Source organism: Capra hircus, chromosome 21 (assembly GCF_001704415.2).
Source record: "Capra hircus breed San Clemente chromosome 21, ASM170441v1, whole genome shotgun sequence".
NCBI classification, from domain to species: domain Eukaryota; kingdom Metazoa; phylum Chordata; class Mammalia; order Artiodactyla; family Bovidae; genus Capra; species Capra hircus.
The window spans coordinates 59,249,032-59,393,210 of NC_030828.1; the positions used below are offsets into that span (position 1 = coordinate 59,249,032).

A 144,179-nucleotide genomic window follows, 5' to 3' on the forward strand; every position below is an offset into this window, starting at 1 on the left:
GTTGTTTCATTTGGAGGTTGTCCCAGGAAGAGTAAAAAGGAGACAGAGGAGCCGAGCAGGGCAGGAAGGGCGGGCTAAGGCGTTAGTCACCTTACAGGTACTTCGGCTCCACCTGCATGGGGATGCACCTCTAGGAAATTATGGGACCACCTCAGAATCGTCCCATAGGAGGAGGTGGAGGCTGCTGCATTCATCCCCGGACCCGCACCCCCATTGGCAAAGGGTTTCTTCCAGGGTGAGAACTCCTCTGCAATTCTGAGTTGCAGGGGCCAGCTGGGGACAACCCTCAAGGTGATCTGGAGCCAGAAAAGGCCCTCAAGCAGAGCAGCAGAGTGACTGTGCCTGTTGAGAAGGAGAACCATCCCCCAGCCAGACACGGTCCACCACAGCTCAGGTGAACTTGGAGATGGGCTGAGAAGATCCAGGACTCAGCATCAAAGGACCTGTCACAGCACTTCTTGAAGAAGTATTTTATTAACCCCATTTGCCGTAGATGAAACTGAGGTTTAGAAAAGTGACCAGCTCAGGTCCAAGTTTGTCTGGCTAGAAAAAGTACAGAAAGTGAAAGTGTATTAGATGCTCAGTTGTGTCCAACTCTTTGCAACCCCACAGACTATAGCCCACCAGGCTCCTCTATCCTTGCAATTCTCCAGGCAAGAATACTGGGAGTGGGTTGCCATTCCCTTCTCCAGGGGATCTTCCCCACTCAGGGATCAATCCTTTATTCACCACCTACTGTGTGTCCGATGTGAAGCTGGCAAACAGATAGAATGAAGACAGTCCATGTCCCAAGGGTCTCATGCTGGATGGAAGCAAGCCACCCCCAGTCCTGAGTGACATGGTCCCCTAAAGGTGAGTACAGAAGGAACATGGAAGAGCCCTAATTTGGCAGGTGGGAGCAGAAAGTCCCTGGAAGAGGTGACATATGTGTTAGGGTGGATTTTGCTGTGTATAGTTTATTTATATACCAAGCAGTCTCATTTATTAAAGAACAATTGAACAAATTTAGAAAATATGGAGCCACCCTTCCCACCCTCAGTAACCCTACCCCCATCTTAGAAGGGGTGAAGATGGCTGGGAGCCCGCCACCCTGACAGCCTGGCTGCCCCTTTTCTAAGCAGCGGTTACTCTCAGAGGGACCCCAAGCAGCTTGACAGACTGGCATGAGGGTAGCTGGCCTGGAGTTGCCCCGAAGAGGGACAGACAAAGGAAGAGTAAGGATTCAGAGCTGGAAGTCCTGATCCCCAAGCCTGGCTCCATCGTGCAACCAACCACGTGACCTACCTTTCTTCCCATCAAACCTGACTGCCCAGCAGATCCAGGGCTCTACAGAAAAGAACCCCATGGCCAGGTACCATTCCAAGTCCCCATTGTACCACTCAGGATGCTTCTGGGTGCAGAGGATAGACCTCAACCCAGACTCATTTGGGCAAAATGAGAGTTGATGGGTGCCTCTAAGGGAGTTCAAGGGTGTTTCCAGTTCTGGGCATAGGCTACCTGGGAGCCTCATGGTGTCAGAGGAACATAGTCCTCGGTCTGGACTCATCCATCCCCATGTGGGTTCACTCCACACAGCTCTGGATCCTCAGTCCACCAGTGCAGTCAAGGGACGGCCACCTTCTGGAAGGTTCCAGTCCAGGGTTCCCATTGGCCAAGCTGGGTCCTGTGCCAGAGGGAGGCTGGTCTCTGCTCTGCCTGGCCTGGCTCGCTGGTGGGCTCAGCCTCAGCTGAACCCTGTGCACTGAGAGCAGAGAGGAGCAAGTCCCCAGAGAACTCGGGCAGCTGATGCCAACAGGACATATGTGTACAGGGCAGAGAGGGGAAGTAGACTCACGGGCAAAATGCCAGGTGCCACCCCCATCACCCTTCCTCGGAGAGGAAGAGTAAGAGGTGTCCTCATGGTGTGTGTGTGTGTGTGTTTGAAAGGACATGTGTAGGCTTAGTGTGGGGTGGGAGTGAGCACCTGGGTAGGGGGCTGCAGACCAGTGATGACGGGTGTTTCGGGGCACGGGGGTGGGGGATGAGAGGGGGGAACAGATCTGAGTGTGGCTGCAAGTGCCCGTGGTGGGAGGGGTCTGGCCAGCCAGGAGGACACAGGCAGGGAGTCCTGCCACTCCATTGCCTTTCCCTAAGGCTTCCAGATGGCCCCAGGAATGTGGAGCAGCAAGCGGACACCCGAGCCACTCACATGCCCCCACATTAGACTATCAGGATGGGCCACGCCACCCAAGGCTGCATCTGGGAAAGACCTGCACCATGGCCGGCCAAGGGGCTCAAGGCCTCCATGCCACCCTGTGTCCTGTGCCCTTGTCTCCAGGACAGCGCAGCAGGGAGGGGGCCGGGCCATCACACAACCCCTCCCAGAAGAGGGGCCCTGAGAGCAGGTGGCACAGAGCAAGATCTCAGCATCTCCCGCCCAGGACCCCTGGTCCGTCAGTACTGCCACTTTCCTAAGACCAGACCCCTCGCTTTTTCCACTGAGGGTTTCAGCCTCTGCGGGAAAGATCAGCTGAGTCTAGACCCACCCCCAGACTGGAGACTCATCCTTTGCTTTTCTTTAAAGAGCGCCTACCATACCCTCAAAGTGAAAGTCGCTCAGTCATTTCTGACTCTTTGTGATCCTGTGGACCCTCTGTCCATGGAAATCTCCAGGCAAGAATACTGCAGTGAGTCACCATCCCTTTTTCCTGGGTGTCCTCCTGACCCAGGGATCGAAACCGGGTCTCCTGCATTGCAGGCAGATTCTTAACCACTGAGCCGGCAGGGAAGCCGTGTGTGTGTGTGTGTATGCATGTTCTTAGTGATGTCCAACTCTGTGACCCACAAGGCTCCTCTGTCCATGGGATTTTCCTGGCAGCAATACTGGAGTGGGTTGCCATTTCCTTTTCCACGTTGGTGCAGCAGTAAAGAATCTCCCTGCAATGCAGCAGACCCAGGTTCAATCCCTGGGTCAGGAAGATCCCCTGGAGAAGGAAATGGCTATCCACTCCAGTATTCTTGCCAGTAAAATTCCATGGACAGAGGAGCCTGGCGGGCTACATTCCATGGGGTCACAAAGAGTTGGACATGACTGAGCACGCCCCCACACACACCATGCCCTCAGGCTCCCCAAGTGTTTATAGGGCAGAAGAAAAGCCAAACAAACATTCTATAAAAGGAATGTGGCCTGGGCTGGGGCAGGGGTCCCCAGGATGGCTTGGAACAAGTGGTGGGCACTGGTGGGGGGAACGCTCATGCTCCCAGGGAGGTGTCTGCATGTGTGTGTGTGTCAGGACGTGCAACTGTAGACGGGATTTAGGGGGGATGCCGGGGTGGTGGTCTCAGGATCATTCTACACCCTCTGCCCCCCAACCAAACCTTGGCTTTGACTTGGCCTTGATCACAGCCTCGGCCTTGATCCTAAAGATGAGAGGAACAGAGAGGGGAAAGGGGCAAACCTTGTGACTCAGCTAATTCGTCCTGCCTGGCTCGGCACCAAGTAGGATCTAGAGCACGTGAAAGGATGCATAAACTGTAATAGAAAGATGACGCGAAGAAATCAGCTCAAGGGAAATAGCAGGAGGAAGAAGATGAAGCCCAGAGCCAGATCAGAAAAGAACGACGAGGCTGAGGTCCCTGAGCACTTGGGCCGTGGTAGCTGGCAAGCTGGACCTGCATCTTCCAAAGAGCCAAGCTCCGTCAGAAGTCCTGTCACCAGGAACTGCGATATTCAAAACAGATGGAAAGGGGGCTGCTCCGGGTTGAGAAGGGGAGCACTCCAGGGCCGAGCTCCACCACCTCCATTCCCACCGTCCTCACAGCTGCCCTGAGCCACCCCCTCAGGCCCCCAGGCTCTGGGCCCTACCATCTAGAAACCTCTACACTGATTGGTTCTATCTCCTTTGCACTCACAGCAAACCCCCAGGGCTGGAGAAGCCCACGGTCTGCCTGAGACTGAAGGAAGAGAGAAACGTCTACAGTGGGTGCTCAGAGGACATGCTGCCCCGGGCTGATCACAGCATCCTGACCACACAGAACGGGCTTCTAGGGCCACATCCCTGTCCTGTGAAGTCTCTGCAGAGCCAGGCACCTCCCCATCCCATGAGAGGGACCCTGTCCTCCGCCCATCAAACAGGAACACATACAGAGTGACAGCCCGGGACCCAGACCCATGCCTGGCACTGCCACTTCTCTGAGGGCTGTCCTTTGGAAAAGACGAGTGTGTTCAAACCACAGAACTGAGAGCAGGAGGGCTGGCCAGCCCACAGCCAGCCACGCTCACAATCAGAACAGCTCATACCGGGATGTCCAGCACCGCTGACCAAGAGTAGCCTTGGGGACCACCCTGGAACCCAGCGCAAGTGGACTAAGAGGGTTTCTGCCTCCAGCATCACTCGGCCTCCCCTTCCACTCTTCACACCCCGTCACCCACGCAAGAGCACGTGTGCTCGCTGACCTGGGTGCTGACCTCTCTCTGAGGTCATCTGGACCCCCCGCCCTGTTCACCGAAGCTCAGACATGACTGTCCACTCCCAGGGGCAGGGTGCAAGGGAGTTAGTTCCCTCGGACGGCTCACCCAGCACCGGGCATCTCATTGTTAACACCCTCCCTGCGGTGCACACACACCGTTGACGGGAATTCCTCTCCTTGAATGGTTTGCGTTGTCAGAGGGTAAAATCTGATGCGTAGCAAATGACTCTGAGTTCACCAGTAATAACCCCCGGGAGACCACACTGAGGAAGTTATCTGCTACCAAATAATAAAATATCTCCATCTACTCTCAGAAGCTTTGGACGGCAAAGAGAGACCGCCATCACCGGGGGACTCTGAAAACCTTCAGACAGGATCTGTCTGGCTCGCCCGCCTAATTCACAGTGACTTAATACATCATGGGGAAGGGGGGTGGGGCGAGGCCAGGAAGCCAAGCACAGCCAGATTTCCTCCATATAAAATACCATCAACTGAAAGATTTAACAACAGTTCAGCTAGGGGGGGCGGGGGGTGGGGAGGGTGTGAGCGTACACACAGATGCAGGATGTACCTTGGCTTCAAAACATGCTGAAAAGTACAAGGGCGGAGAAAGATACTCCACTTCAAATGAGAGAAATACTGTAGATCGCTGCCCAGAGGACTGCAAATTCTTTGTTTCCAGCCCCTTTCCCTGGGGCGTGCTTTTTAGAGCCCCGAAGGCCAGTGTGTAGTGTGAATCACACACTCTAAAAGGGAAAGAGAGAATGTTCCAGTATCAGTGCCTCCAAGTGTCCCCGGCGGCCCAGTCTGTCCCCCAAGTCCTCTGCACTCCCATGCCCCACAGCTACCCAGCACTGACCACGTGTCCCCAGACAGGAAGACGCTCAAGGAAGTTCAAGGAAAGGGAAGAAATTAACGAGACTTTATGGAGCACCTGCCTCACGTCAGGCCCTTGCTGGATGCTGGCGAGACCAGGCTCAACAAGACCCAACCTGTGTCCTCAATGAGGGGAGATGATTATCAGTCACTGAGAGGCTGCTGCGTTAGCCGCTGAGCTGGATACCACTCACAGAGCATCCCACTTGGTCCTTGCAACAGCTCCCGCAGATAACGATTATACCCATTTTACTGCTGAGAAAATAAAGGCTGGGTGAAGCTAAGTCACTTCAAGCCCAGGAAGCCAAGAGAAGATGGAGACAGATGCTGAACTGAGCCACTCTCCCCAGAGCTTGTCTGTGCTTTTACCACCTCAAGCAGCCCTTTCCCATAATCCCAAACCCAAAGCTACATTGCTGAGCCCCAGATCACGCCAGGCCCCAAGGTACCACCACACGTGGATCACATCTCTTCCGCCTCCTGCCTGTCAACCTTTCCAATCTGTCCACTCTTGATTTCCACTGCCAAAGGCATAGACCAGATGCCCATGGTCACAGTCACAAAAGGCCACCGTGACCTCCCAATGAGTCTCTTGGCTTCTGTTCTCACTGGTCCAGTATCCACACCCTAGCCAGCACGGCCTCTGTGAAACAGCCCATACAACGTGTGTCTTCTGTTTAACTGCTCTGCAGGGTTCCCATTGCCCTGGAGATAGAATGTCCCACCTTCAAGGACCCACATGATCCAGCCCAACTTGACCTCCAACCCCTGAATCATGCTTCAGCACTTTTGCCTTCCATCCATTCTTCCAAAATGTGCACTTCCTTCCAGCCTCTGAGCCCTGGCACACGCTGTTCCTGGGCCTGGAATGCTATTCCCCTCCATGAACCAACACTTCTTCATCTTGCTGGGAAAGGACTGAAGCATCCACACTGAAGTTCTCTTCTCTCCTAGAACCTGGCTCTTTTCCTTAAAGCCCTCATCAGAAGATATAAGTATCTATTTTCCTGTTTATGTACTAAATATGGTCCCCTCCACTGAGCCTCTGAATTGGTTCTCTCTTTCACCATTGAGTTCTTCACATTGCACAGAGTCCGTGCCAAATAAGTGTGCTGAGTAAATGTGCAAATTCGTCAAAAAGAATAATAATGCCCATCTCCAAGGCACGTCCTCCATGGACAGCGACAAAGGAGTGGTGTCATTCCTTGTCTCCATGTCTGAAGCAGCCACCACCCACTGGGCAGACTCGACAATCCCAATGGGATTCTGATGAAACAAACCATGCTACATCCACCCCCATGGACTACTCCTCCATCATAAAAAAGAACCAGCTTGGATGAATCTCAAGGGCGTTGTGCTGAGTGAAAAAAAAGCCTATCTCAAAAGGTTACATACCATATGGCTCCTCGAGTTGACCAAATTATAGAGATGCAGAAATGATAAGGGCTGGTGAGGAGCGGGGAGCATCACACATGAGGAAGGTGGGTGTTATTCTTACAGGGACGCAGGAGAGAGCTCCTTTAGGTACATCATCTCAATCCTGACCATGGTGGTAGATACACGAATCTACACATGGCATAAAATGTCATGGAAGATACACAAAGATACATGAAAATAAAGCCACATGAACGTGCGTTAAAATGGCAAATCAAAAAAAAAAAGGGGGGGTGGGAGGAAATCCAAGCAAAGCCTGGAGTCCACCTCCCTGCATTGCACCAAACAGTGTGCTTTGATCACACATGTGAGTTATCACCGTTGACAGAAACTGGGAGAAGGGAGTGCACAGGACCTCTTGGGCCTATTTTTGAAACTTCTTGTGAGTCTATAATTATTTTGAAATAAAGAGTGAGAAAATTTTAAATTAAAATGATAGAATTTATGAGCCAGCCAAGGCTCAGACTCTCCATACCCACCTTTTCCCCTCCTTCCTTGGGACACCGGGTAACATCTGCCTTGGGGGCTACCTCCCAGCCGGGAACATGCGGACTGCCCAGACCCATGGACCAGGCTCCCACAGGAGGAAAGGACTAGAACCCTGAAGTCTACCCCTCGACGTGGTTGTATAACACACACATAAGTCAGGCGCCCCACTTACTTTTGCATCATAAGTCTGAGGGAGGATCCCAAACTTTTCTGGTGATTTGAGGTCTAGTAAGAGAAAACGCTCCTCTGAGAAGCCCTACCTCTCCGTCTTGGAAGAAGCTTTTTAGGAGATGGCCACATGCAAACCTCACTCTGGAAACCTCCCTCGTAGACCCAACCTGACAATCAAGGCATGAAAAATCTAACTGAACTGTTTTGTCCCAAAGCGTCTGTCTATCAACTGTGTCACAGACCACAGGCAGCAAAGCCGCTGGCTTTCGCTAAGGGTGAACCTTTGCCCATGCTGGCTGGGTTAGACCATAAGACAGATGCATATGGAGGCCACTTGGGTTTGTGACTCAGGGATGAGATGGCGAGTCTGGTTTGAGTTTGGTCCAGATTCTGGTGGGGGAAAGTGAAAAAGTACATTCCCAGCTTGTGGCCACACGGTAAGCAGAGGCTGTGTCTACACTAACACAGGGCCACGGGCACAGTGTTGCCTTAACCCTTAGCTAGAATGAGCACTGATGTCTCCACGTCAAATGCTGGCAAAGACCAGGGTCTCCGGGGTGAACCGGCTGCTGAGCTGGCTTGGAGGAGAGTGGGCGCTGAATGAGGTCTCAGTCGTGTCCTAGCCCCCGCTCTGCCGCTAATTTACCGCGGGACCCTCTGTGAACCCCTTCCCCTCCCTGGGCCTCAGTTTCCCCATCTTCCAAGTGCCCTGACTTTTCTGAGGCCGTCCTTAGAGCTAAACATTTATCTGCCCCAAGGTTTTTCAATCTCAGCCCTATGGACACTTTGAGCCAGAACATTCTTTGTTGGGGGAGAAGGGGTTATGGTGAGCATAGGAATACATTTAGTAGCATTTCTGGCTAGTACCTACTAGATCCCAGGAACACTGCCTCACTGCCCACCCACCGCCATGGTGGGATAATCCAAAATGTCCCCAGACATTGTCAAAAGTCCCCTGGGGGTAAAATCGCTATGGGTGGAGAACCCCTGCCCTGGACTCACAGACACTCAAATCAAGAAGGAGCGGGGAGTCCAGACCCTCACCTGATGGCAGAGGCCGTGCAGCTCCTCCATCAGACCATCTTCCTTCCAACTCAGCTCCAACATCCTCCGCACTGGGAGCTCTGAAGCAAGGTGCTTCCCTCCAGGACAACACTCTCCATTCCAAAGGGCTCTTTGAATTGAACTGCAGCATTCATCGCTATTTAGAACCATCCAGAACCAGTCTGCACCCTCCCTCCCTTGTGTTCCAGGCCACTGTCTATTTGAAGAAAACCGTAACTTCCCTTCTCGTGTCCAATGCCACCCGTGGAGGGAGGGCAGGCACATGCAGTGGGAGGGCTGAAGTGGAGGGGAATAAGAAGTGAACCACATCTGGCTCTGGGAAGAAGAACCCCTCCTTCCCCCCACTCTAGAGCCTGACAACCAGCAACAGCAGCCAACAAAGGTCTGTCCAGTCATGGCTTTGGTTTTCCCAGTAGTCATGTGTGGATGTGAGAGTTAGACTGTAAAGAAAGCTGAGCACCAAAGAATTGATGCTTTTGAACTGTGGAGTTGCGGAGTTGGGAACTCTTGAGAGTCCCTTAGAATGCAAGGAGATCCAACCAGTCCATCCAAAAGGAGATCAGTCCTGGGTGTTCACTGGAAGGACTGATGCTGAAGCTGAAACTCCAATACTTTGGCCCCCTCATGCAAAGAGCTGACTCATTTGAAAAGACCCTGATGCTGGGAAAAGATTGAAGGCAGGAGGAGAAGGGGACGACAGAGGATGAGATGGTTGGATGGCATCACCAACTCGATGGACATGAGTTTGGGTAAACTCCAGGAGTTGGTGATGGACAGGGAGGCCTGGCATGCTACAGTCCATGGGGTTGCAAAGAGTCGGACACAATTGAGTGACTGAACTGAACTGAATGTGATGGATTTGCTAGGTTAACACCTGACCCCAGCAGGCCACTAACAGCCTCTCTGGGTACAGTGTCCATCATTTGCCCTGCCCTCCACATGGGCCCACTGAAGCCCTAGAAATGAGAATAAACCAAAATCAGTGTATAAATAGGTACAGTCTTTTCAGGGCTCTCCTCTCTCCCCACAGACTTTCACTGCATCTAAAATGCCTTGATTTGAGATAAGAAATAGTCACAAGCTACCTAGTATGGGTGGCTCGGAAAGTCCTCTATGTCAGCAGGAACAAAGCCTTACTAGCAGGGTTCTCCTTGAGTACTCCCAGCCTGAACTCCGTCCTCTCACCCTGCTCCATCTTTCCCCTTGGCACTCACTGTTCCCTGGCAGGGAGAGCAGGTCATATTTCTGTATCTCATTCCCCCTTCAATGTCAGCTCCATGAGGTGGAGTCTCTGCCTTGTTCACAGCCATCTCCCCAGTAACACGAGTAGACGGGTCATACACACTTGCTACATGAATGCAGAGACACTGGGCGAGTCTTCACTGGGGGAATGGCCAGTGGAAGGCGGCCAAGTGAAGATGAAGGATGTAGCCTGAAGCTTAAAGAGCCCAGTGGCTGGCATAGTGTGGACTGGGGTGAATAGGGTGACATTTAGAACATTGGTGCTTGGGACTTGAGACACACAGAGGTGGAAGGAGAAGGCATAGAATGCTAGGGTTGGCAGCAAACGTAGAGGCTCCTTATGCAGAGGGGATAATATGTTTGTCAACTACTATGGCAACACAAATCAAGACATGAATTGATGTATAAATACAACTTTGAAAAGCATTTAATATATTTTAATAAATGTATGTGTATATAAAACATGGATGATATTAATTATAGTAAGAATGGCTCAAAAAATCATTCTAACAATTATTCAATTGATGGTTGATTCTTTTAATTATTTTATTGAAATATAGTTGACTTATAATGTTTTATTAGTTGGCCATAAAGTTCATTTGGGTTTTTCTATAACATCTTATTAGACTTTTTGGCCAACCCCATAGATTCCATTCTAATATTATTTTCCATTATGGTTTATCATAAAAATGGACAGTTGATTTTAACAATTGTTGGGCAATCCCTTGACCTGGCTGTTATGAACTAAATTGTCGACAGCTCCATCCAAGCCATGATTTGACACAGGGAATGCTCCCCTTTTAGTGAGCCCTGGCTGCTCTCATGAAATACCCTGGACTGGGTGGTGTATTTCACCTAGTATTCATTTATTTCACACAGCTCTGGAGGCTGGAAGTCTGAGATGCTGGCAGACTTCGCTCCCGGTGAGGCCTCTCTTCCTGGCTTGGGTGCTTGGGTACACTGTGTGCAGACAGGACCTCTCGGCGTGTGAGCAGAGATGGAGCTCTGGTAACTCTTCTTAAAAGGGCACTGATCACCCCTGAAAAGCCCCACCTCTTAACACCATCACATTGGGGGTTAGGGCTTCAATATACCAATTTGCGGGGAAACGTTCAGTTTATAACACCCCCAAACTCTCCCAGTGGCCTGCCACATTGAGAGACACTGGGACTCTGGTGTCCAGCTGGTGGACACCCATTTGTGTGACAAGATCTGGACATCTGGCCCCATGTGACCCCACCATGTCCCTAACCTCATCTCCATCCTTGTCCCTCATCCCACCTCTGTCTGAATCTGCTGCCCGCCACCCCTCACCCCCGCCACCCCGGCCTGGGGTCCTCTTCTCCCGACTGTGTACATGCATCTTTACATGGGAAACTCATTGAGTTTTCACTCAAGGTTAACTTCCCAGTTAAACTTTCTTTTCCAGTGAGTCAGCTCTTCACATCAGGTGGACACAAGTTTGTGCCAACTCCAGGAGGTAGCGAAGGACAGGGAAGCCTGGTGAGCTGCAGTCCTTAGGGTTGCAAAGAGTCAGACACGACTGAGCAACTGAACAACGACAACAACAACAAACTTTCTCTGGCCACCCGTCCTGACACTTCCACATCCTCTGCCTTGCTTTCTCCCTGCACATGTCCCCAGCTGACCTTCCACACACGATGAGTCAAGAAGGATTGAACCGAGGGTGAGGTCATTCTCTGGGGAGCCAAGTGAGTGCCAGAAAGTGGCCCAGGGCCACCAGGAGAAAACCACTCACCAAGGACTACTGGGTCCTCCCTCACAAACGTAGAACAGGATTTTAAAAGGAAAGAGGAGGGCAAAGGAAAGGAACTTGCCTGAAGGCCCAGCCTTCCATCATGTCCTTTTCATTCCTTGTGGAATATTACACAGCTATTAAAAAAAGAATGAACTAATGCTGTTTGCAGGAACATGGACAGATCTAGATACTGAGTAAAGTAAGTCAGACAGAGAAGAAGAAATATCCTATGACATCCCTTACAGGCAGAATCTGAAAAGAAGGGATACAAATGAACTTAGTTACAAAACAGAAACAGACCCACAGACTTAGAGAGCAAAGTTTGGGGTGGACATGTACGTACTGCTAGATTTAAAATGCATAACCAGCAGAGTCCTATTACATAACACAGGGAACTCTGCTCAATGTTATATGGCAGCCTGGATGGGAAGGCAGTGTGAGGGAGAATGGATACATGTGTATGTATGACTGTATACGTAAAACTCTCACAACATTGTTAATCGTCTATACTCCAGCATAAAATTAAAAAATTTTTTTAAAAATTACCTGTGACACAGGTGTTTTCAGTCCCACAGTTCGCAGGTGAAATCCAAGACTGGGAGAGTAAAAGCTCCAGGTCATAGAATCATTAAACACAAAGTCTGGACCAAGCCCAGGTCAGCCCAGCTCTGAAGCCTGGGTCCTGCCTCTGCACAGTCTCTGCATCGGGGAAGCGATGAACGTGGAGAACAGAAACCAAAGCTTCTCAACTGCAAAGCCTTCTTCCATCCGCGTCCAACCCGGGGATCCCAACTGTCGGGATCTCAGAGCCTTCAGAGAGAAGTCTGTGGCAAAGCCCTGACAGTCTGGAGCCACGAGCTTGCATCCTCCTGTGGAAAGGAGCCCAGGGCCGGCGCCCTGCTCTGTGTTCCTGCCCGTCAAAGCTGTCGACTCCCATCAGAACAAGGCCCCTGACAAACAAAACCCAGGCCCTGCCTCGGGCTGGTTTCAGATTTCTACAACACAGTAAATCGGCATGTTTTTATTTCTCCATCTGTAAACATCTCTCCATCTAATATGGTAACTGCTGTTTATACAGAGCTATAAAAACAGAGGTCAGAGCACAATAAGATTATAGTCTTACTTCAATACATCCAATCCATAATAAAATAAAATCTTACAAACGATCCAGAGGACCCGTCGAGGAGTCCTTGAAGAATTAACGTCTGTTGTATGGAAGGGTTCGACTCGGGCATGATATTTTCCACAGCTGTCAGGACCTATTTAAAAGGCAATATCCTTTCTCTGGCATTTGATTTAGACTCTGTTTATACCATGTGGAGGATTGTTAATTCCGCAACATCTGACTCAGGGCTGTTTGATTACCCCGCGCCCACAGCCAAGGGGACGGTGCCTGATGCAGTGTGAGGTCGTGCGGCAAGACCAGAGCCCCACTCTTGCCAGGCCCCCGATGCTGATGAGGTGTGCCTGGTTGGGGCGGGGGTGTGGGTGGGATCCCGCAGTGCGGAAAATGAGACAGTCCGCTTTCCAGGCCAAGTGACTGGCGGCGAGGGGAGCTTTGGCCTGAGATGGCCAGGACGCGGCCCCGCCATGGGCCCGCCACAAGCTGGGGCCAGTCATTTGTTACTTGCAGAGTCAGTTTCCCAGGTAGTAAGCCGGGAAACCGGCCTGTACCTTACCAAGCGTGTGCTCAGTCACTGGTTGTGTCCGACTCTTGGAGACCCCATGGACTGCAGCCTGCCAGCTTCCTCTGTTCGTGGCATTTTCCAGGCAAGAATACTGGAGTGGGTTGCCATTTCCTTCTCCAGCACGGTGTGATTGACTTGAATTATGTCCCCCAAATTCATATGCTGAAGCCCCAACTGGCAGCCCCTCCAAAGACGACTGTGTTTGAAGACAGAGCCTTGAAGAAAGGGGTTAAGTTAAAATGAGGTCATCCCAGTGGGCCATCATCCAGTCTGACTGGTGTCTTAAAAGTAGAGGACACAGGGAATTCCCTGCTGGTCCAGTGGTTAAGACTCCATGCTTCCGTGGCAGGGGCCATGTGTTTGATCCCTGGTCAGGGATCTCACTTGCCACATGGCGGAGCCAAAAAAAAAAAAAAGAAAGAGAGAAAAGAGGACACAGACACGCATAGGGGAAAGAGCAGGTGAGGACACAGGAAGACAGGCCTCCACAAGCCAAGGAGAGAAGCCTCGGAGGAAACCAATCAGCTGCTCTAACAAGTTAAGGCTTTAAAACAGCACACATTTGTCTTCTTACAATCCTGGAGGTCAGAAGTCCAAGATGGGTCTTACAGGGCCCAGACCCGGGAATAAGCAGGGCTGGCTTGTGCCAGAGGGTGGGGTGGGGCGGGGGGGAATCCGCTGTCTGCCTTTTCCAACTTCCAGGGACCGCTTGATTTCCTTGGCTTGCAGCCCCATCCTCCATCTTCAAGACCCGGAAAGGGTAGGTTCTAATCTCTCTCTCCCTGATTCGACCCCCTTAGGCTGGTATGTGGCTTACCACGGACTCTGCTTCCATTTTTGCCCCCTTCGCAGTATCTCTCTCTCACTGAGCAGCCCACACATCACACTTGTGATATGTAAATTGGATCCTAACAATCAGTACCTGGGGGTCAGGGGTGGGGTCTGACTCCCGGACAGTGAGATGGCCTCAGGGTGGACAGACAGGCTCCAGCTCCTCTGGCCTCCGCTCCTGCCAGTCACCCCTGCTGCCTGTTCCCCTCACAGTGGCCCGCTCTGTTCCGAGCCCCCCACCCCCCGGAACCTTCTCACCACTCACAGCTCCCTGGCTGGATCTCCTTCCTGGGCCATGCTGGATTCCAGGACGCCTCCATGAGAGTCAGTTTCAGGTAGCCCAGTCCTAGGCTCTTGCTCCTACCGTGACTTCCACTCTCGGGAAGGCGTCTTAGGATTTTTTTAGACGAAAAGAGCCAGTAAGATACACACACGTATTATGTGTATATATACGCTCAGTTGTTTAGTCATGTCCAACTCTTTTGGGACCTTATGGACTGTAGCCCACCAGGTTCTTCTGTCCATGAGATTTTTCAGGCAAGATTACTGGAGTGGGTTGCCATTTTCTTCTCCAAGGGATCTTGCCCACCCAGGGATGGAACCCGCGTCTCTTCCATCTCCTGCAATGGTAGGTGAATTCTTTACCTGTATAGGCTTTTCTGCTGGCATCCTGGTAAAGAATCTGCCTACCAAATTCAGGAGATGAGAGTTCAATCCCTAGGTTGAGAAGATCCCCTGGAAGAGGAAATGGCAACCCACTCCAGTATTCTTGCCTGAAAAATCTCATGGACAGAGGAGCCTGGCAGGCTACAGTCCATGGGGTCACAAAAGAGTCAGACTTAACTTAGTAACTAACAACAAAATATACACATAATTGCAGCTTGCATGATTATGGAGACTAGCAAATGGAGCATATGGAGGGTGGGCTAGCAAATTGGAGAATCCGGGAGGATGACGACGCTGTGACTCAAGTCCAGTGGCAGTGTTGTACAGAGTTCCGTCTTCCTGGGGGAAGTCAGTATTCAGTTCTAAGCAGGACTTCAACTGATCGGATGAGTCCCACCCACATTAGGAAGGACAATCTGTTTCACTCAAAGTTCGGCAATTTAAATGTTAATCTCATCCCCGAACACCCTCACAGAAGCATCTAGAATAACGTTTAGCCACATATCTAGACATATCCAGCCAAGTTGACACGTGGAGTAACCATCACAGCAGGTAAAAACATCCCTGCAACAAGTAGCTGATCCTCACACAACGCACCAGCTTGAGCTCAGGGTCTGCCCCCAGCATCACCGCTCACCAGCTGTGGGACCTTGGACAAGTCAGCTTATGTGTCTGGGTCATGCCCTGCACTGATGATGGATGCAAGGGTCCTGCACCTTTAATGGTGGGTGCAAGAGTCTTGCACCTTGAGGCTGGGACATGGATTGCAGGGGAAGGTGTTAGTAAGGGCTTGTCGGGGTGGCCAGCACACGGGATGCCCAGGAAACACCAACGCTCAGCAGAAGAAGCACAACTTTATTGGCTGCTGAGCTAAGAGCCTGCCCTCCACCCTCTACTCCCCTGTTCCTCATCTACTGGTCCTCTCTGCATCTGTCTCACTCCTGACCTTTGCTGAGTCGTTAGCTCAATCCCCAGCCCTCCTCCTTGGGGGCAGATCCATCACTGCCGAGGACCCAGTCCATTTGCTTCATCAATCACTAGCTTCTGCTTCAGCCAAGCCCTTTGGACCCCTCCCCTGATATCCGACCACGTGGCCACCAGCACCACCCACCTTGGAGCTGACCCCGTTTCCCCACCACACACATGAACCCAAGACACACACACATATAATGCAGACACAGAGGCATGCAAACACACACATGCGCACACAACCCAACACATACACACATATACATGAATACCCCAGCACGCTCACACATGCACACACACACTCCAGGATTGGGCAGCTCTCCTGATTTTTGAAAGAAGGCACTTGGTGTATAAAATCCCCTTTTATCTCCAGGCTGTCATGTGAGCCAGTCACATCCAGCCCTCTTAGAGGGCTGTCATTATGGACTACGTAGTTTTAAATATTGTACAGTTTTGTTCAAAAATGTTTACAGAGGCCTCCTCTGTGTCTGGGCCAGTGTGGCGTTCTGGGTGTACAGACACAACAGTGAGAGCGTGTGACGTAATTTCTCGGCATCGTGATGTTACTCTCAGGGACAATGTGGCCCGGGGCAGATGGGCGCTTGGCACAGAAAAGGGACCAACGGCCAAGGGACTTTCCTCCACCACAGTGACTGAGCGTCACACGTGTCTCGGGGGCTTGACCGACCCCTCTGAAAGCTTCCACCAGAGGATGTCGTGGTCCCAGCCGTGAGCTAACCCTTGGACAGACCCCAGGGCTGTGCCGCCCTCCCTGTTGCTGGAGCATGGGCTCCACAGCTGGTCTTCGACCGCCCCTGCCTTGGGGGTGCTTCTCAGCAGAGCCAGAGCAGGGTGCCATCGCTCAGAGGCAGCAGGACCCTAACTCCGCATCATCTGTGACCAAGCCTCCCTGAGCAGTGAATCTGTACCAGGCCCAGGGACACCAGGATGGATCACGGTGGCCCCGTCCTCAGGGAAGAGCTTAGGGTTATAGGATGTGATCTTCAAAGCCTCTGTGACTCTAATAGTCCTGAACACAGGCAATGGTCTGAGTTCTCTCTAGGCTGGCAGCAAGTTGGCATTTATGAAGCTTTTACAGATAACTTCCCTGGTGGCTCAGATGGTAAAGCATCTGCCTACAATGCAGGAGACCCGGGTTCAGTCCCTGGGTCGGGAAGATCCCCTGGAGAAGGCAATGGCAGCCCACTCCAGTATTCTTGCCTGGAAAATCCCATGGACAGAGGAGCCTGGTAGGCTATAGTCCATGGGGTCGCAAAGAGTCGGAGATGACTGAGTAACTTCACTTTCACTTTCATCCTAGAAAACTGCTGGACACACTGTGACACAAAATATATAGATGGAAGAATCCAGAGTTTGTCCCAGGCACACATTAGGGCCTCAGCAGTGCACTGGGGTGAGTGAGAACCCAGCCTCTGAGGTCAGACAGGCCTGGCGTCTAGTCCTGGCTCTGCTCCTTGCAGGCTGTGTGATCTTAGGGAAGTCACTCAGCCTCGCTGGGCCTCATGTCCTTCACCTGTGATGTGAAAGTGAGGACAATCACACTGACCGCAGAGAGAGAGGTGAGGGCGAGAACGTCACACCAGCACTTACTGGCAAACTAACAGATAAATAGCAAGTGCTTCCTACGTGTTTGTTGTTATTATTATTATTGAAATGTGGTCCCAGACACATTTCACATACGGAGCCCAATCTGTTGCAGCCAGCCAGGCAGAGGGCCGAGCAGCACACGGCAGCGTTTTGCCTGTAAAAACATTTTGGTGCAATTTTCTGACCCGCAAAAATATTTTTACAGTGAAAACGCACGTCTGGCGTCGACTGCTTAGTCTCACTGGCTTGTGTAGCTTCTCGGGAAAATAAACAAAAGTGAATTCACCAACACCAGGGGATGGACTCAAGTCAAACAAACATGGCCCTCGCTGCCCCGGCGTGGCCCCCGCCTGGCCCAGCAGAGCAGCGGAGTCTCAGACCAAATCACCTGACCCAAGAGGCCCCAGACACAGAGCCTCACAGACAGGGCGGCTGGGCCCCGGGGGCAGAGCCCACCTCCAGCTTCTCAGAGGAGGTGGCAGGAGAGGCCAGCGAAGGAAGGGGACCGCCCGAGATCACACAGCAAGACAGTGCATTTGTTCACTTGTTTGGAGATTTGATGTTACTGAGACACACTGATTCTTTTCTGTTAATTAATTTTGATTGACATATAGTTGATTTACAATGTTTTAAGTGTATAGCAAAGTGATTCAGATATACATATTTCAGATTCTTTTCCATACAGCCTATAACAGGATATTGAATATCGTTTCCTGTGCTGTACAGTAGGACCTTGTTATTTATCTATTTTATATAGAAAGTAGTGTGTATCTGCTAATTCTGGCTTCCCAGGTGGCACAGTGGTAAAGAACCAGCCTGCCAATGCAGGAGATACAAGAGACACAGGTTTGATCCCTGTGTAGGGAAGATCCCCTGAAGGAGGAAATAGCAACCCAGTCCAGGATCCTTGCCTGGAAAATTCCATGGACAGAGGAGCCTGGCGGGGCCATGAGGTCACAAGGAGTCAGACATGACTGAACACACACGCAAACACATCTGCTAATCTCCCACTGCCAGTTTACCCCTCCCCATCCACTTCCCCTTTGGTTAACCATAAGTTCGTTTTTTATATAGCTGAGTTTATTTGTTTTGCAAATAAGTTCATTTGTGCTATCTCTTAGATTCCACATATACGTGATCTCATACGGCATCTGTCCCTGTCTTACTTGCTTTACTTTGTATGATCATCTCAGGTCCATCCATGTTGCTGCAAATGATGTGGCTTCGTTCTTTTTTATGGCTGAGTAATATTCCATTGTGTATACATACCACGTCTTCATTATCCATTCATCTGTTGACGGGCATTTAGGTTGCTTCTAATGTCCTGGCTATTGAGAATAGTGTTGCTATGAACATAGAAGCCTTCCTTGGTAGCTCAGCTGGTAAAGAATCTGCCTGCAACGTGGGAGATATGGGTTCAATCCCTGTGTCGGGAAGATCCCCTGGAGAAGGGCATGGCAACCCACTCCAGTATTCTTGTTGGAGAATCCCCATGGACAGAGGAGCCTGGTGGGCTACAGTCCATGGGATTGCAAAGAGTTGGACATGACTGTGCGAATCAGCAACAGCGCAGTACATTCACATAAAGGAGTATGTATCCTTTCGAATTAGTTTTTCACACACCGATTTTTTTTAAGGAGGCCATTCCCATCAGTGTAGGGAGAGGGATGCAGTTTGGGGAGACGATCTGATGTGGCCAAGGTCATCATGTCCAAGGCTTGAGCTTCCTTCCTTCTCTCTGCTCCTGGGAAGCTTCTGCCCTGCCCTGGATAACTGCTTCCCAATCAACCTACTTTGTCCAGAAAGATGGTGGGAAGGTCGAGAATAAGCACAAGTCTTGACAGAAAACAGAATTTACTAAAAGTGTGACCACAGACACTCCCAATATGCCCCACTTTTGCCGCTTGTAAGATGCCAGGCACAGACAACAAGCAGTGACAGATCTGTGCCGTGGAATACTACATAGCAAGGAAAAAGAATGAAACACACACACACTCAGCTTGCTGAACCTTACAGAAGTCGTTGGACTAAAAAAGGCCAGGCATGAAAGATTGCTCCATTGATGTAAAGTTCCAGAACAAACAAAATTCCTGAGGTGATAGGGGCCAAAACAGTGGTTGCCTCTGGGGTGGGACAGGTGCTGGGAGGGGACCCTCAGGGGGCCGGAAACATCCTGCATCCGAGTTTGAGTGCTGGCTACCTGGTGGATACAGGTGTAACATGCATCTAGTTCAGCCCTGATGGTTCCTGCACTTTACCATGAGTAGATCAGGCCCCAACACAAAGAGCTAAAATAAAATGATGGCGACAGAAGCACCTCTTGCACGGAGATCAGTGGCACGGCTGATGCACTGAGCGGGAGAAGGCAAACGCTACTCCCCTTTTATTTACTGTCTTGATCACTATTTGGAAATTGCATGCTTTTTTCCCATGTAGATTCCTTCATGATTCAGTCACTCATTGACCCTTGGGCTCTGCCAGGGAATTTTGTGCCAGCACGGTACAAGAGGGCTGGTACTTCTTCCAAATCACTCCAGTGCCACTGGAGAGGGGTTGCCAGAAGGGAGCCTGCAGCGCTGATGGTACCAGGCAGGGGATGCAGGAGGAAGGCACTGTTGGTGCTCACCAGCCCCCAGCAGGTGCCCACAGCACAGCCCCAGAATCAGCACCGTAACAAGTGCCCAGGGGCAAAGCATGGGGTGCAGGATGCCAAGGTCAGGAAGTCCTGGTATTATCTGGGGCACAGGAAGGCCTCCCAGAGGAAATGGCAGCTCAAGGGTGAGATAGCAATTGACCAGAGGAAAAGAGGGGAGGGGAAGGTGCACCAGGCCAAGGACCCAAGTGGACAAAGGCCACATGTGGCAAAGGGGTGAGCTTGGAGCATTGGCAGGTGAGAGGAGACTGATGCCTGCCAAGTAAGAAGTGAGAGGAGAGCAGTACAACGTGAGGCAGGGCCAACTCGGGCCAGGAGCCCAGGCCCTGTCAAGAATTTGGGTCTTTCTGTGAAGATGGGCCAATAGGCTGGGGTTCTGAGGTTTAAGCAGGAGCCTGACATGGTAAGAGTTGGAGTTTTTCGTCATTCTGCATGCTGGGTGGAAAGTGGCTCAGAGGCAGGTCTTCAGGAGACACAAGAACTTTAGGGCCTATAAGAGTCATCCAGGCAAGAAGGAGAGACTGACAATGATATGGACAGAGGACAGACCTCCTCCCTTCCTAGGAGGTACAGCCCAGGGCTCAGTGACCAGACAGGGTGGAAGCTCAAGAGAAGGAAAGCTTCTGGGTGATGGACAGGTTTCTACCTGAAGCACTGGGTGGAAACAGTGGAAGACAAGTTTGGGGTCCCCAAAGTCCAAAATGTTCTCATCTCGTCTCGACATCAACCCTTGGGCATCCCAGTTTGGACCAGTCACCCCAGTTGCTGTGGAAAAACACAGCTGAGCCAAAGGTGCTGGAGAAGCAAGTCCAGCCACCCTAGTACCCTCCCAGCCCTAGACCTGGAGCTTCTGGAACATCATGTGCCTGTGAGTCACCGGGCATCGTGGTCAAATGCAGGTTCTCATTAGGTAGATCTGGGCTGAGCCCAAGAACCTGTGGTCCAGCAGGCCGCTGCTGTTGACCAGTGACCACACCCAATGGCAAGGGGTTTGCAGGCCCTGCCCGGCTGAGTGTCAGGCTTGCCGATCCTGCCTGGGAGGTCCAGGAAGACAGGAACCACCAAACAGTTTTCCTCTCACCTGTCCCCTCCCCCACTGAGACAGGCCTTCCCCCTTCCCTCCCCCCAACCCCATCCTCAGCCATCCCCAGGAGTCCCAGCGGGTTGGCACTGATGGGCTCAGGACCGCGGCCTCTTGGCCCCGGGGGGCACCTGCTGAGTTCCTGCTCCAGGAGCCCACGGCCACCACGGGAGCAGAGCTGGCCCTGCGGCGGGAAGCCGCGGGCCCCGAGGAGCGTCCAGGTAGAGCCAGCTGAGTGGCACTAGGGAAGGAGGGGAGTGAGCCACAAAGGGACTCGAGCGGCAGTTTCCTAGGGTGGCCATGGCAACGAACCACATGCTGGGAGACTCCACACTGCTGAAATGTCTTCTCTCCTGGTTCTGGAGGCCAGACACTTGACACTGAGGTGCACACCCTGCCACGCTCTCTCTGAAGCCTCGAGGGAGGAGTCTTTCCTCACCTCCCCATCTCCTGGTGGCTCCTGGAAGCCCATAGTCGTCTTCGGCTTGTGGGAGCTCAGCTCCAACGTCGGCCACCACCTCCACGTGGCTCTCTCCTCTCTGTGTCTGCGCGTCTCGGCCCAGCCGTCTCATCAGGACATCAGTCACGGGGCTTAAGGCAGTGTGACCCTGTTCTAAGTCAGCTACATCTGCACAGATCCCATCTCAATGCAGACATAAAGAACAGACCTGTGGGCACAGCGGGGGAAGGAGAGGATGAGATGAACTGAGAAAGCAGCCCTGACTTTCATACACTACCATCTGCAAAACCAATAGCTGGCGAGAAGCTGCTGGATAACACAGGGAGCCCAGCCTGGTGCTCTGTGACGGTCTAGAGGGATGCAATGGGGAGACAGGAGGGAGGGGATATACACACACACATATACACACATACACACACACACACATATACACACATATACACACATACACACACATACATATATACACATATACACATACACACATATACACGCACATACATACACGCACATACACACATACACACATACACATACATACACACACATATATATATACTAACACACATACACACATATATATACACACACACACACACACATATACACACACATATACACACACACATACATATATACACATATACACATACACACATACACGCACATACACACATACACACATACACATACATACACACACACATATATATACTAACACACATACACACATATATATACACACACATATACACATACACACATACACACACATACATACACACACATATACACATACACACACACATATATACATACACACACAAACACACACACATACACAAACATACACACATATACACACATATACACACACATACATACACATATATACACATATACACATACACACATACACACGCACATACACGCACACACACATACACGCACATACACACATACACACATACACACACATACACACATATCTATACACGCACAAATATACACACATACACACACATATACACATACACACATACACACACATATACACATACACACATACACACACATACACACACATATATACACATACACATACACAAACACACACACATACACACACATACAACATATATACACACATACACACATACATACACATAAACACATACATATACACACATACACACACATACACACACATACATACACACACATATACACACACACATATATATCTATGACTGATCTACACTGTTGTACAGCAGAAACCAACACAACATTGTAAAGCAATTACCTTCCAATTTTAAAAAATGAAATATGCTTGGAAAGGAAAAAAAAAATCCTATCCCCAAACAATGTCACACTGAGGTCACAGTACCAATACCTGATAGAAGGACTTGCATGTATTTTTGAAAGATCACCATTCAGCCCACCTCAGGGGAGGCACCCAGAGAGTGTGTGAGGCCAGGCAGGGGCCAGGGCCCTCCCGGTGCCACCCACCCCAGCGGCCCTACCAGCAAGCACATCCCCAGCGTGTGAGCACCAGCCTGATGTCTGCCTTCTCTGCAGCCCCTCAGGGCCACTGCGCAGGGAAGTCCTGGCCTGTGAACTCTGCCCCTCTGGCTGTAAACTGTCTGCAAGGCTTTAAATAAACAACCACAGTCCCCAAAGTCTGGTGGCTCACCGTTCATCGAGGCTTTGGCAGTTGTCAGCAAACTCCACCTCCCCAGACCCTAAAAACTAACCGACGTGCAGAGCCGCCCACAGAGGCCAGCGAGGGGGCGCCCGCAGCAGCTGCCCAAACCCGAGCACCTCCCATGGCCCTGCTGGAGCCAAACCGGCCACAGAGACGCCACCGAGGAGAGCAGGGGCAACGGGTTCTCCTCTAACTCAGCTGATGGCGGCAGGATGAGAACTCTGCACCTCCTTGCCCTGCCGGCCTCGGCTTCCCAGGCAACTCGGGGAAGTCTGGTTCCACCCGCATCGGGTACCAGCAAAAGGCTACATCCCTCAGGTGGCTGGCGCAGGAATGGGTCCCTCCCTTCTCTGTGACAGAAGGGAGGGACCTCGGTTGGCCACAGGTAACACAGACTCCCATTACCCTTGTATGTCTGGGCTGGTGGCAGGTCTCCGCAAGGCTCACTCGCTGGTGGGCCCTGGGCAAAATTCAGCCCCCCACATGGGATTAATTGGGACACTGCAGAGTGATTTTTAAGTGTCTTCAGATATTGGCCAACATTTTAAAGGGGGGAAATTTCATAGGGAAATCTGGATTTTTGAGTTTTCTGAAAAAGATCCCACCTGGCCAAGTGGAACCAACATCACCTCCTGGAAGGTCGCTAGCATCCTTCTAGGGCTTCTGCTGGGGTTTCCTTCCAGTAAGCTGAGAAGACCGTGAGATGGATCTTGTGTCTCTATCAAATGGGAAAGGGAGACATCAGTTAGAAAGGCAACGTTTCTGCCTGGGCATACAATCCAGAAAGGAGGAAAGCTCTAAGTAGAAAATATACGTGCCCCTCTGTGTTCATAGAAACACTAGTTCAAATAGCCAAGACATGGAAGCAACCTAAATGTCCGTCAGCAGATGAATGGTTAAGAAGGTGTGGTATATGTATCCATTGGACTGCCACTCAGCCATAAAAAGGAATGAAATAATGCCCTTTGCAGTGATGTGGATGAACCTAGAGACTGTCATTCTAAGTGAAGGAAGTCAGGCAGAGAAAGACCAATACCACGTGATCTCACTTGTCTGTGGAATCTAAAATATGATATAGATGAACTCATTTACCAAAGAGAAACAGACTCACAGACACAGAAAACAAACTTGCTGTTACTAAAGGGGAGAGTGGGCGAGGTACAGACTATTGGATATAAAATAGATAAACAACAAGGACCTAATGTACAGGGAAATATATTTAATATCTTGTAATAACAATTGCACTCATCTCACACGCTAGTAAAGTAATGCTCAAAGTTCTCCAAGCCGGGCTTCAGCAATACGTGAACAGTGAAATTCCAGATGTTCAAGCTGGTTTTAGAAAAGGCAGAGGAACCAGAGATCAAATTGCCAACATCTGCTGGATCATCAAAAAAGCAAGAGAGTTCCAGAAAAACATCTATTTCTGCTTTATTGACTATGCCAAAGCCTTTGACTGTGTGGATCACAATAAACTGTGGAAAATTCTGAAAGAGATGGGAATACCAGACCACCTGACCTGCCTCTTGAGAAACCCGTATGCAGGTCAGGAATCAACAGTTAGAACTGGACATGGAACAACAGACTGGTTCCAAATAGGAAACGGAGTATGTCAAAGCTGTCTATTGTCACCCTGCTTATTTAACTTCTAGGCAGAGTACATCATGAGAAACGCTGGACTGGAAGAAACACAAGCTGGAATCAAGATTGCTGGGAGAAATATCAATAACCTCAGATATGCAGATGACACCACCCTTATGGCAGGAAGTGAAGAGGAAAGCCTGTTGATGAAAGTGAAAGAGGAAAGTGAAAAAGTGGGCTTAAAGTTTAACATTCAGAAAACGAAGATCATGGCATCTGGTCCCATCACTTCATGGGAAACAGATGGGGAAACAGTGGAAACAGTGTCAGACTTTATTTTGGGGGCTCCCAAATCACTGCAGATGGTGACTGCAGCCATGAAATTAAAAGATGCTTACTCCTTGGAAGGAAAGTTGTGACCAACCTAGATAGCATATTCAAAAGCAAAGACATTACTTTGCCAACAAATGTCCGTCTCAAGGCTATGGTTTTTCCTGTGGTCATGTATGGATGTGAGAGTTGGACTGTGAAGAAAGCTGAGCACCAAAGAATTGATGCTTTTGAACTGTGGTTTTGGAGAAGACTCTTGATGGTCACTTGAACTGCAAGGAGATCCAACCAGTCCATTCTAAAGGAGATCAGTCCTGGGTGTTCACTGGAAGGACTGATGCTGAAGCTGAAACTCCAGTACTTTGGCCACCTCATGGGAAGAGTTGACTCATTGGAAAAGACCCTGATGCTGGTAGGGATTGGGGGCAGGAGGAGAAGGAGACGAAAGAGGATGAGATGGTTGGATGGCATCACCAACTCAATGGACGTTGGTGATGGACAGGGAGGCCTGGCGTGCTCCAATTCATGGGGTCACAAACAGTCGGATATGACTGAGCAACTGAACTGAACTGAATAATGTATAATGGCAAGGAATTCAAAAAAGAATATAGAGACATACAAATATGTGTATACCTGAATCCCTTTGCTTTACACCTAAACTAATACAATATTTTAAATCAACTATACTTCAATAAGAAAAAAAAGAAAGGCAGGGTTTCCAAGAGTGGTGGGATGGGATGATGGGCCGAGAGGTTTCCTGGACTCACAGGACCCCTTCTCAGCAGCTGCGGGCACACCCTGAATCCACATAGAGACCTCTTGAATTACAGCTCACCAGCGTTCTCCCTGACAACAAACTTCCAGATGATTCCACCAAGGGCTCTGGTCAAAGTGGCTGTTTGTCTCCAGGATAGAACATGGGCTCCTGACTGTGAAAACCAGAATCCCAGCTCTGCTCGCAGGGACTGTGAGGCCTCTAGCAAGCATGTGAGCTAAGTCTCAGCACCGTCATCTGTAAATAGTACCTACTGTAGGGAAACGGGAGATTGCCAGTGTTTGTCGCTCAGTCATGTCCAACTCTTTTCAACCCCATGGACTATATAGCCTGCCAGGCTCCTCTGTCTGTGGAATTCTCCAGGCAAGAATACTGGAGGGGGTTGCCATGCCCTCCTCCAGAGGATCTTCCTGACCCAGAGATCGAACCCAGGTCTCCTGCACAGCAGGCAGATTCTTTACCGTCTGAGCCACCAAGGCAACCTTTAAATGGGAGATTAAGACCACGCATGGAAAACTGGGAGCATGCTAGTAGGCAGCTACTTTTATTGTTATCACAGTGATTTTCTCAATGGTGCTGTTGGTAGGAATAGCTATGGGGGCACTAAGGAGCTGGCTGGTTCTTCCTGAGTTGACATTGAGGGCCATCCAAGGAGGGAGTCCAGGAGATGGACAGACAGATGGGTCTGGAAGTGGGAAGGCTGCTGGGACTGGGGACGCAGACCTTGGGGAGCCCCTGCCACTGACAGTGATTACACCCCTGAGAGTAGAGACCAGAGAGGGGGGCGAGCAGAGCCCAGAGCAGAGGAGCCCCCACATCCAAGGTCAAGCACAGGATGAGCCAGAGTAGATGGCTAAGTGTGGTCACAGTGGCCGAGGGAGAACCTTGATCAAAAGGACAGGTGCTAGTTTCTGCTATACAACAATATGAATCAGCTCTATGTATACACATATCACCTCCCTCTTGAGCCTCTCACCCAATATCCAGTTAAACTATAAATTTTTTAAAAAGATAGGACGAAGTGGCTGGGGGCAGAATGTTAGGGTCCCCAGAGGCTCCCTGGGGCTGGCATGCATTCTTGCTCTAAGATGACTTCTTATCTTTTTTTATGAAAAATTGTTTAAATTCTGTAGTGCTTTACAGTCTTCAAGAGCTTCACACATATGGTTTCATATATTCCATGTGCTGTGCTGTGCTCCGTCACTTAGTCGCATCCAACTCTTTGCAACCTCATGGCCTGCAGCCTGCCAGGCTCCTCCGTCCATGGGATTCTTCCAGCAAGAACACTGGAGTGGGTTGCCATGCCCTCCTCCAGAGGATCTTCCCAACCCAGGGACTGAACCCAGGTCTCCTGTGTCGCAGCTGGATTCTTAATAACCCTTTTATCCGCTTACTTCTATTGTGCCCTTCCCTCTTCCCTCTCCACTGGTGACTAGTTTGCTCTCTGTATCCGTGAGTCTGCTTTCTTATTATATTCACTAGTTTGTTATATTTTTGGGGTTCCACGAGCAAGTGATCTCATACAGTATTTGTCTTTGTAAGGTGACTTTTTTGATTGAAAAGGCACATGAGGGAATTGCCTTTCCTTAGTGCTTTGTGGCTCGCAAAGTCCTGCCATAGCCCTGGGCCCATGGGACCCTTGGAGGTGGGGGCAGGCAAGACTGACCCCGAGGCTTCAAAACCTTCCGCAATTGGTGGTGAACTGAACTTGGAGGCGCTTCACAACCTAATTTCTCCTGCCTTCATCCTGCCGGACACTTGGGCCCTTCTCTGCCTCCCTGTGGCTCCGTCTGGCCCTGAGGGCAGCTAATTGGTGCCCTGGGGTTAAGCGCTTTCCCAGAGCCTCTGTCTGCCTCGCCTCCCGCCACCTCTCACACTCCTAAACACCAAGCCGGTTGCTTGCACCAAGTGGGGATATTTGGTGCGTGAGAGCTGATTGGTTTTTGACAAATCCAGCTTGGCCTCTTTTTAGCACCTACTCATCCCCCAGGGGCGGGAAACCTGATATTTTAATGATTTGCTCCAGACCCTTTGGGGGTGGGGCGGTGATGGTGGAGGCAGGCCTTGCAGATGTAATTAGCAGGTGAGGACTCGCTGGGCTGGGAAACTGGGCTCTGGCGGCACGCGGTGGGCTGTGCCGCTAACCCAGGTCCCTTCCAGCCGCAACAAGTCTCCACCTCCCAGAAGCGCAGTACCCCCTTCCCCATCCGGGGATGGGAGAGACGTTCAGGAGAGGGGACTCTTCTGTGTCAGGACTGCAGAAATGTTTCCCCCTCAGTATCTGTTTGTTTGGCCCCAACTTGCCTGCTTTCCTTCAACCCTTTTCTTTCTTTCCTAAATGACTGTCCTACATTTGCTGATCCTTTCTTTGGATCACTGAATCCCAGAGGAAGAAAGAGGTAGAAGTTCAACCCCTATAAATGGAGAAACCGAGTCCCAGTGAGGATAAAGGGCTTACCCGAGGTCATACAGAGACTTAATACGATCATAATTGTTGCTACTACCATCATCCTCCCCATTGTCATCAGCATCACCAGCAGCATCACCACCACCAGCAGCATCATCATGGTCAACATCATCCCCACCACCGTCATCATCCCCACCTCTGCCACCACCACCACCGTCATCAACATCATCTTATCATCCATATCACCACCATCACCAGCACTTTCAACGCCACCACCAGCATCACCATGATTCAACACCGCCACCACCCTCTTCATCTTCACCTCCACCACCACCACCGTCATCATCATCTTATCACAGTTTCACCACCGTCATCACTGTCATGTATTTGTTTATACCCAACATTATTTCAAAAATTATCTAGGGCACCTTAGCTACCACAATCTTGGGTTTACACACTTCTTCCTCGGGGGTCCTCCTTCCCCCATCTTATCCCCCTCCCTTTCTGCAGCTCTCACACCACCTCTTCCCTCCCCAGCCTCCCTTCCCCACACCAGGAGACGGCTGCTGTCATCCGGGGGCTTCTCTCCTGCTCCCCTGCCCCTTTCCAGTTGTTCTTCATGCAGGCACTTCTTTTCAAATCCCCGTCTGTCTCTACTTCCTTTTATTTCAGAGATGCTAAAACAGAAGGGTCCTGGAAAAGAAACATATAAAACATGCAGGATGGGGGCTGGGAGTAGAAATGAAGAAAGTGGCCCATGATGAAAAGTGAAAGGGGCCTGGGCAAGCTGCTGCTACAGCTCTACAGCCAGGTAGGTGGGGATACAGGATGGAATACTTCCCTTCTCCACACCTTGGGCTCCTCGTTTAGAGAACAGTCCAAGGGGAGAGAAGGAAGGATTATGCTGGGAGATCTGAAAGCCCCATACAGTTCTCACATTGCACTTTTCCAAGAGCATGAGAAGGAGGAAGGCGGGAAGGGGGCCCCTAGTCCGGGTGTTCCTTGAAGAGGGCAGAGGAAACTGTCACACAGCCCCCCAGCCTCTAAAATCTGGCTGCATCTCCACACCCCACTCGGGGATTAGCGTTTCAGCTGCCAGTTCTCCTGACAGGTCATTTTCCTTCTTCTGGATGCCTCTCACTGGAGCCTCCTTACATGGGCTCCGGGGGGCTCATGCACGGAAACATCAGTGCCCTGGTCTCTGCAGGGACGGGACACCGGCAGCGCCACCCTCTAGGTTGTGCCCTCCTGGGCAAGCTCCTAAGTACAGACATCTCCAGCCTGCCCTCTTCCTGCCCCCGTTCCTGCCACGTCCTCTTCCCCACCCTCCACCCTCCCTGCCTTGCTCTTTGCAGCCCGACCCTTCAAAATGCAAGGTCCAACTTCAGCTGGATTTGGCCAGAAAATACGCATCCATCACAGCCATGACTTTGGAAGAATGAAACTCACAAACCCTCCTCCAGGAGGCTCCCAGCTGGGAGGAGGGCAGCTCCGCTCCTCTCCCCAGAGTGATGAGCGAAGGGACAGATGACTTCGAGCTGCCCAGGCGACCCCTTAAGCCCAGGGCAAGGGGCCCAGCCAAGGTCTGAGTTATGCTGGGCAGATCAAGTCTGACAGGCCGGCACAGCCGCCTTCCCGGAAGCTGCCTAATGAGGCGCTTCCAGTGAATGGCTGCAAGGAGAGGAGGCCAAGAGCATGAGGACGTCAGGGGACCAGCTCAGTCCTGGAGCAGCTGACCTTGCCGTGCCTCGGTCCGGCAATCCACTGCAGCTCAGCCTGGCAGCTCTGGACTGCTCCAGTGTTCATGTTTCCCAAGAGCTGTGCCCTTTCAGAAAAAGGAATGTCAGGTGGCCCCCAAATAAAACGGGGCACAGTTAAGAGCACCTTGGGAGTGACAGAAAGGGAGGCACAGTCATTTTGCAGATACAGATGGGATTTCAATAAAAATAGGCACATTTATTGCACACACGCTGTTTCAGGCTCTGTCCTGGGCCCTAGTGGTTCTGTTATGGTACAATCATGGTCACTTTCGTGTGGGGAGATCAGATAGCTGCTAAATGGCACAATTTGGGTTCGTACCCAGCCCTGCCTGAGTCCAAAACTATGCTTCTCCCTGTAATGTCATGTCACTCCCATCTCCGACCACCTGCTCCAACCAACCCACGCATCCCAGCAACATGAGGACCTAGGTCGGGTGGGGCTAAATGCCTTCCCCGGATCACTCAGCAAATGGACGGAGTCAAGTCCCTGCATGGCCCACGTGAAAGTGGGTGAAGGAAAGGGAGGGGAAGGAGGAAGAGGCTGGATCCAGACGGCAGTGGAGATGACCCTGCTAAGGCCGAGGGATGGAATGGGTGGGGTGGGCAGGGATGGAGCAGGAAGAAGGGAAATGAGGGGGGAACTGTTTGAGGAGAGCTGGGCATGATCTGAGCTGTTTTTGTGCAATAATTCTGCCAGTTGCATAGGGCAGGGCTGGCAGGAGAGGAAGGCTGAGGATGGGGCTGAGGCTTGGGAACAGTAAGGAAGGTCCAGGTGGGCTCCAGAGGAGGGCTGAGCCTGAAATGGTGGTGGAGGGATGGCGAGGGGAGGCATTTCTCAGGCAGAAGTGAGGACAGGTGCAGGGGAAAGTGGTCTGGTATTTCTGGAGGTGGAGAAAAGCAGGCCCATCAACCCAGCAAAGAAAAGCAGGGGAAAAAATGGGTCATCTGGGCAGGGGCTGGGTTCAAAGAAAGCTGGGTAGACGTTGGGCAGACCAACCCAGGGCTAAACGTTAGGACTGGAATGTGGACTTAGGATCCACTCTGCATATTCAACATTTATTCGTCCACTCAGGAAATATGTACTGAAAGCCTCCTGTTTCAGGCTCTGGACTAGATGCAGAGGGAGACATAGATGACTTTTGGTCATTGCACCGATGAGCTCAGACTCTCCATCACCAGGGATGGCGGCTCAGAGTCCTCACTCCCTCCTTCCTCCGAGACACGCCCCAGGATGCCCTCATCTCAACCCCCTGGCCTCAGTCCAGCTCCAGCACCCCATCCATGCCCCTCATATCCATTATTCCATCTCCATCCTCCCCCATCTCTATTCACGCTCCATCACCCCCACCTTCATCTACATTCCCCCCTCCATCACCCCCTTCTCCAGCCATCCCCATCTCCAACAGCCCACTTCTCACTACCCTCATCTCCATCTCCCATCTCTAGATACCCTGGTCTCCATCCACCTCCATCTCCCTCATCCTCATCTCCATCCATCCCCCATCCCTACCCACTCCCATCTCCGGCCGCCTCCATCTGCCCTATCACCCTCCACCCCATCTCCATCACCCTGTCCCCAGCCATCGCCCATCTCCATCACCCTCATCTCTGTTCCAACTCCATCTCCACCCACCTCCATCTCCATACACTTCCATCCCTCAGGTAGGTCTGGGTGTGGATTTCTCTTCGCTGGATCTCTATCTGGTTGCCTGTGTGCATCACCTCCCCACCTGGACTGGTGTGACAGAAGCTACCCCCACCACACACACACACACACACACACACACACACACACACACACACAGGGCCCATTATGCAATAGATGCTTAGCAACCAAATAAAATAATCTTGATTACTATGCTTCTTTATTAGCTAATAAAGTTCCCCACTGTTTCAAGTTGGTTTTTTTTTTAAGCAACCTAACTGCCCACATTTGTGGCTGAAGGTAACTCTTTGGGATCAGCTCCTCCGTTTTGTTTTCACATTCATTCAACGACAGCGGCCCCCCTGGGTACAGATACAGAGATGAATCTGCCCCCAAATGGCTCACAGGGGGATCCAGGAATGCAAAGAGTAAGACTGATAACATGTGATAGATGTGTGTGGCAGGAGTACCTAAGGAATGGTTCTATCAAGAAGAGGAATCCAGGAAACCTTCCCAGTGGTGGGCCAGGAAGGGGCTTCCCTGGGAGCCAGGTGGGGCCAGCCAAGTGGAGAGAGGTTTGTTCTGCCGAGCAGAAGCTGGGAGATTGAGGCCATAACCCTGGGTATATATGGGGAGGCTGAAGTATATGGATTTGCTTGTTTGGAAGGTTTGGGGTATCTGCCAACCTGTTCCTAACGTAAGGACCAAGCTACGCAATCAGTCTTATTGGATTCCGGAGCTTTCTAATCACATCATCATTCCAAATCAGTTCTTCTGGGCAACATTCCCAGACCTTAAACAGTCTGGCACTGGTGCCCAATTGACTTCCGGAGTCTGAGCTCTGCCTGGAAAACCTGCTCCCTACCACCACCCCAGAGTCCTGCCAGCAGCATCCATCCCTCTTCCCAGGAACCACCCCCTGCACTGATTCCACCTCCATCCACCTTCCCCAAAGTCCACCACACCCTTCTAACTTTGGGACTCCTTTGGTACCTCCCCTGGGATGTGAACTGCGTTCTGGCTGGTCAGTTGGATATTCAAATATTTCTTCACCCCTTTGTAGGAGGGAGCATGGCATAGCGGATGAGAGGGCAGTCTCTGGAGTCAGAGTACTCCAGCAGGAGGGCAAGAAAGGAACTGGAAAGCTTCCTGGAGGAGGTGACCAAACTAGGTCTTGAAGGGGGAATAGGAGTTTGCAAGATGAAGACAGAGGGAGGAGGAAAGGAAATTCAGTAAGAGAAAGTAGCACAAGCAAAGGGTGGAGCCTGGGGAATTCTCGGCCTATTCGGATACTGGTAAAAGGCTGGATCAGACGAACTGCCCACATAGTGTCCAAGAAGGCAGCCGCATCAGAGGCCCTCCAGCAGATGCTGGCCCTGCGATCACCCCAATGACCCGATATCTTTAGCTGTCTCAACCCTCCAAAACACCAAGGCATCTCTTAAGGCGTTTTCTAACTGACTTTACCAGGGAGGAGAGTTCTGGCTGGACCCTCCTTAGCCTCCTCCTCCCCTCCTTTCCTGGGGCTCCAAGTCTGGGATTCTATCAGCCGGTCTTTTTTTTTCTTTTCATTCATTCACTGATCATTATCCTCCACCCTTCCGACGCTTCAGACAGGCCGTCCATTTAATTTTGTAAAGCTAAACAGCATGCTGAGTTCTTTCAGGACGCAATCGGAGTGTGATAGGTTCTGGGGAATGTTTTTCCTGAGCGGTGAAAAATTTAATTTTTTCCCCCAGCATCGAGATGTGTCAAACATAATTTATGCCTGGACATAATTCATCCCTAAAGATAAATATTGAAACCCAAGAGAGGAGAGACGGCTGCAGAATTTCCAGGGGCCGGGGGTAGGCGAGGGGGTCTCCCTTCCTGATCCCACCAGTGGAGGGGTGAAAAAAGTGTAAACCAAACGCAAGCAAGTAGCTAACTCCAGGTCTGGGCCTGGTCTCCTTGCAAAACTGCTGCAGACTTTTTTTTTTTTTACAGGCCTCTTTTGTGTCTGTTGAACTGTTGCTCTGTCTTGCATAAAATCTCTGGCCATAGAAGTCTTCAATTAAAGTCACCTGCTGGTCTTTGTCAGCTGAGCTTGACGCTGTCAAATCAGGCAGAGCTCCTTAAGCCAATACAAGTCATTAAGGAGGAGGTGAATTAGAGATCCGACATGGCGGACAGGAGCCATCCATAATCAATTGATATCTTCCTCCGCTAGGGGCGGGGTCTCAAGGAGCCCCCTCCCCACTGGCCTCATCCGCCGGGGCCTCTACCCCTGGATCTAATTAGGCTGAGGTTCAGCAGGTCCGAGGCTGTGCTGAAAGGCCGTCAGTAGGCGAGCCCATTAATAACTCGCCGGTGCCCTGCCTATTGTAATTGTCAGGCTGCAATTTACAGTAATCCTCCGATGCAAAAGCCTACATCGCCGCAGCTGATTGGAAATTCATACAGCCATTTGAAAGAGAAAAACACAAGATGCATGGGTTAAAAGGCCAAAGCATGCAAGTGTGTGTGCTGAGTGACAGACATTTTAGTACTAGCCTGGGACCATATTTTAAAAGGTCACTGAAAACTCTTGGCTTGGGCCCTCTGACAAACAATGTACGTTCCATATATTTATTTGCCATCTCTTTGTTTTTACAGCAAGCAGAATAAATGAGTTAAATGACGTTGTGCGGGCCTGCATATTGTCAGCACAGGTTATAAGTCATTATTAAACTCCATCAAATCAAACCAAACCCGGTCAAGGCAATGAGACTAAAAGTTATTTGCATTCCTTCTGTCATAAAAAATCATATCCCCTTACTCAAGACTTTCGTTTCTTTATTAAATGCAGCCACAAGAGTATTTCAGGTCTGGCAATATAAGCTCAGGGAAGCCTTCTCCGTATAACTCAGTGTAACTGCCTAGACCCTATTCCACTAAAAAGTCCCAGTTGAGCGTATCTGGGCACTCAATCAAGACATACATATTACTTTTAAATAAGATTAGCCTTTATATTTTGCTGCTTAAGTTAAAACTTTTCATGTCATTCTCTACTTTTATGTAAACTCCAACATAATTCTGTTTTAGCAAAATACTTCAAACAAATTAAAAACCTCAAGTCGAGCGTGTCCTTAACAAAAACTTTCTTAATGGCATCGCAGTGTGTTTGCTGACACTAAAACACTTTTAAATAAGATGGATTTTCCCTCCATTTCCCTGCGTTTGTAATTACGGCCGTGCAGAGCTGGGTTGCGATGGCAAAAGCAGCTATCTGGACGCCAAATATGATTTGACCAATAACTTAACCAGTGACCCGCAGCAACTGTGTAAAAATTTGTTTGTCCCTGTCTCCAGTTGGGCTCTGCATTAGTTGTGAAATGGAAAGTGATGGACTGGGACTATTGGCGGGAGGAGTATTGGGAAGCCAGAGGGTAGGTGGGGGGAAGTGGGGGTCAAACATGTCCCATTGAACGCCCCTCATTTGGCAGATCACAAAGGCTGTTGATCATGGTATCTTTCCGAACTTGACGAATGGCTGCGAGGAGGTTAGGGAGTCAGAGTAAGGAAGTAGACACTGCAACCATTCCTAATCCAGAAAAGAGGTCATGGTCATTATTATGGGAGTGTGAGGACTGGAAAAGCAATGATGTTGAAAACTACAAGCCTTTCAGTGCTCAGTCCAGGCCACTGACCAGACAAAAGGGAACTGAAGCTGTGTCCGTTCCGTCTGCATTCTCACATCCATTCAATGTATTCAGTGGTACCTGCAGCCCAAAGCAGCTAATACTCCTTACCTCTTACTCTTCCACCAGGCACTTCCACTTGGCAAAGGCATGTGGCAATTGCCTGGGCACTGCCCACCTTACCCCCAGATTTCCTACACATTATCTCATTGAGGCCACCAACGATCCTCCAAGACAGGTAGAATTACCATTCCCCTGTGACAGTGATCTAAAGGAAAGCTCTGGGGTCACACCTATGGGGTGGCAGTCAGGATTCTAAGCTGCCTGCAGGATTCCCACCCCTTGGTAGGAATACCTTGTGTATTTCTCATCTTGAGAGTGGACAAGACCAGGGAACATGATGAGACGTCACTGTTGTGGTCAGGTTATGTTACGTGGCAAACGTGCAAGGATTTTGCAGATGTAATTAAGGTCCCTAATCAGTTGACTCTGAGTCAGCTGTATTATCCTAGGTGTTGTGTTCAGGGTTGTGGCCTACCCTGAAAAGAAGGATCTAAGCGGGAGAGTTCTCCTGCTGGCCTTGAAGATGCAAGCTGCCAGGAGCTTGGCATCAGTGAAAAAATGAATGTTGCCAACAACCATGTGAGCCTGGGAGCATCCTGAGCCCAGATAACACCTCAATTGCAGCCTCATGAGACCTGAGCAGAAGACCCACCTAAGCTGGTGCCCAGACTTCTGACCCATGGAAACTGATAACTAATTCATGTTGTCTTGACCCATCAAAGGCATGGTTATTTGCAGCAGTAGAAACCAATATGCCTGGCTAGTAATGAACTCAGGTTCTCCTGTCCACCAGCCTGGTAAATTTGCCCCAAGATTCACACTGTGGTCATATTTCAACCCCATATATGTACCCCTTCCTCATATTCACAGTCTACACATCAAATATAAGCTCATTTTTAAGTTGCTCTTATTCAATCATTTCCTCACCCTAAAATATACTCTGAAATATACTAAAATCCACTTCTTGATTTGGCTACTGCTGTGAATATTATCAGGGCTTCCCCAGTGGTTCAGTTCAGTTCAGTTCTGTTCTGTCGCTCGGTCGTGTCTGACTCTTTGCTACCTCATGAACTGCAGCACGCCAGGCCTCCCTGTCCATCACCAACGCCCGGAGTCCACCCAAACCCATGTCCATTGAGTCGGTGATGCCATCCAACCATCTCATCCTCTGTTGTCCCCTTCTCCTTTGTGGCTCAGATGGTAAAGAAACTGCCTGCAATGCAGGAGACCTAGGTTTGATCCCTGGATTGGGAAGATCCCCTAGAGAAGGAAATGACAACCTACTCCAGTATTCTTGCCTGGGGAATTCCATGGACAGAGAAGACTGGAGGGCTACAGTCTATGGGGTTGCAAAGAGAATATTATCTAAGAGCTTTCTTATTAAAAAAAAAAAAAGACTACAATACCTTCTCCTTTTTTCATTTCAAAGGCCTGTGAACAGCAGCATATTTGACACCAATATGAAATTTGCTTGTTAAGTCCATAAAAATTAGTACCTTATGAGAAAAATCATACCTTTAAAAACACCTGACTAAATATTTCATAAATGCAATGCACACCAAATTCCTACCGTAGATTCACTGGATTTACAACCATCAAACTATATTAAACTTACAATATCAAGATTTATCACCTATTAAATGGAGTCTCGTTTTAGTAATATCTCGCATTTGATCCCAAAGGATCTCAAATACCTTCGACCCTTCACCAGGGCACTGTGCCGTAATTCATAACGAGGTAATCAAAACCCTCATTGTAAGGCTGCCGCCGTCACATTCTGGGATTAGCTCACCTATCAAGGAAAAGTAGCCAGAGCTGGGAGAGAAGGCAGCTGCTTTACAGAGCGCAGAAGTGGTACCAAGATGCAGGCCTCAGGGAAAAACCCTGCAGAGAACCACAGATGTAAAGTCAGAGGGCCCAAGCCAGCTTCTGGCTCATTGGTTTTCAAACATTAGTTTTGGCAGTAGGGCCCTTTCTTCCCACGCCCCATTGTAAGAAAGCTCAGTAAACAGAACAGATACTATTGGAATGGCTCCACCTTCTGCAGGGCATGGGGGAGACCGTTTCTACTCCCGTGGCCCCTCACCTTGGCTACACGTTGCGATCATCTGCGCAACTTTTTTTAAAAATGCAGATGCCTGGGCCTCACCCCAGACATTCTGATTTCAGTGATGCTAACTCAGATTCACTGGTGTGGCTGAACCCCCACAGTGTGTGAGGAACCCGAGGAACCCAAGACTCTGTGAGATTTGCTTAAGGAAACACAGGTTTAAAGCTACAAGGCAGAAAAATATAGCCTGCTCTCAGTATGTTTGCAAGGATGTCATTATCTACTATAAATCTGGGTTAAAATGTGTGAGTTAATTTTGAAGATTTATAGTGATCTCTTCCCTGAAATGGCCACATAACATGACCCACGTCTCAGGAGGCTCCCTGGATCAATCATGCAGAATTACATGGTCTGTTAAGTAGCCTACGAATGTCAGTAGAACCATTGACCAGTAGACAGTGAGACATTGTGTGAGAAACTTCTACTCATCCCTCAAAACCCAGCTCAAGTGTCATCCCCTTCCATAAATGTTCCATTAATTCTCCAGTTTTCTTCCTTGTTGCCCTGGCCAGCCCTTTATCGCAGGCATAACCGGATTGAAACTATTCGGTTATACACAATTTTTCCCACCATAGTTTGAGCCCTGAATGTAGGGTCTGTTTTCTTTTCAAGGACAGCAGCAGCATTTCTGCATATCCTTGTGTGTGTTAGTCATTCAGTCATGTCCAGCTCTTTGCAGCCCCAGGGACTGTAGCCCACCAGACTCCCCTGTCCATCGGATTCTCCAGGCAAGAACACTGGAGTGGGTAGCCATTCCCTTCTCCAGGGGACCTTCCCAATCCAGGGATTGAACCTGGGTCTCTGGTGCTACGGGCATATTCTCTACCATCTGAATCACCAGGGAAGCCCCTCTGTATCTTTGCCCATCTGTAAATCTTTACCTACTCTTGTTTGAAACACAGGGACAGTGCTTAGAACAGTAAGCACTCACTAAACGTTATTGATCATTGTAATCTGTGGCCACATCACTCCCCCTGCCACTTGATTATATTACCTTGTTTAACTGTCTTCCAGGCAATTAAGCCTCCAAAACTATCAGGTTGCTTTAAGATCTGTCTCCCCTCCCACTCCCATTACATTCCACTGGAATGTAAGCTTCTGTGAAAGTGAGAGCTAAATGACTCCCAATCCCACTGACTCTAGGAGCCCAGACAGGGTTGACCATAGTGGATGGTGAAGTGACATTTGTGGATGAATGCACAGCTGATGAGTCGAGTGAAAGAACAGGATCATGACCCTGGCTTCTAGGAATTCATGGTCTTGACCAGCCATGACTCAGATCTCTATTACTTCTGTAGTTCAAGTTCTGTGGCTTTGAGTAGTATCAGCCGTTAGACCCTCTGCCAACTCCTTTAGCATACAGAGAGGAGGGAGAGGCTGTGGGAGGTTAATGACTTGGCCGAGGTGCAGGCTTCCGGGTATAGGCTGACTGGCTTCTTGCAGCATCCTTGGTACAGGAGGGTTAAAGCTACATTGCCCTGGGGGCGTGTCTGGGACTCAGGAATTCCAGATGCCTCGAAACACTCAGACCACTAGCTTACAGGACCTCCTCTTTGTCAACAAACTTGGTTTTAGTGAGCTTTAGTTCTGGAAAGCCTCGATTTTCTATTTATAAACATAACCTCAAGTTGGAATTCTGGCTTGTTAAGAGAACTGATTCAGCCCTTTATTCCAAAATAGGTAAATACAAGTAAAAATAACTAACCACTAAACAAAAGCCAAAGTGGCCTCAAGGCTCTTAAAAGAACGTAAAGCTCAAACACAATTTCCCATAAAAGTAACTTGCGTCCCACTGTGTCTGCCCACATTCGAGCCTGGGCTCGGGATGGGGGTGCCCCGGAGAGCATGATGCCCGTTTGGGCGAGAGCACAGCTGGCTGTCGCCTTGCCTGTCTTCATGGAACAGCATGTGGATTGTGGCTGGACCCATTTAACAGGCCGGCCCACTGGACCTTGCAGCCAAACCAACACAAGGTTCAAAGCTGTGATTCAGTGGTGCTACCTGTCTTCTCAAGAACCACCTTCCCCACCTAGGTCAGCTTCACATGGAATATTTAGTAGCAGCTTTAAGACGTATATTCTGGACTGAGGAGTATGGATATGCTTGTCACAGCCCATCCTGTTCCCAAGGTACATGGCAACGACTGTAGAGATGTCTTAACAGGACAGGCTGGAGCGTGAGGGGAACCAGGGCAGAGGGAAATGAGAAACTGCTAATACAAACACTGGCTTTTATTCCCAGAAAGTTAACTACCCGTTGGTTTGGCCACAGCCTGTCTTCCCCACTGGCATGAGACTGCCTATGAGAAGGCCTTCACACCCCCAACTGCTCTGCCCCCGGTGCCTAGAAAGTGCCATGAACAGACGGTGCCCTACAAATATTTCAGTGAACATGAGCCCCTCAGGCCTACTGCAAATCTGGCTCTGAGCTGCCAAACGGTCAACTCAATGGACATGATGAGTTTGAACAAACTGGGAGTTGGTGGACAGGGAGGCCAGGTGTGCTGCAGTCCACGCGGCCACAAAGAGGCAGACATGACTGAGCAACTGAACAACAAAGCACAAAGGGAAAGAAAAGCAGTTGCAAACCTGATCTTCAGGAAAAAGCACAGGCTCTCTCGGGCATTTCTCGACAGGGCTTTCAGGTCTATGTGTAAACAACTGTGTCCGACTGACCAGGAGACACACTCTCCACCCAACGCAACGCGATGTTCAGGAGGACCAGGTCCTGCTCCCCTCGGCCAAGACGCTGGACAAGACAGGGATCCTCCCCGCTCTCCACTCTGCTGCCCCCTGACCCCCAGCCTCTCCTGACCCTGCCCGTCATGTCTCCTGGAGAATCAGCACCTGCAAACAGAATACAGAGCATGGAGCTGAGATCAGCACTGAGGCTCTCCAGTGGCCAGTGTATCTAGGTTGCAGTCCTTTCATTCCAGAGGCTCACAGATGGTGAGAGATCGGAGGCAATGGGGTGAGCTGTGCTGTGAGAAGGGTAGGGGTCTGTGGTGGACACCCAGGCTGGGGCTGGGTATGGGAAGTTATGTCCCAGGGGGCTGGGGGCTAGCTCTGTCTGCAAGGAAGGGCAGCAGTGGAGGAGGAAAGAGGTGGAGGAGGCAGGACTGGTTTTAGGCAGTCAGCAGCACACAAAGGTCTGTCTAGTCAAAGCTATGGGTTTTTACAGTTGTGATGTATGGAATAAGGCTAAGCACCAAAGAACTGATGCTTATAAACTGGTGTTGGAGAAGACTCGAGAGTCCCTTGGACAGCAAGGAGATCAAGCCAGTCCATTCTAAAGGAAATCAGTCCTGAATATTCATTGGAAGGACTGATGCTGAAGCTGAAGGCCAATAATTGGCCACCTGATATGAAGAACTGACTCATTAGAAAAGACCCTGATGCTGGGAAACATTGAAGGCAGAGGAAGGGGACGACAGAGGATGAGATGGTTGGATGGCATCACCGGCTCTATGGACATGAGTTTGAGCAAACTCCGGGAGATGGTAAAGGACAGGAAAGCCTGGTGTGCTGCAGTCCACGGGGTTGTGAAGAGTCAGACACGACTCAGCAACTGGACAACAACAGGAGGACACAGAATGGACTCCTTGCGGATGGGATTATCAGGAAGTCAAGGTCCATTGTGCTGAGATGGCCAAGGCGCAGACTGCAGGAGGAGGAGAATGTCCTGGAGTGTGTCCTGCTCTGGAACTGTCAGTAAACAAGCTCTGGACCAGAAAACACATCTAAGGGGACTTTACTGTGACTGCCCATAGCAAGTCACGTGTCCCCAGGACCACAGGACTCACCTATGACTGGGGCCAAAGCAACCCAGTGATCAGAACTCTTAGGGTCCCTTCTGGTGCAGCAACCACAGGGACTGCTTGTCACCTTCATATGTAACAGACCACAGGTGGGGCACCATCAGAGTGCCCTGGCACTCTGGGCACCATCAGAGACGTGGTTCACCAAAGCTCGCTGGCCCTTGGCAGGGCAAGTCATGTTGCTCAGCATGCTGCCATCTAAGATTTACTGTGAAGTTTATCTGTGGTCTAGTAAGTTTGGGAAACACAGCCCTCTCTAGGAGAGGCCCAAGGCACTTCAGCTTAATAAAGGACCTAAGAAGTCCTGCAAAGAACACTGTTTGTGTTAAACCCATACATCCCCAAACTTAATTATGGAATCTTTTTTTTTTTTTTTTTTTGTCATATCATCCCTGGAATCTAAGTCTTGAACTCAAGGGTCGAGTCAGGCACTGAGTGGACAGTGGGGATGGTTGAAAGGCAATGCTCAGAATAGCAACAAAAAACCCAGCAACAGCCAACATTAGTAAGCAACTCAACAAAATTATCCCCCAAAATTGTTAGAAAAAAATTCAATGCCCTGGTGGCTCAGTCAGTAAAGAATCCGCCTTCAGTGCAGGAGACCTGGGTCTGATCCCTGGGTTGGGAAGACCGCCTGGAGGTGGGCAGTCCAGTATTCTTGTCTGGAGAATCCCCATGGACAGAGGAGCCTGGCAGGCTGCAGTCCATGGCGTCACAAAGAGTTGGACACGACAGTGACTAAGCACACAGGGCTCAAGTACTGCCTCATCATCTGAAAGCTTCCTGACGAGCTCGGAGGTTATGCACGCACCCAGGTGCACACGTCAGTGGTCTTGGTCTCCAGTCCCCCGAACACGCAAAGCGGGGAGGAGGTCACCAAGCTCGGGAAAGATCCTGTTTACTCTGCAGGGCACAAATCCCATCATGGGCCATGCTTCTGTTGCGAGGCTGTGTGTGTGTGTCATGTGTGTGCGCGCGCGCACAGAGCACACACACTTTGGAAGTCCAGCTTCGCTCACATTTTGGTTCTGTTACAAGGACACCTTACGGCATAATGGGAGAGGCTTTACTGAGGGAAAAGTGCTTTCTTTTCAAAATACAGCGAATGCAAAAGCAGGAGGGAAAAAAGCAAGACATTAAAATAAACGCCTGCTACTTGCTGGACCAGGAAGAGTGTTACTTAAAACCAGGAACCAATGGCTTTCCTACCAAGACCACTGACCTTGTGCACAGACCCAAAATGGCCGCTGGGCATGTCCCTAGCTTTTCAGACTAAAGTGAGTTGAGTAACAGGGTAATGGTGGGTTTTAGCCCTGGCTCTCTAACAAAGACCATGAATCTTCTTCTCAGGAGCTACTAGGGTTACACACAAAACGAAGAAACAAATCCTGCAGTTGGCGCCCGTGTTGGTTATGAGTCACCAGCCATGGTTATGGGTTTCTCCTCAAATGTGAAAACCCTGTGACATCCACATACATTCACGCATTTCCATCTTTATCTTAAGGGAGCCACATATGGTAGAGAAGTACTGAATGATGGTTAAACACTCTTTTTTAAGGAAACAGGTGTTCAAGGTCTTACTGCGACCTCAGGTAAGTTATTTCCCTTCTCTGTGCCTCCTTTTTCCCATCTGTAAAATGAGGGTTACAGTAAGTGAGTATCTCCTGCAGGCTTTAGGATGTGCAGGGCACAGGGCCCAGCATTTTACATAAACTCTCACTGAATCCCAATGTCCCTTCCTCAGGGAAAAGGCTAGGGCATGAGGCTCAGAGTGGTTTAATAACTTGCCCGAAGTCACACAGTGCTGGAAACCAGACATTCTGACTCGTGTTCTCCATGTGAATGTCTATGCTCTACTTCCCTCCAAAAGCGGCCGTTTCTGTAATCATGGCAAGGAGTAAACGGCATAAAATGCGTGCAACATTTAGTATAGATCAGGCACCTACTACACGTTCAATAAATCTTAGCTAGTAATGGTCTGAAAGCCCTAATCTGAAATCCCAGAGGCCAATGTACCTTGCAATTTAGAATTTTTCAGAATTTTCAAGGGACTAAAAAGGCAATGCACAGAATGGAAAGATGTATTTGTACATTATAAACTTGATAGAGGTTTAATATCTAAAATACATAAAGAACTCCTTAAAACTCAACAACAAAAAACAACCCAATTCAAAAATGGGAAAAGGGCTTAAAGAGGCAGTTCTCCAAAGATACACACATGGGCAAAAAAGCACAGAGCTACAGTAAGATAGCACCTCAGAGTCACCAGGGTAAGTATGATCAAAAATAGAAATGAAAGCCAGAGTTGGTGAGGATGTGAAGAAACTGGAACCCTTGTGTGCTGGTGGTGAGCACATAAAACGGTGCAGTGCTGTGGAAAACAGGATGGCAGCTTCTCAGAAAACCACACAGAATTATCGTGAGCTAGCAATTCCACTCCTGGATACACACGCTAAAGCACTATAAGGTGTTCAAAGAGGTACGTGTACACCAATGTTCACGGCAGCAATAATCACAATAACCAAAAAGCGGAAGCAACCCAAATGCCCAGCAGCAGACAAATGGGTAACCAAAATCTGCTCTATACTGTTGTTGTTCTCGTGAAGTTGTGTCCAACTCTTTGCGACCTGATGAACTGTAGGCCACCAGGCTCCTCTGTCCATGATACTTCCCAGGCAAGAATACTGCGGTAGGTCACCATTCGCTTCTCCAAGCAATCTTTCTGGGCCAGGGATCACACCCACATCTCCTGCCACTGGCAGGCAAATTCTTTACCCCTGAGCCACCTTGGAGGCCGTGCTCCACAAACATACAAAGAAATGGTGCTCAGGCCTAAAAACAAGGAAATGCTGACGCACGTTACAACGCAGCTGGCCCTTAATAAACAAGCCAGATGCTGGAGGATACATGCTGCCTGATCCCACTTATATGTAAGCATCTAGAACAGTCGGACTCAGAGACAGAAAGTATCGATGTAATAGAACGGGTGGATACCAAGACTGGGGCAAGGAAGGGATGGGAGTTAGTGTTTAATAAGGACAGGGTTCAGGTTTGGGATGAAGAAAAGTTCTGGAACCAGGTTCTGATGGTTGCAGAACAATGAATGTGAATGTACTCAGTGTCCATATGTTCTAAACTTATGGCTCTACGGTGAGTTTTATGTGTAATTTGCCACAGAAAAAACAAACAAACAAAGATCTACAAGTTGTTCCCACATGGCCTTACACACAGGTCAGGAGCGCTCCTGGCTGCCTGTCTGCCATGAAGGCACCCCTTGCTCCTGGTATCTCTGCAGGGGTCACAACTCAGTCCCCACCCCAGGGGGCTATGACCAGCAACTGCCATTGCACCCAACACCTATATTACACGCTCATGGATCCACAAAAAGGAAAAGTTCATTTCTATCTGGATCCTTTCCATGTACACCACGACCTGTACGCTGACCTGCCCGGCCTGCCCGTGTCCCCTCTTCCAGCCACGGGAGAGGCCAGCCAGGGGAAGGGAGAGGGCTGTGGTCTCAGGCGTGGTCTACAGCACGCAGTGGATCCCAGGCAGTAACACCGCCGTGGGCAAGCACACAACGCTGAGCAAAAGTCCTCAGGAGGAAAACACACATACTGCAAGACACCGTGGAGATTCCTTAAAAAACTAGGAATTAAACTACCATATGACCCAGCGAGCCCACTACTAGGCAAATACCCTGAGAAAACCAAAATCGAAAAAGACACACGTACCCCAACGTTCACTGCAGCGCTATTTACAATCGCTAGGACATGGAAGCAACCTAGATGTCTATCGACAGATGAACGGATAAAGAAGCTGCGCTACATATATATACCATGGAATATTACTCAGCCATGAAAAGGAATACATTTGAGTCGGTTCTAATAAGGTGGATGAACCTAGAGCCTATTACACAGAAAGACAAATATCACATAGTAATGCATATTATTTGAAATCTAGGAAGACAGCACTGATGAACCTATCTGCAGGGCAGCAGGGGAGATGCAGACACAGAGAACAGACTTACGGACACGGGTGGGGGCAGGAAGGAGAGGGTGGGATGGATGGAGAGAGTAATGTGGGACCACATACACTACCATCAGTGAAATACAGTCAATGGGAATTTGCTGTGCGACTCAGGGAACCCAAACGGGGGCTCTGTGACACCCTAAGGGGGTGGGATGGGGTGGAAGGTAGGTTCAAGAGGGAGGGGACATATATATATCCCTACGGCTGATTCATGTTGATGTATGGCAGAAGCAACACAGTATTATAAAGCCATTCTCCTTCAATTAAACATAAATAAAATTTTCAAAAAACAGGTACTTTTTCTCCTCCAGTTTAGAGAAGTCAGAGAGAAAAGGAAGACATTAATTTAAGCCCTTATGAAAGAAAATGGAATTTTTTTTTTCCCTCATTTTAAGAAACTTCTACTTGTCATCTTGTTCCTCCAGACGAGTCATTCCTTTTAGTGCTTGGTTTACTGAGTTACGAAGAGGTTAGCTCAAAGCCTGAAATAATAGAATTCTTCCTTAACCAATAATATACTGAAATTGCCTCCTAAAAATCTAGAAGCTTGAGCATTTTGTCCACTTGACTTCAGAATAACTAAATTTACTTAAGGAATGTGTCGAACGTGCCATAAATAATCCAGGACCTGGAATCCATCAGTCAACGTGGCAGAATTTCAGAAAATCACACTGGCATTATTTAAGTCTGAAAAGAACAAGGCAAGTGTTAGTTGATGACGCTACCAGCAGATGAAGTAGAACTCAACCGGCGTATGAAGTAGAACTTGGTAAACATTTTATCCTTTTAAAGGACACATTTTCAGGTGACCATGGAATCAAAACATTTTCAAGATAATTTCTGCTACAACTATCTAGGTGCTATCATCCACTCAAGATGAATCAAAATAAGAAAATAAAAAGTCAAAAGGACACAAAGTGAACAGACCATAACTTTATTGGAAATTTACTTGGCTACAATTATTACAAAAAACAAAACAAAAAAAAAAAACAAAAACAAAAAACGACTAAAGGTAATCGTGACCCTTAAGGTGCAGACTGCGAATTTCTGCAGCGTGATTCCTGTATGAATGAATCACATCATGTTCCTTAAAAACAGCTGCAGCATGTGATGGTAAGTATTTTATTGTCAATCAAATTATATATGTTAGTCTTACTTGATTTTAGTCATTTTTCTTTCGTTCTATTTACAGCAGAAAAGCCAGAAATTTCACCTTCTGTTCACCTTTGCATTTTTGCTACGTAACCTGCTGCTGCAGTGAATTCTGAGTGCATCTAGAAAATTTAAATGGTGGGTGATGTCCAAATAAAAATGGACTAGAGGGGGGGAAAAAACCAAAAACACGATGATTAAAATATATTTACAAGTTAGTTTCAAAACATCATTTTCACCTCTAGTGGAAAATACAATAGTCTCAATGCAAATTCCCTAGGTATTGCTACTGGCAAATTCCAACAACTTTTAAAATCATTTCAATATTCTTGGTCTTAAACATATCTTAAAAACTTCTCATGTACAATATAAAATAAAGAAATTTATTTGGAAATAATTAAGTTCCTGAAAAGCAATCAGTGGTTGAAAAAATATACCTATTTAAATGTAATTAAAATAACCATATAGGTAATAAACAAGACATGAGTTTCAGTTCCGCAGCGAACACAAACTGGTTCAGGGCGCTAACGGAACTTCAGATGCTGTGTGAAATGAAGATGTCAAGGTCTCAGTCTGGTGGCTTAAATGTTGTGTAAAAGGATTAGATGCCCTAACAGAGCAAGATAGAAAGTTTTAAATCAACGGGGCCTGAAGACTGAACTGCGGTGGGTCTGCATCTCTGTTAGTCTCTGCACTCTGCAGTCACCGGCCAACGTCAGGTGATGACTCAGAGAGCCGACTGCCGTGTGAATAACTGTACTTATGAACTAAACCAACAGAACCAGAGTAGCCTCCAGTCTCTTGCTATGTAGGCAGGGTAGTTTGAATCTTTCTGAGGGCAAGCTATTATGAAGGGAGGAAAAACATTAGCATTTTAAAAGATAATTACAGGAGTGTTAGAGGTCGTTCTAAATTTAATCATTTCACATAACGTAAAAGAGAAAAGAAAAAGTTAACAAACATCTTTAAAACATAATTAAGAGTTCAGTTAACAAATCTTTGTCATACTTTCACAAACAGTAAAAATGCCACAGACAAAAATGACCTATTTAAGTTGTGCAAGTATATGACACATTGCAGGCGTTATAATTATCTCTTTTTCAAATTCGGTTTATCAAAACAGCAGCGAGGCCAAACCACATTTTTTCCTCTCGGTTAAGCATATTTTCCTTGAAATGAGGTAAAGCATGGTACCAAGTGCAATGCTTATCTGTGCTACATGAACAGAACAGAGGAGGAAAAAGCTATTATAAAACGCAGCATAGTCAGGACTGCTGAAAGTATTATTTAAAAAAAAAAAATCAAAAAACATTTACAATGAAGGTTCATGCCAACTAACCTCCACACAATCATCGTAAGGAATTTCTGCAGTTGCTTTTCAAAACGTGCCCGCCCAGTCCTTCCCGCGTGTGCTGGCCGTACAACCACACCGCCCACCAGCGGGGACTCCAGATCACACCGGGTCTCACATGGCAATCACAGGAACAAAAGGACGACAGACAAGGTGGTCGAGTGGGGCGACAGAGAGCAATTTTTTGTTTTTTATCCCTTAATTAAATGGATGCAAAACATTTCAGTAAGCTGAACTGGGGGGAAGTTTACAGCATTAAAAAATCAGCAGCACAACAGCATTCATAACCATTTTGTATATCTACATCAGAGTTTTGATTTTCCAACTTAAGAACCAGGGGATCAGAGATTGCTTCAAAGTGTGAGTCACAAACTAAAATCAGCTACTGTCCTCCAACCAAAAGGAGAAAAAAAAAAAAAAAAGCAATAGCTAAAGTCTGCTGTTAATAAAACATTTTGAATGATAGCAGGAAATTTGAACCCCTGAGACTGTGTGACCTAATCTTATCCAAGTCTGAACTTTTTAGTATTAACAAAAAATACTCTTCTTAAGGTTACAAAATATATTGAGGCATTTTTCTCCCAATGGGGATTGTAACTCTGAAACAATCTGATTTTGGTGCCAGGAGGCCAGAGGACGCCTCGACACTGGGATTAGTGCATTAGACACAAGGCAAGGCCCTAAACTCCTGGCAGCAGGTAGTTTATAATTATCAAGAGATTTGTGATACAGCTTTATCACGAATCACCCTCACAAGGAAAATTCATATCCAGCCTTACTTGTTAAGTGTACACATTTACAGTTATGTAATTCAAGAAGTGCTTGGTTTTACATTGTCAGGAGATCTTACATGGAGGTGTCTAAAAAAAAATCAAATAGAAATCAAAGGTTCCGAATCAGAATTAAATTTTTAAAAAACATGTCCATCCAAATAAATTTGCTCTAAAGCTCATTTAGTAACTGAGATCTCAGTGGAAGTTTAAGGTTGGAGACGACAAATCACGTGGGAGAAGCGGAATGCTCCCTTCACTCAGGTCTCCTTAGAAAGCGGAGCGGACAGGTTTCTGGGTGCACGCGTGCAGAGGTGTTTCTCTGGGGGTGGGTGGCGCAGATAAAGCAAGAAGTACAGTATTCGACTGCAATTCAAAATATCAATGCAGCATTATATGAGGCGCCACGTTCAGAATGATGTGCTGGAAATTACGAGACGCCTCTGCTCAGCTTTCTTGAATTTCAAGCATAATTAAGGGGCAATTGCAGCAAAACTCTACTGGTACGTTGGTGGGAGCGCAAGACTGACCCACAGCTTTTAAAAAGGTAAATTAAGAGGTATTACAGTTACAGTGCAAAAAAAAAAATTAAAATTTCAAGCATAATACATAAACATAGCACCAAACGGGGAGGGGGAAAAAACGCATGCAAAAGAAAAGAACTGAGGTATTTAAGTGAAGAGTGCCGACAAGTCTGATCAAAGAAACTTAGGCAAATGCCTAAAAGTGTCTTTTTTCTTCCTTTTCCAAAGATGGAAACAATGAGCTAGTTTACCTAAATTAATGGCCTAAATCACAGACATATCAAAATTACGGCAGTTTATCGCAAACATTAAACTTTCATGGCGGTAACAGCGCAGCTTTGGTAGGTGAAGCACGCAGCACTGTGAAAGCAGAGTAAGAAATGTGTGTGTGAGAAGATGAAGGGTAAGGTGCTCTGTTCTGCTTCTTTACGTAAGTAACCAATCCATTATAAGATCTGCAGCATATTTTAGGTGTGATATGTATAAAGTTTATTTTGTTAGAGCAACAGCCTACAGGGCAAGGTTTATTTGCCACAGACAACTTCCATCCGTGGAACTACCTAGCTGGAGGTTTCTAGTAAAAGTGGGGTATTTAGCCAAAGATGATTCTTATGATGTATCTTTTAAAAAATCCATAGGTTACATATTCTGATTTTGAAAATGTCTTCAGTACACCTGACAGAAATTCTCATATAATCCTGTCATTAGTTAGGTTACAGCTATACTAGTGAGTCATTAAGTATCACGCTGTCTCGAGGTCTAATGCATAATAAACAGAATGAAGGGAATGTGAAACAGTTTGTTCCAGAAAGATCAGAAGTGAAAGAATATCCACAAGGATTTTACTTTTAAGGCAAGAACCTCTTTTATGCAAGACAACATGGCATGAGAAAACTAGGATGTGATCTGCCAACATGCCGGCCCATGCTGATCAACAATCTGTCCCTTACTAGTAAGTGCAATAGCGACCGGGAAGCATCGTCTTACGCAATGCAACGTGGAAAGAGAGAGAGCACTGGCACACTCCTCTCTCAAACCACATCCCTCTACTCGGCTTATCGACGCCGCAGGGCGGGCTCTGCCACGCACACTGATGGGTGCCCAGAGCTCTCAACAGAACCCGTTGTCGGGGTGGGGGGGTGCTGTTTCAGGTTTAAGCTCCTTGGCCTCCTAACTCTAAGCAAAACCGACAGAAATTAAACTAAAATGAAACAAGACAAAAACGGTCAAGAATCACTTGGAACACTTGCGAAAATGTCATCAGTAAAGCACTCTCGTGATTTAAACAAAGCAGAAGTGAGGAAAGAAGACGAGAAAGATTGTGTTTGCGCAAAAAACTAAAACTACGGTTAGTTTCAAAATTTTTTACATAGGTTAAATGTTTTATTCTGTAATCTATCTTGTTATCAAACAAACTTTACGTTCTGCCTTCAACTCGTTCCACTCACTATCAGTTTTAAATCATCCTTTTCAACTTAAATATTTTCCACCTTAATTCTGCTTTCCTTTTTTTTTTTTTTAATTTAAAAAGGGGTTTTCAGCTGTTGGGAACCTGAGGTTGATTAGCTTTGAGGCTTCGCAGGGCTCTTCTTGCTGCTGCAGACTTGGCAATCCTGTAACTTCGGCCAACGCCTTTGAACTTCCCCTTCCCGACCACTTCCACGGTGACTCTGACCTTGCCATCGTAGGTTCTCTCAGCTGGGCTGCAAAAGAGCCAAGCAGCTCGAATGAGAAGTCAGAAGTATTTATTGTTATTGTCAATCAGCACCAAGTACGTACTCTCAGGCTGAGAGTCCCCTGTAGAAGCTGACACCGCACAGAGGAAACGTGTGTTCTGACAGCCTCCCACTGCCAACAGATGGTGCTGCCACTTCCTTCTCACTTCCCGGGAGCAAAAAGAGCCAGTGAATCAGGCTGCAAATGGCAACTGCAGGACAGCATGGCCCAGGGTGAGTATTTCCTCAAAACCGTGAGTGTATGGCATCTCTGAGGACTTTCCCCCTTGTTTTTCAGTGAGTTAATGCTCTTCCATGCACACTTTCGCTTACCTGAATTTGGCAGTTTCTGGTTCCATTTCAAGCAATTCTCGCACAGGGGAACGGGGCACATTTGCAGAAAATTTTTCTGTAATCAAAATGAAAGAATAACGTGCTTAATCTGCTTGTTTTTTTTTTTTTTTTAAGTTGCTTTGAATTGTGATCCTGCTTCTTTCGAAGGGGAGCCAACCATACCGATCAGCGGCCGCATCATGGGATAGTACACCTGCCAGACCGTCTCCAGCGACATCCCGCTGTCCATGTAAATGGCGCCCGCAAGTGACTCGAAAATATCCCCCATGGCCTTTGGAACTTCAATATCCTCTTCTTTCTCTTCATCCTCCTCGGATCTCCTAAGCTATTATAGTGAGAAAAGAAACTTGTAAGCAGAAAGGCCTCCTAGAAACGCAGTCTACAGAGATGTTTTTCTTTTCTTGGATGTGACTCCTACCATCTCTTTAACAAGGGCAACAAACCAAACATTTATGACAGGCCAACTACACTGTAATAGGCTCTTCATAAAAGCTGTTGCTGTGTCCGACTCTGAGACCCCACACCCTATCGCACACCAGGCTCCTCTGTCCTCCACTAGCTCCCAGAGTTTCCTCAAATTCATATCCACTGTGTCCGTGACGCTACCTAACCATCTCATCCTCGCCACCTCTTCTCCTTTTGCCTTCAGTTTTTCCCAGCATCAGGGTCTTTCCCAATGAGTCCAAACACTACCTTATCTTAAAAAAAAGTTTTTCACTTAAGAAAAAAAAAGCCCTTCTCTATTTAGTATTCTGTATTCAACAAGGGGGGAAAAAAGATGACTCTCAAATAAAACCAAAGACAACCCTACCACAAACTGTAATAGTCAATATATTTATGAAAAAAAATTCAAATTCATGCACAATCACAGAACTGAGTGCTGAAACAGCTCTGCCCGCCGGCAGCTCGGCCAGGAGCCAGCAGAACCCTCATCCATGCAGTGTGAGCAAGGGTGCGCGCTGCTGCAGGAGAGCAAACCGCCACTTTTTGACAGAGAAATTCTGTTTGGAAGGTGTTTTCCTCCCAGCTCTCCTTTTATTAAACCGCTTAATTAATCACTATGACAGAGAACCTGATACATAGTAGGTATTCAAATTAATAGAATAAAAATTTACATAGGCAGCAAATGCCTTTTAAAAGTTCCTAATTCTTTGATGTGGCAATTCCGTCTCCAGGAGCTCATCTTAAGAGGGTAGCTGGATATTTATGTGTATTTATCACATACATGTTTATCAAACCCCTAACTGAAAATATGTTAACCATCCAGACACGAAGGAGCTGTTTGAACACATTACACTTCAGCCATATACTCACTAGCATGTAGCCTACTAAAAGTCATAACCCCAATTAATAATTATTGGAGAAAATCACCCACAGTATATCAAAGAAGAAGAACAAAGCATGTGTGATAGAATTTCATTTCGTATGTTATGCAAGTTTATATTTATATACATTAGCAACGAAACATCACAAAATGATAATTTTGGTTCTTTTATTTTATAAAATACAAATTACTTGTGAAAGAGAAATAAAAAGAAGAGAGGAGAGCCATGTCTAAATGGATTGCTTAGCCACACAAAATTCTATACAGTGGGTTTATAATGCTGACTACTGGAAAAACAAGGCAACTTACTGCTGTGGATGGGAATTTTAAAACTTAACAAGTTTACAAGTATCTACTTGTGGCTCAGACGGTAAAGCGTCTGCCTGCAAAGTGGGAGACCCCGGTTCAATCCCTGGGTTGGGAAGATCCCCTGGAGAAGGAAACAGCAACTCACTCCAGTACTCTTGCCTGGAAAATCCCATGGACAAAGGAGCCTGGTAGGCTACAGTCCACGGGGTCTCAAAGAGTCAGACATGACTGAGTGACCCCACTTTTCTTTCTTCACCAAATTTAATTCTCTTCTTTTACAAATGAGGAAACTGAGGCTGAGAAAGGTGAAGACTTTCTTAAGATCCAACAGTAAGTTAGAGAAGCCAGACATGACATTCCCCATCACTTTTTCGTAACTTCCATAAATATGTTTATATAAACGAAGGGCAGGAAAAGAATGAACAAAAACTAGCAAAAGCCAGTAAGTCCAACTGTCATCAAAGGTTTTTTTGACCAAGGACCTTATTTTTCCAAGCAGGGAATCGAACCTGTGCCCCCTTCATTGGAAGCTGAGTCTTAACCACTAAATCACCAGGGAAGTCAAAAGATAAGGTTAGTTTTAGCTAATTCCTCAACTTCTAAGCTTACGTATTTCTACAGGAGGAGACTAGAAGCAATACTGAATGTACCTGAGGTGGCTGTGACTCCTGGTCTCACTGCTGGCTGTACTCCACCTCAGGCCACTAATCTCGGAAGAGTGTACCAGGAGGAAGAGGGAGGAAGGGTACCAGCTATGCCCCTCCTTCAGCACACTCGACACCCAATTCACCGCCTGACCCTCCGCCCTGCGGCTCCACCTCCAAACCCAGGCTCCCCACTTCTCTCATAGGACGCCAAGGAAGTGCACTCCTCCTTAACAAAGTTTGTGTAACTAACAACAGGGAGGTACATGGTCAAGAAAGAATAATTACAGTGGCTACCAGAGTTATGAATGGATTCCGAGTTCTCACAAGAAATCTACGGAAAGAACAGAGGGGTCGGAATGAAAAGAAGAAATGAGAGGGCTCTCCTGGGTACCCAGGTATGTGGATGGATGTTAGTGAAGAATCAGAGGCTGGAAAGATCTCAGCAAAATCTTTCCTTATAAAACTTCAAAACAGGACACACACACACACACACACACACACACACACACACACACACACACACACACACACACACACACACACACACACGAGAATTAGCTCCATCACCAAAAGGACCTTTGGCTGAACCTACAATAGACATCTATCAAATTCCAATCCCTAAAATTTTAGAAGTTTGCTTTTTAAATGAGATTTCCCCATTTCAAGAGAAGCAGGATGTACATTCGTGATGCTTACCTGAGATTGAGCAAATATTTCTGATCTATTTTAAACAGAGAAAGGGCAGAATCCACCATGCCGAGCTCTCACTAAGGTTAAAGCTTTTTTGGGGACTGGGGTCGGGGGGCTGCACCTCTCTGGCGTGCCTGAATACTGGAAGCCCACACTGGGGGGTAGGGAGGGGGCGCGGTGCACCTCTCTGGCGTACCTGAATACCGGAAGCCCACAGTGGGGGTCAGGGGGGCGCGGTGCACCCCTCTGGCATGCCTGAAAACCGGAAGCCCACAGTGGGGGTCAGGGGGGCGCGGTGCACCTCTCTGGCATGCCTGAATACCGGAAGCCCACAGTGGGGGTCAGGGGGGCGCGGTGCACCTCTCTGGCATGCCTGAATACCGGAAGCCCACATCAAGGACTAAGGATGAAGCTGCTGGAAGCCCCTGGCTCCTTCTCCTCACCAGAATGACCACAGTACCTGCGGCCAAGTTTAAAAGGGCTGCCTGAAGACTATGACCCATGTAGGTTTCCTGGAGAACACAGAGCGTGCTGAGGACCACAACCCTGGCCTTCAGCTGGCTCTTTGGATGGCTGTGTTGAGAAGCCTAGTTGGAAGGCTTTATAAACACTGAACTCAACGTATCTTAAAACGGCACTAACCTCGGAATCCATTCCTTGCATTTCGTTCTTCTCGAGCTGAAACTGCACGAAATCGTCGATGACGTGGAAGAGCTCGGGAGAAACGGCCTTAAAGTACTTGTGGTAGTCATATTTCACAGCCAACGACGCGAAGATGGTGTTGTTGACCAGAGCAGAGCGCAGGTCAGTCAGGACCCCTGGGGAGTGCTGCCGTGGGTCTTCATAAAGGTGCTTGGTTATGAGGTAGTCCAAAATTGCATCTCCCAGGAATTCTAAGCGCTGGTAACAATCTGAAGGAAGATTCAAAGGGAAGTCATGAGAGCCAGCAAAACCACCGACACGATTTCCAAATAATAACTCAGTTAAAGGATGGATTCCCCCAAGACCCACTGAAAAGACCTTTATTGAGAAGGGGGTTCCATTTATACATATATTCTTCAATGACAGAATTACTAAACGACATCCTATTGAAGCTTCTGGAAATTAAGTTCTAATGGCAAATTAAGCACACTTCTGATATATAAATTGGGGTCATAAAACCCTTAAGTTGCCAAAAGACTAACGCTCATTAAGAAAAAGGCATTTCCCAAGTGACATCATTTCACTGAGCCTCTTCCTTTGGCTCTCTGCTGGCCAGGTAGGTGCTGGGACATCATTCTAAAGCCTCCATCACGATCCGCATCTAGCAATGTCAGACCCTGCACGTGTCCCCTCCCCACGGTCCGATACCACCACTGGGCACTGTCCACTCACACTCTGCGAAGTGTGGGGGTGATACACACCTCACCACTCCTGGGTTACATTTGTTACACAAGATGACACTTAGTACAAGAAGACCTTCTTCTCAAACTGAATAAAAAATGGTGAATTTGACACAAATCAAGAAGGAGAATAGCAGGGGCAAGCAGAGACCTTCAGCAAAAATGATCAATGTCAAAATGGGAGACTTTATCAACACTAACCAACACTTCTATTTTCTCACACTGATTTAAAAGGAGCCGTTCAACTGTAGAAACCCAGGTGGGAACATATTAAGTGAGCGGCCCCCTCACGCCCAGTCAGCTCAGAAGCGAGGGCTGAGACCGAGTAGAGCCCAGGGCTCCTTCCAGGAGAGTGCGGTAGAAAACCAGGCCTCGTTTCTTCTCCACAAAGAAAAACAGGCTTCAGTTTCACCAGCGTTTCTAGTCTAAGCCAGATAATTTTTCACTTTTGGTTTTACATTCTTCTGATCATCTTAACCTACATTGTTTGTCTTATACAAACGTTATACTCAGCTTTGGTTTTCTGAATTCAAGCGCTTGTGACTCTGACATAGAGGGGAAAAAAAAAAAAAACTCCAGACTCTCGCTGTTTCACAATCTGAAGCTGGTTTTGGTTTTAGGCGCCTATTCTCCCTTCTAATCGAACGGACTGGGAGTCGATTAAATAAAGGAGAGAAAGAAACATGGAGCTTACTGCAAAGCAGGCGATGGGAAGAACAGAGCACGGGCGATGAAACCGTCCTGTGCCAAGAGTTTCTTTTAATCGATTCCTCTTTAGACTTTAAAAGACCTTAAGAGAGGGCCCTTTTTGTTCAGGAAGAACAATAAAAAGACATGGGGACACATCCAGGATATAGGAATAAATTATTTAAGAACCTGAAGCAGCAGTGACCGGACACCATAAAGGCAGTGGGGCAGGATAAAACAGCAAAAACACATCATAATACTAGGCTCAAATCTAACTATGCTGCACAGAAAATGACGTGAGCTGCTAAGACAGCTCTGCTCCCAACTCTCAAAGTTTAGGAACAGCCCAGAAAGATGAGGGAAAAAAGGACTGTTTTCATTTTCCTGCGCTTCCTCCCCCCACCGTGCATATTAGGCTCTAAGTCTGTACATACACAGATTATTCTCTTTACATTATTTTACGGGTTGATCCAATTAACACCAGGCCTCATTTTCAGAGCAGCAAGCTGTGGTCTGGGGCTCCTTACCCGTGATCGTATTGTAGTGGTAGGAGGCGTGTGTAAAAGCCTGTAGAAGGTAAGCCTTATTCTTGAATCTGTAGTTGATTTTCTTTTCGAAATTTTCAAAACCCGAGATCAGGTGACGCAGTGTCCTGTCTGCATCGGGGTGATCAAACATACACCTCGGGGGGATCTTCAAACACCCATACTCCAAGTCTTTCAACACAGAGGCTCGGTAGCCGGCTCCAGAGGCGGCCGCACGGCTCCCTGAAAGGGTCTTTTGTTGGCTGGTGAAGTTCTCCCTGGCCGGGCACATGGCCTTTTCCCGATCAGTCCTTCTAATTACCGGGAGCACCTTCAGACCCAGCGAGCAGAGGAACAGCTGGGCAGCCCGCTCGCCGCAGCTGGTCAGGTAGCAGCCCAGCAGGGCCTCCACGCAGTCGGCGATGCTCTTGTCGGCGATGCACTGCTCAGTGTGCAGGTCGTAGGAGATGGACTGCTTCCCGGCGTCGACGCCGCAGTTTTCTTCTGATGGGTTCCAGAACCCCACCACAAAGTCATCCTCTTCAACAGCTTTGCTCGGATCCAGATAGCACATCGCATCCCACGAGCTGTAGTCGAAATCCTCAAAGTCGGATGAGAATGGCAGACTACCCAGGGAGGACTTTTTGGGCATTTTCCACTCGTATGCAGAATCGGTGGCGGAAAAAGGAGAAAGCGAGATTTTCTTGACGAAAGCCCCTGACCCCATCAGCATGTTATCTATGAACTTGATGTGCTCCTGATCGTACTCCAGGAAGTCGTCCTCATCGTCGGCGTCCTCCTTGGGAGCCCTCCACATCAGGTCCTCCTCCTCCTCTTCCTCCTCCTCAAAGTCATCGTCCAGTTTGCCATTAGCCAACATGCAGTCTTTTGTCTGGAAGAGGGGGAATGGGGAAGGAGGGGAGACATAGCTGCTGTTTTTAAAAGGGTTTGAGACTCAATAAAAGCAAGGGTTATGGATAATTTCAAATGACAACCACAAATACTAAAAGGCAACTTTCAAATCATGGCCATTTGTTTTCAATTAACATAAAATAAGTTATTTAATCATATAAACAAAGTAAAACATGTTCTTTGAATGTTCATTTTCTAAGTTATAAAATGACCTTTATCTAGTATGAAGCTTTAAGTTAAGGATTTTATACACGGATATAAAGTTTAAAATTAAGGCTCACAAGGCAAAACTTCAGCTAAGAATTATAACTCTGGCAAGATACACAATGAAAGCTCTCATATGCCGATCACAGAGCTTTTCAATTTTGCTGACAAAGTTTTAAAAGAAATTTTTAAAGATTTTCAAATTAACAAAATTAAATTCCAGGTGTAGAAAAAGCATAACCTCTGCAATTCAGTAAGAGTATAATATATAAACAGATAAAATTACTTTCTTTATAACATTAAAAATGTACAGTGGGGTTTCATGATGAAGTTTTTGTCCCTACTGCCACTTCAAATCCAAGCACATTCGCTACAATGTAAAAACTAAACTGCCCTGCTTGGAAACTAAAAGTGATCACTATGAACTAAGCTATGAATTTGAGAAATTATGCTTTTCCCTGCAGGGTAACAGATTATAGCATAACTGACAAAAATAGAAGACAATTTAGACTAACATGAAACACAACAATCCAATTTCTGTCAGAAGGTCTTTGCTAATTCCAGTTTCTCGGGCAAAAGCTTATTTGTGAGTGACAATCTTAATAATGGGCCAGGAGTCAGTAACCATGGACCTTTTCTGCAATGCCAGAAAGACACCAAATGTCTGTTGTGCAGTGAAAAAAAGAAAAGAAAGAAGACTTTACTTGGGGAGAAAGGCAGGAGGGTGTGCTTCAATTTTGATAGTGACAATTTTGCAGAGTATTATGACATAAAGGTTTTCAAGCTTTCTGTGGAGCACTTTTTTCAAGAGAGATACAAACAGCGCATTTGTCTGAAAAGAAACAAGTGCGATGAACCAAGCCGTGTATCTACAACTAACTTTCTTTATATTTTTTGATTAAAAAGTTTATGATTTCTTTTCAAGAATAAGGAAGAACACCAAAAAAAAAAAAAAAAGCTATAATGGTGGATACCTCTAGGGACTATTACCTAATAAAAACCTTATACTTTCCCAGAGTAACATGAGATGTTTTTGACTATCTGGTCCGTAAGGAGGGGGTGGAAAAAAAGGCCAAATTTTTATTTTAAAAAAGACAATAATATTTTCATTTAAAAAAATCCTTATATATCTTTAGTAAGATGCTACCATAACCAAAAATTGGCAAAGTGCAAAAAAGGCCGGGGTTTTATCAACAAATAAGCTGTGTGATCTTGTGCAAAGTTCTTTAATGCCTCTGGGTTTCGGTTTTTCTATCTGCAAAATAGTGGGATTCTACCTTACTAAATGGTTTCCACGAGCACTTCCAGTTCTTTAAGAATAAACAAAAACAAAAAAACACTAGCAAGAAACTCTTTGCTCCCACAGTTCAAGTTCACTTTCCACCTAAGCTATTCCCACCTTTGGCATCTGTATGCAAAGCTTTCATGTAAACCTACTTGCTGAGCAGCGAAGCAAGCAGAATAGGAGTGGATTAAGCATAAGCTTCCCAGTAGCATCTAACAGTCTATTTCAAGAAACAGAAATTATTAAATAAAAACTAAACAGTATTTTAATGCAATCTAAAATTCAAAGTACCAGGCCATTTGAAATGCTAAGGAAAATAAGAACTTTATATTGCATCTTTAAAAAAAAATTTTTTTTTAATTAAAAGGACATGCTAATATCACCTTTATGCTAAAAAAAAAAGTTTTTAAAGCACCAATGATACTATGACTATTTAAAAGGCAGGATAAGTGTTTCTGGAATTTTTGTCATAGACATGCAAGATTTTCTCTGAAGTTCTCAAAATCATACACACTTTCCTCTAAGCTTCTTTCTAAATTAATAACATATATAATTTTTCTAACCCAACTTGCATTAAAATATTCAATGCTCTGCCAGGTAAGTCCAATTTCTATAATAAGTCAAATACTGCACAAGTATAAAAAAATACTCAGTGAAGAGGTTAAAAAATCAAAACAGGGTCACCAAGCATGCTACCTGGAAATACTTAAAAACAGATTATCTAGGGCATATATGTCAGAAAGAAGATGAGAGAAAAAAAAAATACATATAGAAAATATAACTTGTGAAAGAAACCGTATTCTCATTGCTGATCTTTAGTAGAGATAAAGTAACAATTAACCAGTTCATCATTAATGCAAAATAAATGTCTGAAAAATGACACTGCTGGCAAGATGGCCTCCCAGCCAGCCGCCCTGGCCGGCGGGCTTCCACAGCTCCGGGCTCCCAGGCCCAGCGAGCTGCCCTCTGGTGGCCTCCAAATGAGACGAAACGCAGCAGCAGCTAATGTTCGCAGGCTTCTTTTGAGTTTTTGGAAAGATTTAAACCATTTCCAGGAAACTACAACCTTTACATATTTTTATTTTTTTAAGGTCACAAGAGGAGAAATGAGGAAGCCCTGAGCTGCAAAAGCAAGATTTTACTGAAATCATTTCACAGACAAATTTGAGATTATAGGCTACTGATTTCACTGAACAGAGCTAAGGATCTATGATAAATCGCAATATGTAATAGTCAAATGAAATGTCACAGAGTTAAGCCCTTTTTTTTTTTTTTTTGAATCACACCAGATACTCTTTTGCCTTTGGCAAGGGAAGATAATAGAAACTGTTCTCTATCGCAGTTACAACACTGTTCTAAATTCAATGAAAAGAAATTAATTTACTATATTGAATTTCTACTCTATTATAAACACACTAGGGAAAAAAAAAACCAAAAAGTTAATAGAACAAGATTCTACCCCCTCACCAGAAAATAAATCCACCCAGTTACAAGAAACTTACCATTTCATCTTTTTCCCATTTCTCTGTGTTACTTTTGTCTTGATTTACAACGTAACCAGGAGGAAGCCAATTCACAGGGGGGTCAAATATGGACACCACCATGCGGCTGGGCAGCCCCTTCTTTTTTCCAAGCCGATACAGATTACAGTTGCTGACCTGCAGCGGAAAAAAATTTATGCAACACTTATCCATAAATGATCACTGTGGAAACTCATGTAAGACATTAATGTAATTTTTATCTACAGATTCTTCATATTCCATAACTAGTCATCAGTTACAGTTTTTCTACCTATTCATGATAGGAATATTAAATTCTCATGTAATCTGAAGATAGAAAATTCAAGCTGCTGATTGGAGCTATCAAAATAGAAAATAATCGAAATCTACCAAGTCCAAAATGTCCCAATATTCTCCATGAAATAAAAGGTGGAAGTACCATAAACTCTAGCTATAAAATAAAAACCAGCACTGAACTGAACTAAAATAATTTTTTTTTTTGCAATATGGCTTCATTCATTTAAAATAATTTTTTAAGTTCCTTGAACCTAAACTATAAATATGATTTCAACTACAATGCTTTTCCAAATATCACTCTTTTGTTTTGGATGGCATTTCAAGATATTTCAACTATTTTAAAACAGAGCAAAGGCAATAAAGAGAAATTCCATGTTCACTGACATCAATAAGCCAGCTTCACTGTCTTCCCTCTGGTCTATTTTTTGTACAGCCTTCATCTCCTCCATAACCTACTCAAACCGCTATGTCTCTGCCTAGTTTTTACTTGAACACCAAGGTCTAGAACTGCCAATTTCATTTTCCGAAAACCGGGCTCCTTTTTATGTAAGTACTTCACGAGTCCCTTTCCCCCATGTAACTCAACGCCCCTGAACAAGCACCCACGCTGGAGAGGCACTGGCTGGGATGTGACAGAGAAGCGGTCCCTGAAGCCTGCGGGATGGGGAGGGGGAAGCCCCCACGAGGCTCACTCCAGGCCGAAGGGCTTTCCCACGCCGCCCGCATGGCGTAAGTAGACTCCCGTTTCCCTCTCCACACCGTGGGACCACAGCATCGCAGATGCCAACGAGAGGATAACATGCGACAGGCACTTGGATGGAAATTACAAAGTCAGTGGAAATGGTCTGCAGGATGGAGGAGGAAGAAAGAGCTCAGAGAGGGCCCACGGGAGGTACAAGGTGGGGCGGGCCACGTTCACATGGAGACATGAGCCAAGCAGCAGAGTAGCAGCAGCAGGTGTGTGCAGGCCCGGGAAAGACAGCTGGGGAGGCCACTGGCCGCGGCAGGGCTGGGGCGAGCATGCCCAAAGGGCCTTCAGCACCCCACTGCGCGAGTGACAACGATCTCCGCAGCAAGTAAAGAGTCAGAGCTTTCTAAGCAGCGGGATGGAAGGACTTTCAAAACGGAAAATAATTTCTTTCCTACCTAAGAGAATGCAGTTACTTTCTACTCACTCTCAACCTGTGCAACCACCCCAGGGAAATCTCGTTTGCTCTCAATTAGCACTCTTAAAAGACGATTCCCCTAGACCGCATCTAAGTCCTACATTCTTAATTACCTGAACATTCCACCGCGGAGTCCGTGAAGTCCGAAAGCCCTAACTTCACTTTGACTCCGACATTCCTGCCTCCCCCAGCACTGGCCCCTCAGAGCCCGGCTGCTCTGGGGGTTACTCCTGCAGCAAGCACCCTCTTTACTTAAGGAGGCTGCAGGGAAGAGTGTGGAACGCTTGGGGCTCCAGCCTCAGCCACGCTCCTGACCATCCCAGACCAGCCAGGTGAACTGCACGAGCCGACAAAACTCTCTAGGCAAGGGTTTTCTCATCTGCAAGATGGAGCTGTGTTATCATCTACCTCTCAGGGGTTCGCTGAGAAGACTGGATGGAGAACATCTGTGGACCACTCAGTGCAGCGCCAAGTGTCACGGACAACAGCAGGGAGAGGTCAGTGTAATGGTCAAGGGCAAGGTCTCTAAAGCCAGACTGTCTAGGCCGTGCCACGCATTTCCACACTTTTGACTGCTGCCACGGTTTATTCACCGAGTGCTGACACGCTCTGCCATCTGTTCCCTGTTTATACACTATAAACATACGTCCTTCCATTAACGCCTTCCCTGATCACAAGTGACAGTCCGTCCTTCCAAGTGCTCAGCAGCTTTGTGTGTTACGTGCCAAGCAGGTACCTGGCACCTTGTAACCCTTCTCTTGTATCTTCATTTCTTTTCTCTGAATCTTAATTCCACACATTTAGTGTCCCTCCTATGCGGGGCTTCCCTGGTGGCTCAGCTGGTAAAGAATCTGCCTACAATGCAGGAGACCCAGGTTCGATCCCTGGGTCGGGAAGACCCCCTGGAGAAGGGAATGGCAGCCCACTCCAGCACTCTTGCCTGGAGAGTCCCATGGACAGAGGAGCCTGGCGCGCTGCAGGCCGCGGGGTCGCGCAGAGTCGGACATGACTGAGAACCAGCACTCTCCTTCTCCTGTGCACGTGCTCTGGAGGCCCCCCGCTGCCCTGCTGGGCGGGGCAGCCCTTGCAGCAGGCCTCTGCTAGTCCTCTGGATAACGGACGCTGGAAGGCACGCTGAGTAAGTCCTCTAACTGCGCAAGGGTTAAAGGACGGCTCCTTACCTTTTTGCTTCTCATGTAGGAAAGGCGGCCCTCGTGCGCGTCGGGGTACGTGCAGAAGAGATACGTGGTGATGGCGTGCTTCAGGAAGGAGTCGCCAAGCATCTCGAGCCGCTCCAGGTTAAATCCGTCGCTGGCGTTCGAAAGGGTCAGAGCCTGAAGAATGAGCCCAGGGTTGGGGCCGAGCGTCCTCGAGGAGTGCCCAGGAGAAGGGCTCTGCTCAGAAGCCGTCCTGTCCGGGGGCGCCTCCCCAGCCTCTGTAGTACCAGGCACGGCGGCCGTCACGGGACTTCCATCTGAGGTAGATGTGTTAGCATTTCCATCAAGGTATTTATTACTCAGTAGAGTACATTCATCGCTGGGCTTGGGCTGGTTCTCGTAATTGTATAAATTCTGAATGGGATATGAGGTAGTTGGTTGTACAGGTATTTCCTGCTTGTAGTAATTCAGATGGTTTCCTTGGCAAAAGTCTCTGTTAGCTAAATCGTAACTGCCATTGGCAAGACTTTTATTGTAAGAAAGACCATTAATTGCTGTCAGATCTGTTGAAACTTCAACTTGGAGCTTACCAGGTGACTCGCTGAACAGCGTTCTGCAGTTCACAGACATTTGGTCATGATTTTCTAGAGAGGAGGTTCTATTAGCACCTTGATGTGCAGCATTTTCAGGGACGACAATTGTGCTATGCTTACAGTAATTCTCATTTTCCGCTGAAGAGGAGTTAGCAATTGAGATGAAAGATTTGCTGTCGATAGATTTTTTCCACCCGAAGTCTAAGTTAGGGTATCTGCAAAGACATTTTTTATGACTTTTCATCAGACCCTTCAAAGAGGCCAGTGCAATCTGAGTAAAAGTTAGATAAAGATCAGTATAAATATATTCCTACCTTAAAGAGAAATAAGGTTCCAAGGCAGACATCAGCACTACTGGGAATTCTTCACAATATAAACCACGCAGTGGGACATGGTTCTCTGCGCTGGTTTACTCGCAACCCCGCAGCACTGGGTGGGGCTGAGTTCATGAAGTCTGGGGTCAGCCTAGCGGACCCGGGGCCACAGACTGGGACTCCAGGCCAGTGGAGTGACTAGCTGGGGAATTTCGAGTAATTTACTCAATGTCTCTGTACCTTAGCTACCCTCCCTGGAAGAGGAACCAATAATTCCTACCTCATAGGACTGCCCTAAAGATGAAATCATCTAACATAAGCTATAGCGCTTAAACCAGTGTTTGACACTATAGTAATGATTGGTACTATTACCAAGTTCCTCAGTGCCTGAACCAACTTGCTCTTGCCAACTGGATAAGCAAAATAAATCGGAGGCATTAAACCAGTAATTTCCTTAGAATGCAGAGACTTGACCAGTGAGAAGAGAACAGCTGAAGACCACACACTGAGGCAGCTGCTCTTCAACATATATTTGATTTATAAAAGAGGAAGAGCCTTAAAATGTCAGCCCTGGGACAAACAACTCTTTTCATTTTTACTTAAACTGCCACCACTGAAAAGGGAATCATTGGTTTTGACCTTAAGCTCTCCTCTCCCTCTGAGCATCAGCAAAAAGGATGACTCGATACACAGATGTTCACTTAGGAGTCAAATGATGCCTCTATTTCAGGGATTAGATAGATATCCACATTTTCTTTCCAATCTGTTAAAAAATTATTCTACATAAAATTAAACTGTGAACTGAAGTCAGTGCTTTTTGCAAGCGGGATTTCATGAGCCATGTTTTCTGACCCACAGCACAGGCATACCTAAAATCCACAGGAAGTGATCTGACTCCCACACCAGCATCGCTGGCTGTCTGGGCTCTGAGCTCCTCTGCAGTCAGAAGGCAGTGAAGGCGGTAGAGTATGCTGGGGAGACAGACGGCTTTTCTCCACAGTGATGCTGGAATTGGATGTATAGCACAGAGTTCTGGAACCAGTATCTGAGAGCGCAAATCATGCAGGTAAGTGTAAATCGCGGAGAGGAAAATACAAAGCAAGCACACAAGAGAATAAAAGTAAAACTTAAAAATCAATCTCACTGACGAACAAAGACAAAAATCAGAAACACTAGCAAAAATCTTATTTTTAGAAATGTTTTAAAAACTAACCCTTTAAGGAAAACAGGATTTATCCTAGGATTTCATGATATAATTGCTACCAGTGGACCAAGCATAAAGGCCAAACCTCTCGCGCTTACCAAAAAGACATTCATCGTGTTGAGGTTTGACAGAAACAACAAAATTCTGTAAAGCAACTATCATTCACTAAAAAAATAATTAATTAAAAAAAAAGACATTCAAATGAAGTCAATATGCCACAGTAACTAAAGCAAAACAAAACCTAAGTGTTGATAAGTCGCTCAGTTCACTTGGTAATACAAAACTCAAGCATTTTTCAAAATACTAAGGTATGCTAATGACAGCGAACTCCTACCTGTTTATTCTGCAGGCTTTCCCACTTGGCTTTCCTCTTCTCAGCACTGCTTAGAGGAAGAGCTTTCCCCTTCTGATTCAAATGGCGAGGTGTCAAAAGATTAAGTCTAGAAAATTTTCAAAATAATCTTATCAAACAGACAAAGACAAGTTCACTCTGACAGCGGCTCTATGACTTCAGGGCAGCTCACTGGAAGAGCTCATGCAAATTGCAGACCCCTGGACAAGACTCTGGGCAACCGTGTGTGCCAAGGACCTCCTGAGTTCAGGGTCTACATACTGGTGGGCCGCAGGGACCACAAACCTCCACATCTGCCTACTGACCTTGGGAAACTGGCACAGGTACAATCCAAGTGCCATCTCTGGAGTGCCTTACCGTGAAGACGTGTGGTCCACGTCCAGCAGCGGCTGGTTGAGATTGGTCAGGTCAAGGTTATACTTTGTTTTATAATACTCCGCAAACGTTTCATACTCAGGGGAAGGAAATTTACTCAGGGGGGTAAGATCAGTGTACACGTCAGCAACATAAAATCGATGAGGCTGATCAAAATTGCGGTACCTAAAAAAGAAAAACAGTTTCAGTGACTGTATGGTTTAAATCACCCATTCTCAAAACACAAACTGTTTTTAATACAGAAATGCAAATTATGATTTTAAAAAAGAGTTCAAAAGGTTAAAAATATATAACAGCAATGACACTTCAACTCTAACTAATACATTTCAAGTATTTCAAGTACATTCTCTCCTATTCTAAATATCTCATCCTTATTCTTGGAGAAGGCAATGGCACCCCACTCCAGTACTCTTGCCTGGAAAATCCCATGGATGGAGGAGCCTGGTAGGCTGCAGTCCGTGAGATCACAAAGAGTTGGACACGACTGAGTGACTTCACTTTCACTTTTCACTTTCATGCACTGGAGAAGGAAATGGCAACCCACTCCAGTGTTCTTGCCTGGAGAATCCCAGGGGCAGGGGAGCCTGGTGGGCTGCCGTCTGTGGGGTCGCACAGAGTCGGACACGACTGAAGCGACTTAGCAGCAGCAGCAGCAGCACCTTATTCTAAATATCTATGCTTTGATAACACATGAAGCCAAACGGCTCCTCTTGTTGTTCAGTCGCTAAGTTGTGTCTGATTCTTTGCGACCCCATGAGGTACAGCACGTTAGGCTCCCCTGTTCATCACTACCTCCCAGAATTTGCTCAGAATCATGTCAGTGGGTGACGCTGTCCAACCGTCTCATACGCTGCCAGTCCCTTCTCCTGTCGCCTTCTGTCTTTCCCAGCATCAGGCACTTTTCCAAAGAGTGCGCTCTTCACATCAAATGGCCAAAATATTGGAGCTGAAATGGCTCCTCTAAATATCTCTAATTTCATCAATATAAACAGTATAGAAAACTTTCAATATCCAAGCAACCAAGTAAATAGTTTATGCATTACTAAAGCTAGACATGAAAGATTCTTGCCCCACAAGACGCAGGCTACTGCACCGTTTCTGACATTGACAGGCTGGCGTTAACTAACATTTAAAACGTGGCACTGAGGTACAAAGTGAAAAAAGAAAAAACAAAAACAGAACAAAATCCAAAGACAACTGCAGCCAGTATTTTAATTCTTTAAAAAGTGTGACATTTAATCTTAATGCTCAAAAACTTGATCCCCTAAATTTTTACCAAAAAGGTAGCACTAGTGGTAAAGAACCTGCCTGCAAACTCAGGAGACCTAAGAGACTCGGGCTCAGTCCCCGGGTCCGGAAGAGTCCTTGGAAAAGGGCATGGCACCCACTCCAGTATTCTTGCCTAGAGAATCCCACTGACAGAGGAGCCTGGCGGGCTACGGTCCATAGCGTCACAGAGCGTCAGACACGACTAAAGTGACATAGCACACATGCAACAAAGCACTGTAATTAACTATTTTCATTGCACTTAATTAACACTATGCCTTTCAACAATTTTAATAAACTGTTATTTATAATCAAATTCTTTAAGACTTTGGGGATTAAAGGATGGAGGTTTTATAAAGAAAGCCTATCAATATCATTTAGATGAGCTGACCTTCACAAAGTAAAATCCTTTCACCAACAGCATTTCAGGCTTTGTTTTTATGCATCACATAAACTGGGGAGCACAGGTCTACCACTAAGAGATATGTGAATTTTCTACTGGCCACAGCGACGCCAGGCTCACAGCCCACCACATGCCCCATGTGCCTGGGGCGAATCTTCAAAAGTGAAGTGTCAGCTCCACCTTGCTTTCCGCTTAACACCTTACCTTGGAATGATAACTGCATCTTGGTAATCTTCTAATTTGAAAACAAAGGGAGTTTCTTTTGAATACTTTGTGCTGGGAATGCCTATGCGAGCTTCAGATTTCTCAATATCTTCCATGAATTTAAAGTCAATGTCCAAAGTGCTGGAGTCATTAACTTAGGGAAGAAAAAGATCTTTTAGCTTTTTAAAATATAATAATACAGGTTAGACCCTCCCTCAAGCTCTGCCTTCATTCCAGGTGCCTAGTTCAGAGTTATCAAAGAGATTGCTTACTATATTCAGTTAAGCTCATTGTTAAGCAACTTTCGTTTTTTAGCTACTAGACATGCTTTAGTCTGGGTCCTTCTTACCAACATTAAGAGGTAGAACACAGTAGGCTGAGTCCGCGTCTGCGGGTTTAAATTCTAGGGCAGGTTTTTCAAGCCGAAGAATATGCGAGAATATATACTGGTGAAGTCTTGTAATCAACTCAAGCATTTGCAGAGATAACGTGAAGCCGGACTTCTTCAACTCAATAGATATGGTCACCTCTCCAGAGCGCGTGTACACAGGGAAGTGTGGGATCTTCAGAGAAAGAAAAATAAAGCCCAGGGTTAGCCAAGATTTCAGTCCATTATAAATAGTTAACTTCAGAAGAGGAATGATGCTTTCTATCAGGGGAACAGAAGAGACACTTCCAATTGTAAAACTGTGACCATTCTGAGGTAACAAAAGACAGTTACTTTTAAAGTCACTTTTCCTTTAAAAAAAAAAAAACAGTCCAACAGAAAAGGCCACTATGAAATGTCCACCTGAGGTATGGGCTTGGCTGTCAGTATTCCAAAGCATCTTGTGGTGTCCTCGGGGGGGTAGAGCTTCCGCCTTCTGAAGTTGAGCTCATCAGGTAAAGGCGTCGTCAGGACCATGCCGATCACGTACAGGTAACAGGGCTGACCGGGCTTGGGGTAGCTCTCCCTCAAACATTCGGGGATCTGGGAGTGGAAAGAAAAATGTTCCCAACAAGTGTAAGCATACTCACCTCTTTTCCAGATGTTGGCAAGAAAACAAATTTTTTTCCTGGCTTTACTAAAAGCTGATGAGAGGAAACTAAGACCCAAGGCAGGAGACCTTCTCATTTACTTAACCTCACTGGAGAGGTATTCAAAACCATCAAACGCCACAGGGTCTTCTAACACAATACTATTCATTTGACGTGGGCTTCCCTGGTGGCTCAATAGTAAAGAATCCGCCCACCAATGCAGGAGACACAGGTTCAATCCCTGGATCAGAAAGATCCCCTGAAGAAGGGAATGGCTACCCACTCCAGTATTCTTGCCTGGGAAATCCCACAGACAGAGGAGCCTGATGGGTTAAAGTCCATGGGTTGCAAAAGAGTTGGAACACAACTTAGCAACTAAACAGCAACATTTCATTTGACCTATTTCTTCTGACTAGAGAACAAACTCTTTTCTTCCCTGGGTTTCTTAGTCTTTACTCACTGTTGAATATCAGAAAATAAAAGCAGCCAAGTTTTTAAAAATCCTACATAATCCTGAAACTCAGATAACCTTTAGCAACACTGTCACATACCATATCATCTTCCAGACTTTTCTGGAATAAATGTATACATTCCAGAATAAATGCACATAAATATATACACATACATATTTTTCATTACAAACGGAACCACAAAACAAAGACTGTATCACCAATTTTTACCTCTAGTTACTACAATGAGAGTATCTTTCAGGGTCAATACAAGTCAGTACTATTTTTAATAGCTGTCTGATTAAAGGAGTAAACTATGACTTAAACTAAACTAAGTTTCTAAACTTCTAATAGTCATACAACCCCACCCAATAGTCTACAGTTTCCAAGGCTCAATTTAAACTTAACTAAGTTTCTAAACTTCTAATATTCATACAACCCCACTCAATAGTCTACAGTGTCTAAGCCTCAATAATATAAAAAATAATTACATCTATACTTAAAAGGTGCAGAAATGCTGGCTAAGAGAGAGAGTTCCTAGAGTATCAGACAGTACAGAATGCACCTATTAATTACACAGGATGCAAAGCCATACTGTGCTTCTCAAAACACTTATTAGTGGTCACATCTGTCACACGAAACTAGCCCAGGAACCTCTAGGGTAATGTTAGAATAGGAAAACTGGATATAAGAAAATGAGCAGTTCAGAAAATCAGATAACTTAATTTCTGATTTTTGAAAAAGTGACATGATTTTGAATCTTGAAAATGCTTAGCTGGGTGCAAACTTTTTTAAAAACGTAAAAACTCAATAAAACTGCAAAAAAAAATAAAGAGAATCATATTTAAGCTAAGATCAAAGTACACAGCAAATTTCTGCTTTTGTTTAGGGGTTTAATAAGGTAAAAATATTGGCTAGTATTTTTAAAATAAGTACTCCAGCCCCGTATGGTTACAGCTAGAAAGCCACAGATCCAGCTACACACGACACGCTGGAAAAGCTATTACTAGTCAGGCCACGCCCTGACTCCTGACAAGCCACCGCGCTCACTGCGCGCCCCTCACCCTGCACGGGCACGCGTCTGTTTTAGCACGCACACCCTCGAGATCTTAGTCCCCAGGGTAAGGTAGAGCGGGGACCTGGCACTAAAGTGAATGAAACAAAGAACGCCTCTTTAAGTGACATTAACTCATTCCGGACAGAATGTGATAAACACAGGATCCTTTTGAGAAGAAAAACAAAAGCGATGCCGGAAGTGAGAAAGAGCACACACTGTAGGAGCAGCAGTGAGCGGCTGCCGTGCGAGGAGCGGCGAGCGAGGCAGGGAGGCGGGCTGAGACGCGCTGGGCGGGCTACGCGGGCTTGCGACGCCAGGCAGAGGGGTCTGGGCCTGGCGCCGCAAGCAGCAGAAGGCCAGGAAGGCCAGGTTTGTGTGCGGCGCTACCCAATACTAACTGCTTTCGGGTAGCACTGCCTTCGCTTCGTGGAGCCCGGTCTTCCTGGAACACTAGTCTCTTCTTCATCGTGCAGATCCAGCTCCTCCTCATATTTAACAGTCTCCTTCCCAACGGGCATCAAATGGTCATCCAGTTCACCTAAGAAATGTAAAGAGAAGGAACGTGATTTTGTAATAAAATGCTCAATCCTGATTTTGCCTAATTAATCAGTGGATCACCCAGACCAGCTCTGTGCTGGGAAACAACTGGACAAATCACAAATACTAAAGCATCTGTGCTTTTAACAACAACAACGTAATCAGGTGCAATAACTGAAGGCCGAGTCTACTGTGACATCCATACATTCAGTATGATGAGCATTATAAACTCTGTTTTAAGACTCAAAAACAAGAACATGTAAACAGGAAAACGGTATCAGATCATCCTTTTACGAATGCCGCCGGAAAACAAGTCCATCCATTTTTAAAAAAGCTTTCACCTGTACCCAAATATAGACTGATTTGAGAAACTGGTACATTAAAACACAAAACATAAATGTTCACGATTCAACAGTCAGAAGACCTTATTACATTTATATATTTAAAAGGAGTTAGAAATGAGAGCAAATAAATCACAGCTGCTCAGCTGTGAAAAACAGAGCTCTTCCATCTTACAGGGTCTTCAAGCTACATCACACTTACATCTATCCTCCCCAAGAGCACCAAGAGCACGGCATCCATAGCCCACAAAACCCTGGAGACCCATAAAGCCCCTGAGGTGCTTTTGTTATACAATGTTTTTAAGTTAATTTTTATTTACATGTGTTTTTCACACACACTTACCAATTTTGTGCAGTTTTTCACAGCAAATGAGAGCCACGACTCTTTCAGCCAATCGAATGCAGCTCATTGGGGGACCCTGGAAGTAACAAAAAAAAAACATGTCCACAGTATACGCATGGAGCTGGAGTACCGTTGGCGCATAAAACACGGACGAAACCTCTGCCCTAGTATCTTGAAAGCTGAAGTTTACTAGTTCTTCATTGTGAAAAGCATCAGCCAGTTTTAAAAAATCCTATTGTCTATATTTGAAAAGCCATCTTTCAAAATCCTGCCCAGTAAAACCTATACCAGTTATCATAAAGAGTTTACAATCTTGATGAATTAAAATTTCAGTAAGAATTTAATATATCAGCATTGAGACCAAGGACAGCAACTGTATAAAGGTCTATTTTTTCCAATCAACAACAAAATAACTAGAACAGCCCAACTATATTTAATGAATTCTGTGTCGCTATAAGGAGAAGGCAATGGCACCCCACTCCAGTCCTCTTGCCTGGAAAATCCCATGGACGGAGGAGCCTGGTGGGCTGCAGTCCATGGGGTCGCTGAGAGTTGGACACGACTCACTGACTTCACTTTCACTTTTCACTTTCATGCATTGGAGAAGGAAATGGCAACCCACTCCAGTGTTCTTGCCTGGAGAATCCCAGGGACGGCGGAGCCTGGTGGGCTGCTGCCTATAGGGTCGCACAGAGTCGGACATGACTGAAGCGACTTAGCAGCAGCAGCAGCAGTGTCACTGTAAGGATCTAAAGCCGCACGTGAATGCTGCTGCCAGAAATGTTCAGAGGAGTAAGATTTTAAGATTTTAGAGGAATCTTCAGAGGTCGTCTAGCCTAATTCAGAGAGTCTACAAAATTACATATATATAGTCTACTGAAGACTCGAACATGTAGTTGACTACAAAAGAGATTTCTAAATGTACTTTTAAAAGTAGATTTAAAGCCAAATTTACCTATAACTTGCACAGCCTTAGAGAAGCTGAAAACAAATCCATTAACGACGTTAACTTTAAGGCACAATCATTTCTTTTTCTAAACTTACAACAATGGAGGCTCGAAGAGGTGAGTTAATTGGCAGATAAAGAGTTGAATAAAATGTACCATCAGGCAACTCTCGGGTTCTACATTTAGGAGCCAGATGAGTAAACGGATCACTTGGTAATCTAGCACAGTATCTGTGGGGGGAAAAAAAAGAAATGGTGACGCTAAGTCTGCAACTGAGAAACAGAAGGAAAAAATCTGATAGTCACATTCTATCGTTTGGTGTTTTATGTTCCTCTTCCTCTACTGAATAGGTATTTATATGCGTGGTTTCAGCATCACTGCTTCAAACTTTCAATAAGATGGACTATATGTATGTTTATATATATACATATAAAAAAAACTCTGAGATGACGTTCTGTATCTGTGCTGTTCAACAGGGAAGCCACTGAGCTCTTCAACTGCAGCAAGGGCAGCTAAGGAACTAAACAACTTTAACTTTTATTAAAATTGATACTTGAGTATCAACAGCCATATAGGTCTGTACTATGACTGGACAGTGTAGAAAGTATTGTTCAGAATCCACTAAAGGAACGAACCGCCGTTTGTTCCGTAATGATCGCCAACAATTACGGGGGCCTGTGCAAGGCAGGCACCAGCAGTGGGCCCAGTGTTCACCCAAGGAGGGCAGGAGAACAACCGGGCCGCCCCACAACAGCACAAGGAACACGGGGCAGGAAGCCGGCCCTGAGGAAGCTTAGCCTGAGCAGGGAGGGGGCCGGGACACAAAGCCAACCTGGCGGGGAACAGATGCATACGAGGAGGGCAACGGAATGGGCCGCGATGCTGCAAGGCCAGAAACACTTATTTCTGCACAATACTAGCTTTGCATTCTGACCGAAAAAACCACGAACAGAATAAAACAACTTCTCTTTCTTTCTGTCACTGAGGCATCACAGGCCGTAAACAGAGAGATTGGTTATTGCTTGCAGATGGTGAACAACACAACGCTTACAGAGTCAGACCGAAATCTCACGATTCTCACAGGTTAGCTACCACGTGGCCTGCGGCCGTACCTGTTGACGTGCCCAATGGCCGTGTTGATGGTGACGCGAGGACCGTCCTCAGGCCTCAGCACGTATGGTGGGAACACATCGTCATCGTCCACCACGGGCTCCGTGTCGGCCTCCCCGGTATCAACCGACTTGGAACATTTGTTTCGCAAGATCTGAACAGTTTCAGAACAGAATTTATGAGAACAAATGCCTTTCCTGCCACTAGCTGTCTGCCTCTAAACCTACAAAAAAGCTCTCAACATGAAATCTCTCTCTCTCCTAAATATACCTCAATACTCCACAGTCACCTGCTGCAGACAATTTTCCCCATGCATCCTTCCCAGCACCAGTCAGATGGAGATGTTCCCATCTAGGGAACAAGACCCTGAACTACCCCTACCTACCAGCACACAAGTGATCGCCAGTCTTACACGAGTATCTGGGCTATGTCATCACTCTCAAACCACTCCGCAACTCAAGTCAACTAGGACAACACCGTCCATGTGAACAGTATACTTCCTAATCTTCCCCAGTAACCTATATGACCATTTTCACTGCCATTTTATTGCAAAATACTGCTGGCTCTGTGCAATCACTCTCAACTGTCTAATAATGTACCCAGTGCACACCTCTGTTGAGACTATTCTCTGAAGATACAACTGTTTTTGTTATTTCTGTATGCATAAGAGTAACTTGCAGATAACATGTGAATCTTACCTTTTCAATAGCTTTGTATGTTTTAAGGTCTTCTTCAAAACTCTTTATTTTATCTGTATCTGCTAACATTACATAATTAGAGATGGGTGCCCTCGCTCTTCCCTTAGACTGAACATAAGATCGATACTCTGTGGGCAGATCAAAACGAACCACCAAGTTGCATTTCGGTATGTCAACACCCTCTTCCACAATGCTTGTTGCAATAAGCAGGTTGGTTTCATGCGCTCGAAATTTCCTAAGGACCTGAAAAAATCCACCAGGAAAAGGAATTCTAACAAACTTTCCAAAGAAAAGAGGATAGTAAAATAAAGGGACAGCTGTCATTTGTGACAATACTCTGAGCACTCTTAATCCAGGCCAGGCTAAAAACAATGACAGTATCCCACAAAACTCGAGATGCCATGAACATTCGGGCAAAGAAACTCTGATTTAAAGACATTTTTAGCTGAACATGACTTGAAAAAATCAAAGTGCCTTTCTACTTTAGAGAAGCCCCCAGGGACAAATCACAGTCTTCTGGCTAAAGACACTGGCTTCTTTAATAACCAACAGAGTGACCAAGTGAATTCACCTCTGAAATCCTGTTGATATGCTAAGCCTCCCTATGGGACCTGTGTCTGTGAGCCTATGCCAACATCCCTCCAAAGATGTCAAAACTCCATCACTAAAATCCCTAAATCACTTGGAATTAAAAACTACAAGCAAAGCATCACTTATTTTCTGACATCCTGGGACACAATTTAAGGGATCAGAAATGATTTTTTTTTAAGTGAAATTTTTTTTTCATACTAGATTTAAGGGAACATCATTTCCCAATTCAGCATAAGTTAAATAAGAAATTAAGCTGGGTTTTAGACTGACCTGTCAAGACTCTGGCTACTGAACTCCCCAAACTTGGAGTATTATCAAAGAAAAATGACTTTGACATGAATTATTCTGCTACTTTTAACTTCAATAACAAATTTTACATAAAAAGTTTTTATTTGCAAGCCAGGAACACTATGTTAGGTTTTATCATCTTTACAGTGCTATTTCCTATATCAAATCTTGAATAAAAAGCATGAAAAAAATTAAACCAAAAATCTTTAAAATATATTGTCGTTTTTAAAACAGTCAACCAAGGTAGGACCTTCAACAGCAAACAAAATACGTTCTAGGAAAAAAAAAAATTCAGTTTGTTGCTTCAGAATCGTAACAAGTCAGCAAGAGTTATATTTACACGAGCTGTCTTCTTCTGTGAAACGTAGCTGTGTGTCCTCAGCCCCATAAAGGAAAATAAAATGGCTGATGGCAATTAAGACACAAAATTGATTTACCAGACAGGTGTTCTAATTCTACACATGAGAATCATCGTTCGGCTACCTCAAGGGAAACAGTGAGTCTCTGTTTATGAGTACTGTATATCACCAAAAAAATGCAGAGGAACTATAAAGAGAGGGGGTTCCTATAGGCAGAGTTTATATATGTTCTGAAAACTGTTACTGTAAAATTATTTTCACTTAGCTTACCTCTTCCTGTTTTCTGAATTCCGCTTCCATCTGTTTGTTCCGAGGCTGATTCTTTCCAATGCCATGTCCAGTTATAAAATTGCTGCTGATGTAAGCCAGCTCTGGATCTTGTTTGCCAGCTTCCTTTATCAATCTAAGAAAATTATACACATTTGAAAGTTAAGCACTGCTGAGGGAAAAAATTTAAACTTTTGTTTGTAAGGTCTCTCTTAAAATGGAAATACAGGTATTTTTTTTGCCAACATACCTAACAAAATAGTCTTGGTATTCCCCCCCCCCCCAAACTAGCTTAAAAAGAAATCACTGTCACTCTGTGTCAATCTGTGCACCAAATACTTAGAACACCAAAGACAGGGTTGCTTTACACGACACGGGTGAACGAAATGGTCACAGTCCCTCAAACTTTCTAATTTGGCAGTAATGACCTTCACAGAAACGTGGCCTGGGAAGTGACAACGCTAGGCAGAGAGAAACATGGGCTCTTCATGTGTTCTGGCTTTAGGCCAAGCCTTATAATGAAAAAGCCACACACACTCTCTCTCCAAAACACGCTTCCCTAAGCGCAAGCACAGCTTGCCGCAGTGGTCATGCCCGTCTCTATGACCAAGCTTACGCAGAGTTAAGTACCAAACACCCCAAGGGAAACTTCATTCTCTTCTCTCTCCGTGTAGTAAGAGTCCTAGCTGCGCGTGCAAAGAAAGAAGTGTGCATGCAAAGAAAGAAGCGTGTTATTTCTGTTCGGTTTACCCCAGTGTCCTGTCCCCCTGGAAGGAGGGCTCCAGGGCAAGGAAAGCCTCCATCCACTGATAAGCATCTCCATTCCCAACACTCCGTGGCCCTGCTGACGGCCACTGACCACAGTTCTGCATGAAAGGCCACTGAGCTTCAGTCCTGCAAGGCTGACAGAGCTTGCCTCCCTGCAAGGCTGAGATAACTCCCCTCCCATCTAGGCAGGAAAGAGGATAGGATTTGAGCTCATTCCCCTTCCTGCCTGCTCCTCTCTAACAACCCAGAAAGCTTGTCCTTGAAAGCGGGCCCTCGGCTACAAAATGAAAAAGAGCTACGGGACAGGCTCACATTACATGGGTGCAGAAGGTTAACAGTTAGGGTCACCATTACAGCTATTTTGGAAATATCCACATTGGAAAACTCAGCACACAGGATAAATGGTTCCACACCTGACCTAAGTGATCCCATATGGTTCCTCTGAAGTCATACAACATAGCACAAATTCCTAATAGAAAATTGCATTTTTTAAGTCAAACCATTCTTTTCTTCTTTTCTTTTTTTTAATAAGTACATGAAACAGACTAATATCAAAGCCCTGGGAGAAACCTTGAGTGGCCATCTAGAATATCTTCCTGCCTCCAAATCAGTAAAACACTGGCATGCCTAGGTTACTTTGAGAGTCTGCTCTATAGTTCAAGTACTTAAAATGTTCAAAATCAGAAAGTTCTTTAATATGTTCAAAGATTTGTTATTATGAACTTATGATGTCAGTAACAGAAAACAGTGTTACATGCAAACTGCATGCCCCAACATCTAAAATATGAAATCAATTATTGTAGAAATAATACGTACTTCCAAACTTTAGTTTATGTAAACAAGCATCAATTTGAACAAAACAGAGGTTTAAAAATGCATTTCCAGTTACTCCTAATTAGGCAGAGAATGTATCTTAATTTGCCTAAAATAATAAATCTGGCAGACTTCAACTAGCTGAGAATTGGAAGCACCAAGAGTACTTTTATTTCTCCTTAATGAGACTCTCATCAGGACTGCAGGGAACGGAAGAAACAACGAGCACATTCAACGACAAAGTCCCTTGTAAGCAGCAATTAAATGCTACATACCTATGCTCACAATGTTTAAAAAGCAAACATTTCTCTATCAGATACGTTTAAGGAATCCCTACAGACAAAGCTATGGGCTTCCAGAAAAACAAAGCGAGGTCTACTGTTGTCAGGGCACTTGTATTAATCAGGACTACACTATCTGCCCAGAGATTTCACGGCACCGTAGAACTGCCAGGGCGGAATCTCGTTCCTTTTAAGTTTACACTGAGTTTCTGTGAGTTGCTCCACAAGCAAGCTGTCTGATAAAGAAAGCTGCTCTCTAGCGCAGCAGACACTCACTAGAGCGCCTCAAACAATCTCTAGCAAGGAAGTGATTTTTTTTTTCCTGTTTTCAAATTTACCTGAAACCAGTATTTCTTTAAAATTCCATGAAAATTAACTACTAACAAAACATAACTTAAAAAATATTAAAATTCAACGGCCAATTGCATAATATTCAGCAGACATAAAAATGTAAGAGTTTATAAATACAATCATATTCAGCAGACATAATTTACTGTAAAAACTGAAAGAGTTGGTGCTTACCCTCCATCTCTACCTTCCTCACTGTGGCCGGCACAGGCCCACCCTGTGCGTGCACACAGCCTCCCCGAGTACAACGTCAGGCGGTAAGACTGCGGTGTTTGTATACAGTGTCTCTCACTAATGACTCAGTAAGAAAGGGAGGTATTATTACTATCTTATAGATGAAGATGTTGAGGCTCTAAAAAGTGAAATAACTTGCACAGAATATACACCTAAAAAGTGAGTGAAGATGAAAAGAACCAGGGCCCCTCGGAGAAACGGCTGATGCCCTGACTGAAGCAAGAAAAACACGGGATGAGCCTGGAACACCTTGGCGTACCAGAAAGTCAGGCAGGGTTCAAAAATCAGGATCGGGGCACGGCAAAAGGACACAGGCACTAACCTCCAAGAGCCCCCAGTGGCCCAGGGTGGAATAACTTATACAAAAAACTAACCCAGCAACAGATCATAACCAAGGTATAAAATAAACCAACACGAGTTCACAGCGATAAAAGAACGTGAGTCAACAAATATAAACAGATAAACAGGATAAAAGAGACATGTTTCCCTTACAGAAGAATTTCAGTAACACATATAGAGAAGCCCCTCTCCAGGCATGAAGCTGAATTCCTCTCTCCCCAGGATAAACTAGCTTCGGTGACCTGCTTCCAAAGAATAAAGTAAGAAATAAGAAAAATAATAACTTCACAGTGGAGGAAATGGGCAAGTGCATGAAAATCATAATCACGTGATGAAGTTTAACATCACCCACGATGTTCTGTGTCGAGACCACGAATCCCCCTCAGATAAAGCAACAAGAAGGCACCTCATATCTGCAGCCTTCTTTCAAATGCTAAAACCCAGTCTAATCCTGAGAAAAACATCAGACAAATTCAAACTGAGGGGCAGTCTACAAAACATCTGACCTGTCCTCCTCACATCAAGGTCGTCGAAAACAGGGAAAGAATAAGAAGCCGTAAGAGACCAAAGGGGATTAGGGAAATAAAACTAAATGAACTCTAATCCAAGGTACACCTTGGATTAAAAAGAAGACATTAATGGGAAAACTGGGGAAATCCAATAGAGTCTAGAAGTTAGTTAATAGTAATACACCGATGTTAGTTTCTTGGTTGCAACAAACGTACACTGATAAGGTAAGATGCTACTGACCTAAGACATGGGGGAAACCCAGAATGGGTATGGGGAACTCAGTACACCCCAGGAACTTTTCTGTGACGACAAAGCTACTGGGAAAAGAAAGGAGTGGAGGGATGGGGGATAGAGAGAAGACGTCAACCCAGGTTTGTTCAATGCCAAAGTCACACAATACTAATAAATCACACAGTGAAAAGAACTCAAGACTTGGGAGAGTGGAAGTCACTTTCTGCCACTTGATCCTTGAGTTATTTCAGGGGTCACAAACTGTTATCTTCCTCATCTATGATAGAGTAAAAACATCTATCTTCTTCCCTCATGGAGTGTTCTGAAATTTTAAAACTATATAAATGTACCAGACATGAACAATGGACTGGTTCCAAATTGGGAAAGGAGTACATCAAGGCTCTATACTGTCATCCTGTTTATTTAACTTACATGCAGAGTACATCATGCAAAATGCCAGGCTGGATAAAGCACAAGCTGGAATCAAGATTGCAGGGAGAAATATCAATAACCTCAGATATGCAGATGACACCACCCTTAGGCAGAAAGCAAAGAGGAACTAAACAGCCTCTTGATGAAAGTGAAAGAGGAGAGTGAAAAGGCTGGCTTAAAATCCAACATTCAAAAACTAAGATCATGGCATCTGGTCCCATCACTTCATGGCAAATAGATAGGGAAAAAAAGGAAACAGTGACAGACTTTATTTTCTTGGGGTCCAGAATCACTGCAAATGGTGACTGCAACCATGAAATTTAAAAGATGCTTGCTCCTTGGAAGAAAAGCTATGACCAACCTAGAAAGCATATTAAAAAGCAGAGACCTCACTTTGCTGACAAGGTCTGTATAGTCAAAGCTGTGGTTTTTCCAGGAGTCATGTATATGGATGTGAGAGTTGGACCATAAAGAAAGCTGAGCGCCAAAGAACTGATGCTTTTGAACTGTGGTGTTGGAGAAGATTCTTGAGAGTCCCTTGGACTGCAAGGAGATCAAACCTGTCAGGCCTAAAGGAAATCAGCCCTGAATATTCATTGGAAGGACTGATGCTGAAGCTGAAACTCCAATACTCTGGCCACCTGATACAAAGAACTGACTCCCTGGAAAAGACCCTGATGCTGGGAAAGATTGAAGGCGGGAGGAGAAGTGGACGACAGAGGATGAGATGGTTGGATGGCATCACCAACTCGATGGACGTGAGTTTGAGCAAGCTCCGGGAGTTGGTGATGGACAGGGAGGCCTGGCACGCTGCACTCCATGGGGTCGCAAAGAGTCTGACACGACTGAGCAACTGAACTGACTGACTGATACAAAAGGTAAATTACAGACGATAAAGCCTTAAGGATATAAGGCAAAGGAAAAACTGTAAACCCAAGACTGTACACATGCAACAGAAGTAGCTATTTTTTATGTTTCTGATTAGGAGAGTAGAAAACTGCCCATGTATTACAATAGCTTCTACCCCCATGAAACTGTTTGCTGAAGAGTGGTTTTTCCTCCCATTAAATTGATGGAAGGAAAGAATCTGGATTTCAGGAAGTTTTTCTAAGCTTATTAAAAAGCTTACTGGAACAAGACCTCTATTGTACATTTAATTAGCTGCCCATAAAGTAAACCCTCAAACCACTCCTGATTCATCATCCAACACTAAATTCCAGGCACATTTTATGAAAGTTGATCACAATTAATCTGATCCTCAAAGTCAACAGGAAGTAACACTGATTTCTGATAAACCTTTTCAGGCTAATATTCCTTCAGTGGAAACTGGCTCATCTCCATACTTACAAACACATGTAGAAAAGAGGGAAAAAGGAAGAAAATGAAACCCCCACTTCTCTCCAAGCCCCAGAAAATGTACTTAATTCTTAACCCATCCTGTGTGGGGCAGGGAGTCCGTCTAGAACTTGGCTTAGAACTGTGCCAACATTAAACTTCTCTGACCCCAAAAATGCCTTTCCCCCATTCTAAAAAATAACCCGAGCAGTAGTGCACTCCCTGGACTGTCTCCTGGCAGTCTTCCCACTGTAAAGCACTGGGTTTTAGCATTCTATGATACCCAAGGGCATCATGATTACACAAAGAAGTGGAAACGAGGAGGCAGAATATCAGGATTCTTGAATGGTCTCTGCCACTGACTGGCAATTTAACTCACAGCAAATCACTGATCCTCCGGACACCTTCCTCTTTTTTTTTTTTTTTTTTGCTTATAAGAGTAAGTGAGTTGGATTAGTCAGTGAAGTTCCTTTCCAATCTTAAACTTCTGATTTCAATGTAATTCACTACCTAAAATTATTTTACTTCGTATCCACCATCAGGATCAGGCCCAATGACTATGAAAACTTCCAGACTGAAAACCGCCAGATGACGACCCCAGAGTCCAATTTCTTGTTACCCAAGTACATTCTCAAGTCAGAAGCCGTTCTTTTTTTTTTTAAACCCCAAATTACCTCAGGAAACAAAGTTTAATTTCTCCTCAGAGATCAATACTTGCAGAAAAGGTTCTTAGGGATCAACTTCGGCCAATTAATAGATCTTGTAGAAACAAGTAATTTGAAGTACAAAATAAGAACTCTTTTTGGCCCTTACAAATAATAGAGCATCCATCCACAAATCAAAAGAAATATACATTAAGTGACCACGTGACGCAAATTTGAAGTACAGCTCCTTGGTTGGGAGAAATACACTTCTACTGAAGTGTATTCAGGAGAAATACACTTCTACTGAAGAAGGAGGCAGGGCGGAAATTCACAGCCTAATTGGCATTCACGGCCACCTTTGCCAGTATTCTCTGAATTTCTCCCTAACATTTTTATTATCTTCTGATTTGGAAAATTTTAATATGTAGTCTATGAACCAATTCGAATTTCAAACCCAGTTTGTTACATGCTTTTCACTGCAAATGTGCAAACTTGAATAGGCATTTGTTAAGAAAAAAAGCTAACAGAGAAAAATGAGCCACAGCACTATCCTGATAAAATTTATCTTAAGATCACCTGAAGGAGAAAGTGTGGTGTGAAATGCTCAAAACCACGCCTAATACATCACGTGTGTGTGCTGAGTCATGTCCCACTCTTTGCGACCCTGTGGACTGTAGCCCGCCAGGCTCCTCTGTCCATGGGATTTCCCAGGCAAGAATACTGGAGTAGGTTGCCATTTCCTTCTCCACTAACACACCATGCTCTTGCTGCTGCTAAATCACTTCAGTCTCGTCTGACTCTGTGTGACCCCACAGACGGCAGCCCACCAGGCTCCCCCGTCCCTGGGGTTCTCCAGGCAAGAACACTGGAGTGGGTTGCCTTCTCCAATGCATGAGAGTGAAAAGTGAAAGTGAAGTCACTCAGTCGTGTCCTACCCTCAGCGACCCCATGGACTGCAGCCTTGCAGGCTCCTCCGTCCATGGTATTTTCCAGGCAAGAGTACTGAAGTGGGGTGCCATTGCCTTCTCCGAACATACCATAGTCACAGGTTAATAAATATCTGAACCAAATCTAACAACTGAATACCAAACAAGGAAGGTTTACTTTAATGTCAACTTAATTTTTCTGTACTTGCACTCGATTTCAGATGGATTAGAAACGATTAGCATCCTTTAGGAACAAAACCTCAGTCAGGCGATTGTATATATAAACATCCTGCCGATTCCAGGATAGCGTTACACATTGAGTTCTGACGATGGTGCCAAGTAAAGGACTCTTCCCTAAGCCTTCTGCCCGGCTCTTAAAGCTATTACAAAGTATCACTTCACAGAACAAAAAGCTGCCTGTTCTACTATAGGGAAAATCATGTTAATCTCAGAGAGTTACCTGTTTAAGACCACGGCTGTGTATCTTCTTTCCACAAAAATAATTCCACACAAAATATTGGTAAATGGAGAAGGAAAATTTGTCTCTGGCTTCTCTTTCTCTTCAATCTCTTCGTCTTCCTCGTCATCCTCAGAATCACTCCAGGACACATAATTATCCTGGTTCCTATTATTATACCACTCCACGCTTTCAAACTGCTGCCGCTCGTACGGCTTGTACTTGCGTAAGATCTCGAGCAGCTTTATTACTTTAGGAGTGACAAACTTCAGGTCAAGGGAGGCAGGTGAGAAGTGCTCTTCACACAGGGCGTGGATTTTCCTTAGGAAAGTGTCTGTGAACAACAGAAACTTCCGGTGCAGCTCCTCTTGCTCATGTTTGATGTGTTTCTGTAGCTCTCTGACCATCATTCCAGCTACTTTATCGGCACACCAGGGTCCCAGGACAACTAGGACCGCACGGCAGTCTGAGAGTATCTAGAAAGAAAGGTAAAGACTCCAATGCGAAACAATACTCCTGCAGCATCTTCACGTGGAGTCCAACTGGGATTTCAATTGTCTCAAAGCTGCCCCTTCAAAATAAATTTACCCCACTAATGTCAACACTGGGGTTCATTCCTTAAAAGGTTAGGGAGAGGGGTCAGCAGTCTTTCCAAGCTCTACTTTTTCATACAGATGCCCAGAACCACAATTCTGTTTTCCCCAGTGAGAAGAATCAAATGACAGAAATTAAAAGATGCAACTGTGTACGGTTAATAAAGCAACCTCAGAGCTGTGATCAGAAGTACAACTAAGTCATTTACTTCCAGGTAAATATGCAAGGAACTACGTAACAGAATATATAACTGTGTGTGCATATGCAGCAGAGTGTGCCGTTTTATTTTAGGGATCAAAGAAAAGCAAGATGATTTTCCTTGAGCTGTATCTGTGCCCCGGAGTGCCACAACTTACAACCCTAGCGCAGACTGGAACATAAATCCATAGTGAGGCTGTAACTGCCAGTTCTGCAGGCAAATAAAAGACCCACTGGGTTGAACACGGACTTAATGAGAAGACAGGTGCTGAACAGAGTCTGGGCACTGCTGCTCCAGAGAAAATTAGCAAGAGAGAATTAGGATTCGATTCCACACGGTAGTAACATTCACAGCTGGATGGAACAATTGACAAATTGTCCTGGGACAATGGTTCTCAAGTTTTAACGGCAACAGGATTCACTAAAGGGCTTCAAATCTCAGACAGCTGGCTCCCACCCCAGAGCTTCAGCTTCAGCAGGTCAAGGGTGGGGTCCCTCATGTGCATGTCAAGAAAGTTCCAGAGGGAAGCTGATGCTGCTCGTCCAGGGTCTACACTTTGAGGACCACTGTCCTAAGGAATCACTTCTCAAAGCTGCCCTACTCAGAGATGAGGGGCTCATGTCCAGTTACATACAAAGAAACAACAGAAGAATTCTTTCAGCTCAGGGTTTGATCAGGAACTAACTCATCTGACTAAGGAAAAAAAAAAACAACTGGGACTTACTTCTCATATTCAAACAATCATGACACCTCCTTAAACCAGGGAGGTCTCCACTTAATAACAGAAATGTCTGTCAGGTAACAGTAAACTCAACCCAATATGATACACTAAATGAAAAATGTCCAAAGACACAAGAAGGTAAGGCCTTAAACTAAAATGTATATAAAACAGCCTCCTTAAAAGAAAATTCATTTCAACATTACAAATGTGTGGAAGCCTTTTACTATATTCTCTGTACTTACTTCGTATACGCTTACCTGTTTAGAAATTAAAGTAGAATCTCTTTCTTTTGAATGTACAGATATGTTACAGTCATTGATAAAATTAAGTGCTTCTTCTAACTCCATCAGCAGTCTTTCATAAAGCCCACTTCTGTCAGTAAATGGTCCACAGTCTACCACAATCTCACATGGCTGAGAAGTATATCTTTAATATCAGAAACAGAAGTCGTCAATACCACAATAAACTCACTACAGCATTACCATCCATTACATATCCAAACCAGAAAAGAAACTCCCTCTTTTCAGCTGTGTAACTACTGGAAGAACACACAGACTCCCAACAAGCCTTCCTCAAGCTGTACCCACTTCCATCTGTACTGTTATTTGCTGGCTAAGTGTCAATAAATGCATAAGGCTAACAGTCAAAAGAATTCTGTTGCTTCATTGTTAATCACAGGTTTTTCATTCTGATTTTTAGGTTTAGACTTTCACCTTTTGCCCCCTAAGGCATCACCCAGAATGAGAAAATTTGTCAAAATAGACAAGATACTCAACAATGATTACTTCTCAGACCCAGAAATAGGAAATACAGGAGGAGATCATAAGGAGGAAGTAAATGTATCTGTTTCTAAACTACTTGAAACATTTAGCATTTGCAAACGTCAACTTTCTTAGTTTTTAAATAAATCTTTTAATTCATTTTTAACTGGAGGATAACTGCTTTACAATACTGTGTTGACCTCTGCCACACAGCAACACGCATCAGCATGTGCCCTCCCTCCTGAGCCTCCCCCCAGCCCCAGGCTGTCACAGAGCGGTGGGTGGAGCTCCCTGAGTTACAGGGACTGCCGCCGCCTCCTCTGCACACGGCAATCCCTCTGCACATGGCAACATGCGTGCTTCAGTGCTGCTTGCTCAGCTCCGCCCCCCTTCTCCTTCCCACGCCGTGTACACAGTCTGTTCTCTACGTGCTCTCCGTCAGAGCTGCTGTTCTTGCCCTGCAGATAGGTTCATCAGTAATCATTTTTCTAGATTCCATATATATGTGTTAATATATGGTATTTGCTTTTCTCTTTTTCTGACTTATTTCACTCTGTATTATCAGGCTCTAGGTTCATCCACCTCACTAGAACTGACTCAGATGTGTTCCTTTTTAGGGCTGAGTCATAGTTTAATGTGTCCTCTTAAGGAAAGCTCCCCCACATTTCAATCACAACAGTATCACTCCTTGGATCTTTCATGCCTTTCATAATATGACAACAACACATACATTCCTAAAAGCATATGTAATAATTAAGGAAAATAAATATATTAAAGATATAGTTTAAAATGACAGTGTTCATTATTCCCAACTAGAATTTATAAGAGTCAGATTTTGAGAGCTAAGTAATGATGCCAAACACAACAGAGTATCTATCAGTTTTTTACCTAAACACCTTAAAGCCGTCAGAGGTGTATTTCATATCACATCTGACTTCCATGAATCTAAATGTTACCTTTTCTTCTCATTTCACAAAGAGAACTCTTTCCAAACTCCTATCAAGTGACAGGCACACTGCAAGGTGTTTTCATGTCAATGTAACTGATCACACAAGAGTCCCCTGAAACCACTGGTAATGCTATTTTATAGGCTCAGGGACAATTAATGACTCACTTGAAGTCACACATTAGTGGAGCCCGTCCTCAAAACCCAAGTGTGATTTAACTTCACAATCTGAGAAATAAGTCTTCTCTCATGTAACTGTTTCAAGAACCACCACTTGGTAATCGTTAACCTTGTTAAAGGCTATACCTAACAAGGATATAAGGATAATTTAATATGAACTGAATTAGTCATTGTAATTTAAAAACCTAATTTATAAAGGTTCCCTTCTACCAACTTAGATTACAAAGGCTGTGTTATATGTTTCAATGAAACTCAAAATAGCAACCTCCTCAAAAAGAGACAAACCTAGAAACAGGTCAGAAATTCACACCCATTTTCAAAATCAGAGGGTGTTTCCCGTTATTTTCAATCAGACCGTAAAATATTGAATTCTATAAATAAATTAATGTTCTTTCAAACCATCATGTAGGATGTTTGGGTCAGAACAAAAAAATGCACACACTGACAGAAAAGGACGCAGATCGCCGACTGAGTCCCCAGCCCTCAGTAACACAAGCAGACAGGCTGGGCCCACGTGTACGCAACATCCCCTCTTAAGGGTGAAACACCGCCATCTGTTACGGTTTCTGGAAATAAGGTTCAATTCCTGCATCTGAAGATGACTGTCCTGATGAGGAATTCTTAGGTCTTCCAAGGGGTATGGAACCAAAGGCCTCAAACCATCCCAGCAGGTTTCACTGAAGCCTAGTTAATCCTAAGTGCTTACCTGTCTAAGACCACCAAGTCAGTTGCAGTTTCAGCATTACTCTTAAGAATTTTCTCCAGTTTCTGAATCTTTTCTTCCAATTCCTCTGGATCACATTTCCCATTTAAAATGGAAGCAGTTAGTCCCAAAATACGAGGACATGATGGACAATTTTCACAAAGCTAATGTAACAAAAGATACTGACAGTGAGGAATTCATTTTGCAAGGCCCCAACCAAAGAGACAGCATCCTGATTAAACATGGCAAAAAGACCTAACAAATACCAAAATGGTCACTTATGGAATTTACTGTAGCTTACTTAAAAGATCAATTCATCAAAAAGGAACATTTAAATATGCTATGATAGACTATGCAATTCACTTATGATAGATCACATAATTCACTGATTTTTATTGTTTAAACTTTTATTATAGATTTAGAAGTTATAAATGTATTAATATTATAAATTACAGATTTAAATGAACATTAGTTTAATATTCAGTCACTCATTCCTACACTGAAACCAAGTTCCCAAAAGTGGTAACTAAAATTGCTTTTGGTAAATAAAAACACTGCTTTTACTCAGTAATCTGACCTGCATTATTAACACTGATAAAATCTAAAAACTTACCTTCATAATTTCTCGGTAGGGGTGGTCTAGGATTGCAAGATGACACTCATCAAACACCAAAAGGTTAATGTCTGACAGTGATAAGTAACCATTTTTCAAAACATTCAAGGCGACATAGCAAGTCATAACGAGAACCTAAAATAAAACTGCTGTCAGTATACAAACATGCCATTCACCTGCCTGGATATGCTTCTAGGAAATCAGATTAGGGAACCACTGTATTTTAGGTGAGGATTAAGAAACTCGTCATTAAAAATTACAACAACAAAAAAATTACTACAAAAATTCTCAACGTATGGAAGCTCGTACTTGAGGATCAAGATGTAAAACAAGGAAAACATGGAACGAGATAAGAAAAAAAAATACTGATAATGGAGACCACGTTTTTATGATAAATCGACTCAATCTACTGCAAGTTTTCAGCTTCCTCATAATTTGATTGATGAGACCTGTCAGTTTTATCAGATCACAAAACAATTCACACAATTTTTCCCTGTCAAATTGACAGGGTTTTCTGGAAGAAGACACGGACTCCTTAGTTTTTTTAATGGTTTATCATTCTGTGGATTTTAAATGTGTCATTAAGAGAGCATAACCCAATATGTAAGACATACTAGCAGACCAGGGACGGCTTGAGGTCAGTTAGGAAACATGTCTTAAACATTTCAGATTCACCAACACATGAAAGGCCCTCAACACAAGCTGGTGGCATGGAAACATCTAGGTTGCAGGAAATGACAGTCACTCAGTCGTGTCTGACTCTTTGCGACCCCATGGACTATACACAGTCCACGGCATTCTCCGGGCCAGAACACTGGAGTGGGTAACCTTTTCCTTCTCCAGGGGATCTTCCCAATCGAGGGATCAAACCCAGGTCTCCCTCATTGCAGGCAGATTCTTTACCAGCTGAGCCACAAGGGAAGCCAAGTTACAGGAAGTCTCCATCAAAAATACTAAGATCTCAACCAAGAAATGTCAAGGCATTTAACTCAAGAGTAAACTTTCTGAAAGCAAGTTATCTGCAAGATGGAAATAGGTCATAGGAATTTGCATTTTTCAAACAAAAAATCATACTGTAAAGCTGTTTCTTTTCTATTCAGTAACAGCAACACCAAGGAGTAGCTTATTTGGATTTAGGATGAGACTATAGTAAGAAAATGCATGAGGGGTAGTTTCTAGGCTGACAAAGTACTTGGAAAGTAGAGACTTCAAACCTAATTCACATAATGAAGGCTTCAGGTCATCTTATAAATCAAGGACTTGTACAGATATATTAAGTGAAATTTCTTTATGAGTCTTACCTGATGTTTAGTAAACTCTTGGTTCCATTTCTCTTTTGTCCAAGATGCAGTTACTTCTAGGTTTGAGTATTCCCCGACCTTGAGATCTGAGTGAGTTCTGACAGCTGACACTTGTTGAGCAACCTGGTTTGCTGATTACAAATACAATACTCCACGTAAATGCAAGAACTCTTCCCTAAATGGCTCTCTGGACAACTACTAATTAAACAGCTAAGGGAAATCCTTATTATTATATATTATATCTAACCACCAATTTTTTACATAGCCAACTTAAAATCATACTTTCACAGTTATCTCCAAAATATGCTTCTTATACTCACCACCCCGCCTGTCACTCACTTTACAAAGTCTTAGATCACCTTCCTTAAGGTGACTTTCCCCAATCTAAGAACATAATTTCTAGGCTAGAAAGGCAACTACTCCAGATCCACCCCTCCTGCTTTCTTCAATAAAAATCAGATTGTGTCACCAAGAAATAACACAGACTGATATATATTTAAAGCACATGAGAACATCACATGCTGAAACAATCTAAAAGGAAAAGAAAAAAATGAGTGACATGGTTATATTAGTACTTGAGCTGTTTATATTCACATTTTATACTTTTTATTTTAATATATAACCCCAAACACATAAAAACCTATATTTTAAACTCTTACTGAATATCTAACTTTCAAAAAGCCTCTGACTTTCTTTCCACAACTGGTATAGCAAAATCATAAATCAAAAAGTTACCTATAATCAAGCTCCTTATGATACATTTTGTGAAACTAAAACATTAAAAACAAAATAACTAACTACTGAGATCAGATTATATTCCAAAAGGAAGCCTTCAAAAGAAATGCAGAGCCAGAATTAAATGCAGTTCCATTTAAGAAGAAAGCTAACGTTTAACATCTATGAAACAGGATGACTATCATTTAAGAGAAATACTATTTAAAGTTAACAAATAAGACAGAATGATATTTCTGCTTCAACAAGCACATTATTCATCAACCTATTCTTTCAAGACTTTAACTTTATACCCCAAGAGCAAATCTGCTTAACCGTAAGATCTCATCCAATTTCCTCCATACAATTTGATAAAATAGAGCTTTATTACCAGAGTTGACCAAGAACACTGTCCTCCTGCCACTTCTGTTGAAGTCTCCCCTGATCTGGTAAGACAGCTCTTTAGTGAGCAGCACTGCAATAAACGTCTTCCCTGAGCCAGTGTTTAAACAGACTATGGTATTATGGTCCAGAGCTGCTTCAAGCAGTTCAACCTAGAAACACAGTGGGGAAAAAAGATTACACACTTCTTGTCTAAGTGCAGACCTTTAAAAACTGGATTTTGTTTCAATTCAGAAAATTTCACTGTTTTCTAAAATCTCCCTCCAATAAATCTGCCCTTTCAAAAAGCTTACCTTCTACATGTTTATTTAATAATAATAATCAGAGGCATTAAAATGCCGGTTACACATAGCTGTCTAAATGTGCTGAAATGGCATTTCCAATTTCTTTAAAAATCATTTTCACAGCGACAGAAACTTTTTTAGAATGATATGAACAGCTGAAACACTATAACTTTGTGAAAAATAAGTGGTTATTTAAAATTCATTAGCAAAGTCAAAGTAAAGAAGAAAATTAATGATTTTACTACTGCTTATTATACTGAGCTACTCTTATTTACCACTTTAGACCAACTGTAATAAAATATACTGTTTCTTTAAAAAAAAAAAAAAGACTATAACCATAGTTCTGACAGTCTATGTTTGTTCAAACCAATCTCGATTCCTACCCAGATTATGGGGACAGACACACCCAAATAGATACTCAGGAACAGTGAGGTTTTCACAGGGTAAAAAAGATAAGAAATTTCATCAATAAAACTATCAAATCAATTACCCAGCAGATGTTAGAAAAGAAAATGACTATTAAGAACAAAAGTATTTGGCATGAGAAAATTAATCAGAAGAGGAAAGCTTAAAAAGGTAAAGGAGTTTTATAGAAGTTGTGTCAACTATATGCAAATTTATTCCATTTTAGTGAAAATGCTCCAGTATTAGTGTTCTCATTAGTACCTGATATTTTCTTGGCGTATAAATGTTATCATGAATTGCTTCTTGTTGCCATGGCAGTCCAAAGAAAGGACCCATTGGTGAGGAAGCAGGGGTCATGAGCTGCAGGCCTGCCATGCTGAGGGGCTGCAAAGCAGGGCTTTTCATTCATCCAGTGTCTCTTTCATTGCATTTTTGCTCTAGCACAGCTTACTACAAAAGGGAAAAAGAATACCATTACACAACCATGCAAGGTTACAAACAAAAGAAAGCACAGAAACAAGAGAAAACGTCAGAATATCGTTCCTATGGGCCTTTTCAAATTCTTCCTGTAATTGTTTTAGCTTTTTCTTGATCTAAGAGGATCTGTTTTAAAAGTCAAGCATTCTACACTCGCCAACCCAGCAATTCTATACCCAGAAACCTGCCTGAAAGGATCAAGCAGATGCACAAAGATGTAAACACATGAATATTTATTGTCACATTATTACTTAAGAACAAGAAATAACCTTAAAATGAATTAATCAAAAATTATCTAAGTAAATTATGGTCTAGTCTTCAGTGGAAAACTTTAAATCCATTAAGATAATACAGATCTAATATTTACTGACATAGAACCATGTCCATAAAATACCTTTAAAAGAAAATATACTATGATGCTCTTTAAAATAAATGTGTTTATATACAAAACATGTAAATATATATGTAAATATATTTCAAAGATCTGTAAATTCTATGACGCTATTATTGATAAAATAATGAGAAAACTGTATGAAAGGTGTTTCACACCACGCACACACAGGAGTCAAATGCCACCAACATTTGGTCACTTTATCAAAGGACCATAAACATAGACAAAGGTCATTTTTCTTAATTGACACCCTATCACAACTGCACAGCTGATGGACTATTTACGTAAGTATTTTTGAAATTATGCATATCCTAGATAAATTAAAACAAGGCAACACCACTTTGTGCAATAAGAGCTACTTCATGGTGTCTAAGCACTCTTCTGTATTTCACATATTCTTCCCTGAAGATAAATTTGATTATGTAAAAGGACAAAACAGAAATTCAGGCTTTTAAAAATTCCTAACCTGCAGATAAAGGGTCAGGGTTTCAAATCTCTATGAGAAAGTCCACCGGCGCAGAACTGACTTGCCCTGTAGAAGGCAATTTCCCCTTGTACTGCTTTGCAGTGTTCACCGTTATTACTCTATGAAACTGGGAAGAAAGAATCCCCACTCTTTGTTCCCTGACAACAAAAACTTTGAATCTCCTGACCTGTTAAATTTATAACCATGGTACAACACAGTGATTTAACTGTTGCGTCTAATCCACCAAGAAGCCTCAAGAGTACAGTCTCTTGTATGCATAGGCTTAACACCAAAACTTTGATTTCAAAGCTTAGTTCAGCTGACAAGAATTCAACATCCAGTTAATACAAGTAGCACCTCCAGTAAATGGCCGCAGGGCCTCAGGCCTCAGCAAGGCGGTGTGTTCGTGGACCAGAGAGCACGACCATTCTCAGTATCCCTCTCAGAGGAAGAAGGCAAGCAGAGTGTTCCAGATACACTATGAAAAACTATCAAGGCCTTCTTTTGCCGGGGTCAAACAGAACTACATTTCCACGAGAAATAATGTGTCATTCTCTACTGAACCAAAGTCCCAACAGCCTTTCCTGCGACCTCCTTTGTACTCAGCATTCACTTTTCTCAATTCTGCAGGCCCACAGGATAAACAGTCTCAGGGTGGTCAGTCAAGCTTCTTACTCAACCCGGCTGCAGAGAACCTGAAGTGGAAGGCTATTTTACCCAACAGCCTGAGACCCAGCAGGTCATGCTGAAGGCCCAAGGCTGAGACCTGCAGGCACTTCCCACATAGCTATCCATTCTTGGGGTATCTCTATACGGTGCTCCTTATCCGCAGGTTCCACTTCCACAGGTCAATCTATCCTTGGTTGGATGAATTCACGGATGCAGAGGGTCAACTGTACTATGCAAGGGATATGAGCATCCGGGGATTTGGGCATCAGAGGGTCCTGATGCCAATCACCATAGGCACCGAGGGACAACTGTACTCTTCACTACTCTAGGCTGCTCACCGGTAGGGTTATTTAAGCCTGATGCTTCGCTTTCCACCCAACCCAAATGTTAATCCAAGACCAAACAAAAAAATGGTGGAGGGATCAGGAAAAAAGCCCAAATCCTGCTGGTGGATGGAAATTTTCAAAGGAGAAAAGAGGGCAGCGATGTAAACCCTCAAACACACTTCCTCCACCTGCAGGAGCCCTCCTTCTGACCACTGCCACTGTTCCTGCTGATGCAGACGTCAGTAGCAGTGATAGAGCCAGAAATAGTCTAAAGCACAAATGAATGTGCTCTTTTTGGAACAGTATTAAAGAATCTACTTATAAATGCTTAAAATTTTATTACAGACTATATAAAAGTAGTCTAAAAAATAAAAATCGATATTTAGAATAGGCTTAGAATAGTCTAAAAAATACAACGATGCTCTGTTTTTTTTAAGGGCACATGATATTCTTCAAAATTATCGGTGTCATAAAATACAAAGAAAAACTAAAAATGTTCCAAATTAAAGAAGACTGTATTAAACACTGTATTAAAGAAGACAAATTAAACACGACAACTAAGCGCAGTAACTGACCTCAGACTAGATCTTTCCTGTTATAGATCTAGGGCTAGATCTATAGGCTAGCTCTAAGGGCCTAAGGGCTAAGGGCCATTATGGAGTCTCTAGGGCCATTATGGAGTCCAGCGATAAGGCTGTAGACAACACACTGTTACACTCACTGAGATGAGGACTGCACCATGATGATGTAGGGGAGCATCCTTATTCTTGGCAAATACACAGTGATGTACTTAGGAGTAAAAGGGCCAAAACGCATGCAACTTATTCTCAAATGGCTCAGAACCAGAAACTACACACAGAAATAGAGAGAACGGATGTGACTGATAGACCAAATGGAGCAAACAGGTAGAGCACACAGTCCTCGTCCTAGTCCTACTCTTTTCTGTAAGTTTGAAATCACTTCCAAAGAAAGAGTTTTAAAAAGTAAATAGTTAAATGTGACCCATGAGACCAGGATCTCCTTGAGTCTAGGAGCTGTATATCTCACATATACTTCTATCACCCGCCAGACCAAATCACACCCGACATAACAAACAAGCAATACAGGTTTGTAGAGTGAAGACCCTGCCTACGTGCACGGCAAACGCCTCCACACAGCGTCTCTTGCCCCTTTGTTAGTTACGTCACACTGCACACATTCTGGGACACAGATGGACACGGCTCACTCTTCGACTGGCACACACGCTCCATGAGAACAGGACGTGTGTCTCGTTCTCTGCAGCTCTTAAATTCCCATGCGTGTCATATATATACATCTAAATAAAAACGTGATGAACTCAATCAGAGATTTATGAATGTCTACACAATAACATACAGAACAGAAGCACAGACAGCTTAAAAGATATTTCTACATTACTTGGTTTGGAAATGCACACCCACCCCACTCCTACTCACCCTGACGGGCGGATACAGGAGAGAAAATCTGCAAGGAAATGGAGAACAGGAATTGAACCCTCCCATTACATTCCCATTAGGTCACAATATTTAAACTAATTTTCATTCACTTCGCACAATGACCGGCCCCAGTAATATACTATCTATTTGGGGAAAGCAAACCCAACATTGAAAACTCAACAAGTAATCCAATAACGTGAAAACTAAAAAAGGCTATAATTTTGCCAATTTTTACTTTCTTTGGCATGTTTAAATAGTTGTTTTTTTTTTTTTCTTCTCTCTCTCTCTCTAACTTGGCCTTAATGAAAAGCTCTGAATCCCTACTGGTAAGTAAAAGTTCTAGAGTTTCATAGATTAACTGACTATAGTTAACTGCCTCAGCAGAGCCAACAGGATAATCCACGTGACTATTTTCCGATCACAGATTTTAACAATTAACACTCATCAAAGTGGTGAGATTTTCATAGTTTTGGATGATTTGTTTAGAAACAACTTAGACACATGAATAAACTCTCTTCCTTTTTCCACATAGGATAAAGCCCAGATTTACCGTCTTAATGTTTGAGATCTCTGTGTTGCTGTTGTCTGAACTGCATTTTGACATTGTGATAGCAGTTTATTGGAAAATCACAGCATACCCAAGCTTCTGCTCTAAAAATAAAGGCAAAAATAGCCAAGTTTAAGATTCTTGTACTTAAACTGAATATAAACACATCTACAAGAAAGTCCCATTGACAAGAAAAGTTGAATAAAAGGCCATTATTTTGTATTAAACTTTAAACAAAAGACATCTGGGTTACTTTAGGATACTAAGTCTTATTCTAAAACAAAGAACAAGAGAAAGCTGTAACAACAGCATGCCTAATTTCCAGAGATCAGGGGTGGGGAGGAGGTGGGGTTAAAGAAAAGTTCCGGGAAAGATTTAAAATGAATACAACGAAATCAAAGTACATAAAATTCTAAAGAGAATGACTAGGAAAATGGAAAAAACAAATAAATAAATGTGTGTGTGCGCGCGCATGTGCACACAGCTGTTCAGTCATGTCTGACTCTCTGCGACCCCATGGACTGCAACCCAGATGTGTTATTTCCTAAATTCATATACACAAGAGAAGTACAGAAGGTCACCAGAAGAGGTACTTGTCTGAGTAATCCAAATCAGCTGGTGGTAAGTCTTCACCACATGTATGAAGTCTTATCAGCAATTTAAATTTCTCAAAGAAAATTTAAAACATGATCTTAAAGAACAATTAATCTAACTATAAACTTTCATTAAATTCATGTATGAATAAAAGAATTCAGGAAGACAGTTCAAGAATGTTAACACTGTGGAGAAATTTAAAGTTAAGGGTGGTCCCAAAGAATCCTGAAAGAGACCAGATATCAAAAAGGAAGCATAAAGCATTGACGTGAAGAGCTTAATTCGATTAACAAATGCTGATTTTCCTATATCTGGTACCAGATTTAATGTATGCTCCTTAACTTAATGTCTCTATTTCCACAAGCTCAGGAAAAAATGAACTGGCAGCGGTCTCTTCTCACTTATTTGCATCTGGTCTAGTCTATAGCAGTTTAAAGGACATTCATGTAGAGGTTAAACTTGCTCATTTCATACACAAACTGGTTTTGCTAATAAGTTAACAAAGCAGAATGGGGGAACCTTAACACTACTGTAGTATTTACATATTTACCTCAAAATGCTGATTCTAAGTTCTTTCAGTTTCCAAGTCTGTATTAATTCATACCCTAGGTAACCTAAAAGCAATCAGAGAGAATATTTTAGAACATACAACTCATTTTAAAAAACACCTTTAAGAAATTTCCTATTTGACAAGATTTTCATAATTTACTTATCTGAATAAGATCTCTGATAAAAACAATTCTTATATTTATTTATTGGGAGTCAAGAAAACAGTATATGTATGAAAGAGTTGCCCTTTAAAATTAGTATTTATGATGTTCTATTACAATTGAAAAATTTTAAAAGCTGTTAGCACAATCCAATCAGATACATAAGGGAGAATTTCTGGAAGTAAATTACATTTTCCTCCAGTAAAATCTTGATTTTAAAAATACGTCAAGACTCCACTAAGTCAATATCGTGCTTTCATGAACTTATAACCCCTCTTCTAAGGAGTCAGTTTATGTTTTCTAAAATTACCTTATGCTTTGACTTTAATTCCATTCTACACTGCCACCTAATATGATGCAAACAAATTCAAGACACCAACTTGGCCTGATATGTCACACTAGACATCTTTTCAAGTAATATTCACCTCTATACTAGAAACACCAAAATAATAAGCTGATAACCCTTGAAAATTCAATGCAACTGCACTATTGCAAAATTACTGTTGAGTTATCCAAATTACTTCCCTAAACAATTCTGTATAAAGAGACATTAGAAAGTTAATATGCCAAACACAGTGATAATTTATTTTATGTTCATACTACAGAGCTAATAGGTCAAGTTTTCTAATTTTAACATGATTTAAATTACCCCCCCCAAAAAAAGTGTTTGATACGGCTCTTTAAGATAACTCTGAAAAAGACACACCACAGACCACAGGCTCAGTCAAGTTCTAGTATAAACCAACAAATTTAATCTAATTAGCATCTAAATCCCGTATATGGCTGTACCCTTTCAGACAAAAGCTGTAACAATGGCTAAACCCTCCTAGTCTTAAATCAAACGCATCTAGAGCTTCCTGCTGCGCATTTTCAAAACTGGTAACAGAAAACTTCCAACTCATTCATTTTATTATGTATCAAGAGGCTGATACTACTAACTTTACGAATATCACTGTCCCGATTTCATCTCTACACTCATGAAATCCAAAACGCGCAACTACCATGAAGTCCCAGAGTGAACAAAAGAAAACACACACACACAGTATCAATACTGTGACATTAAGACGCTGTCGAAAGTGCTTCTGGAAGCTAACATATAAAGCTGAAAATGTCTTGACAAGCTTTTAGTCCTTAGTGACAACTATGCTATGGAGATCCAAGACATTAATTTTAACTCCAACCAAGCCTAAATGCTAAAAGCATCCCTGGCTATGGATATAAAATAACAGGTTTAGAATACAGGTTGCTCGTATAAGCACAAATTAAAAATAAGTGGGTTAATTCTCCCATTTGAAAACAAAGGGAAAGGGATCCCTTCCCCTCCCTCTTTTTCAGAACTCTTCTCAGTCCTTTTCGGTTGTACTTGAATCTTTCTAAAAGCTAAGTAAGCCTCTAGCCAGTCTCACTTCTCAGGAATGTTTCCTTAAGATATGTAATCACCAAGAAAGATATGCCCAATCTCCCAGTTTCCCAGGATGGCCTCACTTGTCAACCGACTCCAAATTGCAAAACCTACCTCCAGTCGTAAAGATATGAGAGAATTGGAAATTTTATCTTGAAAACACAAATGTAAAGTGTTGTAACCACTTAGCTATACAAAAGAATAAGACTTCTTTGCAATCTCTTTAGTGGATAGCCTAGATAACACATCACAGTCTGGTTTAATGCTTACTCAATAAAATTGTTTCCTCCCCTTCTTCGTTCTTGGAGAGATTTTCTGGTTGGGAAGAAGTCGTTTTTAATTATACTTCCCCGGCATCAGCTTAAAGAAAAATGTTCAACTCTCAAGAGGTGTACCTGATAAATAACAAAACCCCTTTCTTAAAACTTAAAACCATAAAGAAATCCTAAACTATGCTGCCTAATGGCACTGGAGAGAACGGTTTTCAAAACGAAGAAAGATCTGGAAGAAGTTGGCAAACACCTTCTCTTATCCCTAAAAATGAATCTGCACACAGGGAGGATCCAAAGTGTTTACAAACAACTCCCACCAACCTCCCTTTTCAAAATTAAAGTTAGAGGAGAAAGAGAGTTGGCTGTTTTAAGCTAATTCATAAGTAAAGGCGATGAGCTCCCATCTTAATACTTGGGGGCTTACAGTCACTCCCTCCTCACAGAGGCCCTCTGATAAGGCAGGACACTGGGCAAAGCCTCTGGGGATGTAGAAAGCAGTGTTTTCTAAGAATATTTTATTAAAATCATCTGAATGCTAGCAGATGACCATCTGTGTTAGGAAAACCAAGGCCCATCCAACTCCACCACCTCTCTCTAAGTTTGTTTCCCTCCTATAAAATAGAACACTTGACTAGTATGAGGATTAAGTAATTAAATGCATATTAATCTTGGTAGAGAAAAAGTGCTTACCCAGAAATGCAGATGACACCACCCTTATGGCAGAAAGTGAAAAGGAACTAAAGGGCCTCTTGATGAAAGTGAAAGAGGATAGGGGAAAACTGACTTAAAACTCAACATTTGAAAAACGAAGATCATGTCATCTGGTCCCATCACCTCATGGCAAATAGATGGGGAAACAATGGAAAGAGGTGACAGACCTTATTTTCTTGGGCTCCATAATCACTGCAGATGGTGACGGCAGCCACAAAATTAAACGACGCTTGCTCCATGGAAGAAAAGCTATGACCAACCTAGACAGCATGTTAAAAAGCAGAGACATTTCTTTGCCAACAAAGGTCCGTCTAGTCAAGGCTATGGTTTTTCAAGTAGTCATATGGATGTGCGAGCTGGACTATAAAGAAAGCTGAGCGCCAAAGAATTGATGCTTTTGAACTGTGGTGTTGGAGAAGACTCTTGAGAGTCCTTTGGACTGCAAGGAGATCCAACCAGTCAATCCTAAAGGAAATCAATCCTGAATATTCACTGGAAGGACTGATTCTGAGGCTGAAGCTCCAATACTTTGGCCACCTGATGCAAAGAACTGACTCGTTGGAAAAGACCCTGATGCTGGCAAAGACTGAAAGCAAGAGAAAAAGGGGACGACAGGATGCTACAGTTGGATGGCATCACCGACTCGATAGACATGAGTTTGAGCAAGCTCTGGGAGTTGGTGACGGACAAGGAGGCCTGGCATGCTGCAGTCCATGGGTTCACAAAGAGTCGGACACAACTGAGCGACTGAACTGAAAGAAGCCACACTCCCATCTCTATCTATAACCACTGTTTTCATAGAACTCTTAAGACTTTAAGGAACTCCTTTAAAGAACCCAAAATGTTTTATTAATCTTAAGATACAGTATAAAAAAAGCATTCTCAAAGCTGAAGAACTATACAAGATTTTATACAGTATTTTTAATCAGATGAACTTGAAAAACCACAGACTCCAAACTACTAGTCACTATGAATTTACAATAAAATGAAAATCAATTTAAATCGCAAAGCATGGTATATAATGTAAAATAAAATTAAACAGCTTTCTGCCCACTAGATCTCTTTAAAAGCAAAAACCAAAAAATACTACATGTTCCTTCTGTTTGGCTCCCCAAACTTCACTGAAAACATTACTTAACTGTTTTTGAGGCAATGAAATGGTTCACATGCTTGGGCAAGTAATCATCCTCACCGTTACCATCCAGTAGATAAGCTTGGAAAATATAAAATGCAAGAATGAGAAAACAAAAAGATAGGAAATATCCAAAATACCCATGATACGTGAAATAAAGATTTCAAGGATTTACCAACCATTATTTGGTGAATACAGATTACGAAAAGACTAAGGTCAAATCAAAGACTGAGAGACCAAAGAGAAAAAAGGATAATAAATTTCAAGAATTTAAACACTGTAATTTTTAGTCTTAGGTAAATACACAGCACAACAGGAATATTTCTATTTTCACTTCTGTCATAACTATCATTATTCATCAGAAATCCTTGGATATTTAATCTAGCATACAGCATTACACAAGCTACATTCAGATATACTTTCTCGGCATTACCTTTTATGAGAGCAAAAAGTGTCCCTCCCACCTTTCCAAAAAACTAAATGTCTAACAACAAATGAGGGAGAACTCTGGTAAACCACAGATGGCTCTCTTTACATGGCGCAGTTCAACTGAGCTATTAAAATGATGTCAGTTTGTAATAAACAAAAATGCTTATGTTACGGGATTCAGTGGAAAAAAAAATATTTTTATTTACAGGAAGATCTGGTTGTGTCTTCAAGTTAAAAACTGAAGAAAAGAAGAAAGGGAAGAAGGGAGAAACAGAGGGAAAGAAAACTCCCCCCACAATTGAGAATGGGATTACTACCGAAAGTCATTTCCTCTTCCTTAAGGCTTTTCTGCATTTTAAAATTCCCTATGATTCGGACACTTTATTACATTTAGAATTAAACAAAGTCTTAAACTGAGGATGAAGACAATAAACATATATGACTCTATCTTAAGTATTGGTGAGGAGGACTCCGTTCTTAAGCCACTGAATGTGGTTGAAGATTTACCCCCGTTTCTATAACTGACACCACAAATTCACCAGCTTTCTTTTCCTGCACTACTCTATGAACCAAACAAATTTCTGCATTTCTCTAAAATCTGTAACATAAACATATTATGTTTACATTTCAAAGTAATTAAGCCTAAAATTAAATTTGTCCAAAATTGAAGTTGAATACAGGTCAAATATCATTTTAACAAATTCAATCCACCAGAATCTCTATATAGAAAGTAACTCTAGGCTGCCAGCCAATGGTGCATTTACTTGCAATACTTCTTAAAAAGACAACATTCCAACACATCAAAATGGCACAGGTACCCACCTCTGCCCTTCAGGTCACCTACAATGACCTTTCCTCTGCAATTTTGTTTTCAGAGAGGTGAACATTTAATACCTCACTAACTTTCAAGGTGAGTTTTTAGGTTAATATTTGGTTCGAAGTTTCTGTACTTCACTCAATAAAAAATAAGTGCTAGAATGTTATGCAATCTTCCCTCTTACATCATCTTAGAATGTCCAGGAGGAGAAAAAGGGTCACAGTTCTGACAGGCTGTTTTAAGACACTACATAAAGCGAAGATTTCACTACTAAAGAGACGTCAAGTCAGTTCTGAGACAAAAGGAGCCTAAGAAACTGCTAAGTGTACAAATGCTTAGTCAGTGTTGAGTCAGGAAGCAAATGTGTTAAAGTTTCAGGTGAGAGGCAAAGTCCACATCACAGCCACGTGCACCCACACATGCGCTCTGCTTTCCCTGTGACTCCAACACGGGTGTACCACACTCTCCAAGGATGAGTCTCTATTTCTGGAGCCCCACCCCTAAGCTTTCCCTCATCACCCCCATCATCACACTCCCCTCTCTTCCAGCACAGTGGGGGCTCCCTGCACCACCCAAATCAGGGCTTCATTACATCTGCTCCACACTGGGTGTTACTGCCATCGCTCCTTCCCCCCAAAATTCCAAGACCTTTGACACTTGACTAACATAGAGGAAAGCTGACAATGCCCATAAAAAATATTTTCATTCATTAATTCTATGTTGAAAATGAACCTTATTGATCTAAACCTAAATTAACCTGAATCTTTTTGTGGCCAAATAAAAAGTTCAGTTTAGATACTTCCTACTTTTAAAAGATTTTAAACAACCCAAATGATTCCAGCAAGTTTAATACCCCTACCCTTGCCCCCTCTCCCAACAAAGAATAGTTCATGGCTGACCTGAAACTATCAAAGCAAGAGATGCATCAATTCATACAATGATCATTTTTACATCATCCAACTATATCCATTCTCCCACCCTAGTTCTTTTCATGTAACTCCCAACCTATAAAATTCTCATGAATGTTTCATTTTAGAATTTACTTTATTAGGTTTAAAATTCAGATAAAACTATTTAATGTCAACTAATAAATGTAGGGAAAAATGACAGGAAAATCACCACTTTTAACCATCACATTAGTAATTAAGGCAAGAATCACTGTTGCCGTGCAGTCACTGTGTCATGCCCGACTCTTCGCAACCCCATGGACTGCAGCACGCCGGACTCCTCTGTCCTCCACTATCTCCTGGAGTTTGCTCAAATTTACATCCATTGAGTGAGTGATGCTACCTAACCATCTCATCCTCTGGCGCCCCCTTCTCCTTTTGCCTTCAATCTTGCCCAGTATCAGGGTCTTTTCCAACAAGTCGGCTCTTCATCTCAGGTGGCCAAGGTATTAGAGATTCAGCTTCAATAAGTTCTTCCAATGAATAGTCACGGTTGATTTCCTTTGGGATTGACTGGTTTGATCTCCTTGCAGTCCAAGGAACTCTCAAGAGTCTTCTCCAGCACCACAATTTGAAATCATCAGTTCTTTGGCACTCAGCCTTCTTTATGGTCCAACTCTTACATCCATATAAAACTACTGCAAAAACCACTGCCTTCCACTTTTTCTCCTTCTATTTGCCATGAAGTGATGGGACCAGAGCTTCTTGATAAAAAGTGAAAGAGGAGAGTGAAAAAGTTGGCTTAAAACTCAACATTCGAAAAACGAAGATCATGGCATCTGGGCCCATCACTTCATGGCAAATAGATGGGGAAGCAATGAAACAGTGACAGACTTTATTTTCTTGGGCTCCAAAATCACTGCAGATGGTGACTGCAGCCACAAAATTAAAAGACGCTTGCTCCTTGGGAGAAAAGTTATGACCAACCTAGACAGCATATTAAAAAGCACAGACATAACTTTGCCAACAAAGCTCCGTCTAGTCAAAGCTATGGTTTTCCAGTACTCATGTATGGATGTGAAAGTTGGACCATAAAGAAAGCTGAGTAATGAAGAACTGATGCTTTTGAACTATGGTGTTGGAAAAGACTCTTGAGAGTCCCGTGGACTGCAAGAAGATCCAACCAGTCCATCCTAAAGGCAATCAGTCCTGAATATTCATTGGAACAACTGATGCTGAAGCTAAAGCTCCGATACTTTGGCCACCTGATGCAAAGAACTGACTCATCTGAAAAGACCCTGATGTTGGGAAAGATTGAAGACTGGAGGAGAAGGGGACAACAGAGGATGAGATGGTTGAATGGCATCACTGACTCAATGGACATGAGTTTGAGTAAACTCTGGGAGTTGGTGATGGACAGGGAGGCCTGGTGTGCTGCAGTCCATGGGGTCACAAAGAGTCAGACTTAGTGACTGAACTGAACTGATGTGACCAGATGAGCTTATCTAAGTTTTTTTTATTGTTGAGTGTCAAGCCTGCTTTTTCCCTCTCCTCTTTCACCCTCATCAACTGGTTCTTTAATTCCTCTTCACTTTCTGCCATTACAGTGGTATCATCTGCATATCTGAGATTATTTATATTTTCCCTGGCAATCTTGATTCCAGCTTGTGATTCATCCAGCCTGGCATTTTGCATGATTACTCTGCATATAAGTTAAATAAGCACGGTGACAACATATAGTCTTTTCATTAAGGATAATTAAAGAATGACAAATCTATTGGGTGAAAGTTTCAAAGTCTCTCTGTATATACTACCTACTAATTCAAATGAAAAAGCCAGAGAGTTCCAGAAAAACATCTATTTCTGCTTTATTGACTATGCCAAAGCCTTTGACTGTGTTGATCACAATAAACTGTGGAAAATTCGGAAAGAGATGGGAATACCAGACCACCTGACCTGCCTCTTAAGAAATCTATATGCAGGTCAGGAAGCAACAGTTAGAACTGGACATGGAACAACAGACTGGTTCCAAATAGGAAAAGGAGTATGTCAAGGCCGTATATTGTCACCCTGCTTGTTTAGCTTAAATACAGAGTATATCATAAGAAACGCTGGGCTGAAGGAAGCACAAGCTGGAATCAAGATTGCCGGGAGAAATATCAATAACCTCAGATATGCAGATGACACCACCCTTATAGCAGAAAGTGAAGAGGAACTAAAAAGCCTCTTGATAAAAGTGAAAGTGGAGAGTGAAAAAGTTGGCTTAAAGCTCAACATTCAGAAAACTAAGATCATGGCATCTGGTCCCATCACTTCATGGCAAGTAGATGGGGAAATAGTGGAAACAGAGGCTGACTTTATTTTTCTGGGCTCCAAAATCACTGCAGATGGTGACTGCAGCCATGAAATTAAAAGACACTTGCTCCTTGGAAGGAAAGTTATGACCAACCTGCTGCTAAGTCGCTTAAGTCGTGTCCAACTCTGTGCAACCCCATAGACGGCAGCCCACCAGGCTCCACTGTCCCTGGGATTCTCCAGGCAAGAACACTGGAGTGGGTTGCCATTTCCTTCTCCGATGCATGAAAGTGAAAAGTGAAAGTGAAGTCACTGACTCGTGTCCAACTCTCAGTTACCCCATGGACTGCAGCCCACCAGGCTCCTCCATCCATGGGATTTTCCAGGCAAGAGTACTGGAGTGGGGTGCCATTGCCTTCTCCGATAACCAACCTAGAGAGCATATTAAAAAACAGAGACATTACTTTGTCAACAAAGGTCCGTCTAGTCAAAGCTGTTTTTTACAGTGGTCCTGTATGGATGTGAGAGTTGGACTATAAAGAAGGCTGAGTACCAAAGAACTGATGCTTTTGAACTGTGGTGTTGGAGAAGACTCTTGAGAGTCCCTTGGACTGCAAGGAGATCCAACCAGTCCATCCTAAAGGAGATCAGTCTTGGGTGTTCATTGGAAGGACTGATGTTGAAGCTGAAACTCCAATACTTTGGCCACCTAATGCGAAGAACTGACTCATTTGAAGAGACCCTGATGCTGGGAAAGATTGAGGGCAGGAGGAGAAGGGGACGACAGAGGATGAGATGGTTGGATGGCATCACCGCCTCAATGGACATGGGTTTGGGTGGACTCCGGGAGTTGGTGATGGACAGGGAGTCCTGGTGTGCTGTGGTTCATGGGGTCAACGAGTCAGACACGACTGAGCGACTGAACTGAACTGAATTCAAATGAAAAACTGTTCTTTTTACACTGGAAAAGTGAAAGTGTTAGTCACTCAGTCATGTCTGACTCTCTGTGATCCCATGCACTACAGACCCCCAGGCCTCTCTGTCCATGGAATTCTCTGGCCACTCCCTTCTCCAGGGGATCTTCCTGACACAGGGATCAAATCCAGGTCTCCGGCACTGCAGGTGGATTCTTTACCATCTGCACCACCAGGGAAGGTGGCTAGAAGACATGGTAAAAATGAGGGGTTTTTGTTCACTGCTGCTTGGATGCTTAAACCTGACAAATAATACCTCCTTAACTCAAGGGACAAAGTTGAAAGTGAAAGTGAAGTCGCTCAGTCGTGTCCGACTCTTCGCAACCCCACGGCCTGTAGCCCACCAGGCTCCTCCATCCATGAGATTCTCCAGGCAAGAAAACTGGAGTGGGTTGCCATTTCCTTCTCCAAAGAAAGTGAAAGTGAAAGGGACAAAGTTAATATTACCAATATTGGGACAAACTGACAATATGTACCTCCTAATGTGATGAACTGAGAAAAGAAATATCATTTGTCAGAAGTGCAAAACCTCAATCTAATCCTGAGGAAACATGAAAACCAAATCTGAGGCTCATTTTACATAACAGCTGGCTTGTGCTCTTCAAAAATGTCACTATCACACACACACACACACACACACAAAAAAAAAAAAACCTGAGAAACTATTCCAGGTTAAAAGAGAAAAGAGACAGGACAACTGAGCACAATGTATGTTCCTGTACCGAGTCTTGTATCAGGGAAAGGAAACTGCTACGCTGGACGTCCTGGGGACGAAGGAGGATCAGAAGATGCCAGCCCTGAATGTGCCGATCTGACACGAAGGCAACAGAGAGACAGCAGACTCGGGCGGAGCTCTCCGTCCCTCCAACCCGGCCTAAGATGACAGCTACGAGTAAACGCAGGCAACAATAGGGGACTCTCTATACCACTCCTACCACTCATAAACTTGAAAACTATTTTAAAACATAAAAGTTAGAAACAAAACTCTGCCAAATACTGACCTGTATGTCTGGCTACTAGCAGGACACAGAAAAACAGAACACATCTGATTTTATTTCAGAACAGTTTAAAAAGCAGTATTCAGTCTGCGCCACTTAAAAACACAAAACAAAACTCTCATCGTACCTTCTGACCCTTAAATTATTTGTTCACTCACTCAACAAATATTTATTAAGCAAGACGTCCCTAATGCAGACTTGTATTCTGTAGGGTGTGAGAACCTGAGTTGAGTTTTGAAGAACGTGCGGGCAGGGCACTGCTCGGGGAGAAGGCACACAGGACACCGTGGGGACCAGCGGACAGCGTGCGCAGAAGCGCCTGACCAGAAACAGGCGAGGCGACGGGCCGAACGACAAGCCACGTGGCACTGTGTGCGCCCGCAGGGGAACGGCAAGACTGTGACACCTGAGCGGGAGCGAGAGCGTGAAGGGCCTTATACGCAGCTCTACAGGGTCAGAAGCTCATCCCGTGAGCCTTTTTAGTCTCACTACACACCAAGGGTTGTCGCCGACTTAATCTCAGCCTAAGCCTCTATCAAGGCCTGCTGACAAGAACATCTAAACACAAGGCAAGAGACTCCTCAGCTTGCCTCTTTCCTTCAGAGGGGACACTCCTCCTGGCTGCAATCACTGCCTTTACACATACTGGTTTGCCTGGAACCGCCCATGCTGGAGCACTGCAACCCCTTATCCCAGGAACCACCCACCCACTCACTCTAACCACGGAAGAACCACGGAGTCAGTCACCCTATCTCCAGGGCCAATTCACTATCCCTGCCTGCCTGCAGCAATTTCCACTTGGAGATCCTCACTTGACTCTCAATGGAGCCTTTCCAAAAATTCCTCAAGTACAACTGATCTAAAATGAAAGCTGAAGATCTGCTGCTGCTAAATACAATTTTTAAAAAAATCAAAAGACCACCACCAAACACACACACACGATTTCCCGTACAGGAATTCCAGAGATGTTTCAAGAAAGAAAAGCAGCATCAGAATAAATGCAGTCTCCTAAGGGGCTTCCCTGGTGGCTCAGTGGTAAAGAGTCCGCCTGCTAATGAAGGAGATGCAAGAGACATGTGTTCGATCCCTGGGCTGGGATGATCCCCTGGAGAAGGGAATGGCAACCTACTCCAGCATTCTTGCCTGGGAAATATTAAGACCGTGGACAGAGAGGCCTGGCGGGCTACGGTCCATGCCATCACAGAGTCAGACAAGACTGAGCGCACGCGCACACACACAAGGTAATAACTTTTATTTCACCCAATTATGTTACAGTTAAACCCAATACACATCATATTACAGGAAAAATCCAGATAAGACAGGAAAGGAAGCAGGCTCCAAAGACAGGGTGGTGAATGAACCCATCTGTTAGCTCTAAGACTGCAAGTAAGCAACTCCTCTCTCACTCAGGCTCATTTCTATAGCAGGACCGACACAGGTGGCACCCCCCGGCTCACTCCTTCTCCCCTGCATAATTCACAACACAAACATTTAATTATTAGCTAAGTCAACGATGCCAATTTTATTTTTTTTAAAAAAACAGGTAAGATGTTTGGTGTGGAAAAACAAACTGCACATACTAGGGAGAGGGGGTGAGAGACTGCAGGAGCCACACTCGAGAAGGCTCTCCAAGCCCTCTGACCCTCCTTGGAGGTCAATCAAGAGCAAGCTACGGGGTTTACACATCTTGGGACTATAGAGAATGGGAAGAAGAGCAAGAACCGAAACTACAGCTGCTCTCATCTTTCAGGATTTTTGCTCTCCACTTTAAAAAAAAAAAACAGGCCAGTTACCCACCCTGGACCAAAGGACAAAACTGGCAGCTACCGTATCCACAAGCTCGCGTTTATAATCCTGTACTGTTTGAACAGGAGCAAAGCTGCGAGGACACCCAATAAGGACCTGCTTACACGTGACTGCAAAGATGAAAGTCTGGCATCTCCAAGGGATCTCCTCAGTAAATTGCCTGAATGGCAATTCAGACAGACGACGTGACTGACACACGGTATCCACCACCAAGAGCGGTGGGGGAAATGTGATTAATCAAATCAGGACAGCGAGACAGCTCAAAAGCTTCAGTGGAGCCCCTCTGCACTTAGGATAAGATCTAAAACCCTTGCTATGCTGTCCTGCACCTCCCTCTCCCCCACTGGGCTAGCTCCCCCAGGTCCCGCTGGTCATAGGACCTCAGACCCTCTGTCAAGCTCCTTCCCAGCTCAGAGCCTTCGCACACACCATCCCCTGCTATCTGCTCCCCAATCTTCAGTTTTCACAAAGTCAGCAGCTTCAGTTAAAACACAGTTTAAAAAGTTTTTTGGCACTCAGTATAAACAACACAGGTAAGCATTTTGCTAGAGCATTTCTTGCTAAGGCAAGACAGATTTCATACATGCATATGTGTTTAAGTGTGGGATGCTAAAGAGACCTTAGGAAATGTAAAACATATAATCCCTATATCCAGAACCAGTCCAAGTTCCAGGCACAAGTGCGACCTTCTTGAATAAATGAAGAAAGGCCACCACGACGAGAAGCCCACGCACGTTAACTAGAGAGCAGCCCACGCAGCAATGAGGACCCAGCACAGCCATAAATTAATTGAATTTAAAAACAATATAAAAGACAAGTAAATACTGACGTATCACGTGATTAAATGCTGTAACTTGATGATGCAACAGAGAGTGACTCACACATTTAGAATCTTCAGTAAAAAAAAAAACTGAACACAAAACCTTAATTTCCATGATAGAAAGTTAAAAATAAGGAAAAGTAATTAAGTGGGGATGATGTTTGCTCTTTTTTGGAAGAGGCTGGTGAGGGGAGAGGGAAGTGCCTGAGAGGGGGCATTTAGAAAACCTTATAAGATACGGGTCATACGTGTTCCTTCTGGGCACTGGTTACAAGCGTGTTCACTTTGTGTGTCCTTGTGATTTATGTGTTTTCCTGTGTATCAACTTAAAGTGATTTCATTTAAAGTTAATTTTAAAGAAGTAAACAATCCTCAATACAATGTGTAAAAAAATTCTTCATTTACCATGGTTAAGTACAGTATCAGAGTAAAGAAGGAAAATGACAAAAATGACTTTTATTAAGCATTTACAGTCTATCATTTGGTCTAATCCACAAAGCAACACGAAGACAAGCATTAACTCCACTTTACAAGGATTTGAAATAACTTGCCCAAGACCATTTGACTAATAAATAGGAGAGGTGGGATTCTACTTAGCATTTGGTTGACTCCCAACTTTTATTTCCACAATATACAAAACACCATGGTCTCAAAGGAAGTGTCAGTTTACACTGACTTACCAATCAAAATATCTGTGTGGATATGTTCCTTTTGCTCTCTCCAGGGGGTTGAAAAAGAATGGACCCAATTTAAGATTAACAGATGCCCAATGAATATTTTAACTGAATCTGCACAAACACAGATAAGTAAACATTGTGTTTTTTAAAATTAATTAATTTATTTATTTATATTTTACAATACTGTATTGGTTTTGCCATACATTGACATGAATCCGCCACGGGTATACGTGAGTTCCCAATCCTGTATTGTGAAGCTGTAGCAACTTAAATCAGCCCTGTCGATGGATAGTTCTCCTGGCCTTTCGAGTCTAGGAACATAGGTACTCAATAAATACACACTAACAGACTATATCTCTCCATTTTTTTTCAGTATCTTTATCACATTTAGCTGAAGACTAAACTCCTTGATACAAACGCTACCTAATGACTTCTTTCTCCAGTGGAATAAGTAAGTGCTACTTTAAGAGAGATGATTAACATAAAGGGGGTTCAGACATAGTGAAATAATTAGATAAATTAATATTATAGAATGTACTATGTAATGTACTATGTAACTTTGTAACTATGTAACTTTGTAACAACTTTGTAACTATGTAACTATGCACAATGTAACTTTTTCACCACTCAGTATAGACAACACAGGTAAGCATTTTGCCAGAGCATTTGCTGCTAAGGCAAGACAGATTTCACACATGCATATATATGTTTAAGCGTGTGGGTGCTAAAGAGGCCTTAGGAAAATTATTTATTTCCCTACTCCAGGCCAAAATATGCACCCAACTCATATGTAAAAAGCTTCCCCGAATTCTCCTAATGTTCAGCAACAAAAAAGGTAGAGATTTATAAAGATTGATTATAAATAATAGTTTAGTATTCTTCCTCACAACTATGTCATATGTCAATGAAAACTATTTTTTAACAAATTATCCCCAAAAGAAAGCACCCTCTAACAATGCTTCATTTCATATATTTTATTGAAGAAGAGTTGGAAACTGAAGTCCATATATTACATTAGCAATAAAGAATTACTCTTTTTAAGTACTAATAGCATTTGGGAATTATAGCTTGTCTAAACTCCAGTAGAATATACACACTGCATTTAAATGTCTAATTTAGTTTGTTCTATTATTTGTTCATAGATCAACAAAATTATGTATTTTCCTCCAAACACCAAAATTATGTTTGATCTAACATAAATTACTTGAGTTTATTATATGTGAGAGGTACTTATAAAGATTTTTTAATTAGGGTTTTTTTTTCTTTTTAACGTTCAGTTATACAATATACAAGTCTATGGACAAAGGCAGGTAATCCCAGTATTGTGTTATATACAAAATTTAATAAGCTTTTAAAATTAAAATACAAGAGTGCCTATCAAATACTTTTCCTCATTCATAGTATCAGAGGCCTCTCAGTGGGCTACTTGTTCTTCATCATAAGGATCAGATCAAAAGTTAAACAGCTCCTATCAGATTCTCATTCATTAATAATCATTTACGAAGCTGTACCTCTCATACAGTTCATGGCAAGAATGCTGGCAGGAGGAGAAGGGGGTGACAGAGGATGAGATGGGTGGATGGCATCACCAAATCATGGATATGAGTTTGAGCAAGCTCCGGGAGATGGTGTAGGACAGGGAAGCCTGGTGGGCTGCAGTCTATGGGGTCACAAAGAGTCGGACACGACTGAGCGACCGAATAACAACAAAGCTGTACTAGACGCAGAGACAAAAGATGAAAAGACTCAATTCTCTCTGAAAGATTTTGCCATCCTATGGTTTTCCCAGTAGTCATGTATGGATGTGAGAGTTGGGCTGTGAAGAAGGCTGAGCACTGAAGAATTGATGCTTTTGAACTGTGGTACTGGAGAAGAATCTTGAGAGTCCCTTGGACTGCAAGGAGATCCAACCAGTCCATTCTGAAGGAGATCAGCCCTGGGATTTCTCTGGAAGGAATGATGCTAAAGCTGAAACTCCAGTACTTTGGCCACCTCATGCAAAGAGTTGACTCACTGGAAAAGACTCTGATGCTGGGAGGGATTGGGGGCAGAAGGAGAAGGGGATGACAGAGGATGAGATGGCTGGATGGCATCACTGACTCGATGGATGTGAGTCTGAGTGAACTCCAGGAGATGGTGATGGACAGAGAGGCCTAGCATGCTGAGATTCATGGGGTCACAAAGAGTCGGACACGACTGAGCGCTGAACTGAAGGCAATATCCGACCTGATCTACTTTCCAAGCTTTACTTCCCGGGGTTTTCACCTTAAGTTTCCCGCTCAGAACATCTCATGATTCCACCACTACTTTCTTATGGTCACTATATACGACCTCCATGCTTAACAAATACAGCCTCTCTTTTCCAGGTCTCACATTTGATCTAGATTCAGCTTGAAACGGAGAAGTCTCTGAATTACATGAGTGCTTCAGAGATTACCAACCACAAGACTCTGGAGGCTTACAAATGTTCTCAGTTTAAAAGCGAGAAAACCAAAACTAAGTATAGAAAGGCCAGGGCGACCTGCCCTTAAAGACACATCTAGTTATTTAGAAGTAAAGCCAAACTAGAACACAGGTTTCCTAACCACTCATTATTTTACACTGGTCACTCATTCCACTGATCATGTCTGCCTCAGTTTTCTGGAATTGTGTTGTTCCTTGGTTAACCAATTACTTCTCTTTATTTGTGCAGATATAGTCTAAGTTGGCATCCATGGACGGGGTCCCACAGAGGTCCCTGTACCTCCTATAAATGTATACAAAATTCTGAATATGCACGTGTACTTTTTTTCTGGGGATAAGATTCATATCTTTTGTCAAATCAGGAATCTCCAAAGAATAAGACCCACAGGGCTATATCAAGTACATATGACATATATAAAAAGTTTATGCTACTTCAAAATAATAGATTCAAGGATAATGCGCTTACTCATACACAATAGAGGAATGATGGTTATATAGGAAAGTTAGCAATATTTAAGGCTCTATTATGCTTGGTATCACTACTACAGGGACCCAACTAAGCTGAACCATCTGATGCACTACAGACAAGCCTTACATAGAATGAAGTGAAAGCCACTCAGTCATATCCAACCCTTTGGGACCCCATGAACTACAGTCCATGGAGTTCTCCAGGCCAGAGTACTGGAGTGGGTAGCCTTTCCCTCCTCCAGGGGATCTTTCCAACCCAGGGATCAAACCTAGGTCTCCCACATTGCAGGCGGATTCTTTACTAGCTGAGCCACAAGGGAAGCCCTCACATAGAAGACTTAGTTGTGAAATACTGCTCTCAAGCCCTTTTTCTTTTTCATCTTCCATTATAAAACTAAACATACACCTCAACATTCAAAAATTTGGGGAGAAAGCACAACATAATCAAATCACATTAAGAATATATTTCCTCTAATGTACATATTTGAAGCAATATCAGCTAAATTTTATGAAATGCTGATCGTGGGCTAGAACTGGGCTAAAGGTTTAAGAAACTCAATTTTTCCTTACAACCTCAAGAAGTATGTACTACTATCAAGACCGGATTTCAGATGAGAGAGCTGACTCAGAAAGACCACCAGACACCCTGTGCTCCTCAAGGATAAACTGAAGGAAGCAGAATTTGAACCCCTCTGACACCAAAGACTTGCTCTTAAACATTCTTATAATGCTTCGATAAAATATTAGTAGATTTAATTTTGCAAAAGGAAAATAGCTGAAGATACAACTAATAGGAGCTACTCTTGAGTGACGGCCAAGCAGCGGGACAGGCATGAGGGGACACCATTTAAAGCTCTGGCTCATCATGTTAAACTTACCCTCTCAAAAGTCTCTGCCACTGCCTTTCTCTTTCCCTTCAAACAGGATTACTGACCTAACTCCTTAACCAAAGAACCTTTCTACATCATGTCAAAGATCAGCTCTTAAACTGAGATCCTTCTCTCATTATCTGAGCTCTTTAAACACTTTATTTTAAAATTCTGGTTCGCTGACATGTTCTAATCCTCAAGAGAATTTCCAAATGTGTTTTCTAAATTCCTACTTTATTGCACACATTGAGCTGTCACCGAAAAAAGAACCACCACGACAGCTTTCAGGGTTAGCCAGCTTCAGCAGTAAGAAAGCCTACACCGCCAGGAAAACTCCCAATTTAATAGCAGTTTTCTTCTATGAAATTCTTAATTCTCTCTGTCCATAATGCCTCCATACACCTAATCATGTGTCCCCACTTGAAGAACCAGGCAGCATAATCTGTCCAAAATCAGAAGAGTAATGATGTAAGCAATATTACTTTACACAGAACTGTTAGCTTCTAAGTCTTTTAAAAACTAATATAAAATAAACTAATTTATTCACTCAGCAAATCTGAGCACCTTGTTTATGTCAGCACGTTCTGTTCTACCCTTACTATCCTTAAATGCTATTTGTTTGAAAGGATAATACATTTAACAGAGCATGATACTTAATGTTACCATGAGCTTCAAAAATCAGAATACTAAGGCCAAAATTCAAGTCTTCCATGTCTTGAATCTAGTAACTCTTACTGACATCCTCACACAAGTTTTCTTGGGGCATCTTCTTAGTCACCTACTTAAAATGGATAGCAGCCTTGAATACTTAAAAAGAACCACCAATACTCAAAATTTTTTTAACAAAGACCTTCTTACATGACTGAAAATTTCAATTTCATCAACTGGACCTCAAAAATAAGGCTTTTCTCTCTGTATTCATTCACAGAGTATATACCTTCATACAAGCAATCCTACGTTTTAGACCGACACACATTCCCAAAGACTGGCAGAGAGAATCCTAAAAATCCTGACTGCCTATATGATCTGGAAAAGAGTACATTTGTGAATGAATTATTATTCAGCATCTGTCAAAAGCCTGAATGACACAACCGACATACGAGGGTATCGTCTGAAAGATAAATTAACTAAACTCTAGTGAATCAAATCACCAGAATGTCTATATCTACGTTACTAAAGCTTTCCATTATGCCTGAGGCCTATATCCAGTTTCTCTAAAATGGCATGTGAGAAATATTTCTCCATCATTTGTAAAATGTAAAATGGTTTCTCCACATATTGTTAATGTCATTTTACATAAGAATTCAGATGCGTATTCATCATACAAGAGAAAAGTCTGCTTTTTCCTGCTTAACTGGTATACTTCCTTTCATTAATCAATATCAACTACAATTAGTCCTGCTTCCTCTTCTTCTTTGATCAATATTTAAAAAATGAAAACCTTTAGTAACATGCAGACGCTAATTATCCTTGTCCTAAGCTTCTCTTCTAATTCTCTCCAGCTCCCTCCACACTCTACCCCTCCTTCAACCGTCACCATTATTGTCACTGTTCTCTCAAACATCTATTATAAGACCACCTCAAATCCTTTCTCAAAGTAGATAAATAATAAAGCACATACACCCACTGGGCTTTGAAAATGAGCTGAACGCTGGAACATCCACAATGCAGAGCACAAGGACAAGTCACTCAGCCCCAACTTAATATTTACGCAAGTTAAACACGGACCCGAGGGGTACCTTCCTTTGCCATCCAACAGAGCTCCATGATGGACCAAATGAATCAACGCAGTTACTTGCCAAACGCTGGTAGGAACTGAGATCATAAAAATAAGTAAATCCTGGGTTTCAAGAAAATTAAAGTCTTCTATTAACAAACAGTTCCTATTTGTAATACCGGAGAAGGCAATGGCACCCCACTCCAGTACTCTTGCCTGGAAAATCCCATGGACAGAGGAGCCTGGTAGGCTGCAGTTCATGGGGTCGCTAAGGGTCGCACACAACTTCGCGACTTCACTTAATACAGTACAACCACCTGAACAACCCTGAGAAAACTCAGCAGTAAGTTCTGAGTCAAACGTGCTGATGATCAAGAAACAACTGGACCACTTCTGGGGAGATACTCCAAAGAAGTAGAAGCTAGGGTTCCAACAGGTATTTGTTCACCTTTGTACAAATATGTTTTGTTATTTTCGCTATTTGTTCATAGGAGCATCGCTCACAAGGCCAAAAGATACAAACAACCCAAGAGTCCATGGGGGGATTAATGGATAAGCAGACACATACCTACATATCCGTGAGCAGGAGATTCACAGAGACAGAACAGAAAATGGTGGTTGCCTGGGCCTAGGAGGAGGGTGGAATGGGGAGTTAGTGTTTAATGGGTACAGAGTTTCAGTTGAGGAAGATGAGAAAGTTCTGGAGATGGACGGTGGGGATGGGAGCAAAACAATGTGAATGTACTTAACGCCACAGAACTGTACAATCAAAAACGGTTAAAACGGTATGTTTTGCTGTATTTTATGACCAAAAAAAAAAAAAAGGGAAAGAATCTTATTCAGATAACCAAAGGCCCCCTGAACATTTAAGACAAGAGTTTCATTCTTCTAACAAGTACTAATTAAGGGCTTACCTGCAACTTATGCAGGTTGTTCCCCTAAAATTCGCTTGGACAGCAATGTAATGTCGGGAAAAGAGCCCACATGCAAAGGTTTAGAAATCAAGCCATGGCTCAGTCCCTTCTAGAGCCACAGCTCTCTGAGACTTAGCTTCCTTGCATGTACGCACAGTAAGACAATATGAAATCTGTCTCAGGGTCACAGTGAGGATTAAATAAAAACACAGATTTAAAAACCTGAAATATCTTGGCATATATTACCAGGAACCTCTTATTAATAAATGTTTCCCTTTACTCTTTAGCCACAAGTAATGACCACAGGATGCTAAGGTCACAAGTGAGAGAATGTCAAAGAAATACCTACTTTCTCAAACGAAACCAGCATCTCATACATCAGACAGTGGCAGGGTATAAATCTCTCAATGTCAAAAAGTCACCCTTCCTCAAAGGTAGCACTACACTAAAAGTACAACCCACTATATATACTGCCACGAAATCACTATCAAATAAGAATCATTTGAGCCACATTAAAATAAAATGTTTTCTAAAACCAAGCCAATAAAATTCAGAAATGGCAAAACCACCACACTTTACAACTCATTCACAGTGCCACAGGTATAATATAGTAGACAGAACTTAACCTTTAATGATGAGATCACAGCATAAAAGGTAAAGCAAACCCTTATTACAATAATTGTAGGAAATGAAGGTCTCTTCTCCCCAAATTAAATGTGTACATCTTTTCTTAAAACAGCATTTTGATGCTCTGAATCAATGTCCACAGCAATCATGTTAAAAGCACTCTTTGTAGTGTTTCTAATCTACAGTATTACAAAATATGTCCCACAATGAAAATCTGAAAAACTATATGTAAGTATATACAGCATATATTACATGTAATATGATTTGCCACAGAGAGCTACTAACAAAGTTTTGCAAAATAAACTGATTATGCCCACCTAGTTCCCAAAGATATTAATACTAAAATTACTATTCACTAGCACCCTTATTCAGAACCTTGTACCATCATCCATCCTCTAATAAATTACTGGAGCCCTTGGCTAAAATGGGTATTTAGAAAATTTAATGTTAATACCAATATATTTTCAATGTAGTTGACCTTTACTAACACACATTCTACATATATATATATTTCCCCCCGCCTCGAGTTACTTAATTCCTAATCTGTGCCCTTTTCCATTCACTGAGTCTGCTGCACTTGAAAACCAAGCAACAGGAAGAGAACTGAACACCAGGATTGTGAAGATCCAGAAAAATTCAAGGGGCTTCCCTGGTGGCTCAGAGATTAAGACTCTGCCTGCAATGCAGGAGTTCCGGGTTCGATCCCTGGGTTGGGAAGACGCCCTGGAGGAGGGCATGGCAACCCGCTCCAGTATTCTTGCCTGGAGAATCCCATGGACAGAGAGAGAAGCCTGACAGGCTACAATCCACAGCACAAGAGTTGGACACGACCGAGGCGACTAAGCAGCAGCAGCAGCAAAATCCAAAGCACCAAACAAGCAAAGACTTCAAATTAAAACTCTTTCACCACCTGAACATTTGTAAATCACGATAGTCACCTCAACACTTAAGACTGATCATCTGTAAATAAGGTGTCCCTGTAAGCATGACTTTCTCCACAAAAGCATGGGCTGAACACTCTACAGTAAATACTCCCCGCTCATCTGTCTTTGCAGATCTTCAGGCCCATTAAAAAGACACATTAAGTGGTCTGCTAGCTCTACACTGCGGGCAAAGCCCTGGAGGAACTCAGCTTTTCTGGAAAGTCTACCCCCACTCCCCGCCCCCCAAAAAATCTGCAGTGCTAACTTAAAACATACACTGATTTGCCAAGGATTGAAAAACCCTTTGCGAAAGCCTCGCTTTGCAGGGATCCAGGGGCGTGCTGGCACCAAAAAAAAAAAAATCGGAGAGGAGGGGCGAAAAGATGGCCTCGGCCACCCGCCCCCTGGGGACCCAGAGAGCTGGTCACCTGCCAATAAGCACGAACAATCCTCGCCCGGGCGCGCCCCCGAAGGCTCGTGCTTTCCTGCCAGCGCAGGAGGGCCCGGCCTGCCTTCCCTCCCGGGCCCCTCGAAGGTGTCCACCCAGGAGGCCAGCGCCAGCCACCGCGCAGCCTCCCGGGGATGCTCCCGAGACGCGGCGGCGGCGGACCCCGCGCCACCCTGGTGCGCGCAGCCGGACCTGTCAAAGCCCAGCTATCCGCGGGCCGGGGGTGGGTGGGCGAGCGGCGAGGACTCCCCCGCGCGCTCCACTCCGGGTGCGGAGGCGCCCGCGTGCCCACCGGGTGCCCAGGCGACCCCGCGCACAAAGTCCCCGGGAGCGCCGAGTCAGGACGCGCGCCAGCGAGTCGGGGCTGCGCCGAGCCCGGCGGCGCGGGTGCCCGCCCCGCCCAGGACCGAGCGAGGAGGCCGCGCCATCTGCCCCGCGCCGGTCTCCCCACCTGAGTCAGGAGCCCACGCGGGCCTCGGCGGCGCGCGGAGCCGCTCCCCGCTCCGCCCCCCACTCCCGGGACACAAAAGCGGCTCCGCGGCCGGGGAAGCCCGCCTCACCTGCAGCACGGGGCGCCGCGGGCCTTCGAGAACCATCGGACCCCCGCTCCGGCGCGCGCGTCACAGCCCAGGCCTCCCGGTGCCGCCCGGCGCCGCCGCCGCCGCCGCCATGTCCTCCCGCTCGCCGTCGCCTCTTCCCCGCTGTCAGGTCACTCCATCCAACCTGGGGCCTGGAGCAGCCCGCGCCGCGCCGCGCCTCCGCCTCGACCCCTCCCGCCGGCGCCTGCGGAGACTGCGCAGCGCCCGGCTCGCTCGAGGCCCGCGCACGGCCCCGCGGCAACGGCGCACGGCGGCTTGGAGAATCTCCCCGGCGCCAGCGCCCCCGCGCTCCCCCTCGCGCCGCGCCGGCATGAGAGAGAGCCTGTGATTGGACAGCGCGCGGCGGTGAAAGGTTAATCCCGGCCCCCCAGCCATTCAGGAGCCGGGAGACAGTGGACGCGAGCGGCAGAGGCCCCTGGCGGTGTTTGCGGCCCAGAGGAGCCGGGGCTGGACGCGGACGTTCCGCGGCCCCGCGCGGGGGCCGGGAACCTTCGCCGCCCGCCGGGTGCCCGCGCGCCCGGCCTGCGGACGCTCGCTTGGCTCGGCGAGAATTCTGCTGGCGCTCGGAATTCGTCCGCCTTCATGGTTGCCCCTTCTGGCACTGACCGCCCCCTAAACGTGGCCCTTTGCCGTGGCCGTTAATTGTTCTCCCGAGAGCTCGGCGCTCTTTTTCACCGCCCCATCCCCTTTTTAAAGGACCGTCCCACTCGCCTGCATTTCCCCAGGGTTAGTGGTCCAGGGCCCTCCTCATTAGGGGAGACAATTAACCCCACATCCTTCCCCCAACCCGGAACTAGGATGATCAGAAAATGAGATTAGGGCAGCGGCCCCACTTATGTGAATAGTCTATTTGCATAGATCGGAACCTTGCACCTTATCTTGTAGCTGTGAATTAATATGGAGGGCCAGTAAGTGACTGGCTAAAAGAAAATAGCATTAGTTTATTCCAAACATATGCATGTCTTCCAGACGGCTCACCTGATAGACTGGTTTACCCCAAAAGAGGTAGCATAACCGCAACCATGCTTCTGCTAAGAGCACATAGCACCTACCGCGTGCTAGACTTGTCTAGGGCTGCGCTGATGCAAAGGGGGCCGTCGAACATTTAAAATACGGCTAGTGTTGTTGACTGGGTCTCCCTGGTGGCTCAGACGGTAAAGAATCTGCCTGCAATTTGGGAGACCAGGGTTCGATCTCTGAATTGGGAAGATTTCCCTGGAGGAAGGCATGGCAACCCCGCTAGTATTCTTGCCTAGAGAATCCCCGTAGACAGAGCGGCCTGGCAGGTTACATACAGTCCATGGGGTCGCAAAGAGTCGAACACGGCTGAGCGACTAAGCACAGCACAGTCTTAACTGAGATAAGAGACCTGAAAATCAGATGTATGTGTTCCTTACCAAAGAAGAATGTGAAACCACACTATTATTTGTTATATTCATTACATGTTAAAGTGATAATGTTTTTGACATATTGGGATAAATATTGTTTTTTTTTTAATTCTAGGAAGTATTTAATGTCTTTTGTGGCTAGCATTATGTTGCTATTGGACGGGCTGTTGTAAACTTTGATTTTCATGTGGATCCTGTAAAGCAGAGGCTGTTGCTTGCCCTCCATTTTATAATAACAGAGGAAAGAAATTCATAACCTCTAGCAAGTAAGCTGCTAACAAGTGAACAACTGAGATTTGAACCCTGGGGATCTGGCTTCGGGGCTGGTACTACAGTGCTCACATTTTGATCGTTATATATACCGTCAGTTGGCAAAATGTTTCACATAAACATAGAATGTTCATGGGCAAAATTAGGAGGTAGTCAGAACACTCTTTGTCAGGTCTCCATAGAAATAGCTTTTCTTATATGTATCAAGCATTTATATTGCACTATAGGCAGAAGGCCTCCCCAGGTTGCTAAGTAAAGCCTTTTTGGAGATGATCCTTTGTAAGAAGAATGACATCACTGGGTGGGGATAGGCACTGGCGTTCACTAATAGTGGAAATTTGTGGGCAGGTAAAATTTTCATTCTCTCCTATTGTCCTCTCAGTCTGTCAAGACTAGCTGAGCTTCTCCTTCACCAGCTTTGTCTGATTTTCATTAGGTTTTTTTTTTTTTAACTTTTAAAAAGAGTATTAGATATATGGTTCATTCATTAGAAAGCATAAAAAGGTATAGAGTAAAAAGACTCTCCCGCACCCGTCCCCATGCTCCAAACAGGTAAACACTGTTTCTTGCACATTCTCCCAGATGATTTTTTTATACAGTAGAAGCCAAGACATTCCTCATTTACAAAAATGGTAGTATGCGATACACGTTAACTTTACCTTGCCTTTTTTTAACAATATATCAAGAATATAGGTCTATAGCAATAGATACAGAATTGCTATTTTTTTCAAATCCCCATAACATTTTATTGCAGGGATGTGCACCTAATTTAACCAGTTCTTTATTGATGGACATTTAGACTTCCAGTCTTTTGTAATTGAACACTGATCCATTTAAAATTGATTGAGTATATGGGATAAGGTATGAATCAAAATATTTTTCCCAGATGGCTACAGAGTTTGCCATTTATCAGCCATTTGCTGAAGAGTTCACTTCTAGATTCTGTTTTGTTCCACTGGTCTACCTATTCATGCTACAATTGCTGGTTTGTTTTAAATCTGGAGACATAAAATCTTATAAGGGATAGTGTTTCGCACTTTGTTTGGATCACTAGAAATCTCAGAGCTAATATTTCAGCCCACGGTAAGCAATGGTACAGTACCATGTGGTATGCATTTTCTGTGGGCTAATTTTTTATTTTCCCTTTGCCCTGATTATTTCCACAATTTGTTTCATATTCTGTAGAACAAGCCAGGATATAAATATAGCTTTGTTTAAGATTCTCTCTTTGCATGTAAAGAAACCAACCTGAAGTAGTTTAAAAGGGGAAGAATTTATCAGAAGGACACAGGAACTCACAAAAGCCCAGAGCAGGCATTCAGCTACATCTTAACAAAAGACTAGATCCAGGAGTTGGAAAGCTTTCAGGGACCCAGAAGTTACTCTCTGTGTGTTTATTCTGTGGTTAATTTTCTGTGTCTCTGTCTCATCTGTGCATCTCACTCTCCTGACTGATCCCCCCCTGCTTTTCCATCTTCATAGGAGAATATAGGCACCCCTATATTCAGCTAGGAAGTCAGCTCAGAGTCGGGATCAGAGCCCAACAAAGAAGGTAGGGGAATCGGTCCTGCAAAGTCAGGTGACTTATCATGTACGAGGGGACTTCCCAAAGGAATACTATGTAAAGGATGAGGGGAGCCAGATTTCTCACTGTTGGAGAAAGGGATTAAGATACAGAAAGGGGAAAAGCAAGAAAGCTTGACAGGTTGGATTGGAATTGGAAGTACTGATGTGAATTCCATGTTTTTGATATATAGACATATGTTCATTTCAATTTAGTTGCTCAGTCATGTCTGACTTTGCGACACCACGGATTGCAGCACACCAGGCCTCCCTGGGAGATACTAGAAAGACAGGGAAGCCTGGCATGCTGCAGTTCGTGGGGTCACAAAGTCAGTCACAACTTAGCCGACTGAACACAACACATGCTCAGTTCAGTCGCTCAGTCATATCCTACTCTTTCAGCCCCCATGGACTGCAGCAAGTCAGGCTTCCTGGTCCATTACCAACTCCTGGAGCCTACTCAAACTCATGTCCATTGAGTCAGTGATGCCATCCAACCGTTTCATCTTCTGTCGTCCCCTTCTCCTCCTGCCTTCAATCTTTCCCAGTATCAGAGTCTTTTCAAATGAGTCAGTTCTTCACATCAGGTGGCCAAAGTATTGGAGCTTCAGCTTCAGCATCAGTCCTTTCAATGAATATTCAGGACTGATTTCCTTTAGAATTGACTGGTTTGATCTCCTTTTGCAGTCCAAGGGACTCTCAAGAGTCTTCTCCAACACCAGAGTTCAAAAGCATTACTTCTTCAGCACTCAGCTTTCTTTATAGTCCAACTCTCACATCCATACACGATACTGGAAAAACCATAGCTTTGGCAAGATGGACCTTTGTTGGCAAAGTAATGTCTCTGCTTTTGAATATGCTATCTAGGTTGGTTATAACTTTCCCTCCAAGGAGTTAGCGTTTTTTAATTTCATGGCTGCAGTCACAATCTGCAGTGATTTTGGTGCCCCCAAAAATAAAGTCTGCCACTGTTTCCACTGTTTCTCCATTTATTTGCCATGAAGTGATGGGACCAGATGCCATGATCTTAGTTTTCTGAATGTTGAGATTTAAGCTAACTTTTTCACTCTCCTCTTTCACTTTCATCAAGAGGCTCTTTAGTTCTTCACTTTCTGCCATAAGAGTGGTGTCATCTGCATATCTGAGGTTATTGATATTTCTCCCAGCAATCTTGATTCCAGCTTGTGCTTCATCCGGCCCAGTGTTTCTCATGATGTACTCTGCATAGAAGTTAAATAAGCAGGATGACAATATGCAGCCTTGACATACTCCTTTTCCTATTTGGAACCAGTCTGTTGTTCCATGTCCAGTTCTAACTGTTGCCTCTTGACCTGCATACAGATTTCTCGTGAGGCAGATCAGGTGATCTGGTATTCCCATCTCTTTCAGGATTTTCCACTGTTTCTTGTGATCCATATAGTCAAAGGCTTAAGCAGAAATTGATATTTTTCTGGAGCACTCTTGCTTTTTCGATGATCCAGCAGATGTTGGCAATTTGATCTCTGGTTCCTCTGCCTTTTCTAAAACCAGCTTGAACATCTGGAAGTTCATGGTTCATGTATTGTTGAAGCCTGGCTTGGAGAATTTTGAGCATTACTTTGCTAGCATGTGAGATGAGTGCCATTGTGCAGTAGTTTGAGCATTCTTTGGCATTGCCTTTCTTTGGGATTGGAATGAAAAGTGACTTTTTCCAGTCCTGTGGCCACTGCTGAGTTTTCCAAATTTGCTGGCATATTGAATGTAGCACTTTCACAGGATCATCTTTTAGGAGTTGAAATAGCTCAACTGGAATTCCATCACCTCCACTAGCTTTGTGCGTAGTGATGCTTCCTAAGGCCTGCTTGACTTCACAATCCAGGATATCTGGCTCTAGGTAAGTGATCACACCATCGTGATTATCTGGGTCATGAAGATCTTTTTTGTATAGGTCTTCTGTGTATTCTTGCCACCTTTTAATATCTTCTGCTTCTGTTAGGTCCATACCATTTCTGTCCTTTATCGAGCCCATCTTTGCATGAAATGTTCCCTTGTTATCTCTAATTTTCTTAAAGAAATCTCTAGTCTTTCCCATTGTACTGTTTTCTGTAAGGAGAAGGAGGTATGCAAATATATCATTGACTTAAACATAAACCTCAAAGTGTAAGATTTCTAGAACAAACCATGGGAGAAATTCTTTGTAACATTGGGTTAAGTCAAGGTTTGTTTGATACGAAAAAAATAACTATGAACCAGGAAATCTTCTAAATTGATAAATTATACTAATTTAAAAATTGATCATTTAAATTTCTGCTCTTTGGAAGATATTGGTAAGAAAATGAAAGACAAGCACATACTGGGAAAGATGTTTCTGAAATATATATCTGATAAATTATTTGCATGCAGTATATATAAAGAATTCTTACAACTGAATAATGAATACAGCGCAACTAAAAAAATGGGCAAAATGTTTGAACAGAAGCGTTACCTGTGGAACACTCTGTGGAACAGAGTGTTACCTGTGGAAATATACAGATAGAAAAAACAGAAAGGTTCTCAACATCAGTAGTCCTTAGAGAAATGCAGGTTAAAACTATACTGCATACCTACTACAATGGCTAAAAAACAAAAAATAGCCTTGTGGCTAAGAAAACTGACTAATGCGTAGTATCCAACTGCTGGCTGACCGCGTGGACTGCAGCCTGCCCGCGTGGACTGCAGCCTGCCAGACTCCTCTGGTCATAGAATTTTCCAGGCAAAAGCACTAGAGTAGGTTGCCATTTCCTCCTTCACGGGCTCTTCCCGACCTACAGCTCGAACCAACATCTCCTGTGTCTATGAAAATACAGGACAATTATTACTGGAACTCTCATACATTACTGATGGGAATGCAAATAACCACTTTGGAAGACAGTATGGCAGTTTCTTATAAGGTTAAATATATGCTTTGCACATAACTTGGGAGTCTCATTCCTAGCTGTTTACCTAAAAGAAATGAAAAACAAATGTCAACTTAAAAACTTCTATGTGAATGTTTATACAACCTTTTTCACAGTAGCCAAAAACTGGAAAGGACCCACATGTCTCTCAGTTGGTGAATAAGGAAACAGATTGTGGTTCATCCAGAGAATGAAATAGTATGAAACAATAAAAAGGGAAAGAACTACTGATATACGCAACAACACTGTTGAATCTCAAAAAAAATTATGCCACATGAAAGAAGCCAGACCAAAGGTTACATCTTGTAGAATTCCGCTTATGTGACATTCTGGAAAAGGCAAAACTAGAGGGAAAGAAAGGAAATCTGTGGTTGATGGGGGCAAAAGACGAGGAGGAGGGAATTGACCTCCAAAAGACACCAGGAAACTGGAATACTGGTAGTCACATAAAGGATAGGGAGCAGTAGAAGAAACAGCATAACCTCAAACCTAGAGGCAAAGAGGTATGGCCCATTCAAGGATCTGAAAGTCCAGTACTGACCCAAACAGAGAGCCAGAGATGAGAGAGGGAAAAATGGCACCAGAACGCAAAAGCATGTGTGTATTATTTAAGGATTTACTGCCTTATAGAAACTGTAGAAAAGTTTTTAAATCAAAGGTGATATGATCAGATTTTTAAAAAAATTTTTAATTGAAGGATAATTGTTCTGCAGTGTTGTGTTGGTTTCTGCCATACAGCAACATGAATCAGCCATAACTATACATGTGTCCCCTCCCTCTTGAGCTTCCCTCCCGCCACCCCAGATACACATTTTAAAAGTTAATTTCCCCGAGTGTAGGAAATGGAGAAGAGCACAACTGAAGTGTTTGTTCACAATAGTGTGAAATATGTGGTGGCTTTGATGAGGTTAGGTTTCGTGGGAGTGAGGTGTAGCTGAATTAGAGATATTTGGGAGGTAAAAGGTGAGTGTTTTATTCTCCATTTTATAGTTGTGGTTTCAAAGTAACTAAGACTCTATTTTCTAGAAAGTTGAAGGTGCAGTTAGGATAACACACTGCCAGGCAGTAGAGCTTTTCCGCCTCACCAGAGAGCTTTGTTAACTGTGATTAACAGTCTTTGTCACAGGGTTAAACTTTTATTGTTGTTATTTTGCTTTGTTTTTAACAAAATACTTAAAACAGCAAAACACAAATCTTAACCTACTCAAACAGCATCTTCAGCTAGAATAAAATGGAAAAAATATACCAGTTGGGCACCTTCAATACCTTTTTCATTGTCCCAGATTATAGTTAAACCATGCCTCTCTTTTGACTTCAGTGAAATTAACTAAATAGTTCTTGTCATCTTTTTTGGCGGGGGAGGGGGGTTGGCATTTATTTCAGTGATGTCTTTTGCCTTCACATCAGTGTTGAATCCCTGAGGACTGTTTTAATTTACAGCTAAAGAGCCTTGACCTTCAGAGTATGCAATCTTTTACCAGAAGTTATCTAAAACCACTTTCTGCTTTTCCCAGTACCCAGAATAATTCTCCTACAGAGTTTCAGTATCTTTTCAATCCTACAGGGAAAAATAAAACAACAGAAAGATTACAGCATGTGGTACTCATATCAGCGTCACAATATTGGATTGACTTTTCCCACCAACTGGAATAAAACTTTTCCTATATTCTCAGCTTCCGCTCTTTTTCGTTTGGAAACATGTAATCTTAATTTATGTTGAATTATTACTTAGTAAACCACATTCATGCAGTGTTAGTACTTCTGATAAATGATTTTCTAAAGGACCTTAGAATTACAAAACCAAGTTTGCCCAGATTTATTTTTAATGTGGTTAAACAGAACTACAGATTTTTAAATTGATTTTTAGTAACTTTATCATTCATCCTCTCTTCACTACCACTTACCAAACCATTTTCTTAGACAAATTAAATTTACTATGGTTTTTCCTCTTAGTTCTCATTTTCACAGATTTTCTTCCATGCAGTTCTCTGACATCTTCCCTATGTGACATGAGCAAAGCAGATCAGAATAAAAATGCTACCAGGGTAGCTCCCTGCTGTGATCTGAACATTTGTGTCCCCCAAAATGTGTACATTGAAATCCAGGTTACTGGTATTTAGGAGTGGACCTTTGGGGGTTATTAGGTCATGAGGGCAGAGTCCTCATGAACAATATTAGTGCCCTTATAAAAAGAAGCCTGGGAAGCCTCCTCTAGTGGCTCAGTGGTAAAGAATCCACCGCAAAGTAGTACACCAATTCAACCCCGGGGTTGGGAAGATCCCCCTGGAGGAGTGTGTGGCAACCCTCTCCAGTTTTCTTGCCTGGAGAATCCCATGGACAGAGTTGCCTGGCAGGCTAGAGTCCATAGGGTCACAAACAGTCAGAAGAGACTAAAGTGGCTTGGCTGCACACAGGGCACCTGTAAACTGGAGTCGGAGAGATTCCCAGGATCCGAAAGTCGTTGACAGGCCTGGGCGTGGTCCAAGAGGACTTAATCAGTTACAGGTTGGGGCCCGGTATCTGATGAGGTTCTCAGACAACATTACAGCCTCACTTGATTTTCTAGATTGTGACTAGGATCCAACTGATAAGTGAGGACATTCGGATAATAGTTTGGGGCTCTAGGAAATGAGATAGAAAAGGCTGAGCAAAGTATTCAAGTTCTAGCCCAGTTGGCAGGATTCAGGGCTGTTTTTGAACCTTTGCTTAGAGAACCAGGAGACAAACCAAGAACTTGGGCTGAGGCCCAGAACCATAGACTGGGGGCAAACAAGGCTGGAATCTGGAGGAAATTTTCAAATTAGTGATCCAACAAGGACTGTTGACAAGCCATCCAGCTTAGAGCATCTCCAGTTACCTCAGGGCAGGCAGCTCTCCTAGCATCCAGTTCCCAGCCCCTCAGGGCCCCGCCTTGCAGCTGTAGGGAAGGAAGAATAATGTTCTTTTTACTTTCTGAGTTCTTGGCTGACACCTCTGTACTAAAACGCACATTAGCAAGAGAAAAACAGTTAAAACGTGCAACATGGGTCATGTGGGAGACGATTAAACCAAAAGTAACTCAGACTGTGATTTAGAATTCCAGAGATTCGACAACTTCAGTAAAAAATAGTTTGTAGAGAAATGACGGGACAAAGGAGAGCAGCTTCAGGCTCCCAAGGAAGGCAAACTTGGAAGGTGGGAAAGTAAATATGTAGGAGGAAAGAAAGGGACTGAGGTTCATTTGCAGATTCCTCTGGTGCTCTCTCTGTGCTGATAAGAAGGTCTTCTTTCCTCCTCATCCGGGGAGGGTACCTTTCACACTGGGGATTTCTCTCCTTTTAGGAAGCAAGAAGAGGGTCAGAGTGTCCTAGTATTTGCTGTTTCTCACATGCCTTTAATTCAAAATAATCAACTTGCCAAAGTGGCCTATTTAGGGGGGACACATTCTGGTTTCCTTCTCAGTGTACGTATCTTCCCCAGAGCCTGGCTTCTTCAGGACCCAGTGGTCAGCAGTACCTGGCGTCTTGCACCCACCATCTTCCACTGGGGCTTTTATAGTGCCTCCAGGAGGAACCACTCCAAGAACAGCTTTCCCAAGCATCTAGCAGATGAATTTCCAGCAAGTTCCCCCAGCGTGACACCGCAGCAACTGCTCTGCCATTCAGGAAGCCTGCCCTGCCCTCTGACAATTTCCAGATATCAGCTCTCAGCCTTTTTTTTCTTTTTTAATCTGCAGTTCCTGTGTTCTTTAGCATCTCTTCTTACTCATCAATCCCTCATGACACCAAAGCCTGCTTCATTTAATAATTTGTATATGAAAGTTTCCCTTTCAAACTTCTCTGTACTTTCCATTTCTTTGGGCTTCCCTGGTGACTCAGACAGTAAAGAATCTGCCTGCAATGGGGGAGACCTGGGTTCTATCCTTGGATTGGGAAGGTCCCCAGGAGAAGGGCATGGCCACTCACTCCAGTATTCTTGCCTGGAGAATCCCATGGATGGAGGAGCCTGGCGGGCTACAGTCCATGGGGTGGCAAAGAGTCTGTTTCTTCACTGCACCATGATTAACACAGAGCACCGATCACAAAGCCTGAGCATCTACTTCAGTGGGGCATGTAACCAGCACTGTTACTGCAACTCAGTCTCCATTCTCTTCTTCTATTTGGGGGGGGGGGGTGGTGTTTAAACTAGGCTCATAGACCCCAAAAGCCTTTGAATAGAATTCAGGGTGTCGATGCATCAGGTTGAGGAAAAAAAAATGTCCTCTTTGTTTTGACTGCCCTCTAATTGAAATTCAGCATTTCCTTCAGTTGTGAATGTAAGTGATGGTCATAGTAGGATTAATACTGTATGTAACTTTGTTACCAGAAGGAATCACAGATATTTTTATATCACATTATGATGGCAGAGACCTTGAAATTTTGCTTATGCTCATCTTAACTTTGGAGTTATAGTAGTGATTAGACCAGCTGCCATATTTGTTGTTCTTGCAATAATAATCATGGTTGCAACTATTCTTACAATTATTTATTTAAGATTTATTTCTTTGTTTTCTCTTTGGCTCTGCTGGGTCTTCTTTGCTGCACGTGGACTTCCTCCAGTTGCAGAGAGCGGGGGCTTCTCTTGTCGTAGAGCACAGGTTCTAGGCACGTGGGCTTCTGCTGTTGTGATGCTTAGGCGTAGTTGTTCCACGGCATCTTCCTGGAGCAGGTACCAAACCCATGTCCCCTGCAATGGCAGGTGGATCTTAACCGCTGAACCACCAGGGAAGCTCCCATAATTATCTTTAATTATTTTAAACTTTTTTAATTAAAACTTTTGCTTGAGAATTCTGTGAAGCAGTTTCATCAGATGGACAAGGGTGTCAATGGCATGGGAAAGGTTAAGGACTCCTCCTCTAGAATGATAGAAATTTTAGGGAGGCTAAATTCTTCACTTCCCAGCATTGCTGGAAGCCACTTGTGGCCAAGTGATCAGGTTTTGATTCATGAGATGTGAACAGGAAATAATGTGTGCAACTTCCTGGTTATGCCTTAAGGCAGGGGTCCCCAGTCTCCGGGATCTAATGCCTGGTGATCTGAGGTGGAACTGATGTAATGATAATAGAAAAAAACTGTGCAATAAATGGAATGTGCTTGAATAGGCCCAAGGCCACCCCCCTGCTCCAGTCTGTGGAAAAACTGTTTGCCATGAAACCAGTCCACGGTGCCAAAAAGGTCAGGGACCACTGCCTTAAGGTTCAGAGCTTAAGGCGTGAGCCTTACACATACCTCCTCTTTTCTCCCTTTTTGGGACTAGAATCAGGTGGGGCATACAGTGGTGGGGGACCAGATCTGTCGTTTTTCAGTGAGATGATAGAAGCTGCACGTTGACGGTGACAGAGCTTCAAGATGGAAAAAACCTGGAATCTCAATATACAATATACTGGAGCCAGCATTAAGAGCCTAAACATAACCTGCTGTACTGTTTGAATCACTGACATTTTGGGTTTTGTTCTGGTAGAAGAATCAGTATCCCAGTACAAAAAATCTGTGAAGTCTGCAGAAAATCTGAGCAATACTGGGCAATGAATCCAAATTATTTGGGCTGAAACCTGCCCTCTTTGATGAATCTCACGATGGAGATGGGGTATGTGGGTGGCTTTACTTGAGCTACTTCTGGGTGGCCAGCTGACTGGCCTTTGTTCACTGTAGAGTCCACCGTGTCTAAGCATCTGTCAAGGATTCATTCTGCTCCTCCCTTTGGCTGGTCATTTGACCAATTTCAAAGATGATACACATTACACTCAATCCAAAAGAAGGGTTTTGTTTTTTTTTTAAGAGTTAATTTTTAAAATTGTTCCATTCATCCATCCATCCATTTATTTATTCCCTCTTCAACAAAGGTCTTTGGAGCACTGGCCATATTTTAATGTTCTCCTAAAGACTGGGGACACAATGGCAAACAAGTGCTAGGGTCTCACCTTGGGAAGTTCTCCGTCCAGTGTGAGGGCAGGAGATGAAGGCAGACTAAATTAAATTCCCTAATGCTTTGCAGTTGCTTTATGGGACAACACTGAATAGACTAAGATAGGAAAACTCTGCTTGAAGGTTTAATGACCTTACACACAATAAAACCAATGAGCTCTGTGATTCTATGGGTCGTATTTTGTTCTATATGCAGAAACCCAATTATGTAACTTTCCTACAGGATAGCTATGAAAATCAGTATCTGAAAAAATCAACAAGAGATGACGTAGTATTTGAGATAAATAAGAATAGTAATAATAGTGGCAATAATAACAGATTTCATGCATAGAACACTTTTTATGTGTCATTTACTGTGCCAACAGGGGGATCTTCATCAGATGCCTGGCCACTCCGCTGAAGGTCCTGTCCTGTTTAAGTTGTCACTCAAGTCCAGTCAGTGGCCCAGTGAATTTGAACTCCCTCTGAGATTCTGTTTTGTCCTTATACGTCCCCGCCCTGGTTCTGATCCTCTGTTTCTCTTCTGAACTCTTTCCAGTAGCTTCCTAACCAGCATCTCTGACCTCCAGTCTTAACTGGCTACAATCTACCCTCTGCTTTGCGTTCAGGTGGCTGTTCCCTCGTCTCTGCCTTGTTCGACGCTCTCAATGCTCCCCAGTGTTTCCACACTTTTCAGCCTGGAGTTCAAGGTCCCCGAGAAGCTGGTCCCTACTTAAGTTCTCAGTCCTTCTTGCCCCACCGTCTTACTGAGTTTCAGCCAAGAAGCCTACCCTGTTCCCTGCTTCAATGCACGATGAAATTTCACACCTTTGTGCAGTAGTTCATGCTGTTCCTCTTGCCCGAAATGCCCTTCCTCTCTTCCTGTGCCCTTTGAAAGCCTCCTGCTCTTCAGTGTCTGTCTCAACTGTCTCCTTCTTTGTGAGGTCACCCCATTCTGAGACCTGAAGCCAACTCTGCTCAACCCCTATCCTGAAACAGAATGAAGGTCTTCCTTCTCCCTCCTTTCAAGGCACATCAAATATACTTTTATCCTAGCAACTGAGCAACTTCACTCTCAGTTTTCACTTTCATGCATTGGAGAAGGAAATGGCAACCCACTCCAGTGTTCTTGCCTGGAGAATCCCAGGGACGGCGGAGCCTGGTGGGCTTCTGTCTATGGGGTCACACAGAGTCGGACACGACTGAAGTGACTTAGCAGTAGCAGCAGCGCTTATTACAGGTTACAAGGAGTATCTTTTTACTCTACTAGACAGTGGTTGCTTGGGTGTTCTCTCAGTTCAGAATGTGCTGTCTGGTCCATGCTGGGCATAACTGCTGTGAATGAGTGACCTGACCCCACGTGCAACAATCACCTCTGACCATGTCATTTTGTTACCCTGAAATTCTGATCAGCCAGGGTTAAGTGAGAATATCATGACCTTACCTTACCCTCACCCCTGGACTGACATTTCCCTCTCATCTTTCCAACACTTTCCAAAAATCCTTTCCCCTCTCAAGGGTCATTTTGTTTCAGCCCATCCCCATGACTGTGGCTTGAGGGAAAGCAGTGTGGCTCCTTTTATATGCTCAAACCTCAGCCCGTCTTGGGTAACACAGGCTCAGTAGGTCACCAAATGTCAGCTGGGGCTGGAGGCTGCCTGAAAGCTGTCGCACTGGTCAGTGTTCCTGAAGGCTGCACCCTCCTGTTCATTGTATCACTCAGAGTCCTGCAAAATGCTCTCCGCATGACATCACTTGCAAAACTCCTAAGTTCATCATGAAAGCAACCTAAGATCCATCAAGCACAAAACTCAGGGATAGCCAATTCAAAGTATTTACAGTAGATGGAGCTATATATTTCCACTGTGATCTACTCTGTATGTCATATATCATGTGAAATTATTAACATTTCAGCAGCTGTCAGTTCTTTTCGATTAAGTAAATTAAAAGCCATGGGATTCACTTTGCCCTCTTTATCCTTGCTACCTAAAAACTGGTTTAAAATGTTATTCAAGAGTTTCCCTGAAAACCGTACTACGATTAAAATTAATCGGAACAAGTAATAGACATTATTAAACGCCAGAGATAAACCTTAATTCCTAAGCTATGGACTTGGGTAATCATGACATGTCAGCGTAGGTTCATCAGCTGTAACAAATGCACTGCTGGTAAAGAAGGATTTTGATAACAGCAAAGGATACATGTAGTTGCCAGGAAGGCTGGGAAATCGCCTTTGATAGGAGGCGACGTGCTGAGCTAAATATCTGCAACAGATACTAAGGTACTGCTAGTATCCTGCCACAATATGATGCTTTAAAACTTTTTATTATGGAAATTTTCAAGCATATAAAATTGTATAATGAATTTACATTATAAATCTTCAACCATTATCAACATTAGCCATCCTTGCTTCATACTGCTCACTTCCCCACAGCCTGAACTTCCCGCCAACCGCCCCCCCCCACCCCGGGTTAAAAAAAAAAAAAATTGTGGTAAAATGCAGTCTGTGGTATCTGCCAAGGATTGGTTTTAGGACGCCCATGGATACTAAAATTCACAGATGCTCAAATCCCTTGTATAAATGGTGTAGTGCAGTGGTCCTTTGTATCCATGGATTCTGCATCTGTAGATTCAACCAACCCCAGATGGAATTCAGCCTACATTTGGTTGTCTGCAGGTACAGAAGGCCAACTGTGTACATACATAAAAGCTGGGTTATTTTTAGCATGACATCTTAGCCATAAATACTTCACAATGCTCTCTGATGCTGACTTTTTAAAATCTAATTGTCTGCCATTTTTATACAGAACACTACTAATAGTTTGTTAATATCACCTAATTTCCAGTCCATACTGAAATTTCCCCTGTGGCTCAGTGGTAAAGATTCCACCTGAAGTGCAGAAGATAAGGAGAGGTGGGTTCTATCCCTGGGTCGGGAAGATCTCCTGGAGGAGGAAATGGCAACCCACTCCAGTAATCTCCCCCACAAAATCTCATGGACAGGTCCTACTGTAGGACCCTGTAGTTTGGCAGACTACAGTCCATGGGGTTACAAAGAGCCAGGCACAATTGAGAAACTAAATAACAATAACAGCAACAATATCCCAAAAATACCCGCAGGCTTTTTATAGTTGTTCGTTCAAGAGGAGTCCAAACACCATACACTGCATTTGGGTGTTATATCTTATCTTGTCTCCTTTATTCCATAACATCTCTCCAATACCTGCTTTTTAAAATACCATCAATTTTTTAAAGAGACTAGGTCATTTTTCCTGAGTAGTAATATACCACAATAGATTTTTAACTTCTGTTGAAATAGGTCCTCAGGAAAACATTCTTTAAAATAAACTTCTAGAATTTTCTGGTTAAAGGGCATGAGCATCTATCTGTATGGCCTTTGCTCACTACTGACAAGCAGAAGTGTTTCTCCAGTACCTACCTAACTGCCACTGGTTAGGTACTACCCTGTCCCATTCCTCAGAGCTTGGCGAGCACCAGGGCATATTTGAAGTTGTATGCTAGTTTAGCAAGTGTGAAATAGTACCTTTATTTACATTCTGTTCATTTACTGTGCTTAAAGTAGTATTAAATACTTGCAACTTACATTTCTTTGGTTGCCATTTCCACCCGGGTATTTATTTACAATTTATGCTTTCTCTTATGTGGCTTGATTGTTAAGAATGTCTAAGCCTTTAATGCTGAACCCCTCTAACCTCTCTAGGTAATGCTGTAACAACTCCCTGTTATAATCATGGCCATCTCTCATCTTTTTTGTAATTAAACTTTTTAAAAAATTAGTAAACTTTATTTTGTAGTGCAGGTCTTGGGTTAAGGAAATACTGAGGGGCAAGTACAAAGAGTTCCCATATACCCTACTTTCTTCCACAGTTTCCCCTGTTATTGACATCTTGCTTTCATTTGTTACAGTCCAGGAGCCATAGTTTATATTAGGTTCACTCTTTGTGTTGTATAATTCAATGGGTCTTGATAAATGGATATTGTCAGATATTCACCATTACAGTATTGTGCAGAATAATTTCACTGCCCTAAAAATCCCATATTCCCTCTATTCGTCCCTCCCACCCTTCCCCGTGAACCCTGGCAACCACTGATATTTTTACTGTCTCCGTAGTTTTGGCTTTTTCAGAATGTCAAATAGTAGTTGGAATCCTACAGTACGTGGCCTATTTACTCTGGCATCTTGCACTTAGCAATATGCATTTAAGAATCCTCCCTATGTTTTCATGACTTGATAGCTCATTTCTTCCCTATTTGGTCATGCCTCTTGGTCTGTGGGATCTTGGAATCTTAGTTCCTCAACTGGTGATTGAACTCAGGCTCTCAGCAGTGAAAGTGCAGACTCCTAACTACTTGGCCACCAGGGAATTCCCACCCATGTCTACGTACTTCTGAATAGTATTTCATTGGCTAGATGTACCACAGTTCCCTCATCCATTCACCTCTTGAAGGACATCTTGGCTGCTTCTAAGTTTTGGCAATTATGAATGAGGCTGCTATAAGCATTCATGAACAGGTACTTTTTTTTTTTTTTTTTTTTTTTTTTGGTGAACAAGAGTTTTCAGCTCACTTGGGTAAGTACCAAGAAGCATGGTTTGGGGATCTTATGGTAAGACTATGTCTAATTTTGTAAGAGACTGCCACGCTGTCTTTCAAAGTGGCTGCACTATTTTGCACTCCCACCAGAACAAATGAGCATTCCTGTTGCTCCACATCCTTGCCAGCGTTTGGTGATGTCAGTGTTCTGGATCTCAACCACTCTAAAGGGTATACATGGTATCTCATGTTGTTCTAATTTGCAATTCACGATGACACATAATGTTGAGCATCTTTTCATGTGCTTATTTACCATCTACACACCTTCATTTGTGGTGTCCATTCTGATCTTTTTTGTTGTTTCAGTTGTTTTTTCTTACTAAATATGAAAAGTTCTTTGTGTGTTTTGCATACAAACCCTTTATCAGATATGTTTTTCAAACATTCCCCCCCACACCCCGAGTCTATGGCTTGCCTTTTCATTCTCTTAATGTCTTTTACAGTTAAACTTCTATTTTGAGATAATTGTACGTTCACATGCAGTTGTAAGATGTCATACAGAGAGGTCCTCTGTACCTGTAACTCAGTTTCTCCCAGTGGCAACATCCTGCACACCTGTGGTGCAGGATCACGACCAGGATATTAGCATTGACATGTTAAGATACAGAAATTTCAGTCACTGCAAGGATCCCTTATGTTACCAATCCATCATCTTTTGAATGGTCTTTCTACACCTAGGGAAATTCCTGCCTTTAGAGTCCTGCCTCCCACTATAAGAATGAGAACTCAGATTGAAGTTAGTACATGGGCACATCCATGGAACATTGATTTGGAAGTGGGCAAAGTGAGAAAACAGGCTCTTGTGTTTCTGGCTTGGTGGTAATGGGGATATCTGGCTTTGAGAGAGACAGCCGTGGTAGGGGCTTGCAAAGGTGAGCTCTTGGTGTTGAACAGGCAGTGAGGGAGATGAGGAGAAGGGAGAGAAAGGAGAGGAGAGAAGAGGGACAAGGTGGGTCCTTGCACCTTTCCCCAGGACTTGGTGGAACAGGACCCCTGCAGGATTTTCTCACCGGATTTGGGTACTGTTTGCCAAGCTTTCGCCTCCCGAATCTGGTTCTATGAACAATTCTATGAACAAGTCCATGTCCTTTTATTTACTTATTTAGTTTACTTTGGAATAGTTTATAGCTAATTATACAAATGGAATAAACAAAACAACACTGTTTCTGCCCCCTCCCCAGCATTATTAACTACTCTGTTCCTATCATCTCAATTATTTCTCCTTAATCATCCAGAATAAATCTCTCTTGCTTGGAACTAAGACTCTTGACTGATCAATTTACTTAAGACTCAGGTTTCACTGGACTCCAAGAGACAGGTGAACTTTTGAGCGCTTGTATTTACAGGAGTTGTGCTACAAAAATGTCTGTGGAAACCAAAATAATGCAGGTGTCCATCTGAGACTGGGTACCAGATTATTTATATTAATGTTAGTGAGGTTAACCCATGAGACAGGCAGCAGAGGAAAATAGCCAGGATACAAAAGATGCTGAATTTAGAATAAGCTTCAGCAAGAAAATCTCTCAGCCCCAGCCCTTCCTCTGAGACAACTATTAAGATGTATGCTGAGCTATAGTGGGAAGTTAGATTTTAGGGACAGAGACATCAGGATTAAAATTTAGATTTTGCCATCAGTTTCCTGTGTGACACCTTGGATGAGGTACTTGATACTTCTCAGCCTCCATTTGTTTCTTTGTCTATAAAATGGAAATGATAATAAGTTACCTCCCAGGTTATTATTGTGAAGGTTGAAGGAGGAAATGGACATAAAGGCTCTGACAAACTTTCTGGTTTGTAATAGATACTTAGGGACTTTCTTGGTGAGCCAGTGGTTAAGACTATGCCTTCCAATGCAGGGGACGTGGGTTCAATCCCTCCTAGGGGAACTAGGGTCCCACAATACTGGGGGATGAGGTCAAAATAAATTTTTTAATTAAGCAGGAGAAGACCAAAAATTCTAAAGAAAAATCAGACATGAACAGACAAAAGTGTTTTTTTTTTTCTGAAAAAAAAAAAAAAATATATATATATATATATATATAATAGATATTTAACTAATGGTCATTTTTATCAGCTGTTCCATTGGGAAAATAACAAGCTAAATCCACTTCCCAAGATGGCGAAGAGGAGGCTGGAGCAGACAGGACTGGCTGCCTCCCCAGGATTCGTTCTTCCCTTTTTAACAGATTTTTCTTTCTCATGAGGCCGCAAAATTCCTAGCTACAGAACTACATTTCCCAACCTCCCTTGCAGCACAGGGCTTCCTGTTTCACAGTGTTGGTCAACGGTTCTTACATGAACGTCTATGGGAACTATTTTATACTCTCTGTGTAGTTGCCTTCTACCTTCCTAGCACAGGAATGTGAGGCTGGGGCTGCAAAGGTCATCTCATCACCAGAAGAGACCATGCTAAGACGGCAGAACGGAAGACAGAGCAATCTGAGCCTTTGGTGGCATCATGGAGCCACTACAACCTTGGGACCACCTGCTTCAATGTCTGGTGTGAAAAACAGACCCTGTGTGGTGAAAGCATCTACGTCAGAGTTCTGTGACATGCAGCTGAATGTAATCCCTAACTGATGTGAAGACCACACCTATCAGGCCGTGGACCTGATGAATCAGCTCCTTGCAGTCATCTTGAAGAAGAGCTTCCCTGTAACTCAAATGGTAAAGAATCTGCCTGTGATGCAGAAGACCCAGGTTCAATCCCCTGGAGCAAAGGAATGGTAACCCACTCCAGTATTCCTGCCTGGAGAATCCCATGGACAGAGGAACCCGGCAGGCTACAGTCCATGGGGTCACAAAGAGTCGGACGTGACCGAGCAACTAACGCTACTACTACTAACGAGCTTGAAACACGAGTTACAGAATGTGCTAGGGGAGGGCAGCCTAGATTTTTATCCTGCTTATCACATAGACGGTAAAAGTGAAAGACACCATTTCTGGATAGATTTAGAAAAACTAACTATTTTCCCATAGCATCTATGCAATGGTCTGCCTCTGGTTATAGGCTTCACTGGTCCCTGGAGTGCAATGCCAGCTACCGTTTCACCTGCTGTACACATGACATTTTGGAACTTGACCCCCTTCCCAACTGGTGTCCAGGGAATCCCTGAGTGTTTAAGAGGAGGGGAGAAACCTGATTTGGTGGTGTCTGGTGCTTTGACGATGCTGGAGGACGCAGGCTTACTGAAGCCAGGCATTCACCTGGGTCCCAAGGGTGACAGTTGGGACAAAATCTCCCACATCTCTGATAACCACAGGCCCTAGAAAGTGCCTTGCCCTGGCAGGCATAATTCTTCTAGTGGTGGACAAGTCTGCTTGCCAGACCTGAATTCAGTGGAGGCTCAGAACCAGACCCAGTAAGGCTTGTTGGGATGAAACTGCCACGAGTCTTTCGTCATCCATGTCCGGCAGTGGATGGGCAGCTCCGGGCAGCCCTGGTGGGGCTGGGCTGGTTCTGATGGCCACTTCAAGTGTGTGATCCAGTGGGGCTGCCTCTCCTCCCGCCTCCTCATCAACTCAGATGACCTTTCTCAGTCCAGCTGTATCAGTCAAATAAGAAATACCACATGCCTTTATGAAACTTGGCGAGCTACCCTCAAAACAAAATTTAGACCACATATCGGTGAGGACCTTATACTTCTTGCAAAGAAATGGAAAATTATTAGAAAATAAACCAGTCAGCTGTGACCCAGAAGTTTAGATAAGCAGTGCCTATTAAAGAAAAATTACTGTGGTTGCCTTAAGACAAAGATGATCATTTCCTTTTAGAAGGCTGGAGGTGCAATTGGGTTCAGGCAATGCTACTCAGGGGTTCGTCTCTGGCTTCCTGTAGGTCCCTGAGCCTCAAAGAAGTAAATTCATCTTTGAGGGATGTTACAGGACAATTTTATGTCTATTACATTTGATAATGAAAAATTAGGGGAAATCCCCTGGTGGTCCAGTGGTTAAGACTCTGGGCTTTCACTGCCAAGGCCCAGGTTCAGTCTCTGGTGGGGAACTAAAGACCCCAAAAGCCACATGGCATGGCAAAAAAAAAAAAATCATGACTTGTATTATTCATGTCATTTTTAATATCATTTCTGAGGTACTTAACGTGCAATGTATTTTACAAAACTTGGTCTATGAGAAACTAGAAATAAATACATTTTTTAAAAGGTCCTTCATCCAGATAGCTTGGGAAAGCCTTGAGTTTCTCCCCATAGATTCTGACTTAGGGAACTCTACTCAGATGGGCAGGGCTCCTGTCCACACTCCTACCCAATCTCCATCTGCAAGTGCACATTCGTGCAAGGGGCGTCGTCTGGGACCTTCCCAGAGTCTCCAGAGACTGAGCTAATACTTCGTAGTGAGTAATTTCCCATAAAACAGCGCCTATGTGATCAAACCAGTCAATCCTAAAGGAAGTCCACCCTGAATGTTCACTGGAAGGACTGATGCTGAAGCTGAAGCTCCAATACTTTGGCCACCTGATGCAAAGAGCCGACTCACTGGAAAAGACCCTGATGCTGGGAAAGAATAAAGGCAGGAGGAGAAGGGGGCAACAGAGGATGAGATGGTTAGATAGCATCACCCACTCAATGGACATGAGTTTGAGCAAACTCTGGGAGATGGTGAAGGACAGAGGAGCCTGGTGTGCTGCAGTGCACGGCATCGCAGAGTCGGACACAACTTAGTGACTGCACAGCAACGTGATGTTTTGGTGGCACTTGGCCCAGTCTTGGTTGTCAGGTTGGGCCGGATATGGACAGTTTCTTCATTGAACGGTCTTGTACGGAAGGCCTACCCCCTGCCCCCGAATAGACAATCAATCAACAGGAATGAGATTATATACTACACCCAGACTTTAGGGGTGTGTGTGTGTGTGTGTGTGTGTGTGTGTGTTTACTACAGATGGGCCGCTATAACCCAGTAGGACCGGGATTCTGTTGGCAGAGGTGCAGCTCTCATGGAATTAATTCTGCCCCTTCGTGCCTCATCTCAGTGGTTGGGACACTGCTGCCCAGGGCCAGAGAGAGCTGTAGTATAGCAATGCTGCTCCATCTAGAACATTCGAGGCTGTCAGAACATCGCGAGGATTATGGCAGTGGCACCAAAGAGTCTGCTGATGATAAATATTGGGTAGGAGTGGGCCGAGTTCTAAAAGAAATCAATAATTGAACTTTTAGGATTCTGTTGTAGAGAAAGGAAGGAGGATGCTCTTCTGATAAAACGTGAACATTTATTTAGGGCTATTTCTTGGGTATTTTCACAGACAGTAGGTCATCTCAGGCCTCACACTGGGGTTGTTATTATTTCTATTTCACATTTGAAGGAACTGAGGCCTGGGAGAGTTGAGACTTGCTTAGGGTCCCTGGGAGGGGTGACCCCTGATTCAGAGTGCCCAGGGAAGCTCCCCTGTTGTTTTCCTTCCCACGGTAGGACATGAGTCTCAGATGGGAATGGGTGATTTCTCTCTCCCCCTAGGCCTCTGTGAGCTCTGTCTGGAGCAGCCGTGGACCCTGTGCCCCAGTCCACGTTCTCTTGGGAGGGTCACTTTCAGGACCATGGAAGGCAGGCTGATATGATGGGGAAAGGCTGGTGGCCCCAGGTTCTTATTCTAATTCTGCTGGGCAGCACGTGAAGGAACTCATTTTCCCCACCTTCATTTTTTCCTGCCTCTTCTCATGGGTGGAACGTGGCCACCTCCCATGGGATGTTTTATAATCATTCACTGAGGCCCTAGTCCAGCACCAGGGCAATCACTCAAGAAATGGTAGCTGGACTCCATAAGCGTTGCTCGCCTCTCCAGCTCCTCCATGAGCCGTTACTGAGGATGGATTTGATCTCATTCCTGTCTTTATCAGTGATGCTGAGTCCCCATGAAACCCAGTAGGCCCTCTGTACAAGACTGTTTAATGAAGAAACTGCCCACATCTGGCCCAATCTGACCACCAGGAGTGAGCCAAGTGTCACCAATGCTGCTAATTGCCCATCCCGACTTACAGTCTCTTCCTGTTGGCAATTAACTGAGCAGAGCATTCAGCCGAAGGACCCGCTTCCTGCCTCCCTGGCACCTGCGCTCAGTGACTCAGCACGAACAACGGGATGAAAGCTGATGTGCCGCGTGGTTCTCGGAAGTCTTATAGGAGGGGGCAACCCAGTTCTCCTTTCCTTCCATTCTGCCGCAGAGGACACGGATGCGTGCTCTGGGTGGACAGATGCCATCGTGGACCATGCAGACGCGTTCAGTGGTCTGGGCACCATGCGACTGAAAGAACACTTGGGGCAGCAAGAATGGCTGAAGCTGCCCAACCAACCCAGGTCGATGGCCTCTCTCTCAACAGAGACAAGACTGAAACCCTCCATCGTGTTTAAGCCATTGTTTTTTGTGGGTTTTCTGTCAGAGGCAGCTGAAACCCAAGCTAAATGTTAAGGCAGTCCTGGAAAGAAAAATGTCACCCCCGTCTTTCTTTGCACGCTTAGTGGTATCACCACCTTGTCCAAATGAAAACTCAAGCCCCCAGGTTCAAATGTGATTGCACACAGCTGGTTTCAGGCTTCGGTGGTCCAAACGCGTGGTCTCCCTTGCTATCCTGTTACCCTCCCGCCCCCCTTTTAATGCGGTTCAGATGGTTTGATGTGTTTCCACCCTGTTCCTCCATTCAAGCAGGAGCAGCTTCCACACATGTCAAGGAAGGTTTCATCTGTGTTGAAAAGATTAAACACATGAAGAAACAGGGGGAGAGGAGGGAAGGGAAGGGAAGGACAGAGGGACCAGCTTGAGGGAGCAGCCTCCTGATGCACTGGGGACCTGGGCTCCCAAAACCCATCAGAGATTCCCAAGCCTCCAACGTGACGCAGCAGCAGAGCAGCTAAGGGCTATCGGGGCTGGGCCATCCCAGGGTTGGGACACTTGGGCAAGGAGAGGGCAAGGAAAAATGCACCCAGCATCTCAGCTTAGTGTGCTCATTCGCACTCCAAACCTCCTCCCTGCACGACTCCCCCATCTCAGCCCAGAGCGCCTCCACCCTTCCTGCTGCTCCGATAAAAACTTGGAGCCTTTCTTTTTTTACCAAAAAGAAAAAAATATAAATTATTTGGCTGTGCAGGGTCTTAGCTGTGGCACATGGGATCTAGTTCCCCAACCAGGGTTGGAACCCAGGCCCCCTGCATTGGGAGCACAGTCTTAGCCACTGAACCACCAGGAAAGTCCCCTTAGAGCTTTCTAGATCCTCTTTCTCTCACACCCTACACCCAATCCATAAGCCAACCCAGAGAGTCTGCTCTGATAATACAAAGCTCATCACCGCTCATCACTCCCAGGGGCCCCACCTTGGTCTGCACCATCGTCCTCTCTCCTGCATTGTTGCAATGGCCTCCTAGCTGGCCTCCGGGTTCTGCCCTTGTTCCCAAGTCTATTGCCATCACGGCGGCCAAGGTAAGCCTGGCTCGCCATGTTCTCAAAATCCTCCAGGAAGTCCAGGTCACTGAGGGTGAAGGCCAAAGTCCTTAAAACACCCAGCACGGCCCTACCCACCGCACCCCAGTGAAGTCCTCTCCTGCTTCTCTCCCGCCTCCATCATCTGTGCTTTAGCCATGCCAGGCTCTTGGGTGTCCCCTAAAAACACCAGCCATGACCCACCATAGTGCCTTTGCACCTGCTTTTCCCTTCGCTTGAAAAGCTCTTTCCTAGTTATTCAAGCGAGTTGTCCTTGCATCTTCTGCAAGTCTTTGGTCTAATGTCTCCCTCTCAATGAGGCCTCCCTATTAACATTGTATCACCTCCCCATCTACCTCCAAACCGAGGCTCCTGACCTGATCTTTCTTGCATCACGTGATGCTCCTGACCTGATCTTTCTTGCATCACGTCTTGATAGGTATCTGACATGCTATATACTTTGCCTATTTCGTTTATGTCTGTTTCCCCTGCTAGAATGTAAGCTCTGTGAGTACAACGATTTGGTTTCATTTATTACTCTATTCTGAGCGACCACAATAGTGCCTGATGCTAGGTAGGTGTGTGATAGATACCTGCTGTATCACCTCTGATTTGCTTTTCCTTCCTCCTTGCTTCACTCTTGCTGTTCTGGGATCACACCACTCCCCAGTGATACATAAGCACATGAGGTTTAACTCAGGCTCTGTTTTCTGAGGGACCTAGGCTAGTAATAACTAGTAATAACTACAGTAACTTGTTACAGATCACACAGTTGGTAAGAGACAGACCCAGGATTCAAACCTAGGCAACCAGCCTGACTCCAGAATCACAGGGCCACTACCAACCCCACAGGAAGTGCCATCACCACCACTATTATTGTCCCTTCTTAGAGCTGCACCTGTAGAGGCGCAAGGCAAGTTAATGGTTTAAAAAAAAGATGGATTTCTTACAATCTCTACGGTTCTATAGTCAGTTAGCTTCACTTTTACCCTAGCAACAGTTCTCTTTGTTGGGATGAAGGAAAGACAGTGTCATTTCTGGTTGGGAAAGGCACGGATACACATGGAAATGAGAAT

At 44.5% G+C, this 144,179-nt stretch overlaps 1 protein-coding gene across 3 annotated transcripts; it reads right to left on the reverse strand.

Annotated features, from left to right (window-relative positions):
- Nucleotides 50,472-119,257, reverse strand: DICER1 (dicer 1, ribonuclease III). 3 transcript variants are annotated; one of them, XM_018066181.1, is made up of 30 exons: nt 118,971-119,257; nt 96,602-96,665; nt 95,461-95,561; nt 94,911-94,938; nt 91,389-91,577; nt 90,428-90,590; nt 89,326-89,456; nt 88,025-88,159; nt 87,415-87,575; nt 85,079-85,247; nt 83,311-83,783; nt 75,993-76,125; nt 74,485-74,727; nt 73,789-73,940; nt 72,774-72,906; nt 71,730-71,805; nt 70,907-71,046; nt 68,776-68,955; nt 68,335-68,548; nt 67,986-68,139; nt 66,095-66,277; nt 65,720-65,825; nt 65,051-65,226; nt 63,299-64,082; nt 60,658-60,813; nt 56,758-57,646; nt 54,804-55,072; nt 51,354-51,516; nt 51,171-51,246; nt 50,631-50,825 (listed from the first exon to the last, which is right to left on the reverse strand). In XM_018066181.1, the coding sequence occupies exons 5-30, from the start codon at nt 91,530-91,532 to the stop codon at nt 50,660-50,662; spliced, it is 5,769 nt and encodes a 1,922-aa protein (XP_017921670.1). In that variant the 5' UTR covers nt 91,533-91,577; nt 94,911-94,938; nt 95,461-95,561; nt 96,602-96,665; nt 118,971-119,257; the 3' UTR covers nt 50,631-50,659. The 3 variants fall into 3 exon arrangements, with proteins under 3 accessions (XP_017921672.1, XP_017921670.1, XP_017921671.1); XM_018066183.1 differs by lacking the exon at nt 94,911-94,938 and having other exon boundaries at nt 50,472-50,825; XM_018066182.1 differs by lacking the exons at nt 94,911-94,938; nt 95,461-95,561; nt 96,602-96,665 and having other exon boundaries at nt 118,971-119,171.

Bases quoted from the DNA above. Each gene is read 5' to 3' on its own strand.
- DICER1 (XM_018066183.1), bottom strand. From the start codon at position 91,532: ATGAAAAGCCCTGCTTTGCAGCCCCTCAGCATGGCAGGCCTGCAGCTC. The intron at 55,073-56,757 runs GTAAGGAGCCCC...ATCTTCCTTCAG, and splicing joins CCACTACAATACGATCACGG to ATTGTTACCAGCGCTTAGAA. The intron at 50,826-51,170 runs GTAAGCGAAAGT...GCTCTTTTGCAG, and splicing joins CCAGAAACTGCCAAATTCAG to CCCAGCTGAGAGAACCTACG.